At 51.6% G+C, this 144,179-nt stretch overlaps 1 protein-coding gene across 1 annotated transcript; it reads left to right on the top strand.

Annotated features, from left to right (window-relative positions):
* Nucleotides 1–23,442: 23,442 nt before the first annotated feature.
* Nucleotides 23,443–117,904, top strand: fbxo28 (F-box protein 28). Its single transcript, XM_078212138.1, has 5 exons — nt 23,443–23,681; nt 85,026–85,135; nt 110,272–110,410; nt 111,621–111,816; nt 113,859–117,904. Exons 1-5 carry the CDS (start codon nt 23,475–23,477, stop codon nt 114,302–114,304), a joined length of 1,098 nt encoding a protein of 365 aa, XP_078068264.1. The 5' UTR covers nt 23,443–23,474; the 3' UTR covers nt 114,305–117,904.
* Nucleotides 117,905–144,179: the final 26,275 nt, after the last annotated feature.

Raw genomic sequence — 144,179 nt, 5'->3', positions numbered from 1 at the left:
AGCCCCAATCTCTGTGATACAGGCACCAATCTCTGTGATACAACACCAATCTCTGTGATACAGCACCAATCTCTGTGATACAGGCACCAATCTCTGTGATACAACACCAATCTCTGTGATACAGCACCAATCTCTGTGATACAGCACCAATCTCTGTGGTACAACACCAATCTCTGTGATACAACATCAAGCTCTGTGATACAGGCACCACTCTCTGTGATACAACACCAATCTCTATGATACAACACGAATCTCTGTGATACAGGCACCAATCTCTGTGATCCAGGCACCAATCTCTGTGGGACAACACCAATCTCTGTGATACAGGCACCAAACTCTGTGGTACAACACCAATCTCTGTGATACAACACCAATCTCTGTGATACAGACACCAATCTCTGTGATACAGCACCGATCACTGTGATACAACACCAATCTCTGTGATACAACACCAATCTCTGTGATACAACACCAGTCTCTGTGATACAACACCAATCTCTGTGATACAGCACCAATCTCTGTGATACAGCACCAATCTCTGTGATACAACACCAATCTCTGTGATACAGCACCAATCTCTGTGATACAACACCAATCTCTGTGATACAGCACCAATCTCTGTGATACAACACCAATCTCTGTGATACAGCACCAATCTCTGTGATACAGCACCAATCTCTCTGGTACATCACTAATCTCTGTGATACAACACCAATCTCTGTGATACAGGCACCAAATTCTGTGATACAACACCAATCTCTGTGACACAACACCAATCTCTGTGATACAGTATCAATCTCTGTCATACAGCACCAATCTCTGTGATACAACACCAATCTCTGTGACACAACACCAATCTCTGTGGGACAACACCAATCTCTGTGATACAGCACCAATCTCTGTGATACAGTACCAATCTCTGGGACAACACCAATCTCTGTGATACTGGCACCAATCTCTGTGACACAACACCAATCTCTGTGCTACAACACCAATCTCTGTGATACAGTACCAATCTCTGTGATACAACACCAATCTCTGTGATACAGGCACCAATCTCTGTGATACAACACCAATCTCTCTGATACAACACCAATCTCTCAGGTACATCACTAATCTCTGTGATACAACACCAATCTCTGTGATACAACACCAATCTCTGTGATACAACACCAATCTCTGTGATACAGCACCAATCTCTGTGGTACAACACCAATCTCTGTGATACAGCACCAATCTCTGTGATACAACACCAATCCCTGTGATACAACACCAATCTCTGTGATACAACACCAATCTCTGTGACACAACACCAATCTCTGTGATACAACACCAAGCTCTGTGATACAACACCAATCTCTGTGATGCAGGCACCAATCTCTGTGGTGCAACACCAATCTCTGTGATACAACACCAATCACTGTGATACAACACCAATCTCTGTGATACAACGCCAATCTCTGTGATACAGGCACCAAACTCTGTGATACTGCACCAATCTCTGTAATACAACACCAATCTCTGTGGTACAACACCAACCTCTGTGGTACAACACCAATCTCTGTGATACAACACCAATCTCTGTGGTACAACACCAACCTCTCTGGTACAACACCAATCTCTGTGGAACAACACCAACCTCTGTGGTACAACACCAACCTCTGTGATACAGCACCAATCTCTGTGGTACAACACCAATCTCTGTGGTACAACACCAATCTCTGTGATACAACACCAATCTCTGTGATACAACACCAATCTCTGGTACATCACCAATCTCTGTGATACAGCACCAATCTCTGTGATACAACACCAATCTCTGTGATACAACACCAATCTCTGGTACATCACCAATCTCTGTGATACAGCACCAATCTCTGTGATACAACACCAATCTCTGTGGTACAACACCAATCTCTGTGCTACAACACCAATCTCTGTGACACAACACCAATCTCTGTGATACAACACCAAGCTCTGTGATACAACACCAATCTCTGTGATACAACACCAATCTCTGTGATACAGCACCAATCTCTGTGATACAGGCACCACTCTCTGTGATACAACACCAATCTCTGTGATACAGCACCAATCACTCTGATACAACACCAATCTCTGTGATACAACACCAATCTCTGTGATACAGCACCAATCTCTGTGATACAGGCACCACTCTCTGTGATACAACACCAATCTCTGTGATACAGGCACCAATCTCTGTGATACAACACCAATCTCTGTGATACAACACCAATCTCTGTGATACAACACCAATCACTGTGGGACAACACCAATCTCTGTGATACAACACCAATCTCTGTGATACAACACCAATCTCTGTGATACAACACCAATCTCTGGTACATCACCAATCTCTGTGATACAGCACCAATCTCTGGTACATCACCAATCTCTGTGATACAGCACCAATCTCTGTGATACAGCACCAATCTCTGTGATACAGGCACCACTCTCTGTGATACAACACCAATCTCTGTGATACAGCACCAATCACTCTGATACAACACCAATCTCTGTGGGACAACACCAATCTCTGTGATACAACACCAATCTCTGTGATACAACACCAATCTCTGTGATACAACACCAATCTCTGGTACATCACCAATCTCTGTGATACAGCACCAATCTCTGTGATACAACACCAATCCCTGTGATACAGCACCAATCTCTGAGATACAACACCAATCTCTGTGGTACAACACCAATCTCTGTGATACAACACCAATCTCTGTGACACAACACCAATCTCTGTGATACAACACCAATCTCTGTGACACAACACCAATCTCTGTGATACAGGCGCCAATCTCTGTAATACAGCACCAATCTCTGTGACACAAGACCGATCTCTGTGATACAACACCAATCTCTGTGACACAACACCAATCTCTGGTGATACAACACCAATCTCTGTGATACAACACCAATCTCTGTGACACAACACCAATCTCTGTGATACAGCACCAATCTCTGTGATACAACACCAATCTCTGTGATACAACACCAATCTCTGTGATACAGGCACCAATCTCTGTGATACAACACCAATCTCTGTGATACAACACCAATCTCTGTGATACAGGCACCAATCTCTGTGATACAACACCAATCTCTGTGATACAACACCAATCTCTGTGATACAGGCACTAATCTCTGTGATACAGCACCAATCTCTGTGATACAACACCAATCTCTGTGATACAGCACCAATCTCTGTGATACAACACCAATCTCTGTGATACAACACCAATCTCTGTGATACAGGCACCAATCTCTGTGATACAACACCAATCTCTGTGACACAACACCAATCTCTGTGGTACAGCACCAATATATGTGATACAACACCAATCTCTGTGATACAGCACCAATCTCTGTGATACAACACCAATCTCTGTGATGCAGCCCCAATCTCTGTGATACAGGCACCAATCTCTGTGATACAACACCAATCTCTGTGATACAGCACCAATCTCTGTGATACAGGCACCAATCTCTGTGATACAACACCAATCTCTGTGATACAGCACCAATCTCTGTGATACAGCACCAATCTCTGTGGTACAACACCAATCTCTGTGATACAACATCAAGCTCTGTGATACAGGCACCACTCTCTGTGATACAACACCAATCTCTATGATACAACACGAATCTCTGTGATACAGGCACCAATCTCTGTGATCCAGGCACCAATCTCTGTGGGACAACACCAATCTCTGTGATACAGGCACCAAACTCTGTGGTACAACACCAATCTCTGTGATACAACACCAATCTCTGTGATACAGACACCAATCTCTGTGATACAGCACCGATCACTGTGATACAACACCAATCTCTGTGATACAACACCAATCTCTGTGATACAACACCAGTCTCTGTGATACAACACCAATCTCTGTGATACAGCACCAATCTCTGTGATACAGCACCAATCTCTGTGATACAACACCAATCTCTGTGATACAGCACCAATCTCTGTGATACAACACCAATCTCTGTGATACAGCACCAATCTCTGTGATACAACACCAATCTCTGTGATACAGCACCAATCTCTGTGATACAGCACCAATCTCTCTGGTACATCACTAATCTCTGTGATACAACACCAATCTCTGTGATACAGGCACCAAATTCTGTGATACAACACCAATCTCTGTGACACAACACCAATCTCTGTGATACAGTATCAATCTCTGTCATACAGCACCAATCTCTGTGATACAACACCAATCTCTGTGACACAACACCAATCTCTGTGGGACAACACCAATCTCTGTGATACAGCACCAATCTCTGTGATACAGTACCAATCTCTGGGACAACACCAATCTCTGTGATACTGGCACCAATCTCTGTGACACAACACCAATCTCTGTGCTACAACACCAATCTCTGTGATACAGTACCAATCTCTGTGATACAACACCAATCTCTGTGATACAGGCACCAATCTCTGTGATACAACACCAATCTCTCTGATACAACACCAATCTCTCAGGTACATCACTAATCTCTGTGATACAACACCAATCTCTGTGATACAACACCAATCTCTGTGATACAACACCAATCTCTGTGATACAGCACCAATCTCTGTGGTACAACACCAATCTCTGTGATACAGCACCAATCTCTGTGATACAACACCAATCCCTGTGATACAACACCAATCTCTGTGATACAACACCAATCTCTGTGACACAACACCAATCTCTGTGATACAACACCAAGCTCTGTGATACAACACCAATCTCTGTGATGCAGGCACCAATCTCTGTGGTGCAACACCAATCTCTGTGATACAACACCAATCACTGTGATACAACACCAATCTCTGTGATACAACACCAATCTCTGTGATACAGGCACCAAACTCTGTGATACTGCACCAATCTCTGTAATACAACACCAATCTCTGTGGTACAACACCAACCTCTGTGGTACAACACCAATCTCTGTGATACAACACCAATCTCTGTGGTACAACACCAACCTCTCTGGTACAACACCAATCTCTGTGGAACAACACCAACCTCTGTGGTACAACACCAACCTCTGTGATACAGCACCAATCTCTGTGGTACAACACCAATCTCTGTGGTACAACACCAATCTCTGTGATACAACACCAATCTCTGTGATACAACACCAATCTCTGGTACATCACCAATCTCTGTGATACAGCACCAATCTCTGTGATACAACACCAATCTCTGTGATACAACACCAATCTCTGGTACATCACCAATCTCTGTGATACAGCACCAATCTCTGTGATACAACACCAATCTCTGTGGTACAACACCAATCTCTGTGCTACAACACCAATCTCTGTGACACAACACCAATCTCTGTGATACAACACCAAGCTCTGTGATACAACACCAATCTCTGTGATACAACACCAATCTCTGTGATACAGCACCAATCTCTGTGATACAGGCACCACTCTCTGTGATACAACACCAATCTCTGTGATACAGCACCAATCACTCTGATACAACACCAATCTCTGTGATACAACACCAATCTCTGTGATACAACACCAATCTCTGTGATACAACACCAATCTCTGTGGGACAACACCAATCTCTGTGATACAACACCAATCTCTGTGATACAACACCAATCTCTGTGATACAACACCAATCTCTGGTACATCACCAATCTCTGTGATACAGCACCAATCTCTGTGATACAACACCAATCTCTGTGGTACAACACCAATCTCTGTGATACAACACCAATCTCTGGTACATCACCAATCTCTGTGATACAGCACCAATCTCTGGTACATCACCAATCTCTGTGATACAGCACCAATCTCTGTGATACAACACCAATCTCTGTGGTACAACACCAATCTCTGTGATACAGGCACCAATCTCTGTGATCCAACACCAATCTCTGTGATACAACACCAATCTCTGTGATACAACACCAATCTCTGTGATACAGGCACCAATCTCTGTGATCCAACACCAATCTCTGTGATACAACACCAATCTCTGTGATACAACACCAATATCTGTGATACAACACCAATCTCTGTGATACAACACCAATCTCTGTGATACAGGCACCAATCTCTGTGATCCAACACCAATCTCTGTGATACAACACCAATCTCTGTGATACAACACCAATCTCTGTGATACAGCACCAATCTCTGTGGTACAACACCAATCTCTGTGATACAGCACCAATCTCTGTGATACAACACCAATCCCTGTGATACAACACCAATCTCTGTGATACAACACCAATCTCTGTGACACAACACCAATCTCTGTGATACAACACCAAGCTCTGTGATACAACACCAATCTCTGTGATGCAGGCACCAATCTCTGTGGTGCAACACCAATCTCTGTGATACAACACCAATCACTGTGATACAACACCAATCTCTGTGATACAACACCAATCTCTGTGATACAGGCACCAAACTCTGTGATACTGCACCAATCTCTGTAATACAACACCAATCTCTGTGGTACAACACCAACCTCTGTGGTACAACACCAATCTCTGTGATACAACACCAATCTCTGTGGTACAACACCAACCTCTCTGGTACAACACCAATCTCTGTGGAACAACACCAACCTCTGTGGTACAACACCAACCTCTGTGATACAGCACCAATCTCTGTGGTACAACACCAATCTCTGTGGTACAACACCAATCTCTGTGATACAACACCAATCTCTGTGATACAACACCAATCTCTGGTACATCACCAATCTCTGTGATACAGCACCAATCTCTGTGATACAACACCAATCTCTGTGATACAACACCAATCTCTGGTACATCACCAATCTCTGTGATACAGCACCAATCTCTGTGATACAACACCAATCTCTGTGGTACAACACCAATCTCTGTGCTACAACACCAATCTCTGTGACACAACACCAATCTCTGTGATACAACACCAAGCTCTGTGATACAACACCAATCTCTGTGATACAACACCAATCTCTGTGATACAGCACCAATCTCTGTGATACAGGCACCACTCTCTGTGATACAACACCAATCTCTGTGATACAGCACCAATCACTCTGATACAACACCAATCTCTGTGATACAACACCAATCTCTGTGATACAGCACCAATCTCTGTGATACAGGCACCACTCTCTGTGATACAACACCAATCTCTGTGATACAGGCACCAATCTCTGTGATACAACACCAATCTCTGTGATACAACACCAATCTCTGTGATACAACACCAATCTCTGTGGGACAACACCAATCTCTGTGATTCAACACCAATCTCTGTGATACAACACCAATCTCTGTGATACAACACCAATCTCTGGTACATCACCAATCTCTGTGATACAGCACCAATCTCTGTGATACAACACCAATCTCTGTGGTACAACACCAATCTCTGTGATACAACACCAATCTCTGGTACATCACCAATCTCTGTGATACAGCACCAATCTCTGGTACATCACCAATCTCTGTGATACAGCACCAATCTCTGTGATACAACACCAATCTCTGTGGTACAACACCAATCTCTGTGATACAGGCACCAATCTCTGTGATCCAACACCAATCTCTGTGATACAACACCAATCTCTGTGATACAACACCAATCTCTGTGATACAGGCACCAATCTCTGTGATCCAACACCAATCTCTGTGATACAACACCAATCTCTGTGATACAACACCAATATCTGTGATACAACACCAATCTCTGTGATACAACACCAATCTCTGTGATACAGGCACCAATCTCTGTGATCCAACACCAATCTCTGTGATACAACACCAATCTCTGTGATACAACACCAATATCTGTGATACAACACCAATCTCTGTGATACAACACCAATCTCTGTGATACAACACCAATCTCTGTGATACAGGCACCAATCTCTGTGATACAGGCACCAATCTCTGTGATACAACACCAATCTCTCTGATACAACACCAATCTCTCAGGTACATCACTAATCTCTGTGATACAACACCAATCTCTGTGATACAACACCAATCTCTGTGATACAGCACCAATCTCTGTGGTACAACACCAATCTCTGTGATACAGCACCAATCTCTGTGATACAACACCAATCCCTGTGATACAACACCAATCTCTGTGATACAACACCAATCTCTGTGACACAACACCAATCTCTGTGATACAACACCAAGCTCTGTGATACAACACCAATCTCTGTGATGCAGGCACCAATCTCTGTGGTGCAACACCAATCTCTGTGATACAACACCAATCACTGTGATACAACACCAATCTCTGTGATACAACACCAATCTCTGTGATACAGGCACCAAACTCTGTGATACTGCACCAATCTCTGTAATACAACACCAATCTCTGTGGTACAACACCAACCTCTGTGGTACAACACCAATCTCTGTGATACAACACCAATCTCTGTGGTACAACACCAACCTCTCTGGTACAACACCAATCTCTGTGGAACAACACCAACCTCTGTGGTACAACACCAACCTCTGTGATACAGCACCAATCTCTGTGGTACAACACCAATCTCTGTGGTACAACACCAATCTCTGTGAAACAGCACCAATCTCTGTGATACAGCACCAATCTCTGTGATACAGCACCAATCTCTGTGATACAACACCAATCTCTGTGATACAGCACCAATCTCTGTGAAACAGCACCAATCTCTGTGATACAACACCAATCTCTGTGATACAGCACCAATCTCTGTGAAACAGCACCAATCTCTGTGATACAACACCAATCTCTGTGATACAACACCAATCCCTGTGATACAACACCAATCTCTGTGATACAACACCAATCTCTGTGATACAGCACCAATCTCTGTGATACAGCACCAATCTCTGTGATACAACACCAATCTCTGTGATACAGACACCAATCTCTGTGATATAACACCAATCTCTGTGATACAGCACCAATCTCTGTGATACAGCACCAATCTCTGTGATACAACACCAATCTCTGTGACACAACACCAATCTCTGTCATACAGCACCAATCTCTGTGAAACAGCACCAATCTCTGTGACACAACACCAATCTCTGGTACATCACCAATCTCTGTGATACAACACCAATCTCTGGTACATCACCAATCTCTGTGATACAACACCAATCTCTGTGATACAGCACAAATCTCTGTGATCTGGCACCAATCTCTGTGATACAGCACCAATCTCTGTGATACAACACCAATCTCTGTGATACAGCACAAATCTCTGTGATCTGGCACCAATCTCTGTGATACAACACCAATCTCTGTGATACAACACCAATCTCTATGATACAACACCAATCTCTGTGACACAACACCAATCTCTGTGATACAGCACAAATCTCTGTGATCTGGCACCAATCTCTGTGATACAACACCAATCTCTGTGATACAACACCAATCTCTATGATACAACACCAATCTCTGTGATATGGCACCAGGCACAATCCCCCTGCCTCCTGTCATTAAGCCAATTTTGGATCCAGTTTGGCAAATTGACCTGGATCCAATAGGCTCTTCACGTTGGGCACCACAGGGGATGGGGTGCGTTTTCGATCCTCATAATCACATTATGATTTGATGTTTTTAAGTTTCCTTTGTACTTTGATTTTTGTTCGGGCTGTTCCCCCTCCTTTTGGGGAGCTGTCCCTTTTACTCTGTCCTGATTTAATTTGAGTTTGTTTATTTGGTTTGACCTATAAAGAGGGCAATAGGCTCTTACTGTTAGATTAATTACTTTCCCATGTGGGACATTTACTGAAGCCTTACTGAAATCCATGTATACTCTGTCAACTGCACTGTCCACATCTACACACTGTGTGCGCCAGTCACTGAAGGTAAGCATGCAGGTGCAGCAGGCGGTAAAGAAGGCAAATGGTATGTTGGCCTTTATTGCAAGAAGCTTTGAGTACAGGAGCAGGGATGTGTTGCTGCAATTATACAGGGCCTTGGTGAGGCCACACCTAGAGTATTGTGTGCAGTTTTGATCTTCTTTCCTGAGGAAGAATATTCTTGCTCTCGAGGGAGTGCAGCGAAGGTTTACCAGGCTGATTCTGAGGATGGCAGGTCTAATGCACGAGGAGGTTAGGATTGTTTTCGCTGGAGTTCAGAAAAATGAGGGAGGATCAGATGTTTCAGGAAGGACAGGAGGGAGGCAAGAGAGGGGGTGGAGTGGCACTGCTGATCAGGGATAGTGTCACAGCTGTAGAGAAGGTGTTTGCTGTGGAGGGATTGTCCACAGAGTCTCTGCGGGTGGAAGTTCGGAGTGGGAAGGGGTCGATCACTTTGCTGGGAGTTTTCTATAGGCCGCCCAATAGTAACAGGGAGGTGGAGGAACAGATAGGGAAACAGATCCTGGAGAGATGCAGTAATAGCAGGGTTATTGTGATGGGAGACTTTAATTTCCCAAACATAGATTGGAATATCCCGAGGGTAAGGGGATTTGATGGGGAGGAGTTCATTAGGTGTGTGCAGGAGGGTTTCCTGACACAGCATGTGGACAAGCCTACAAGAGGAGAGGCTGTACTTGATCTGATACTGACCAATGAGCCTGGACAGGTGTCAGATCTCTCAGTGGGAGAGCATCTTGGGGATAGCGATCATAACGCTATCTCCTTTATGCTTGCATTGGAAAAAGAGAGGATCAGGCAAGCTAGGAAAGCGTTTATATGGAGTAAGGGGAAATATGAAGACATAAGGCAGCAAATTAGCGGAGTAAATTGGAAGGAGGTATTCTCGGGGAAATGTACTGAAGAGAGGTGGCAGTTTTTCAAGGAATGTCTGTCTAGAGTTCTACAGGACAATGTTCCGAGCAGACAGGGAGGAGTTGGTAGGTTAAAGGAACCGTGGTGCATGAAAGCTGTGCGGGACCTAGTCGAGAAGAAAAGGAAAGCGTACAAAAGGTTCAGAGAGCTTGGCGAAGATAGGGATCTAGATGAGTATACGGCTTGTAGAAAGGGACTAAAGAAGGAAATTAGGAGAGCCAGAAGGGGTCACAAGAAGGCCTTGGCAAGTAGAATTAAGGAGAACCCTAAGGCGTTCTATAAATATGTGAAGAGTAAAAGGATAAGACGTGAAGGGATAGGGCCTATAAAAGGTGAAGGCGGGAAAATCAGTATGGAACCATTAGAAATGGCAGAGGTGCTTAATGAGTACTTTGCCTCGGTTTTCACAGAGGAGAAGGACATGGGTGGATGTACTGTGGGCTTGCGGTGGACTGAAAGGATTGAGTCTGTGGACTTTAACAAAGAGGTTGTGCTGGAATCTTTGAATGGCATCAAGATAGATAAGTCGCCGGGTCCAGATGGGATGTACCCCAGGTTACTGTGGGAGGCGAGGGAAGAGATTGCAGAGCATCTGGCGATGATCTTTGCGTCGTCGATGGAGACGGGAGAGGTGCCGGAGGATTGGAGGATTGCAGATGTGGTTCCTATTTTCAAGAAGGGGAATAGGGATAGCCCAGGAAATTACCGACCGGTGAGTCTAACCTCAGTGGTTGGTAAGCTGATGGAGAAGATCCTGAGGGACAAAATTTATGAGCATTTAGAGAGGTTTAGTATGCTCAAGAATACTCAGCATGGCTTTGTCAAAGGCAGATCGTGCCTTACGAGCCTGGTGGAGTTGTTCGAAAATGTGACTAAACACATTGACGAAGGGAAAGCGGTAGATGTGGTTTATATGGATTTTAGCAAGGTGTTCGATATGGTCCCCCATGCAAGGCTTCTAGAAAAAGTGAGAGGGCATGGGATCCAAGGGGCTACTGCCCTGTGGATCCAGAACTGACTGTCCCAAAGGAGGCAGAGAGTGGGTATAGATGGGTCTTTTTCTAATTGGAGGTCGGTCACCAGTGGAGTGCCCCAGGGATCTGTTCTGGGACCCTTGCTGTTTGTCATTTTCATAAATGACCTGGATGAGGAAGTGGAGGGATGGGTTGGTAAGTTTGCCGACGGCACGAAGGTTGGTGGGGTTGTGGATAGTCTGGAGGGATGTCAGAAGTTACAGAGGGACATAGATAGGATGCAAGACTGGGCGGAGAAGTGGCAGATGGACTTCAACCCAGATAAATGCGTCGTGGTCCATTTTGGCAGGTTGAATGGGATGAAGGGTACAATATAAAGGGAAAGACTCTTAGTACGGTAGAGGATCAGCAGGACCTTGGGGTCCGGGTCCATAGGACTCTAAAATCGGCCCCGCAGGTGGAGGAGGTGGTTAAGAAGGCGTATGGTGTGCTGGCCTTTATCAATCGAGGGATTGAGTTTAGGAGTCTGGGGATAATGATGCAGCTATATAAGACCCTCGTCAGACCCCACTTGGAGTACTGTGCTCAGTTCTGGTCGCCTCATTACAGGAAGGATGTGGAAAAGATTGAAAGGGTGCAGAGGAGATTTACAAGGATGTTGCCTGGATTGAGTGGCATGCCTTATGAGGATAGGCTGAGGGAGCTCGGTCTTTTCTCCTTGGAGAGACGTAGGATGAGAGGAGACCTAATAGAGGTATAGAAGATGTTGAGAGGCATAGATTGGGTGGATTCTCAGAGGCTTTTTCCCAGGGTGGAAATGGCTGCTACGAGAGGACACAGGTTTAAGGTGCTGGGGGGTAGGTACAGGGAAAATGTTAGGGGGTAGTTTTTCACACAGAGGGTGGTGGGCGAGTGGAATCGGCTGCCGTCAGTGGTGGTGGAGGCAAACTCAATAGGGTCTTTTAAGAGACTCCTGGATGAGTACATGGGACTTAATAGGGTGGAGGGTTATAGGTAGGCCTAAAAGGTAGGGATATGTTCGGCACAACTTGTGGGGCCGAAGGGCCTGTTTTGTGCTGTAGTTTTCTATGTTTCTATGATCTCATGGAGACTTATCAAATTCTAACAGGACTGAACACGGTAGATGCAGGGAGGGTGTTTCTGATGATGAGGGGAGTCCAGGACCAGGGGTCACAGTCTCATGGTTTGGGGTAACCATTTCGGATGGAGATGAGGAGACATTTCTTTACCCAAAAAATGATGAGCCTGTGGAATTCATTAGCACAGGAAGTAGTTGATGCCAAAACATTGAATGTATTCAAGAGGCGGCTGGATATAGCACTTGGGGCAAATGGGATCAAAGGTTATGGGGAAAAAGCAGGATTAGGCTATTAAGTTGGACAATCAGCCATGATCGTAACAAATGGCAGAGCAGGCTCGAGGGGCCGAATGGCCTCCTCCTGCTCCTATCTTCTATGTTTCTGAATCACCACCTGGAAAAATTCAATCATATTTACTGGACATGGTCTCCCCTTTAGGACTTTCAAAGCGATCTTTCACAGTGCTCAGCAGAGGTATATACCAGTGATTAGGAAGGACTGTAGAAAAAGAGATAATCAGCCATGGATATCTCAGGAAATAAAGGAGGTATCAAATTAAAAGAAACCGTATACAAAGTGGCAAAGATTAGTGAGAACCTAGAGAATTGGGAAATCTTTAAAGGTCAGCAGAAAGCCACGAAAAAAGCTATAAAGAAAACTAAAATGGATTATGAGAGTAAACTCGCTCAGAATATAAAAACAGATAGCAAAAGTTTCTACAAATATATATAATGAAAAAGAGTGGCTAAAGTAAACATTGGTCCTTTCGAGGATGAGAAAGGGGATGTAATAACTGGAAATGGGAAAATAGCTGAGGCATTGAACAGATATTTTGTGTCGGTCTTCACAGTGGAAGACACAAATAACATGCCAAAAATTGCTAACAGGAAGGCTATGGCAGGTGAGAACCTAGAAACTATCATTATCACAGAAGAGATAGTGTTGGGCAAGTTAATGGGGCTAAAGGTAGACAAGTCTCCTGGTCCTGATGGAATGCATCCCAGGGTACTAAAAGAGATGGCAGGAGAAATTGCAAATGCACTCGTGGTAATTTACCAAAATTCACTGGACTCTGGGGTGGTTCCCGCAGATTGGAAAACAGCAAATGTGACGCCACTGTTTAAAAAAGGAGGTAGACAAAAGGCGGGTAACTATAGGCCGGTTAGCTTAACTTCTGTAGTAGGGAAATGCTTGAATTTATCATCAAGGAAGAAATAGCGAGACATCTGGATAGAATTTGTCCCATTGGGCAGACGCAGCATGGGTTCATGAATGGCAGGTCATGTTTGACTAATTTGGTGGAGTTCTTTGAGGACATGAGGAGCGTGGTGGATAATGGGGAACTGGTAGATGTGGTGTATGTGGTTTCCAGAAGGCATTTGACAAGGAGCCGCACCAAAGGCTGCTACACAAGATAAAGGTGTACGGTGTTACGGGTAATGTATTAGCATGGATAGAGGATTGGTTAACTAACAGAAAGCAAAGAGTGGGGGTAAATGGGTGTTTTTCTGGTTGGTGATCAGTGACTAGTGGTGTGCCTCAGGGATCAGTGTTGGGACCGCAATTGTTTACAATTTGCATAGATGATTTGGAGTTGGGGACTGATGTACTATCAATCGAGCCGAGGCTAGTTGTGAGCAAGACAAACAGGCTTTTATTGGCAAGAACTTGGAGCCATCCCTGTTGGTGATCGGGTCTGAACTGAGAGCAAGGGGGGAGGAGCCACCGCCTTTATACCCGGACCAGGGGGAGGAGACTTGGGCGGAACCGACAGGGATGTGCCACATAGACAGGTAACAGATAATAGATAACAGTGGTTTACCATATTCACCCCCTATTTAAAAAAGAGAGTCTGTCGGGGGTGAGGCGGAGTGAACAATATTTACAATATTTACAGATTGAGTCTATCCGGAGGCTCTTCCGCTGCGATCTCCGTAGTACCGGTTCCAACGTGGTTTCAGGTCGCGGTGTCATTGTGGGCGCCGGAACGTAGCTGTCATCCGTGTTTTCATCCGCTCCTCGGGAGCGTGGTGCCGACTCCTGGGGCTCAGGCGAGCTGTGCACGGGGGCGAGAGGAGTGCATAGTGATTCTGACATGGAATGGACAAAGTTGGGGGTTGGGGGTGAGGGGTTGGGGGCTACAGGGGTCCCTGAGTCACCTGCGGGTGCTAGGTCATGGATAGATACCGTGTCCTCCCGCCCGTTGCGGTGCTGCACGTAGGCGTACTGGGGGTTGGCGTGGAGGAGTTGTACCCTCTCGACCAGGGGGTCAGACTTACGGGTCCTGGCATGCTTCCGAAGCAGGACAGGGCCCGGGTATGCCAGCCACGACGGTAGTGAAGTCCCTGAGGAAGACTTCCTGGGGAACATGAACATCCATTCGTGGGGGGGTGGCATTGGTTGCCGTGCACAGGAGGGACCTAATGGAGTGTAGTGCCTCCGGTAGGACCTCTTGCCAGCGGGTGACTGGAAGGCCTTTAGACCGTAGCGCTAGTAAAACGGTCTTCCAGACTGTGGCGTTCTCTCTCTCCACCTGCCCGTTACCCCAGGGGTTGTAACTGGTAGTCCTACTTGAGGCTATACCTTTGGAGAGCAGGTACCGTCGCAGTTCATCACTCATGAAGGAGGATCCCCGGTCGCTATGGATATAGCTAGGGAAACCGAACAGAGTGAAGAGGCTGTGCAGGGCCCTGATGACCGTGGCCGAGGACATATCTGGGCAGGGAATCGCGAAGGGGAAATGTGAGTACTCGTCAATGACATTGAGGAAATATATGTTGCGATCAGATGAGGGGAGGGGGCCTTTGAAGTCGCTGCTGAGGCGTTCAAAGGGTCGGTGGCTTTTATGAGGTGTGCCCTGTCTGGTCGGTAGAAGTGCAGCTTGCATTCCGCGCAGACCTGGCAGTTCCGAGTTATAGACCTGACATCCTCAACTGAGTAGGGCAGGTTTCGGGCTCTAATAAAGTGGAAAAACCTGGTGACCCCCGGGTGGCAGAGGTCGTTGTGGAGAGCCTGTAACCGGTCCACCGGCGCACTGGCGCATGTTCCACGGGACAGGGCGTCAGGTGGCTCATTGAGCTTCCCGGGCCGATACAAGATATCGTAATTGTAGGTGGAGAATTCGATTCTCCACCGCAATATCTTATCGTTCTTAACCTTGCCCCGCTGCGGTTTGTTGAACATGACGGCAACGGATCGTTGGTCCGTGAGTAGGGTGAACCGTTTACCAGCTAAATAGTGGTGCCAGTGCTGTACAGCTTCCACTATGGTTTGCGCTTCCCTTTCGACAGAGGAGTGTCGAGTTTCGGGGCCCTGGAGGGTTCGTGAGAAGAAAGCCACGGGTCTGCCTGCCTGGTAAGGGTGGCGGCTAGGGCGAAGTCAGACGCATCGCTCTCCACCTGGAACGGGATGGATTCGTCTACAGTGTGCATCATGGCCTTCGCGATGTCTGCTTTGATGCGGTCGAAGGCCAGACGGGCCTCTGCCGTCAGGGGAAAAGAGGTGGATTTTATAAGCGGACAGGCTTTATCCGCATAGTTGGGGACCCATTGTGCATAGTACGAGAAAAAACCCAGGCATCTTCTCAGTGCTTTGAGCCGAGTGGGGAGGGGAAGTTCCAGAAGGGGACGTATATGGTCGGGATCGGGGCCGAGGACCCCATTCTCCACTACGTACCCGAGGATGGCGAGGCGGTGCGTACGGAACACACACTTCTCCTTATTGTAGGTCAGGTTAAGGAGACTCGCCGTGTGCAGGAATCTGTGAAGGTTGGCATCGTGGTCCTGTTGGTCATGGCCGCAGATGGTGACGTTATCCAGGTACGGGAAGGTGGCCCGCAGCCCGTTCTGGTCCACCATTTGGTCCATTTCGCGCTGGAAGACTGAGACTCCGTTGGTGACGCCAAAGGGGACACTGAGGAAGTGGTAAAGGCGACCATCCGCCTGGAACGCTGTATATTGACGGTCCTCCGGGCGGATAGGGAGCTGGTGGTATGCCGACTTCAAGTCAATGGTGGAGAACACCCGATATTGTGCAATCTGATTGACCATATCAGATATGCGGGGAAGGGGGTACGCGTCCAGCTGCGTGTAGCGGTTAATGGTCTGACTGTAGTCAATGACCATTCTGTGTTTCTCCCCGGACTTAACGACTACCACTTGTGCTCTCCAGGGGCTGGTACTGGCCTCGATGATCCCTTCCCTGAGGAGCTGCTGGACTTCGGACCTGATAAAGGCCCTGTCTCCAGCACTATACCGCCTGCTCTTGGTGGCGATGGGCTTGCAGTCGGGAGTGAGATTCGCAAACAAGGAGGGAGGGGCGATTTTAAGGGTCGAGAGACTGCAGGTGGTGCGCGGTGGGCGATTTAGATGCTGCTGATTGCAGACGGAGAGCGGGGGAAAAGGGCCATTATACTGTCTCGTGACACTCTTCAGATGGGCCATGAAATCTTGCCCCAGGAGTACGGAGGTGCAGAGGTGCGGCAGCACGAGGAGCCTGAAGTTATCGTATACCGTGCCCCGCACCTTCAGGGTCACCACGCAGCAGCCGAGGACATTTACAGAGTGGGATTGTGACGCCATGGAGATCGTCTGCTGGACGGGCCGCACGGAAAAGGCGTATCGGCGCACTGTATCAGGGTGAATGAAGCTCTCCGTACTCCCACTGTCAAACAAACAATGCTCCCTGTGCCCGTTTACCTCAATGTCCATCATGGACGCGGCGAGTCGCTGAGTCTTGGTCTGATCCAGGGTCACTGATGCCACTGTTGAATCCTGCAGAAAGCTGTAGGAAATGGTGGCCCCTGCTGGTCACTCGCGGTAATTGTCGGCCAAGAGGACAGCCCCCGCGGGTTGCTGACAGCCATAGAACCATAGAAAATTACAGCTCAGAAACAGGCCTTTAGGCCCTTCTTGTCTGTGCCGAACCATTTTATACCTAGTCCCACTGACCTGCACTTGGACCATATCCCTCCACACCCCTCTCATCCATGAACCCGTCCAAGTTTTTCTTAAATGTTAAAAGTGTATTTACCACTTTATCCGGCAGCTCATTCCACACTCCCACCACTCTCTGCGTGAAGAAGCCCCCCCTAATATTCCCTTTAAACTTTTCTCCTTTCACCCTTAACCCATGCCCTCTGGTTTTTTTCTCCCCTAGCCTCAGCGGAAAAAGCCTGCATGCATTCACTCTATCTATACCCATCAAAATCTTATACACCTCTATCAAATCTCCCCTCATTCTTCTACGGTCCAGGGAATAAAGTCCCAACCTATTCAATCTCTCTCTGTATGATGTAATCCAAGATGGCGGCCCCCGCGGGTCGCACGCGGCCAGGGTCGTCCAAGATGGCGGCCCCCGCGGGTCACATGTGGCGCTCGTGGATTTGGGAGCTGACTTACGGCAGGCTTTGGCGTAGTGCCCCTTCTTCCCACACGCGGAGCAGAATGACTCCCTCGCCGGGCAGCGTTGTCGGGGGTGCTTACCCAGGCTGCAGAAGTAATATTTCGGGCCTCCAGAGGTTGCAGCAGTGGTCAGGTCACCGGTGAGGCGTGGGGCGGCGTAGGGCTGTCGTCCTCCCGGTAGTGACGGCCGCGGTGTCCAGGATGCGCCCACGTGGTCAGGTGAGTCGGATTCGGGGTATTGTGAGGTCACTTCTAGGGACACAGCCAGTTGCACTTAAGTCCAGCGCACCCTGTTCCAGCAGCCGTTGCCGGATGTAAGTAGTGCCGATGCCCGTGGCAAAGGCATCCCGGATTAAGTTGTCTGCATTCTGGGCGGCAGTCACAGACCTACAGTTACAGTCCCGGGCAAGCAGACGCAAGGCGCGCAGGAACTGGTCGACTGATTCACCTGGCTGCTGTCTGCGTGTAGCGAGGAGGTGTCTCGTGTAGACTTCATGAGGCCGTTTATTATACAGGCCCTTTAACAGTTCGATAGCGGCCGTATCATTTTCCGTGTCTCGGATCGTAGCGTATACTACGTCGCTTACCCGGCCGCGGAGCACCCGTAGTTTGTCAGCATCTGTACTGATGGCAGTGGAGGCTTCGATATAATCCTCGAACCATTGCAGCCAGTGGTCAAACGTGTTTGACGCTCCAGCAGCTTGCGGGTCCAGGTTCAGCCTTTCGGGTTTCAGTAGCTGCTCCATTCTTCAAAATAAAACTTGCCAATAAAATTGATGCACTATCAATCGAGCCGAGGCTAGTTGTGAGCAAGACAAATAGGCTTTTATTGGCAAGAACTTGGAGCCATCCCTGTCGGTGATCTGGTCTGAACTGAGAGCAAGGGGGGAGGAGCCACCGCCTTTATACCCGGACCAGGGGGAGGAGACTTGGGCGGAACCGACAGGAATGTGCCACATATACAGGTAACAGATAACAGATAACAGTGGTTTACCACAGGGACCAAGTGTAGTGTGTCAAAATTCGCAGATGACACAAAGATGGGTGGAAGAGCAAAGTGTGCAGAGGACGCTGAAAGTCTGCAAAGGGATATAGATAGTCTAAGTGAGTGGGCGAGGGTCTGGTAGATGGAGTACAATGTTGGTAAATGTGAGGTCATCCATTTTGGTAGGAATAACAGCAAAATGGACTATTATTTAAATGGTAAAAAATTGCAGCATGCTGCTGTGCAGAGGGACCTGGGAGTCCTTGTGCAAGAATCACAAGGAGTTGGTTTGCAGGTGGAGCAGGTAATTAAGAAGGCAAATGGAATTTTGTCCTTCATTGCCAGAGGGATGGAGTTTAAAAACAGCGAGGTTATGTTGCAGCTGTATAAGGTGCTGGTGAGGCCACACCTGGAGTACTGTGTACAGTTTTGGTCTCCTTACTTGAGAAAGGATATACTGGCACTGGAGGGGGTGCAGAGGAGCTTCACTAGGTTGATTCCGGAGTTGAGAGGGTTGGCTTATGAGGAGAGACTGAGTAGACTGGGACTACACTCATTGGAATTCAGAAGAATGAGAAGGGATCTTATAAAAACATATAAGATTATGAAGAGAATAGATAAAATAGAAGCAGGGTGGATGTTTCCACTAGCGGGTGAAACTAGAACTTGGGGACATCGCCTTAAATGAGGGGAAGCAGATTTAGGACTGAGTTGAGGAGGAACTTCTTCACACAAAGGGTTGTGAATCTGTGGAATTCCCTGCCCAGTGAAGCAGTTGAGGCTACCTCATTGAATGTTTTTAAGGCAAGGATAGATAAATTTTTGAACAGTAAAGGAATTAAGGGTTATGGTGAGCAGGCGGGTAAGTGGAGCCGAGTCCACAAAAAGATCAGCCATGATCTTATTGAATGGAGGAGCAGGCTCGAGGGGCCAGATGGCCTAGTCCTGCTCCTCGTTCATATGTTCTTAGGAAGGCAAATGCAATGTTAGCATTCATGTCGAGAGGGCTAGAATACAAGAGCAGGGAGGTAGTTCTGAGTCTGTATCAGGCTCTGGTCAGACCCCATTTGGAGTATTGTGAACAGTTTTGGACCCCACATCTAAGGAAGGATGTGCTGGCCTTGGAAAGGGTCCAGAGGAAGTTCATAAGAATGATCCCTGGAATGAAGAGCTTGTTGTATGAGGAACGGTTGTGGACACTGGGTCTGTACTCATTGGAGTTTAGAAGGATGAGGGGGGATCTTATTGAAACTTACAGGATACTGCAAGACCTGGATAGAGTGGACGAGGAGGGGATGTGTCCATTAGCAGGAAAAACTAGAACCAGAGGGCACAACCTCAAGCTAAAGGGACGATCCTGTAGAACAGATGAGGAGGAATTTCTTCAGCCAGAGAGTGGTGAATCTGTGGAACTCTTTGCCGCAGAAGGCTGTGGAGGCCAGGTCATTGAGTGTCTTTGAGACAGAGATAGATAGGTTCTTGATTAATAAGGGGATCAGGGGTTATGGGGAAAAGGCAGGAGAATGGGGATGAGAAAAATATCAGTCATGATTGAATGGTGGAGCAGACATGATGGACCGAGTGGCCTAATTCTGTTCCTATGTCTTATGGTCTATGTTATGTTCTGATGTTATCCTGATAATGCTTTCCTCTCCAAGTGGAGATTAATTCTGTCCCTCATTGGATTTTCCAATATTTTTCCTACCATTGACATTAATTTAACAGAACTCAGTTAGACTGCAAGGTTCAAATCATCGAAGTGTTTGGTGTAAAAGCAGGCATTTTGAATTGGGGATGAGCAAGTTAAGGTGGGATAAAAGTAAATGCAGCATGAATGGGAATTTGCATGAACAGGTGAAGGAGGTTTGTTTGTGTTGACTTGTTGAATTTCAATGGTTGATCAAATTAGATTTAACATCTGTGAAAATCATAAATGAATAAAGCTAAATTATTCCATGAAGTTTACCCAAAGGTCGTGGCAACCAAAAACCAAGGTTTTGTTTCAAGCCTCAGATTTACATTGTTGAGCAAGATGGAGAAATACCTCTCCCAATAGCATTTCTGGAATAGTATTACGGAATATTAACAACTGCCGGGACAAGGGTGTGTTTATTTGTGAGTCGAGATAATTCGAGATGTTTGCACACTAACTTCAGCTGTGTAAATGTAATCTTATGTTTCCGTTCTCTTTTCTTTGGTGAATACACATAGTTCTTCAAATTAAAATTACTATTGATCATCTCCCAAAGTGGGATTGGATTCTCTGACTGAAGACGTACTTTCTGATATTCTTCAAGGTCCCACTGTCCAGGCTGGCCCCTGTCCAGGCTGGCCCCTGTCCAGGCTGGCCCCACTGTCCAGGCTGGCCCCACTGTCCAGGCTGGCCCCACTGTCCAGGCTGGCCCCTGTCCAGGCTGGCCCCACTGTCCAGGCTGGCCCCACTGTCCAGGCTGGCCCCACTGTCCAGGCTGGCCCCACTGTCCAGGCTGGCCCCACTGTCCAGGCTGGCCCCACTGTCCAGGCTGGCCCCACTGTCCAGGCTGGCCCCTGTCCAGGCTGGCCCCTGTCCAGGCTGGCCCCACTGTCCAGGCTGGCCCCTGTCCAGGCTGGCCCCCCTGTCCAGGCTGGCCCCACTGTCCAGGCTGGCCCCTGTCCAGGCTGGCCCCTGTCCAGGCTGGCCCCACTGTCCAGGCTGGCCCCTGTCCAGGCTGGCCCCTGTGCAGGCTGGCCCCACTGTCCAGGCTGGCCCCTGTGCAGGCTGGCCCCACTGTCCAGGCTGGCCCCTGTCCAGGCTGGCCCCTGTGCAGGCTGGCCCCACTGTCCAGGCTGGCCCCACTGTCCAGGCTGGCCCCTGTCCAGGCTGGCCCCACTGTCCAGGCTGGCCCCTGTCCAGGCTGGCCCCTGTCCAGGCTGGCCCCACTGTCCAGGCTGGCCCCTGTCCAGGCTGGCCCCTGTCCAGGCTGGCCCCACTGTCCAGGCTGGCCCCTGTCCAGGCTGGCCCCACTGTGCAGGCTGGCCCCTGTGCAGGCTGGCCCCACTGTCCAGGCTGGCCCCACTGTGCAGGCTGGCCCCACTGTCCAGGCTGGCCCCTGTGCAGGCTGGCCCCACTGTCCAGGCTGGCCCCACTGTCCAGGCTGGCCCCTGTGCAGGCTGGCCTCACTGTCCAGGCTGGCCCCACTGTGCAGGCTGGCCCCTGTGCAGGCTGGCCCCACTGTGCAGGCTGGCCCCTGTGCAGGCTGGCCTCACTGTCCAGGCTGGCCCCACTGTGCAGGCTGGCCCCTGTGCAGGCTGGCCCCACTGTCCAGGCTGGCCCCTGTCCAGGCTGGCCCCTGTCCAGGCTGGCCCCACTGTCCAGGCTGGCCCCACTGTCCAGGCTGGCCCCTGTCCAGGCTGGCCCCACTGTCCAGGCTGGCCCCACTGTCCAGGCTGGCCCCACTGTCCAGGCTGGCCCCACTGTCCAGGCTGGCCCCACTGTCCAGGCTGGCCCCACTGTCCAGGCTGGCCCCACTGTCCAGGCTGGCCCCACTGTCCAGGCTGGCCCCACTGTCCAGGCTGGCCCCTGTGCAGGCTGGCCCCTGTCCAGGCTGGCCCCACTGTCCAGGCTGGCCCCACTGTCCAGGCTGGCCCCTGTCCAGGCTGGCCCCTGTCCAGGGTGGCCCCACTGTCCAGGCTGGCCCCTGTCCAGGCTGGCCCCTGTCCAGGCTGGCCCCACTGTCCAGGGTGGCCCCACTGTCCAGGCTGGCCCCTGTCCAGGCTGGCCCCTGTCCAGGGTGGCCCCACTGTCCAGGCTGGCCCCACTGTCCAGGCTGGCCCCTGTCCAGGCTGGCCCCACTGTCCAGGCTGGCCCCTGTCCAGGCTGGCCCCACTGTGCAGGCTGGCCCCTGGCCTGAGGGGTGCTGACCCTCGGGTGGAATCACACAGATGACGGTCACCAGGGTCCCTGCGCCCCAACATTCACCTTCCCATCACAACAACAATTAAACTGTTGTGATAGCTTGCCCAGGTTTCCCTGGAGACATGGTGACAACAACCTATCACATCATTGGGCAGCTCAGGGACCAATCAGGTCAATCATCCCGCCCATGCGGCGCCTTCCGCGCAGGCGCAGCTTCCTCAGCGATGACGATATGACGCGTTGTCCTCCGCAGAGCTCGCGGTGACGTGTTGACATCACGTCCGGTCCGGCAAAATGGCTGCCGAGCGGGCGGAGCAGAGCGACAGGGAGTCTGCGGCCGGGAGAGACTCCGGCCCTGAACCCGGGACCGGCACAGAGTCCAGAACAAATCCCAACACCGAGCAGCTCCATCAGGACAACCCCCTCCTCAACCTCCCCATTGTCGCCATCGACTCCATCCTCGGGTTAATGTCATATGATGAGATCAGCGGCCTCAGGATGGTGAGAAACCCAAACATATCACAGCAGGGACTGGGATCGATAACACCCAGAGAGAGAGAGACTGGGATCGATAGCACCCAGAGAGAGAGAGAGAGAGACTGGGATCGATAACACCCAGAGAGAGAGAGACTGGGATCGATAGCACCCAGAGAGAGAGACTGGGATCAATAGCACCCAGAGAGAGAGAGACTGGGATCGATAGCACCCAGAGAGAGAGAGACTGGGATCGATAGCACCCAGAGAGAGAGAGAGACTGGGATCGATAGCACCCAGAGAGAGAGAGAGACTGGGATCGATAGCACCCAGAGAGAGAGAGACTGGGATCGATAGCACCCAGAGAGAGAGAGACTGGGATCGATAGCACCCAGAGAGAGAGAGACTGGGATCGATAGCACCCAGAGAGAGAGAGAGACTGGGATCGATAGCACCCAGAGAGAGAGAGAGACTGGGATCGATAGCACCCAGAGAGAGAGAGACTGGGATCGATAGCACCCAGAGAGAGAGAGACTGGGATCGATAGCACCCAGAGAGAGAGAGACTGGGATCGATAGCACCCAGAGAGAGAGAGACTGGGATCGATAACACCCAGAGAGAGAGAGACTGGGATCGATAGCACCCAGAGAGAGAGAGACTGGGATCGATAGCACCCAGAGAGAGAGACTGGGATCGATAGCACCCAGAGAGAGAGAGGCTGGGATCGATAGCACCCAGAGAGAGAGAGACTGGGATCGATAGCCCCCAGAGAGAGAGAGAGAGAGACTGGGATCGATAGCACCCAGAGAGAGAGAGACTGGGATCGATAACACCCAGAGAGAGAGAGACTGGGATCGATAACACCCAGAGAGAGAGAGACTGGGATCGATAACACCCAGAGAGAGAGAGACTGGGATCGATAGCACCCAGAGAGAGAGAGACTGGGATCGATAGCATCCAGAGAGAGAGAGACTGGGATCGATAACACCCAGAGAGAGAGAGACTGGGATCGATAACACCCAGAGAGAGAGAGACTGGGATCGATAGCCCCCAGAGAGAGAGAGACTGGGATCGATAACACCCAGAGAGAGAGAGACTGGGATCGATAACACCCAGAGAGAGAGAGACTGGGATCGATAGCACCCAGAGAGAGAGAGACTGGGATCGATAGCATCCAGAGAGAGAGAGACTGGGATCGATAGCACCCAGAGAGAGAGAGAGACTGGGATCGATAGCACCCAGAGAGAGAGAGACTGGGATCGATAACACCCAGAGAGAGAGAGACTGGGATCGATAGCACCCAGAGAGAGAGAGAGAGACTGGGATCGATAACACCCAGAGAGAGAGAGACTGGGATCGATAACACCCAGAGAGAGAGAGAGACTGGGATCGATAGCACCCAGAGAGAGAGAGACTGGGATCGATAACACCCAGAGAGAGAGAGAGACTGGGATCGATAACACCCAGAGAGAGAGAGAGACTGGGATCGATAACACCCAGAGAGAGAGAGAGACTGGGATCGATAACACCCAGAGAGAGAGAGACTGGGATCGATAACACCCTGAGAGAGAGAGAGAGACTGGGATCGATAACACCCAGAGAGAGAGAGAGACTGGGATCGATAGCACCCAGAGAGAGAGAGACTGGGATCGATAACACCCAGAGAGAGAGAGAGACTGGGATCGATAGCACCCAGAGAGAGAGAGACTGGGATCGATAACACCCAGAGAGAGAGAGAGACTGGGATCGATAACACCCAGAGAGAGAGAGACTGGGATCGATAGCACCCAGAGAGAGAGAGAGAGAGAGACTGGGATCGATAACACCCAGAGAGAGAGAGACTGGGATCGATAACACCCAGAGAGAGAGAGAGACTGGGATCGATAACACCCAGAGAGAGAGAGACTGGGATCGATAACACCCAGAGAGAGAGAGACTGGGATCGATAACACCCAGAGAGAGAGAGAGACTGGGATCGATAACACCCAGAGAGAGAGAGACTGGGATCGATAGCACCCAGAGAGAGAGAGAGAGACTGGGATCGATAACACCCAGAGAGAGAGAGACTGGGATCGATAACACCCAGAGAGAGAGACTGGGATCAATAGCACCCAGAGAGAGAGAGACTGGGATCGATAGCACCCAGAGAGAGAGAGAGACTGGGATCGATAGCACCCAGAGAGAGAGAGAGACTGGGATCGATAGCACCCAGAGAGAGAGAGACTGGGATCGATAGCACCCAGAGAGAGAGAGACTGGGATCGATAGCACCCAGAGAGAGAGAGACTGGGATCGATAGCACCCAGAGAGAGAGAGACTGGGATCGATAGCACCCAGAGAGAGAGAGACTGGGATCGATAACACCCAGAGAGAGAGAGACTGGGATCGATAGCACCCAGAGAGAGAGAGACTGGGATCGATAGCACCCAGAGAGAGAGACTGGGATCGATAGCACCCAGAGAGAGAGAGGCTGGGATCGATAGCACCCAGAGAGAGAGAGACTGGGATCGATAGCCCCCAGAGAGAGAGAGAGAGAGACTGGGATCGATAGCACCCAGAGAGAGAGAGACTGGGATCGATAACACCCAGAGAGAGAGAGACTGGGATCGATAACACCCAGAGAGAGAGAGACTGGGATCGATAACACCCAGAGAGAGAGAGACTGGGATCGATAACACCCAGAGAGAGAGAGACTGGGATCGATAGCACCCAGAGAGAGAGAGACTGGGATCGATAGCATCCAGAGAGAGAGAGACTGGGATCGATAACACCCAGAGAGAGAGAGACTGGGATCGATAACACCCAGAGAGAGAGAGACTGGGATCGATAGCCCCCAGAGAGAGAGAGACTGGGATCGATAACACCCAGAGAGAGAGAGACTGGGATCGATAACACCCAGAGAGAGAGAGACTGGGATCGATAGCACCCAGAGAGAGAGAGACTGGGATCGATAGCATCCAGAGAGAGAGAGACTGGGATCGATAGCACCCAGAGAGAGAGAGAGACTGGGATCGATAGCACCCAGAGAGAGAGAGACTGGGATCGATAACACCCAGAGAGAGAGAGACTGGGATCGATAGCACCCAGAGAGAGAGAGAGAGAGAGAGACTGGGATCGATAACACCCAGAGAGAGAGAGACTGGGATCGATAACACCCAGAGAGAGAGAGAGACTGGGATCGATAACACCCAGAGAGAGAGAGACTGGGATCGATAACACCCAGAGAGAGAGAGACTGGGATCGATAACACCCAGAGAGAGAGAGAGACTGGGATCGATAACACCCAGAGAGAGAGAGACTGGGATCGATAGCACCCAGAGAGAGAGAGAGAGACTGGGATCGATAACACCCAGAGAGAGAGAGACTGGGATCGATAACACCCAGAGAGAGAGACTGGGATCAATAGCACCCAGAGAGAGAGAGACTGGGATCGATAGCACCCAGAGAGAGAGAGAGACTGGGATCGATAGCACCCAGAGAGAGAGAGAGACTGGGATCGATAGCACCCAGAGAGAGAGAGACTGGGATCGATAGCACCCAGAGAGAGAGAGACTGGGATCGATAGCACCCAGAGAGAGAGAGACTGGGATCGATAGCACCCAGAGAGAGAGAGACTGGGATCGATAGCACCCAGAGAGAGAGAGACTGGGATCGATAACACCCAGAGAGAGAGAGACTGGGATCGATAGCACCCAGAGAGAGAGAGACTGGGATCGATAGCACCCAGAGAGAGAGACTGGGATCGATAGCACCCAGAGAGAGAGAGGCTGGGATCGATAGCACCCAGAGAGAGAGAGACTGGGATCGATAGCCCCCAGAGAGAGAGAGAGAGAGAGACTGGGATCGATAGCACCCAGAGAGAGAGAGACTGGGATCGATAACACCCAGAGAGAGAGAGACTGGGATCGATAACACCCAGAGAGAGAGAGACTGGGATCGATAACACCCAGAGAGAGAGAGACTGGGATCGATAACACCCAGAGAGAGAGAGACTGGGATCGATAGCACCCAGAGAGAGAGAGACTGGGATCGATAGCATCCAGAGAGAGAGAGACTGGGATCGATAACACCCAGAGAGAGAGAGACTGGGATCGATAACACCCAGAGAGAGAGAGACTGGGATCGATAGCCCCCAGAGAGAGAGAGACTGGGATCGATAACACCCAGAGAGAGAGAGACTGGGATCGATAACACCCAGAGAGAGAGAGACTGGGATCGATAGCACCCAGAGAGAGAGAGACTGGGATCGATAGCATCCAGAGAGAGAGAGACTGGGATCGATAGCACCCAGAGAGAGAGACTGGGATCGATAGCACCCAGAGAGAGAGACTGGGATCGATAGCACCCAGAGAGAGAGAGACTGGGATCGATAGCACCCAGAGAGAGAGAGAGACTGGAATCGATAACACCCAGAGAGAGAGAGAGACTGGGATCGATAACACCCAGAGAGAGAGAGAGACTGGGATCGATAACACCCAGAGAGAGAGAGAGACTGGGATCGATAACACCCAGAGAGAGAGAGAGACTGGGATCGATAACACCCAGAGAGAGAGAGAGACTGGGATCGATAACACCCAGAGAGAGAGAGAGACTGGGATCGATAACACCCAGAGAGAGAGAGAGACTGGGATCGATAACACCCAGAGAGAGAGACTGGGATCGATAACACCTAGAGAGAGAGAGAGACTGGGATCGATAACACCCAGAGAGAGAGACTGGGATCGATAGCACCCTGAGAGAGAGAGACTGGGATCGATAACACCCCAGAGAGAGAGAGAGAGAGACTGGGATCGACAGCACCCAGAGAGAGAGAGACTGGGATCGATAGCACCCAGAGAGAGAGAGACTGGGATCGATAGCACCCAGAGAGAGAGACTGGGATCGATAACACCCCAGAGAGAGAGACTGGGATCGATAGCACCCAGAGAGAGAGAGACTGGGATCGATAGCACCCAGAGAGAGAGACTGGGATCGATAACACCCCAGAGAGAGAGAGAGAGAGAGAGACTGGGATCGATAACACCCAGAGAGAGAGAGACTGGGATCGATAACACCCAGAGAGAGAGAGACTGGGATCGATAGCACCCAGAGAGAGAGAGACTGGGATCGATAGCACCCAGAGAGAGAGAGACTGGGATCGATAACACCCAGAGAGAGAGAGACTGGGATCGATAACACCCAGAGAGAGAGAGAGACTGGGATCGATAACACCCAGAGAGAGAGAGAGACTGGGATCGATAACACCCAGAGAGAGAGACTGGGATCGATAGCACCCTGAGAGAGAGAGACTGGGATCGATAACACCCCAGAGAGAGAGAGAGAGAGACTGGGATCGACAGCACCCAGAGAGAGAGAGACTGGGATCGATAGCACCCAGAGAGAGAGAGACTGGGATCGATAGCACCCAGAGAGAGAGACTGGGATCGATAACACCCCAGAGAGAGAGACTGGGATCGATAGCACCCAGAGAGAGAGAGACTGGGATCGATAGCACCCAGAGAGAGAGACTGGGATCGATAACACCCCAGAGAGAGAGGGAGAGAGAGACTGGGATCGACAGCACCCAGAGAGAGACTGGGATCGATAACACCCAGAGAGAGAGAGACTGGGATCGATAGCACCCAGAGAGAGAGAGACTGGGATCGATAACACCCAGAGAGAGAGAGAGAGAGACTGGGATCGATAACACCCAGAGAGAGAGACTGGGATCGATAGCACCCAGAGAGAGACTGGGATCGATAACACCCAGAGAGAAAGAGACTGGGATCGATAACACCCAGAGAGAGAGAGACTGGGATCGATAACACCCAGAGAGAGAGACTGGGATCGATAACACCCAGAGAGAGAGAGACTGGGATCGATAACACCCTGAGAGAGAGAGACTGGGATCGATAGCACCCAGAGAGAGAGAGAGACTGGGATCGATAACACCCAGACAGAGAGAGAGACTGGGATCGATAGCACCCAGAGAGAGAGACTGGGATCGATAGCACCCAGAGAGAGAGAGACTGGGATCGATAGCACCCAGAGAGAGATACTGGGATCGATAACACCCAGCGAGAGAGAGAGAGACTGGGATCGATAGCACCCAGAGAGAGAGAGGGACTGGGATCGATAACACCCACAGAGAGAGAGAGACTGGGATCGATAGCACCCAGAGAGAGAGAGAGACTGGGATCGATAACACCCAGAGAGAGAGAGAGAGAGACTGGGATCGATAACACCCAGAGAGAGAGAGACTGGGATCGATAACACCCAGAGAGAGAGAGACTGGGATCGATAACACCCAGAGAGAGAGAGAGAGAGACTGGGATCGATAACACCCAGAGAGAGAGAGACTGGGATCGATAACACCCAGAGAGAGAGACTGGGATCAATAGCACCCAGAGAGAGAGAGACTGGGATCGATAGCACCCAGAGAGAGAGAGAGACTGGGATCGATAGCACCCAGAGAGAGAGAGAGACTGGGATCGATAGCACCCAGAGAGAGAGAGACTGGGATCGATAGCACCCAGAGAGAGAGAGACTGGGATCGATAGCACCCAGAGAGAGAGAGACTGGGATCGATAGCACCCAGAGAGAGAGAGAGACTGGGATCGATAGCACCCAGAGAGAGAGAGAGACTGGGATCGATAGCACCCAGAGAGAGAGAGACTGGGATCGATAGCACCCAGAGAGAGAGAGACTGGGATCGATAGCACCCAGAGAGAGAGAGACTGGGATCGATAGCACCCAGAGAGAGAGAGACTGGGATCGATAACACCCAGAGAGAGAGAGACTGGGATCGATAGCACCCAGAGAGAGAGAGACTGGGATCGATAGCACCCAGAGAGAGAGACTGGGATCGATAGCACCCAGAGAGAGAGAGGCTGGGATCGATAGCACCCAGAGAGAGAGAGACTGGGATCGATAGCCCCCAGAGAGAGAGAGAGAGAGACTGGGATCGATAGCACCCAGAGAGAGAGAGACTGGGATCGATAACACCCAGAGAGAGAGAGACTGGGATCGATAACACCCAGAGAGAGAGAGACTGGGATCGATAACACCCAGAGAGAGAGAGACTGGGATCGATAACACCCAGAGAGAGAGAGACTGGGATCGATAGCACCCAGAGAGAGAGAGACTGGGATCGATAGCATCCAGAGAGAGAGAGACTGGGATCGATAACACCCAGAGAGAGAGAGACTGGGATCGATAACACCCAGAGAGAGAGAGACTGGGATCGATAGCCCCCAGAGAGAGAGAGACTGGGATCGATAACACCCAGAGAGAGAGAGACTGGGATCGATAACACCCAGAGAGAGAGAGACTGGGATCGATAGCACCCAGAGAGAGAGAGACTGGGATCGATAGCATCCAGAGAGAGAGAGACTGGGATCGATAGCACCCAGAGAGAGAGAGAGACTGGGATCGATAGCACCCAGAGAGAGAGAGACTGGGATCGATAACACCCAGAGAGAGAGAGACTGGGATCGATAGCACCCAGAGAGAGAGAGAGAGAGAGAGACTGGGATCGATAACACCCAGAGAGAGAGAGACTGGGATCGATAACACCCAGAGAGAGAGAGAGACTGGGATCGATAGCACCCAGAGAGAGAGAGACTGGGATCGATAACACCCAGAGAGAGAGAGAGACTGGGATCGATAACACCCAGAGAGAGAGAGAGACTGGGATCGATAACACCCAGAGAGAGAGAGAGACTGGGATCGATAACACCCAGAGAGAGAGAGACTGGGATCGATAACACCCTGAGAGAGAGAGAGAGACTGGGATCGATAACACCCAGAGAGAGAGAGAGACTGGGATCGATAGCACCCAGAGAGAGAGAGACTGGGATCGATAACACCCAGAGAGAGAGAGAGACTGGGATCGATAGCACCCAGAGAGAGAGAGACTGGGATCGATAACACCCAGAGAGAGAGAGAGACTGGGATCGATAACACCCAGAGAGAGAGAGACTGGGATCGATAGCACCCAGAGAGAGAGAGAGAGAGAGACTGGGATCGATAACACCCAGAGAGAGAGAGACTGGGATCGATAACACCCAGAGAGAGAGAGAGACTGGGATCGATAACACCCAGAGAGAGAGAGACTGGGATCGATAACACCCAGAGAGAGAGAGACTGGGATCGATAACACCCAGAGAGAGAGAGAGACTGGGATCGATAACACCCAGAGAGAGAGAGACTGGGATCGATAGCACCCAGAGAGAGAGAGAGAGACTGGGATCGATAACACCCAGAGAGAGAGAGACTGGGATCGATAACACCCAGAGAGAGAGACTGGGATCAATAGCACCCAGAGAGAGAGAGACTGGGATCGATAGCACCCAGAGAGAGAGAGAGACTGGGATCGATAGCACCCAGAGAGAGAGAGAGACTGGGATCGATAGCACCCAGAGAGAGAGAGACTGGGATCGATAGCACCCAGAGAGAGAGAGACTGGGATCGATAGCACCCAGAGAGAGAGAGACTGGGATCGATAGCACCCAGAGAGAGAGAGACTGGGATCGATAGCACCCAGAGAGAGAGAGACTGGGATCGATAACACCCAGAGAGAGAGAGACTGGGATCGATAGCACCCAGAGAGAGAGAGACTGGGATCGATAGCACCCAGAGAGAGAGACTGGGATCGATAGCACCCAGAGAGAGAGAGGCTGGGATCGATAGCACCCAGAGAGAGAGAGACTGGGATCGATAGCCCCCAGAGAGAGAGAGAGAGAGACTGGGATCGATAGCACCCAGAGAGAGAGAGACTGGGATCGATAACACCCAGAGAGAGAGAGACTGGGATCGATAACACCCAGAGAGAGAGAGACTGGGATCGATAACACCCAGAGAGAGAGAGACTGGGATCGATAACACCCAGAGAGAGAGAGACTGGGATCGATAGCACCCAGAGAGAGAGAGACTGGGATCGATAGCATCCAGAGAGAGAGAGACTGGGATCGATAACACCCAGAGAGAGAGAGACTGGGATCGATAACACCCAGAGAGAGAGAGACTGGGATCGATAGCCCCCAGAGAGAGAGAGACTGGGATCGATAACACCCAGAGAGAGAGAGACTGGGATCGATAACACCCAGAGAGAGAGAGACTGGGATCGATAGCACCCAGAGAGAGAGAGACTGGGATCGATAGCATCCAGAGAGAGAGAGACTGGGATCGATAGCACCCAGAGAGAGAGAGAGACTGGGATCGATAGCACCCAGAGAGAGAGAGACTGGGATCGATAACACCCAGAGAGAGAGAGACTGGGATCGATAGCACCCAGAGAGAGAGAGAGAGAGAGAGACTGGGATCGATAACACCCAGAGAGAGAGAGACTGGGATCGATAACACCCAGAGAGAGAGAGAGACTGGGATCGATAACACCCAGAGAGAGAGAGACTGGGATCGATAACACCCAGAGAGAGAGAGACTGGGATCGATAACACCCAGAGAGAGAGAGAGACTGGGATCGATAACACCCAGAGAGAGAGAGACTGGGATCGATAGCACCCAGAGAGAGAGAGAGAGACTGGGATCGATAACACCCAGAGAGAGAGAGACTGGGATCGATAACACCCAGAGAGAGAGACTGGGATCAATAGCACCCAGAGAGAGAGAGACTGGGATCGATAGCACCCAGAGAGAGAGAGAGACTGGGATCGATAGCACCCAGAGAGAGAGAGAGACTGGGATCGATAGCACCCAGAGAGAGAGAGACTGGGATCGATAGCACCCAGAGAGAGAGAGACTGGGATCGATAGCACCCAGAGAGAGAGAGACTGGGATCGATAGCACCCAGAGAGAGAGAGACTGGGATCGATAGCACCCAGAGAGAGAGAGACTGGGATCGATAACACCCAGAGAGAGAGAGACTGGGATCGATAGCACCCAGAGAGAGAGAGACTGGGATCGATAGCACCCAGAGAGAGAGACTGGGATCGATAGCACCCAGAGAGAGAGAGGCTGGGATCGATAGCACCCAGAGAGAGAGAGACTGGGATCGATAGCCCCCAGAGAGAGAGAGAGAGAGAGACTGGGATCGATAGCACCCAGAGAGAGAGAGACTGGGATCGATAACACCCAGAGAGAGAGAGACTGGGATCGATAACACCCAGAGAGAGAGAGACTGGGATCGATAACACCCAGAGAGAGAGAGACTGGGATCGATAACACCCAGAGAGAGAGAGACTGGGATCGATAGCACCCAGAGAGAGAGAGACTGGGATCGATAGCATCCAGAGAGAGAGAGACTGGGATCGATAACACCCAGAGAGAGAGAGACTGGGATCGATAACACCCAGAGAGAGAGAGACTGGGATCGATAGCCCCCAGAGAGAGAGAGACTGGGATCGATAACACCCAGAGAGAGAGAGACTGGGATCGATAACACCCAGAGAGAGAGAGACTGGGATCGATAGCACCCAGAGAGAGAGAGACTGGGATCGATAGCATCCAGAGAGAGAGAGACTGGGATCGATAGCACCCAGAGAGAGAGACTGGGATCGATAGCACCCAGAGAGAGAGACTGGGATCGATAGCACCCAGAGAGAGAGAGACTGGGATCGATAGCACCCAGAGAGAGAGAGAGACTGGAATCGATAACACCCAGAGAGAGAGAGAGACTGGGATCGATAACACCCAGAGAGAGAGAGAGACTGGGATCGATAACACCCAGAGAGAGAGAGAGACTGGGATCGATAACACCCAGAGAGAGAGAGAGACTGGGATCGATAACACCCAGAGAGAGAGAGAGACTGGGATCGATAACACCCAGAGAGAGAGAGAGACTGGGATCGATAACACCCAGAGAGAGAGAGAGACTGGGATCGATAACACCCAGAGAGAGAGACTGGGATCGATAACACCTAGAGAGAGAGAGAGACTGGGATCGATAACACCCAGAGAGAGAGACTGGGATCGATAGCACCCTGAGAGAGAGAGACTGGGATCGATAACACCCCAGAGAGAGAGAGAGAGAGACTGGGATCGACAGCACCCAGAGAGAGAGAGACTGGGATCGATAGCACCCAGAGAGAGAGAGACTGGGATCGATAGCACCCAGAGAGAGAGACTGGGATCGATAACACCCCAGAGAGAGAGACTGGGATCGATAGCACCCAGAGAGAGAGAGACTGGGATCGATAGCACCCAGAGAGAGAGACTGGGATCGATAACGCCCCAGAGAGAGAGAGAGAGAGAGAGACTGGGATCGATAACACCCAGAGAGAGAGAGACTGGGATCGATAACACCCAGAGAGAGAGAGACTGGGATCGATAGCACCCAGAGAGAGAGAGACTGGGATCGATAGCACCCAGAGAGAGAGAGACTGGGATCGATAACACCCAGAGAGAGAGAGACTGGGATCGATAACACCCAGAGAGAGAGAGAGACTGGGATCGATAACACCCAGAGAGAGAGAGAGACTGGGATCGATAACACCCAGAGAGAGAGACTGGGATCGATAGCACCCTGAGAGAGAGAGACTGGGATCGATAACACCCCAGAGAGAGAGAGAGAGAGACTGGGATCGACAGCACCCAGAGAGAGAGAGACTGGGATCGATAGCACCCAGAGAGAGAGAGACTGGGATCGATAGCACCCAGAGAGAGAGACTGGGATCGATAACACCCCAGAGAGAGAGACTGGGATCGATAGCACCCAGAGAGAGAGAGACTGGGATCGATAGCACCCAGAGAGAGAGACTGGGATCGATAACACCCCAGAGAGAGAGGGAGAGAGAGACTGGGATCGACAGCACCCAGAGAGAGACTGGGATCGATAACACCCAGAGAGAGAGAGACTGGGATCGATAGCACCCAGAGAGAGAGAGACTGGGATCGATAACACCCAGAGAGAGAGAGAGAGAGACTGGGATCGATAACACCCAGAGAGAGAGACTGGGATCGATAGCACCCAGAGAGAGACTGGGATCGATAACACCCAGAGAGAAAGAGACTGGGATCGATAACACCCAGAGAGAGAGAGACTGGGATCGATAACACCCAGAGAGAGAGACTGGGATCGATAACACCCAGAGAGAGAGAGACTGGGATCGATAACACCCTGAGAGAGAGAGACTGGGATCGATAGCACCCAGAGAGAGAGAGAGACTGGGATCGATAACACCCAGACAGAGAGAGAGACTGGGATCGATAGCACCCAGAGAGAGAGACTGGGATCGATAGCACCCAGAGAGAGAGAGACTGGGATCGATAGCACCCAGAGAGAGATACTGGGATCGATAACACCCAGCGAGAGAGAGAGAGACTGGGATCGATAGCACCCAGAGAGAGAGAGGGACTGGGATCGATAACACCCACAGAGAGAGAGAGACTGGGATCGATAGCACCCAGAGAGAGAGAGAGACTGGGATCGATAACACCCAGAGAGAGAGAGAGAGAGACTGGGATCGATAACACCCAGAGAGAGAGAGACTGGGATCGATAACACCCAGAGAGAGAGAGACTGGGATCGATAACACCCAGAGAGAGAGAGAGAGAGACTGGGATCGATAACACCCAGAGAGAGAGAGACTGGGATCGATAACACCCAGAGAGAGAGACTGGGATCAATAGCACCCAGAGAGAGAGAGACTGGGATCGATAGCACCCAGAGAGAGAGAGAGACTGGGATCGATAGCACCCAGAGAGAGAAAGACTGGGATCGATAGCACCCAGAGAGAGAGAGACTGGGATCGATAGCACCCAGAGAGAGAGAGACTGGGATCGATAGCACCCAGAGAGAGAGAGACTGGGATCGATAGCACCCAGAGAGAGAGAGACTGGGATCGATAGCACCCAGAGAGAGAGAGACTGGGATCGATAACACCCAGAGAGAGAGAGACTGGGATCGATAGCACCCAGAGAGAGAGAGACTGGGATCGATAGCACCCAGAGAGAGAGACTGGGATCGATAGCACCCAGAGAGAGAGAGGCTGGGATCGATAGCACCCAGAGAGAGAGAGACTGGGATCGATAGCCCCCAGAGAGAGAGAGAGAGAGACTGGGATCGATAGCACCCAGAGAGAGAGAGACTGGGATCGATAACACCCAGAGAGAGAGAGACTGGGATCGATAACACCCAGAGAGAGAGAGACTGGGATCGATAACACCCAGAGAGAGAGAGACTGGGATCGATAACACCCAGAGAGAGAGACTGGGATCGATAACACCCAGAGAGAGAGAGACTGGGATCGATAGCACCCAGAGAGAGAGAGACTGGGATCGATAGCATCCAGAGAGAGAGAGACTGGGATCGATAACACCCAGAGAGAGAGAGACTGGGATCGATAACACCCTGAGAGAGAGAGAGAGACTGGGATCGATAACACCCAGAGAGAGAGAGAGACTGGGATCGATAGCACCCAGAGAGAGAGAGACTGGGATCGATAACACCCAGAGAGAGAGAGAGACTGGGATCGATAGCACCCAGAGAGAGAGAGACTGGGATCGATAACACCCAGAGAGAGAGAGAGACTGGGATCGATAACACCCAGAGAGAGAGAGACTGGGATCGATAGCACCCAGAGAGAGAGAGAGAGAGAGACTGGGATCGATAACACCCAGAGAGAGAGAGACTGGGATCGATAACACCCAGAGAGAGAGAGAGACTGGGATCGATAACACCCAGAGAGAGAGAGACTGGGATCGATAACACCCAGAGAGAGAGAGACTGGGATCGATAACACCCAGAGAGAGAGAGAGACTGGGATCGATAACACCCAGAGAGAGAGAGACTGGGATCGATAGCACCCAGAGAGAGAGAGAGAGACTGGGATCGATAACACCCAGAGAGAGAGAGACTGGGATCGATAACACCCAGAGAGAGAGACTGGGATCAATAGCACCCAGAGAGAGAGAGACTGGGATCGATAGCACCCAGAGAGAGAGAGAGACTGGGATCGATAGCACCCAGAGAGAGAGAGAGACTGGGATCGATAGCACCCAGAGAGAGAGAGACTGGGATCGATAGCACCCAGAGAGAGAGAGACTGGGATCGATAGCACCCAGAGAGAGAGAGACTGGGATCGATAGCACCCAGAGAGAGAGAGACTGGGATCGATAGCACCCAGAGAGAGAGAGACTGGGATCGATAACACCCAGAGAGAGAGAGACTGGGATCGATAGCACCCAGAGAGAGAGAGACTGGGATCGATAGCACCCAGAGAGAGAGACTGGGATCGATAGCACCCAGAGAGAGAGAGGCTGGGATCGATAGCACCCAGAGAGAGAGAGACTGGGATCGATAGCCCCCAGAGAGAGAGAGAGAGAGACTGGGATCGATAGCACCCAGAGAGAGAGAGACTGGGATCGATAACACCCAGAGAGAGAGAGACTGGGATCGATAACACCCAGAGAGAGAGAGACTGGGATCGATAACACCCAGAGAGAGAGAGACTGGGATCGATAACACCCAGAGAGAGAGAGACTGGGATCGATAGCACCCAGAGAGAGAGAGACTGGGATCGATAGCATCCAGAGAGAGAGAGACTGGGATCGATAACACCCAGAGAGAGAGAGACTGGGATCGATAACACCCAGAGAGAGAGAGACTGGGATCGATAGCCCCCAGAGAGAGAGAGACTGGGATCGATAACACCCAGAGAGAGAGAGACTGGGATCGATAACACCCAGAGAGAGAGAGACTGGGATCGATAGCACCCAGAGAGAGAGAGACTGGGATCGATAGCATCCAGAGAGAGAGAGACTGGGATCGATAGCACCCAGAGAGAGAGAGAGACTGGGATCGATAGCACCCAGAGAGAGAGAGACTGGGATCGATAACACCCAGAGAGAGAGAGACTGGGATCGATAGCACCCAGAGAGAGAGAGAGAGAGAGACTGGGATCGATAACACCCAGAGAGAGAGAGACTGGGATCGATAACACCCAGAGAGAGAGAGAGACTGGGATCGATAACACCCAGAGAGAGAGAGACTGGGATCGATAACACCCAGAGAGAGAGAGACTGGGATCGATAACACCCAGAGAGAGAGAGAGACTGGGATCGATAACACCCAGAGAGAGAGAGACTGGGATCGATAGCACCCAGAGAGAGAGAGAGAGACTGGGATCGATAACACCCAGAGAGAGAGAGACTGGGATCGATAACACCCAGAGAGAGAGACTGGGATCAATAGCACCCAGAGAGAGAGAGACTGGGATCGATAGCACCCAGAGAGAGAGAGAGACTGGGATCGATAGCACCCAGAGAGAGAGAGAGACTGGGATCGATAGCACCCAGAGAGAGAGAGACTGGGATCGATAGCACCCAGAGAGAGAGAGACTGGGATCGATAGCACCCAGAGAGAGAGAGACTGGGATCGATAGCACCCAGAGAGAGAGAGACTGGGATCGATAGCACCCAGAGAGAGAGAGACTGGGATCGATAACACCCAGAGAGAGAGAGACTGGGATCGATAGCACCCAGAGAGAGAGAGACTGGGATCGATAGCACCCAGAGAGAGAGACTGGGATCGATAGCACCCAGAGAGAGAGAGGCTGGGATCGATAGCACCCAGAGAGAGAGAGACTGGGATCGATAGCCCCCAGAGAGAGAGAGAGAGAGACTGGGATCGATAGCACCCAGAGAGAGAGAGACTGGGATCGATAACACCCAGAGAGAGAGAGACTGGGATCGATAACACCCAGAGAGAGAGAGACTGGGATCGATAACACCCAGAGAGAGAGAGACTGGGATCGATAACACCCAGAGAGAGAGAGACTGGGATCGATAGCACCCAGAGAGAGAGAGACTGGGATCGATAGCATCCAGAGAGAGAGAGACTGGGATCGATAACACCCAGAGAGAGAGAGACTGGGATCGATAACACCCAGAGAGAGAGAGACTGGGATCGATAGCCCCCAGAGAGAGAGAGACTGGGATCGATAACACCCAGAGAGAGAGAGACTGGGATCGATAACACCCAGAGAGAGAGAGACTGGGATCGATAGCACCCAGAGAGAGAGAGACTGGGATCGATAGCATCCAGAGAGAGAGAGACTGGGATCGATAGCACCCAGAGAGAGAGACTGGGATCGATAGCACCCAGAGAGAGAGACTGGGATCGATAGCACCCAGAGAGAGAGAGACTGGGATCGATAGCACCCAGAGAGAGAGAGAGACTGGAATCGATAACACCCAGAGAGAGAGAGAGACTGGGATCGATAACACCCAGAGAGAGAGAGAGACTGGGATCGATAACACCCAGAGAGAGAGAGAGACTGGGATCGATAACACCCAGAGAGAGAGAGAGACTGGGATCGATAACACCCAGAGAGAGAGAGAGACTGGGATCGATAACACCCAGAGAGAGAGAGAGACTGGGATCGATAACACCCAGAGAGAGAGAGAGACTGGGATCGATAACACCCAGAGAGAGAGACTGGGATCGATAACACCTAGAGAGAGAGAGAGACTGGGATCGATAACACCCAGAGAGAGAGACTGGGATCGATAGCACCCTGAGAGAGAGAGACTGGGATCGATAACACCCCAGAGAGAGAGAGAGAGAGACTGGGATCGACAGCACCCAGAGAGAGAGAGACTGGGATCGATAGCACCCAGAGAGAGAGAGACTGGGATCGATAGCACCCAGAGAGAGAGACTGGGATCGATAACACCCCAGAGAGAGAGACTGGGATCGATAGCACCCAGAGAGAGAGAGACTGGGATCGATAGCACCCAGAGAGAGAGACTGGGATCGATAACACCCCAGAGAGAGAGAGAGAGAGAGAGACTGGGATCGATAACACCCAGAGAGAGAGAGACTGGGATCGATAACACCCAGAGAGAGAGAGACTGGGATCGATAGCACCCAGAGAGAGAGAGACTGGGATCGATAGCACCCAGAGAGAGAGAGACTGGGATCGATAACACCCAGAGAGAGAGAGACTGGGATCGATAACACCCAGAGAGAGAGAGAGACTGGGATCGATAACACCCAGAGAGAGAGACTGGGATCGATAGCACCCTGAGAGAGAGAGACTGGGATCGATAACACCCCAGAGAGAGAGAGAGAGAGACTGGGATCGACAGCACCCAGAGAGAGAGAGACTGGGATCGATAGCACCCAGAGAGAGAGAGACTGGGATCGATAGCACCCAGAGAGAGAGACTGGGATCGATAACACCCCAGAGAGAGAGACTGGGATCGATAGCACCCAGAGAGAGAGAGACTGGGATCGATAGCACCCAGAGAGAGAGACTGGGATCGATAACACCCCAGAGAGAGAGGGAGAGAGAGACTGGGATCGACAGCACCCAGAGAGAGACTGGGATCGATAACACCCAGAGAGAGAGAGACTGGGATCGATAGCACCCAGAGAGAGAGAGACTGGGATCGATAACACCCAGAGAGAGAGAGAGAGAGACTGGGATCGATAACACCCAGAGAGAGAGACTGGGATCGATAGCACCCAGAGAGAGACTGGGATCGATAACACCCAGAGAGAAAGAGACTGGGATCGATAACACCCAGAGAGAGAGAGACTGGGATCGATAACACCCAGAGAGAGAGACTGGGATCGATAACACCCAGAGAGAGAGAGACTGGGATCGATAACACCCTGAGAGAGAGAGACTGGGATCGATAGCACCCAGAGAGAGAGAGAGACTGGGATCGATAACACCCAGACAGAGAGAGAGACTGGGATCGATAGCACCCAGAGAGAGAGACTGGGATCGATAGCACCCAGAGAGAGAGAGACTGGGATCGATAGCACCCAGAGAGAGATACTGGGATCGATAACACCCAGCGAGAGAGAGAGAGACTGGGATCGATAGCACCCAGAGAGAGAGAGGGACTGGGATCGATAACACCCACAGAGAGAGAGAGACTGGGATCGATAGCACCCAGAGAGAGAGAGAGACTGGGATCGATAACACCCAGAGAGAGAGAGAGAGAGACTGGGATCGATAACACCCAGAGAGAGAGAGACTGGGATCGATAACACCCAGAGAGAGAGAGACTGGGATCGATAACACCCAGAGAGAGAGAGAGACTGGGATCGATAACACCCAGAGAGAGAGAGACTGGGATCGATAACACCCAGAGAGAGAGACTGGGATCAATAGCACCCAGAGAGAGAGAGACTGGGATCGATAGCACCCAGAGAGAGAGAGAGACTGGGATCGATAGCACCCAGAGAGAGAAAGACTGGGATCGATAGCACCCAGAGAGAGAGAGACTGGGATCGATAGCACCCAGAGAGAGAGAGACTGGGATCGATAGCACCCAGAGAGAGAGAGACTGGGATCGATAGCACCCAGAGAGAGAGAGACTGGGATCGATAGCACCCAGAGAGAGAGAGACTGGGATCGATAACACCCAGAGAGAGAGAGACTGGGATCGATAGCACCCAGAGAGAGAGAGACTGGGATCGATAGCACCCAGAGAGAGAGACTGGGATCGATAGCACCCAGAGAGAGAGAGGCTGGGATCGATAGCACCCAGAGAGAGAGAGACTGGGATCGATAGCCCCCAGAGAGAGAGAGAGAGAGACTGGGATCGATAGCACCCAGAGAGAGAGAGACTGGGATCGATAACACCCAGAGAGAGAGAGACTGGGATCGATAACACCCAGAGAGAGAGAGACTGGGATCGATAACACCCAGAGAGAGAGAGACTGGGATCGATAACACCCAGAGAGAGAGACTGGGATCGATAACACCCAGAGAGAGAGAGACTGGGATCGATAGCACCCAGAGAGAGAGAGACTGGGATCGATAGCATCCAGAGAGAGAGAGACTGGGATCGATAACACCCAGAGAGAGAGAGACTGGGATCGATAACACCCAGAGAGAGAGAGACTGGGATCGATAGCCCCCAGAGAGAGAGAGACTGGGATCGATAACACCCAGAGAGAGAGAGAGACTGGGATCGATAACACCCAGAGAGAGAGAGACTGGGATCGATAGCACCCAGAGAGAGAGAGACTGGGATCGATAGCATCCAGAGAGAGAGAGACTGGGATCGATAGCACCCAGAGAGAGAGACTGGGATCGATAGCACCCAGAGAGAGAGACTGGGATCGATAGCACCCAGAGAGAGAGAGACTGGGATCGATAGCACCCAGAGAGAGAGAGAGACTGGAATCGATAACACCCAGAGAGAGAGAGAGACTGGGATCGATAACACCCAGAGAGAGAGAGAGACTGGGATCGATAACACCCAGAGAGAGAGAGAGACTGGGATCGATAACACCCAGAGAGAGAGAGAGACTGGGATCGATAACACCCAGAGAGAGAGAGAGACTGGGATCGATAACACCCAGAGAGAGAGAGAGACTGGGATCGATAACACCCAGAGAGAGAGAGAGACTGGGATCGATAACACCCAGAGAGAGAGAGAGACTGGGATCGATAACACCCAGAGAGAGAGAGAGACTGGGATCGATAACACCCAGAGAGAGAGACTGGGATCGATAACACCTAGAGAGAGAGAGAGACTGGGATCGATAACACCCAGAGAGAGAGACTGGGATCGATAGCACCCTGAGAGAGAGAGACTGGGATCGATAACACCCCAGAGAGAGAGAGAGAGAGACTGGGATCGACAGCACCCAGAGAGAGAGAGACTGGGATCGATAGCACCCAGAGAGAGAGAGACTGGGATCGATAGCACCCAGAGAGAGAGACTGGGATCGATAACACCCCAGAGAGAGAGACTGGGATCGATAGCACCCAGAGAGAGAGAGACTGGGATCGATAGCACCCAGAGAGAGAGACTGGGATCGATAACACCCCAGAGAGAGAGAGAGAGAGAGAGAGACTGGGATCGATAACACCCAGAGAGAGAGAGACTGGGATCGATAACACCCAGAGAGAGAGAGACTGGGATCGATAGCACCCAGAGAGAGAGAGACTGGGATCGATAGCACCCAGAGAGAGAGAGACTGGGATCGATAACACCCAGAGAGAGAGAGACTGGGATCGATAACACCCAGAGAGAGAGAGAGACTGGGATCGATAACACCCAGAGAGAGAGACTGGGATCGATAGCACCCTGAGAGAGAGAGACTGGGATCGATAACACCCCAGAGAGAGAGAGAGAGACTGGGATCGACAGCACCCAGAGAGAGAGAGACTGGGATCGATAGCACCCAGAGAGAGAGAGACTGGGATCGATAGCACCCAGAGAGAGAGACTGGGATCGATAACACCCCAGAGAGAGAGACTGGGATCGATAGCACCCAGAGAGAGAGAGACTGGGATCGATAGCACCCAGAGAGAGAGACTGGGATCGATAACACCCCAGAGAGAGAGGGAGAGAGAGACTGGGATCGACAGCACCCAGAGAGAGACTGGGATCGATAACACCCAGAGAGAGAGAGACTGGGATCGATAGCACCCAGAGAGAGAGAGACTGGGATCGATAACACCCAGAGAGAGAGAGAGAGAGACTGGGATCGATAACACCCAGAGAGAGAGACTGGGATCGATAGCACCCAGAGAGAGAGAGACTGGGATCGATAACACCCAGAGAGAAAGAGACTGGGATCGATAACACCCAGAGAGAGAGAGACTGGGATCGATAACACCCAGAGAGAGAGACTGGGATCGATAACACCCAGAGAGAGAGAGACTGGGATCGATAACACCCTGAGAGAGAGAGACTGGGATCGATAGCACCCAGAGAGAGAGAGAGACTGGGATCGATAACACCCAGACAGAGAGAGAGACTGGGATCGATAGCACCCAGAGAGAGAGACTGGGATCGATAGCACCCAGAGAGAGAGAGACTGGGATCGATAGCACCCAGAGAGAGATACTGGGATCGATAACACCCAGCGAGAGAGAGAGAGACTGGGATCGATAGCACCCAGAGAGAGAGAGGGACTGGGATCGATAACACCCACAGAGAGAGAGAGACTGGGATCGATCGCACCCAGAGAGAGAGAGACTGGGATCAATAACACCCTGAGAGAGAGAGACTGGGATCGATAACACCCAGAGACAGAGAGAGAGAGACTGGGATCAATAACACCCTGAAAGAGAGAGAGACTGGGATCGATAGCACCCAGAGAGAGAGAGACTGGGATCGATAGCACCCAGAGAGAGAGACTGGGATCGATAACACCCAGAGCGAGAGAGACTGGGATCAATAACACCCAGAGAGAGAGACTGGGATCGATAGCACCCAGAGAGAGAGAGAGACTGGGATCGATAACACCCAGAGAGAGAGACTGGGATCGATAACACCCAGAGGGAGAGAGAGACTGGGATCGATAGCACCCAGAGAGAGAGACTGGGATCAATAACACCCAGAGAGAGAGAGACTGGGATCGATAGCACCCAGAGAGAGAGTGACTGGGATCGATAGCACCCAGAGAGAGAGAGACTGGGATCGAGAGCACCCAGAGAGAGAGAGACTGGGATCGATAACACCCAAAGAGAGAGACTGGGATCGATTCCACCCAGAGAGAGAGACTGGGACCGAGAGCACCCAGAGAGAGAGAGAGACTGGGATCAATAACACCCCAGAGAGAGAGACTGGGATCAATTACACCCCAGAGAGAGAGACTGGGATCGAGAGCACCCAGAGAGAGAGAGACTGGGATCGATAACACCCAGAGAGAGAGAGACTGGGATCGATAGCACCCAGAGAGAGAGAGACTGGGATCAATAACACCCAGAGAGAGAGAGAGAGAGAGACTGGGATCGAAAGCACCCAGAGAGAGAGTGACTGGGATCGATAGCACCCAGAGAGAGAGAGACTGGGATCGATAGCACCCAGAGAGAGAGAGAGAGAGACTGGGATCGATAGCACCCAGAGAGAGAGAGAGAGAGTGAGACTGGGATCGATAACACCCAGAGAGTGAGACTGGGATCAATAGCACCCAGAGAGAGAGAGACTGGGATCGATAGCACCCAGAGAGAGAGAGACTGGGATCAATAACACCCAGAGAGAGAGACTGGGATCGAGAGCACCCAGAGAGAGAGAGACTGGGATCGATAACACCCTGAGAGAGAGAGACTGGGATCGATAACACCCTGAGAGAGAGAGACTGGGATCGATAGCACCCAGAGAGAGAGCGAGAGACTGGGATCGATAACACCCAGAGAGAGAGAGACTGGGATCGATAACACCCAGACAGAGAGAGAGACTGGGATCGATAACACCCAGAGAGAGAGAGACTGGGATCGATAGCACCCAGAGAGAGAGAGACTGGGATCGATAGCACCCAGAGAGAGAGACCGGGATCGATAACACCCAGAGAGAGAGAGACTGGGATCAATAACACCCAGAGAGAGAGACTGGGATCGATAACACCCAGAGAGAGAGAGAGACTGGGATCGATAACACCCAGAGAGAGAGAGAGGCTGGGATCGATAAGACCCAGAGGGAGAGAGAGACTGGGATCGATAGCACCCAGAGAGAGAGAGAGAGACTGGGATCAATAACACCCAGAGAGAGAGAGACTGGGATCGATAGCACCCAGAGAGAGAGAGACTGGGATCAATAACACACAGAGAGAGAGACTGGGATCGAGAGCACCCAGAGAGAGAGAGACTGGGATCGAGAGCACCCAGACAGAGAGAGACTGGGATCGATAGCACCCAGAGAGAGAGAGACTGGGATCAATAACACCCAGAGAGAGAGACTGGGATCGAAAGCACCCAGAGAGAGAGAGACTGGAATCGATAGCACCCGGAGAGGGAGAGACTGGGATCGATAGCAGCCAGAGAGAGAGAGTGACTGGGATCGATAGCACCCAGAGCGAGAGACTGGGATCGATAGCACCCAGAGAGAGAGAGAGAGACTGGGATCGATAGCACCCAGAGAGAGAGAGAGAGAGAGTGAGACTGGGATCGATAGCACCCAGAGAGAGAGACTGGGATCGATAACACCCAGAGAGAGAGAGAGAGACTGGGATCGATAGCACCCAGAGAGAGAGACTGGGATCGATAACACCCAGAGAGAGGGAGAGACTGGGATCGATAACACCCAGAGAGAGAGAGAGACTGGGATCGATAGCACCCAGAGAGAGAGAGAGACTGGGATCGATAGCACCCAGAGAGAGAGAGAGACTGGGATCGATAACACCCAGAGAGAGAGACTGGGATCGAAAGCACCCAGAGAGAGAGAGACTGGGATCGATAGCAGCCAGAGAGAGAGAGTGACTGGGATCGATAGCACCCAGAGCGAGAGACTGGGATCGATAGCACCCAGAGAGAGAGAGAGACTGGGATCGATAGCACCCAGAGAGAGAGAGAGAGAGTGAGACTGGGATCGATAGCACCCAGAGAGAGAGACTGGGATCGATAACACCCACAGAGAGAGAGAGAGACTGGGATCGATAGCACCCAGAGAGAGAGACTGGGATCGATAGCACCCAGAGAGAGAGACTGGGATCGATAACACCCAGAGAGAGGGAGAGACTGGGATCGATAACACCCAGAGAGAGAGAGAGACTGGGATCGATAGCACCCAGAGAGAGAGAGACTGGGATCAATAGCACCCAGAGAGAGAGAGAGACTGGGATCGATAGCACCCAGAGAGAGAGAGAGACTGGGATCGATAACACCCAGAGAGAGAGACTGGGATCGATAACACCCAGAGAGAGAGAAAGACTGGGATCGATAGCACCCAGAGAGAGAGAGAGAGACTGTGATCGATAAGACCCAGAGAGAGAGAGAGACTGGGATCGATAGCACCCAGAGAGAGAGAGAGACTGGGATCGATATAACCCAGACAGCGAGAGAGACTGGGATCGATAGCACCCAGAGCGAGAGAGAGAGACTGGGATCAATAACACCCAGAGAGAGAGACTGGGATCGATAACACCCAGAGAGAGAGAGAGACTGGGATCAATAACACCCAGAGAGAGAGACTGGGATCGATAACACCCAGAGCGAGAGAGAGAAACTGGGATCGATAGCACCCAGAGAGAGAGACTGGGATCGATAACACCCAGAGAGAGAGACTGGGATCAATAACACCCAGAGAGAGAGAGACTGGGATCAATAACACCCAGAGAGAGAGACTGGGATCGATAGCACCCAGAGAGAGAGAGACTGGGATCGATAGCACCCCGAGAGAGAGGGAGAGACTGGGATCGATAGCACCCAGAGAGAGAGAGACTAGGATCGATAACACCCAGAGAGAGAGACTGGGATCGATAGCACCGAGAGAGAGAGAGAGAGACTGGGATCGATAACACCCTGAGAGAGAGAGACTGGGATCGATAACACCCAGAGAGAGAGAGTGGGATCGATAACACCCTGAGAGAGAGAGAGAGAGTGGGATCAATAACACCCAGAGAGGGAGAGACAGGGATCGATAGCACCCAGAGAGAGAGAGAGAGAGACTGGGATCGATAGCACCCAGAGAGGGTGAGACTGGGATCGATAGCACCCAGAGAGAGACTGGGATCGAAAGCACCCAGAGAGAGAGAGAGACTGGGATCGATAGCACCCAGAGAGGGAGAGACTGGGATCGATAGCACCCAGAGAGAGAGACTGGGATCGATAGCACCCAGAGAGAGAGAGAGACTGGGATCGATAGCACCCAGAGAGGGAGAGACTGGGATCGATAACACCCAGAGAGAGAGACTGGGATCGAGAGCACCCAGAGAGAGAGAGACTGGGATCGATAGCACCCAGAGAGAGAGACTGGGATCGATAACACCCAGAGAGAGAGAGAGAGACTGGGATCGATAACACCCAGAGAGCGAGAGACTGGGATCAATAACACCCAGAGAGAGAGACTGGGATCGAAAGCACCCAGAGAGAGAGAGACTGGAATCGATAGCACCCGGAGAGAGAGAGACTGGGATCGATAGCAGCCAGAGAGAGAGAGTGACTGGGATCGATAGCACCCAGAGCGAGAGACTGGGATCGATAGCACCCAGAGAGAGAGAGAGAGAGAGTGAGACTGGGATCGATAGCACCCAGAGAGAGAGACTGGGATCGATAACACCCAGAGAGAGAGAGAGAGACTGGGATCGATAGCACCCAGAGAGAGAGACTGGGATCGATAACACCCAGAGAGAGGGAGAGACTGGGATCGATAACACCCAGAGAGAGAGAGAGACTGGGATCGATAGCACCCAGAGAGAGAGAGACTGGGATCAATAGCACCCAGAGAGAGAGAGAGACTGGGATCGATAGCACCCAGAGAGAGAGAGAGACTGGGATCGATAACACCCAAAGAGGGAGACTGGGATCGATAACACCCAGAGAGAGAGAAAGACTGGGATCGATAGCACCCAGAGAGAGAAAGAGAGACTGGGATCGATATAACCCAGACAGCGAGAGAGACTGGGATCGATAGCACCCAGAGCGAGAGAGAGAGACTGGGATCAATAACACCCAGAGAGAGAGACTGGGATCAATAACACCCAGAGAGAGAGACTGGGATCGATAACACCCAGAGCGAGAGAGAGAAACTGGGATCGATAGCACCCAGAGAGAGAGACTGGGATCGATAACACCCAGAGAGAGAGACTGGGATCAATAACACCCAGAGAGAGAGAGAGAGACTGGGATCAATAACACCCAGAGAGAGAGACTGGGATCGATAGCACCCAGAGAGAGAGAGACTGGGATCGATAGCACCCCGAGAGAGAGGGAGAGACTGGGATCGATAGCACCCAGAGAGAGAGAGACTAGGATCGATAACACCCAGAGAGAGAGACTGGGATCGATAGCACCCAGAGAGAGAGAGAGACTGGGATCGATAGCACCCAGAGAGGGAGAGACTGGGATCGATAGCACCCAGAGAGAGAGACTGGGATCGATAGCACCCAGAGAGAGAGAGAGACTGGGATCGATAGCACCCAGAGAGAGAGACTGGGATCGATAACACCCAGAGAGAGAGACTGGGATCGATAACACCCAGAGAGAGAGACTGGGATCGATAACACCCAGAGAGAGAGAGAGAGACTGGGATCGATAGCACCCAGAGAGAGAGAGACTGGGATCAATAACACCCAGAGAGAGAGACTGGGATCGAGAGCACCCAGAGAGAGAGAGACTGGGATCGATAACACCCTGCGAGAGAGAGACTGGGATCGATAACACCCTGAGAGAGAGAGACTGGGATCGATAGCACCCAGAGAGAGAGCGAGAGACTGGGATCGATAACACCCAGAGAGAGAGAGACTGGGATCGATAACACCCTGAGAGAGAGAGAGACTGGGATCGATAACACCCAGACAGAGAGAGAGACTGGGATCGATAGCACCCAGAGAGAGAGAGACTGGGATCGATAACACCCAGAGGGAGAGAGAGACTGGGATCGATAGCACCCAGAGAGAGAGACTGGGATCAATAACACCCAGAGAGAGAGAGACTGGGATCGATAGCACCCAGAGAGAGAGAGACTGGGATCAATAACACACAGAGAGAGAGACTGGGATCGAGAGCACCCAGAGAGAGAGAGACTGGGATCGATAACCCCCAAAGAGAGAGACTGGGATCGATTCCACCCAGAGAGAGAGACTGGGACCGAGAGCACCCAGAGAGAGAGAGAGACTGGGATCAATAACACCCCAGAGAGAGAGACTGGGATCAATAACACCCCAGAGAGAGAGACTGGGATCGAGAGCACCCAGAGAGAGAGAGACTGGGATCGATAACACCCAGAGAGAGAGAGACTGGGATCGATAGCACCCAGAGAGAGAGAGACTGGGATCAATAACACCCAGAGAGAGAGAGACTGGGATCGAAAGCACCCAGAGAGAGAGTGACTGGGATCGATAGCACCCAGAGAGAGAGAGACTGGGATCGATAGCACCCAGAGAGAGAGAGAGAGAGACTGGGATCGATAGCACCCAGAGAGAGAGAGAGAGAGTGAGACTGGGATCGATAGCACCCAGAGAGAGAGACTGGGATCAATCGCACCCAGAGAGAGAGACTGGGATCGATAACACCCAGAGAGTGAGACTGGGATCTATAGCACCCAGAGAGAGAGAGACTGGGATCGATAGCACCCAGAGAGAGAGCGAGAGACTGGGATCGATAACACCCAGAGAGAGAGAGACTGGGATCGATAGCACCCAGAGAGAGAGAGAGACTGGGATCGATAGCACCCAGAGAGAGAGACTGGGATCGATAGCACCCAGAGAGAGAGACTGGGATCGATAGCACCCAGAGAGAGAGACTGGGATCGATAGCACCCAGAGAGAGAGACTGGGATCGATAGCACCCAGAGAGAGAGAGACTGGGATCGATAACACCCAGAGAGAGAGACTGGGATCGATAGCACCCAGAGAGAGAGACTGGGATCGAGAGCACCCAGAGAGGGAGAGACTGGGATCGATAACACCCAGAGAGAGAGACTGGGATCGATCGCACCCAGAGAGAGAGGGAGGCTGGGATCGATAGCACCCAGAGAGAGAGACTGGGATCGATAGCACCCAGAGAGAGAGAGAGACTGGGATCGATAGCACCCAGAGAGAGAGAGAGACTGGGATCGATAGCACCCAGAGAGAGAGAGACTGGGATCGATAGCACCCAGAGAGAGAGAGAGACTGGGATCGAGAGCACCCCGAGAGAGAGAGAGAGACTGGGATCGAGAACACCCAGAGCGAGAGACTGGGATCGAACGCACCCAGAGATACAGACTGGGATCGCTTACACCCCGAGAAAGAGAGAGAGACTGGGATCGATCGCACCCAGAGAGAGAGGGAGGCTGGGATCGATAGCACCCAGAGAGAGAGACTGGGATCGATAGCACCCAGAGAGAGAGAGAGACTGGGATCGATAGCACCCAGAGAGAGAGAGAGACTGGGATCGATAGCACCCAGAGAGAGAGAGACTGGGATCGATAGCACCCAGAGAGAGAGAGAGACTGGGATCGAGAGCACCCCGAGAGAGAGAGAGACTGGGATCGATAACACCCAGAGAGAGAGACTGGGATCGAACGCACCCAGAGATACAGACTGGGATCGTTACACCCCGAGAAAGAGAGAGAGACTGGGATCGAGAGCACCCAGAGAGAGAGAGACTGGGATCGATAACACCCAGAGAGAGAGAGACTGGGATCGATAACACCCAGAGAGAGAGAGAGACTGGGATCGATAACACCCAGAGAGAGAGATACTGGGATCAATAACACCCAGAGAGAAAGAGAGAGACTTGAATCGAGAGCACCCAGAGAGAGAGACTGGGATCGATAGCACCCAGAGAGGGAGAGACTAGGATCGATAGCACCCAGAGAGAGAGAGACTGGGATCGATAGCACCCGGAGAGGGAGAGACTGGGATCGACAGCACCCAGATAGGAGAGACTGGGATCGATAGCACCCAGAGAGAGAGAGGGGGATCGATAGCACCCAGAGAGAGAGAGAGAGAGACTGGGATCGATAGCACCCAGAGAGAGAGAGAGACTGGGATCGATAACATCCAGAGAGAGAGAGACTGGGATCGATAGCACCCAGAGAGAGAGGGAGACTGGGATCGATAGCACCCAGAGAGAGAGACTGGGATCGATAGCATCCAGAGAGAGAGAGACTGGGATCGATAGCACCCAGAGCGAGAGACTGGGACCGATAGCACCCAGAGAGAGAGAGACTGGGATCGATAGCACCCAGAGAGAGAGTGAGAGAGTGAGACTGGGATCGATACCACCCAGAGAGAGAGACTGGGATCGATAACACCCAGAGAGAGAGAGACTGGGATCGATAGCACCCAGAGAGAGAGAGACTTGGATCGATAGCACCCAGCGAGAGAGACTGGGATCGATTGCCCCCAGAGAGAGAGAGAGACTGGGATCGATTGCCCCCAGAGTGAGAGAGACTGGGATCGATAGCACCCAGAGAGGGAGAGACTGGGATCGATTGCACCCAGAGAGAGACTTCGATCGAAAACACCCAGAGAGAGAGAGAGACTGGGATCGATAGCACCCAGAGAGGGAGAGACTGGGATCGATAGCACCCAGAGAGAGAGAGAGACTGGGATCGATAGCACCCAGAGAGAGAGACTGGGATCGATCGCACCCAGAGAGAGAGGGAGACTGGGATCGATAGCACCCAGAGAGAGAGAGATAGAGACTGGGATCGATAGCACCCAGAGAGAGAGAGAGACTGGGATCGAGAGCACCCCGAGAGAGAGAGAGACTGGGATCGATAACACCCAGAGAGAGAGAGAGACTAGGATCGATAACGCCCAGAGAGAGAGAGAGACTGGGATCGAAAACAACCAGAGGGAGAGAGAGACTGGGATCGATAGCACCCAGAGAGAGAGACTGGGATCAATAACACCCAGAGAGAGAGAGACTGGGATCGATAGCACCCAGAGAGAGAGAGACTGGAATCGATAGCACCCAGAGAGAGAGAGACTGGGATCAATAACACCCAGAGAGAGAGAGAGAGAGACTGGGATCGATTCCACCCAGAGAGAGAGACTGGGATCGAGAGCACCCAGAGAGAGAGAGAGACTGGGATCAATAACACCCCAGAGAGAGAGAGACTGGGATCGAGAGGACCCAGACAGAGAGAGACTGGGATCGATAACACCCAGAGAGAGAGAGACTGGGATCGATAACACCCAGAGAGAGAGAGACTGGGATCGATAGCACCCTGAGAGAGAGAGACTGGGATCAATAACACCCAGAGAGAGAGAGAGACTGGGATCAAAAGCACCCAGAGAGAGAGAGACTGGAATCGATAGCACCCGGAGAGAGAGAGACTGGGATCGATAGCACCCAGAGCGAGAGACTGGGATCGATAGCAGCCAGAGAGAGAGACTGGGATCGATAGCACCCAGAGAGAGAGAGAGACAGACTGGGATCGATAGCACCCAGAGAGAGAGAGACTTGGATCGATAGCACCCAGAGAGAGAGAGACTTTGATCGATAGTACCCAGAGAGAGAGACTGGGATCGATAGCACCCAGAGAGAGAGACTGGGATCGATAGCACCCACAGAGAGAGAGACTGGGATCGATAGCACCCAGAGAGGGAGAGACTGGGATCGATAGCACCCAGAGAGAGAGAGACTGGAATCGATAGCACCCAGAGAGAGAGAGAGACTGGGATCGATAGCACCCGGAGAGGGAGAGACTGGGATCGACAGCACCCAGAGAGGGAGAGTGGGATCGATAGCACCCAGAGAGAGAGAGACTGGGATCGATAGCACCCAGAGAGAGAGAGAGACTGGGATCGATAACATCCAGAGAGAGAGAGACTGGGATCGATAGCACCCAGAGAGAGAGAGAGAGACTGGGATCGATAGCACCCAGAGAGAGAGAGAGAGACTGGGATCGATAGCACCCAGAGAGAGAGACTGGGATCTGTCGCACCAAGAGAGAGAGACTGGGATCGATTGCCCCAAGAGAGGGAGCGACTGGGATCGAAAGCACCCAGAGAGAGACTTCGATCGAAAACACCCAGAGAGAGAGAGAGAGACTGGGATCGATAGCACCCAGAGAGAGAGTCTGGGATCGATAGCACCCAGAGAGAGAGACTGGGATCGATCGCACCCAGAGAGAGAGGGAGACTGGGATCGATAGCACCCAGAGAGGGAGAGACTGGGATCAATAACACCCAGAGAGAGAGAGAGAGAGACTGGGATCGATAGCACCCAGAGAGGGAGAGACTGGGATCAATAACACCCAGAGAGAGAGACTGGGATCGAGAGCACCCAGAGAGAGAGAGACTGGCATCGATAACACCCTGAGAGAGAGAGACTGGGATCGATAACACCCTGAGAGAGAGAGACTGGGATCGATAGCACCCAGAGAGAGCGAGAGACTGGGATCGATAACACCCAGAGAGAGAGAGAGAGACTGGGATCGATAACACCCAGAGAGAGAGAGACAGGGATCGATAACACCCAGAGAGAGAGAGAGAGACTGGGATCGATAACACCCAGAGAGAGAGAGACAGGGATCGATAACACCCTGAGAGAGAGAGAGAGACTGGGATCGATAACACCCAGACAGAGAGAGAGACTGGGATCGATAAGACCCAGAGAGGAAGAGAGACTGGGATCGATCGCACCCAGAGAGAGAGAGAGAGAGACTGGGATCGATAGTACCCAGAGAGAGACTGGGATCGACAGCACCCAGAGAGAGAGACTGGGATCGATAGTACCCAGAGAGAGACTGGGATCGACAGCACCCAGAGAGAGAGAGAGAGAGACTGGGATCGATCGCACCCAGAGGGAGAGAGACTGGGATCGATAGCACCCAGAGAGAGAGACTGGGATCGATAACACCCAGAGAGAGAGAGACTGGGATCGATAGCACCCAGAGAGAGAGACTGGGATCGATAGCACCCAGAGAGAGAGAGACTGGGATCGATAACACCCAGAGAGAGAGAGAGACTGGGATCGATAGCACCCAGAGAGAGAGAGAGACTGGGATCAATGACACCCAGCGAGAGAGAGACTGGGATCGATAGCACCCAGAGAGAGAGACTGGGATCGATAACACCCACAGAGAGAGAGAGACTGGGATCGATAGCACCCAGAGAGAGAGAGAGACTGGGATCAATAACACCCTGAAAGAGAGGGAGAGAGACTGGGATCGATAGCACCCAGAGAGAGAGAGAGAGAGACTGGGATCGATAGCACCCAGGGAGAGAGAGACTGGGATCGATAGCACCCAGAGAGAGAGAGACTGGGATCGATAACACCCAGAGAGAGAGACTGGGATCGATAGCACCCAGAGAGAGAGACTGGGATCGAGAGCACCCAGAGAGGGAGAGACTGGGATCGATAACACCCAGAGAGAGAGACTGGGATCGATCGCACCCAGAGAGAGAGGGAGGCTGGGATCGATAGCACCCAGAGAGAGAGACTGGGATCGATAGCACCCAGAGAGAGAGAGAGACTGGGATCGATAGCACCCAGAGAGAGAGAGAGACTGGGATCGATAGCACCCAGAGAGAGAGAGACTGGGATCGATAGCACCCAGAGAGAGAGAGAGACTGGGATCGAGAGCACCCCGAGAGAGAGAGAGAGACTGGGATCGAGAACACCCAGAGCGAGAGACTGGGATCGAACGCACCCAGAGATACAGACTGGGATCGCTTACACCCCGAGAAAGAGAGAGAGACTGGGATCGATCGCACCCAGAGAGAGAGGGAGGCTGGGATCGATAGCACCCAGAGAGAGAGACTGGGATCGATAGCACCCAGAGAGAGAGAGAGACTGGGATCGATAGCACCCAGAGAGAGAGAGAGACTGGGATCGATAGCACCCAGAGAGAGAGAGACTGGGATCGATAGCACCCAGAGAGAGAGAGAGACTGGGATCGAGAGCACCCCGAGAGAGAGAGAGACTGGGATCGATAACACCCAGAGAGAGAGACTGGGATCGAACGCACCCAGAGATACAGACTGGGATCGTTACACCCCGAGAAAGAGAGAGAGACTGGGATCGAGAGCACCCAGAGAGAGAGAGACTGGGATCGATAACACCCAGAGAGAGAGAGACTGGGATCGATAACACCCAGAGAGAGAGAGAGACTGGGATCGATAACACCCAGAGAGAGAGATACTGGGATCAATAACACCCAGAGAGAAAGAGAGAGACTTGAATCGAGAGCACCCAGAGAGAGAGACTGGGATCGATAGCACCCAGAGAGGGAGAGACTAGGATCGATAGCACCCAGAGAGAGAGAGACTGGGATCGATAGCACCCGGAGAGGGAGAGACTGGGATCGACAGCACCCAGATAGGAGAGACTGGGATCGATAGCACCCAGAGAGAGAGAGGGGGATCGATAGCACCCAGAGAGAGAGAGAGAGAGACTGGGATCGATAGCACCCAGAGAGAGAGAGAGACTGGGATCGATAACATCCAGAGAGAGAGAGACTGGGATCGATAGCACCCAGAGAGAGAGGGAGACTGGGATCGATAGCACCCAGAGAGAGAGACTGGGATCGATAGCATCCAGAGAGAGAGAGACTGGGATCGATAGCACCCAGAGCGAGAGACTGGGACCGATAGCACCCAGAGAGAGAGAGACTGGGATCGATAGCACCCAGAGAGAGAGTGAGAGAGTGAGACTGGGATCGATACCACCCAGAGAGAGAGACTGGGATCGATAACACCCAGAGAGAGAGAGACTGGGATCGATAGCACCCAGAGAGAGAGAGACTTGGATCGATAGCACCCAGCGAGAGAGACTGGGATCGATTGCCCCCAGAGAGAGAGAGAGACTGGGATCGATTGCCCCCAGAGTGAGAGAGACTGGGATCGATAGCACCCAGAGAGGGAGAGACTGGGATCGATTGCACCCAGAGAGAGACTTCGATCGAAAACACCCAGAGAGAGAGAGAGACTGGGATCGATAGCACCCAGAGAGGGAGAGACTGGGATCGATAGCACCCAGAGAGAGAGAGAGACTGGGATCGATAGCACCCAGAGAGAGAGACTGGGATCGATCGCACCCAGAGAGAGGGGGAGACTGGGATCGATAGCACCCAGAGAGAGAGAGATAGAGACTGGGATCGATAGCACCCAGAGAGAGAGAGAGACTGGGATCGAGAGCACCCCGAGAGAGAGAGAGACTGGGATCGATAACACCCAGAGAGAGAGAGAGACTAGGATCGATAACGCCCAGAGAGAGAGAGAGACTGGGATCGAAAACAACCAGAGGGAGAGAGAGACTGGGATCGATAGCACCCAGAGAGAGAGACTGGGATCAATAACACCCAGAGAGAGAGAGACTGGGATCGATAGCACCCAGAGAGAGAGAGACTGGAATCGATAGCACCCAGAGAGAGAGAGACTGGGATCAATAACACCCAGAGAGAGAGAGAGAGAGACTGGGATCGATTCCACCCAGAGAGAGAGACTGGGATCGAGAGCACCCAGAGAGAGAGAGAGACTGGGATCAATAACACCCCAGAGAGAGAGAGACTGGGATCGAGAGGACCCAGACAGAGAGAGACTGGGATCGATAACACCCAGAGAGAGAGAGACTGGGATCGATAACACCCAGAGAGAGAGAGACTGGGATCGATAGCACCCTGAGAGAGAGAGACTGGGATCAATAACACCCAGAGAGAGAGAGAGACTGGGATCAAAAGCACCCAGAGAGAGAGAGACTGGAATCGATAGCACCCGGAGAGAGAGAGACTGGGATCGATAGCACCCAGAGCGAGAGACTGGGATCGATAGCAGCCAGAGAGAGAGACTGGGATCGATAGCACCCAGAGAGAGAGAGAGACAGACTGGGATCGATAGCACCCAGAGAGAGAGAGACTTGGATCGATAGCACCCAGAGAGAGAGAGACTTTGATCGATAGTACCCAGAGAGAGAGACTGGGATCGATAGCACCCAGAGAGAGAGACTGGGATCGATAGCACCCACAGAGAGAGAGACTGGGATCGATAGCACCCAGAGAGGGAGAGACTGGGATCGATAGCACCCAGAGAGAGAGAGACTGGAATCGATAGCACCCAGAGAGAGAGAGAGACTGGGATCGATAGCACCCGGAGAGGGAGAGACTGGGATCGACAGCACCCAGAGAGGGAGAGTGGGATCGATAGCACCCAGAGAGAGAGAGACTGGGATCGATAGCACCCAGAGAGAGAGAGAGACTGGGATCGATAACATCCAGAGAGAGAGAGACTGGGATCGATAGCACCCAGAGAGAGAGAGAGAGACTGGGATCGATAGCACCCAGAGAGAGAGAGAGAGACTGGGATCGATAGCACCCAGAGAGAGAGACTGGGATCTGTCGCACCAAGAGAGAGAGACTGGGATCGATTGCCCCAAGAGAGGGAGCGACTGGGATCGAAAGCACCCAGAGAGAGACTTCGATCGAAAACACCCAGAGAGAGAGAGAGAGACTGGGATCGATAGCACCCAGAGAGAGAGTCTGGGATCGATAGCACCCAGAGAGAGAGACTGGGATCGATCGCACCCAGAGAGAGAGGGAGACTGGGATCGATAGCACCCAGAGAGGGAGAGACTGGGATCAATAACACCCAGAGAGAGAGAGAGAGAGACTGGGATCGATAGCACCCAGAGAGGGAGAGACTGGGATCAATAACACCCAGAGAGAGAGACTGGGATCGAGAGCACCCAGAGAGAGAGAGACTGGCATCGATAACACCCTGAGAGAGAGAGACTGGGATCGATAACACCCTGAGAGAGAGAGACTGGGATCGATAGCACCCAGAGAGAGCGAGAGACTGGGATCGATAACACCCAGAGAGAGAGAGAGAGACTGGGATCGATAACACCCAGAGAGAGAGAGACAGGGATCGATAACACCCAGAGAGAGAGAGAGAGACTGGGATCGATAACACCCAGAGAGAGAGAGACAGGGATCGATAACACCCTGAGAGAGAGAGAGAGACTGGGATCGATAACACCCAGACAGAGAGAGAGACTGGGATCGATAAGACCCAGAGAGGAAGAGAGACTGGGATCGATCGCACCCAGAGAGAGAGAGAGAGAGACTGGGATCGATAGTACCCAGAGAGAGACTGGGATCGACAGCACCCAGAGAGAGAGAGAGAGACTGGGATCGATAGTACCCAGAGAGAGACTGGGATCGACAGCACCCAGAGAGAGAGAGAGAGAGACTGGGATCGATCGCACCCAGAGGGAGAGAGACTGGGATCGATAGCACCCAGAGAGAGAGACTGGGATCGATAACACCCAGAGAGAGAGAGACTGGGATCGATAGCACCCAGAGAGAGAGACTGGGATCGATAGCACCCAGAGAGAGAGAGACTGGGATCGATAACACCCAGAGAGAGAGAGAGACTGGGATCGATAGCACCCAGAGAGAGAGAGAGACTGGGATCAATGACACCCAGCGAGAGAGAGACTGGGATCGATAGCACCCAGAGAGAGAGACTGGGATCGATAACACCCACAGAGAGAGAGAGACTGGGATCGATAGCACCCAGAGAGAGAGAGAGACTGGGATCAATAACACCCTGAAAGAGAGGGAGAGAGACTGGGATCGATAGCACCCAGAGAGAGAGAGAGAGAGACTGGGATCGATAGCACCCAGGGAGAGAGAGACTCGGATCGATAGCACCCAGAGAGAGAGAGACTGGGATCGATAGCACCCAGAGAGAGAGACAGACTGGGATCGATAGCACCAAGAGAGAGAGACTGGGATCGATAACACCCAGAGAGAGAGAGAGACTGGGATCGATAGCACCCAGAGAGAGAGAGACTGTGATCGATAAGACCCAGAGAGAGAGAGAGACTGGGATCGACAGCACCCAGAGAGAGAGAGAGACTGGGATCGATATAACCCAGACAGCGAGAGAGACTGGGATCGATAGCACCCAGAGCGAGAGAGAGAGACTGGGATCAATAACACCCAGAGAGAGAGACTGGGATCGATAACACCCAGAGAGAGAGAGAGACTGGGATCAATAACACCCAGAGAGAGAGACTGGGATCGATAACACCCAGAGCGAGAGAGAGAAACTGGGATCGATAGCACCCAGAGAGAGAGACTGGGATCGATAACACCCAGAGAGAGAGACTGGGATCAATAACACCCCGAGAGAGAGAGAGAGACTGGGATCAATAACACCCCGAGAGAGAGAGAGAGACTGGGATCGATAGCACCCAGAGAGAGAGAGAGAGACTGGGATCGATAGCACCCAGAGAGAGAGAGAGAGACTGGGATCGATAGCACCCCGAGAGAGAGAGAGAGACTGGGATCGATAGCACCCAGAGAGAGAGAGACTAGGATCGATAACACCCAGAGAGAGAGACTGGGATCGATAGCACCGAGAGAGGGAGAGAGACTGGGATCGATAACACCCTGAGCGAGAGAGACTGGGATCGATAACACCCAGAGAGAGAGAGTGGGATCGATAACACCCTGAGAGAGAGAGAGAGAGAGAGAGTGGGATCAATAACACCCAGAGAGGGAGAGACTGGGATCGATAGCACCCAGAGAGAGAGAGAGAGAGACTGGGATCGATAGCACCCAGAGAGGGTGAGACTGGGATCGATAGCACCCAGAGAGAGACTGGGATCGAAAGCACCCAGAGAGAGAGAGAGACTGGGATCGATAGCACCCAGAGAGGGAGAGACTGGGATCGATAGCAGCCAGAGAGAGAGACTGGGATCGAGAGCACCCCGAGAGAGAGAGACTGGGATCGATAACACCCAGAGAGAGAGAGAGACTGGGATCGATAACATCGAGAGCACCCAGAGAGAGAGAGACTGGGATCGATAACACCCAGAGAGAGAGAGAGAGACTGGGATCGATAACACCCAGAGGGAGAGACTGGGATCAATAACACCCAGAGAGAGAGAGAGAGACTGGGATCAATAACACCCAGAGAGAGAGAGAGAGACTGGGATCGATAGCACCCAGAGAGAGAGAGACTGGGATCAATAACACCCAGAGAGAGAGACTGGGATCGAGAGCACCCAGAGAGAGAGAGACTGGGATCGATAACACCCTGAGAGAGAGAGACTGGGATCGATAACACCCTGAGAGAGAGAGACTGGGATCGATAGCACCCAGAGAGAGCGAGAGACTGGGATCGATAACACCCAGAGAGAGAGAGAGAGAGACTGGGATCGATAACACCCAGAGAGAGAGAGACTGGGATCGATAACACCGAGAGGGAGAGAGACTGGGATCGATAACACCCAGACAGAGAGAGAGACTGGGATCGATAGCACCCAGAGAGAGAGAGACTGGGATCGATAGCACCCAGAGAGAGAGAGAGACTGGGATCGATAGCACCCAGAGAGAGAGAGACTGGGATCGATAGCACCCAGAGAGAGAGAGAGAGAGACTGGGATCGATAGCACCCAGAGAGAGACTGGGATCGATCGCACCCAGAGAGAGAGACTGGGATCGATAAGACCCAGAGAGGAAGAGAGACTGGGATCGATCGCACCCAGAGAGAGAGAGAGAGAGAGACTGGGATCGATAGTACCCAGAGAGAGACTGGGATCGATAGTACCCAGAGAGAGACTGGGATCGACAGCACCCAGAGAGAGAGAGAGAGACTGGGATCGATAGTACCCAGAGAGAGACTGGGATCGACAGCACCCAGAGAGAGAGAGAGAGACTGGGATCGATCGCACCCAGAGAGAGAGAGACTGGGATCGATTGCACCCAGAGAGAGAGAGACTGGGATCGATAGCACCCGGAGAGGGAGAGACTGGGATCGACAGCACCCAGATAAGGAGAGACTGGGATCGATAGCACCCAGAGAGAGAGAGTGGGATCGATAGCACCCAGAGAGAGAGAGAGAGAGAGACTGGGATCGATAGCACCCAGAGAGAGAGAGAGACTGGGATCGATAACATCCAGAGAGAGAGAGACTGGGATCGATAGCACCCAGAGAGAGAGGGAGACTGGGATCGATAGCACCCAGAGAGAGAGACTGGGATCGATAGCATCCAGAGAGAGAGAGACTGGGATCGATAGCACCCAGAGCGAGAGACTGGGACCGATAGCACCCAGAGAGAGAGAGACTGGGATCGATAGCACCCAGAGAGAGAGAGAGAGTGAGAGAGTGAGACTGGGATCGATAGCACCCAGAGAGAGAGACTGGGATCGATAACACCCAGAGAGAGAGAGACTGGGATCGATAGCACCCAGAGAGAGAGAGACTTGGATCGATAGCACCCAGCGAGAGAGACTGGGATCGATTGCCCCCAGAGAGAGAGAGAGACTGGGATCGATTGCCCCCAGAGTGAGAGAGACTGGGATCGATAGCACCCAGAGAGGGAGAGACTGGGATCGATAGCACCCAGAGAGAGACTTCGATCGAAAACACCCAGAGAGAGAGAGAGACTGGGATCGATAGCACCCAGAGAGGGAGAGACTGGGATCGATAGCACCCAGAGAGAGAGAGAGACTGGGATCGATAGCACCCAGAGAGAGAGACTGGGATCGATCGCACCCAGAGAGAGAGGGAGACTGGGATCGATAGCACCCAGAGAGAGAGAGAGAGATAGAGACTGGGATCGATAGCACCCAGAGAGAGAGAGAGAGAGACTGGGATCGAGAGCACCCCGAGAGAGAGAGAGACTGGGATCGATAACACCCAGAGAGAGAGAGAGACTAGGATCGATAACGCCCAGAGAGAGAGAGGGACTGGGATCGAAAACAACCAGAGGGAGAGAGAGACTGGGATCGATAGCACCCAGAGAGAGAGACTGGGATCAATAACACCCAGAGAGAGAGAGACTGGGATCGATAGCACCCAGAGAGAGAGAGACTGGGATCGATAGCACCCAGAGAGAGAGACTGGGATCAATAACACCCAGAGAGAGAGAGAGAGAGACTGGGATCGATTCCACCCAGAGAGAGAGACTGGGATCGAGAGCACCCAGAGAGAGAGAGAGACTGGGATCAATAACACCCCAGAGAGAGAGAGACTGGGATCGAGAGGACCCAGACAGAGAGAGACTGGGATCGATAACACCCAGAGAGAGAGAGACTGGGATCGATAGCACCCTGAGAGAGAGAGACTGGGATCAATAACACCCAGAGAGAGAGACTGGGATCGATAAGACCCAGAGAGGAAGAGAGACTGGGATCGATCGCACCCAGAGAGAGAGAGAGAGAGAGACTGGGATCGATAGTACCCAGAGAGAGACTGGGATCGATAGTACCCAGAGAGAGACTGGGATCGACAGCACCCAGAGAGAGAGAGAGAGACTGGGATCGATAGTACCCAGAGAGAGACTGGGATCGACAGCACCCAGAGAGAGAGAGAGAGACTGGGATCGATCGCACCCAGAGAGAGAGAGACTGGGATCGATTGCACCCAGAGAGAGAGAGACTGGGATCGATAGCACCCGGAGAGGGAGAGACTGGGATCGACAGCACCCAGATAAGGAGAGACTGGGATCGATAGCACCCAGAGAGAGAGAGTGGGATCGATAGCACCCAGAGAGAGAGAGAGAGAGAGAGAGACTGGGATCGATAGCACCCAGAGAGAGAGAGAGACTGGGATCGATAACATCCAGAGAGAGAGAGACTGGGATCGATAGCACCCAGAGAGAGAGGGAGACTGGGATCGATAGCACCCAGAGAGAGAGACTGGGATCGATAGCATCCAGAGAGAGAGAGACTGGGATCGATAGCACCCAGAGCGAGAGACTGGGACCGATAGCACCCAGAGAGAGAGAGACTGGGATCGATAGCACCCAGAGAGAGAGAGAGAGTGAGAGAGTGAGACTGGGATCGATAGCACCCAGAGAGAGAGACTGGGATCGATAACACCCAGAGAGAGAGAGACTGGGATCGATAGCACCCAGAGAGAGAGAGACTTGGATCGATAGCACCCAGCGAGAGAGACTGGGATCGATTGCCCCCAGAGAGAGAGAGAGAGTGGGATCGATTGCCCCCAGAGTGAGAGAGACTGGGATCGATAGCACCCAGAGAGGGAGAGACTGGGATCGATAGCACCCAGAGAGAGACTTCGATCGAAAACACCCAGAGAGAGAGAGACTGGGATCGATAGCACCCAGAGAGGGAGAGACTGGGATCGATAGCACCCAGAGAGAGAGAGAGACTGGGATCGATAGCACCCAGAGAGAGAGACTGGGATCGATCGCACCCAGAGAGAGAGGGAGACTGGGATCGATAGCACCCAGAGAGAGAGAGAGAGATAGAGACTGGGATCGATAGCACCCAGAGAGAGAGACTGGGATCGAGAGCACCCCGAGAGAGAGAGAGACTGGGATCGATAACACCCAGAGAGAGAGAGAGACTAGGATCGATAACGCCCAGAGAGAGAGAGAGACTGGGATCGAAAACAACCAGAGGGAGAGAGAGACTGGGATCGATAGCACCCAGAGAGAGAGACTGGGATCAATAACACCCAGAGAGAGAGAGACTGGGATCGATAGCACCCAGAGAGAGAGAGACTGTGATCGATAGCACCCAGAGAGAGAGACTGGGATCAATAACACCCAGAGAGAGAGAGAGAGAGACTGGGATCGATTCCACCCAGAGAGAGAGACTGGGATCGAGAGCACCCAGAGAGAGAGAGAGACTGGGATCAATAACACCCCAGAGAGAGAGAGACTGGGATCGAGAGGACCCAGACAGAGAGAGACTGGGATCGATAACACCCAGAGAGAGAGAGACTGGGATCGATAACACCCAGAGAGAGAGAGACTGGGATCGATAGCACCCTGAGAGAGAGAGACTGGGATCAATAACACCCAGAGAGAGAGAGAGAGAGAGACTGGGATCAAAAGCACCCAGAGAGAGAGAGACTGGAATCGATAGCACCCGGAGAGAGAGAGACTGGGATCGATAGCACCCAGAGCGAGAGACTGGGATCGATAGCAGCCAGAGAGAGAGACTGGGATCGATAGCACCCAGAGAGAGAGAGAGACAGACTGGGATCGATAGCACCCAGAGAGAGAGAGACTTGGATCGATAGCACCCAGAGAGAGAGAGACTTGGATCGATAGTACCCAGAGAGAGAGACTGGGATCGATAGCACCCAGAGAGAGAGACTGGGATCGATAGCACCCACAGAGAGAGAGACTGGGATCGATAGCACCCAGAGAGGGAGAGACTGGGATTGATAGCACCCAGAGAGGGAGAGACTGGGATTGATAGCACCCAGAGAGAGAGAGACTGGAATCGATAGCACCCAGAGAGAGAGAGAGAGAGACTGGGATCGATAGCACCCGGAGAGGGAGAGACTGGGATCGACAGCACCCAGAGAGGGAGAGTTGGATCGATAGCACCCAGAGAGAGAGAGACTGGGATCGATAGCACCCAGAGAGAGAGAGAGACTGGGATCGATAACATCCAGAGAGAGAGAGACTGGGATCGATAGCACCCAGAGAGAGAGAGAGAGACTGGGATCGATAGCACCCAGAGAGAGAGAGAGAGACTGGGATCGATAGCACCCAGAGAGAGAGACTGGGATCTATAGCACCAAGAGAGAGAGACTGGGATCGATTGCCCCAAGAGAGGGAGCGACTGGGATCGAAAGCACCCAGAGAGAGACTTCGATCGAAAACACCCAGAGAGAGAGAGAGAGACTGGGATCGATAGCACCCAGAGAGAGAGTCTGGGATCGATAGCACCCAGAGAGAGAGACTGGGATCGATAGCACCCAGAGAGAGAGACTGGGATCGATCGCACCCAGAGAGAGAGGGAGACTGGGATCGATAGCACCCAGAGAGGGAGAGACTGGGATCAATAACACCCAGAGAGAGAGAGACTGGGATCGATAGCACCCAGAGAGGGAGAGACTGGGATCAATAACACCCAGAGAGAGAGTCTGGGATCGAGAGCACCCAGAGAGAGAGAGACTGGGATCGATAACACCCTGAGAGAGAGAGACTGGGATCGATAACACCCTGAGAGAGAGAGACTGGGATCGATAGCACCCAGAGAGAGCGAGAGACTGGGATCGATAACACCCAGAGAGAGAGAGAGAGACTGGGATCGATAGCACCCAGAGAGGGAGAGACTGGGATCAATAACACCCAGAGAGAGAGTCTGGGATCGAGAGCACCCAGAGAGAGAGAGACTGGGATCGATAACACCCTGAGAGAGAGAGACTGGGATCGATAACACCCTGAGAGAGAGAGACTGGGATCGATAGCACCCAGAGAGAGCGAGAGACTGGGATCGATAACACCCAGAGAGAGAGAGAGAGACTGGGATCGATAACACCCTGAGAGAGAGAGAGACTGGGATCGATAACACCCAGACAGAGAGAGAGACTGGGATCGATAAGACCCAGAGAGGAAGAGAGACTGGGATCGATCGCACCCAGAGAGAGAGAGAGAGAGACTGGGATCGATAGTACCCAGAGAGAGACTGGGATCGACAGCACCCAGAGAGAGAGAGAGAGACTGGGATCGATAGTACCCAGAGAGAGACTGGGATCGACAGCACCCAGAGAGAGAGAGAGAGACTGGGATCGATCGCACCCAGAGGGAGAGAGACTGGGATCGATAGCACCCAGAGAGAGAGACTGGGATCGATAACACCCAGAGAGAGAGAGACTGGGATCGATAGCACCCAGAGAGAGAGACTGGGATCGATAGCACCCAGAGAGAGAGAGACTGGGATCGATAACACCCAGAGAGAGAGAGAGACTGGGATCGATAGCACCCAGAGAGAGAGAGAGACTGGGATCAATAACACCCAGCGAGAGAGAGACTGGGATCGATAGCACCCAGAGAGAGAGACTGGGATCGATAACACCCACAGAGAGAGAGAGACTGGGATCGATAGCACCCAGAGAGAGAGAGAGACTGGGATCAATAACACCCTGAAAGAGAGGGAGAGAGACTGGGATCGATAGCACCCAGGGAGAGAGAGACTCGGATCGATAGCACCCAGAGAGAGAGAGACTGGGATCGATAGCACCCAGAGAGAGAGACAGACTGGGATCGATAGCACCAAGAGAGAGAGACTGGGATCGATAACACCCTGAGAGAGAGAGACTGGGATCGATAGCACCCAGAGAGAGCGAGAGACTGGGATCGATAACACCCAGAGAGAGAGAGAGAGACTGGGATCGATAGCACCCAGAGAGGGAGAGACTGGGATCAATAACACCCAGAGAGAGAGTCTGGGATCGAGAGCACCCAGAGAGAGAGAGACTGGGATCGATAACACCCTGAGAGAGAGAGACTGGGATCGATAACACCCTGAGAGAGAGAGACTGGGATCAATAGCACCCAGAGAGAGCGAGAGACTGGGATCGATAACACCCAGAGAGAGAGAGAGAGACTGGGATCGATAACACCCTGAGAGAGAGAGAGACTGGGATCGATAACACCCAGACAGAGAGAGAGACTGGGATCGATAAGACCCAGAGAGGAAGAGAGACTGGGATCGATCGCACCCAGAGAGAGAGAGAGAGAGACTGGGATCGATAGTACCCAGAGAGAGACTGGGATCGACAGCACCCAGAGAGAGAGAGAGAGACTGGGATCGATAGTACCCAGAGAGAGACTGGGATCGACAGCACCCAGAGAGAGAGAGAGAGACTGGGATCGATCGCACCCAGAGGGAGAGAGACTGGGATCGATAGCACCCAGAGAGAGAGACTGGGATCGATAACACCCAGAGAGAGAGAGACTGGGATCGATAGCACCCAGAGAGAGAGACTGGGATCGATAGCACCCAGAGAGAGAGAGACTGGGATCGATAACACCCAGAGAGAGAGAGAGACTGGGATCGATAGCACCCAGAGAGAGAGAGAGACTGGGATCAATAACACCCAGCGAGAGAGAGACTGGGATCGATAGCACCCAGAGAGAGAGACTGGGATCGATAACACCCACAGAGAGAGAGAGACTGGGATCGATAGCACCCAGAGAGAGAGAGAGACTGGGATCAATAACACCCTGAAAGAGAGGGAGAGAGACTGGGATCGATAGCACCCAGGGAGAGAGAGACTCGGATCGATAGCACCCAGAGAGAGAGAGACTGTGATCGATAGCACCCAGAGAGAGAGACAGACTGGGATCGATAGCACCAAGAGAGAGAGACTGGGATCGATAACACCCAGAGAGAGAGAGAGACTGGGATCGATAGCACCCAGAGAGAGAGAGAGAGAGAGACTGTGATCGATAAGACCCAGAGAGAGAGAGAGACTGGGATCGACGGCACCCAGAGAGAGAGAGAGACTGGGATCGATATAACCCAGACAGCGAGAGAGACTGGGATCGATAGCACCCAGAGCGAGAGAGAGAGACTGGGATCAATAACACCCAGAGAGAGAGACTGGGATCGATAACACCCAGAGAGAGAGAGAGACTGGGATCAATAACACCCAGAGAGAGAGACTGGGATCGATAACACCCAGAGCGAGAGAGAGAAACTGGGATCGATAGCACCCAGAGAGAGAGACTGGGATCGATAACACCCAGAGAGAGAGACTGGGATCAATAACACCGAGAGAGAGACTGGGATCAATAACACCCAGAGAGAGAGAGACTGGGATCGATAGCACCCAGAGAGAGAGAGACTGGGATCGATAGCACCCAGAGAGAGAGAGAGAGACTGGGATCGATAGCACCCCGAGAGAGAGAGAGAGACTGGGATCGATAGCACCCAGAGAGAGAGAGACTAGGATCGATAACACCCAGAGAGAGAGACTGGGATCGATAGCACCGAGAGAGGGAGAGAGACTGGGATCGATAACACCCTGAGCGAGAGAGACTGGGATCGATAACACCCAGAGAGAGAGAGTGGGATCGATAACACCCTGAGAGAGAGAGAGAGAGAGAGTGGGATCAATAACACCCAGAGAGGGAGAGACTGGGATCGATAGCACCCAGAGAGAGAGAGACTGGGATCGATAGCACCCAGAGAGGGTGAGACTGGGATCGATAGCACCCAGAGAGAGACTGGGATCGAAAGCACCCAGAGAGAGAGAGAGACTGGGATCGATAGCACCCAGAGAGGGAGAGACTGGGATCGATAGCAGCCAGAGAGAGAGACTGGGATCGAGAGCACCCCGAGAGAGAGAGACTGGGATCGATAACACCCAGAGAAAGAGAGAGACTGGGATCGATAACATCGAGAGCACCCAGAGAGAGAGAGACTGGGATCGATAACACCCAGAGAGAGAGAGAGAGACTGGGATCGATAACACCCAGAGAGAGAGACTGGGATCAATAACACCCAGAGAGAGAGAGAGAGACTGGGATCAATAACACCCAGAGAGAGAGAGAGAGACTGGGATCGATAGCACCCAGAGAGAGAGAGACTGGGATCAATAACACCCAGAGAGAGAGACTGGGATCGAGAGCACCCAGAGAGAGAGAGACTGGGATCGATAACACCCTGAGAGAGAGAGACTGGGATCGATAACACCCTGAGAGAGAGAGACTGGGATCGATAGCACCCAGAGAGAGCGAGAGACTGGGATCGATAACACCCAGAGAGTGAGAGAGAGAGAGACTGGGATCGATAACACCCAGAGAGAGAGAGACTGGGATCGATAACACCCTGAGAGAGAGAGAGACTGGGATCGATAGCACCCAGACAGAGAGAGAGACTGGGATCGATAGCACCCAGAGAGAGAGAGACTGGGATCGATAGCACCCAGAGAGAGAGAGACTGGGATCGATAGCACCCAGAGAGAGAGAGACTGGGATCGATAGCACCCAGAGAGAGAGAGACTGGGATCGATAGCACCCAGAGAGAGAGAGACTGGGATCGATAGCACCCAGAGAGAGAGAGACTGGGATCGATAGCACCCAGAGAGAGAGAGACTGGGATCGATAGCACCCAGAGAGAGAGAGAGAGAGACTGGGATCGATAGCACCCAGAGAGAGACTGGGATCGATCGCACCCAGAGAGAGAGAGAGAGAGAGACTGGGATCGATAGTACCCAGAGAGAGACTGGGATCGATAGTACCCAGAGAGAGACTGGGATCGACAGCACCCAGAGAGAGAGAGAGAGACTGGGATCGATAGTACCCAGAGAGAGACTGGGATCGACAGCACCCAGAGAGAGAGAGAGAGACTGGGATCGATCGCACCCAGAGAGAGAGAGACTGGGATCGATTGCACCCAGAGAGAGAGACTGGAATCGATAACACCCAGAGAGAGAGAGAGACTGGGATCGATAGCACCCAGAGAGAGATACTGGGATCGATAACACCCAGCGAGAGAGAGAGAGACTGGGATCGATAGCACCCAGAGAGAAAGACTGGGATCGATCACACCCACATAGAGAGAGAGACTGGGATCGATAGCACCCAGAGAGAGAGAGACTGGGATCAATAACACCCTGAAAGAGAGAGAGAGAGACTGGGATCGATAGCACCCAGAGAGAGAGAGACTGGGATCGATAGCACCCAGAGAGAGAGACTGGGATCGATAACACCCAGAGAGAGAGAGACTGGGATCAATAACACCCAGAGAGAGAGACTGGGATCGATAGCACCCAGAGAGAGAGAGAGACTGGGATCGATAACACCCAGAGAGAGAGACTGGGATCGATAACACCCAGAGGGAGTGAGAGACTGGGATCGATAACACCCAGAGAGAGAGAGACTGGGATCGATAGCACCCAGAGAGAGAGAGACTGGGATCAATAACACCCAGAGAGAGAGAGACTGGGATCGATAGCACCCAGAGAGAGAGAGACTGGGATCAATAACACCCAGAGAGAGAGACTGGGATCGATAACACCCAGAGAGAGAGAGAGACTGGGATCGATAACACCCAGTGAGAGAGAGACTGGGATCAATAACACCCAGAGAGAGAGAGACTGGGATCGATAGCACCCAGAGAGAGAGAGACTGGGATCAATAACACACAGAGAGAGAGACTGGGATTGAGAGCACCCAGTGAGAGAGAGACTGGGATCGATAACACCCAGAGAGAGAGAGACTGGGATCGATAGCACCCAGAGAGAGAGAGACTGGGATCAATAACACCCAGAGAGAGAGAGAGACTGGGATCGATAGCACCCAGAGAGAGAGAGACTGGGATCGATAGCACCCAGGGAGAGAGAGACTGGGATCGATAGCACCCAGAGCGAGAGACTGGGATCGATAGCACCCAGAGAGAGAGAGAGAGACTGGGATCGATAGCACCCAGAGAGAGAGAGAGTGAGACTGGGATCGATAGCACCCAGAGAGAGAGACTGGGATCAATCGCACCCAGAGAGAGAGACTGGGATCGATAACACCCAGAGAGAGAGACTGGGATCTATAGCACCCAGAGAGAGAGAGACTGGGATCGATAGCACCCAGAGAGAGAGACTGGGATCGATAACACCCAGAGAGAGAGAGAGAGAGACTGGGATCGATAGCACCCAGAGAGAGAGAGACTTGGATTGATAGCACCCAGAGAGAGAGACTGGGATCGATAGCACCCAGAGAGAGAGAGACTGGGATCGATTGCCCCCAGAGAGAGAGAGACTGGGATCGATAGCACCCAGAGAGAGAGAGACTGGGATCGATTGCCCCCAGAGAGGGAGAGACTGGGATCGAAAGCACCCAGAGAGAGAGAGAGAGACTGGGATCGATAGCACCCAGAGAGAGAGAGAGAGAGTGAGACTGGGATCGATAGCACCCAGAGAGAGAGACTGGGATCGATAGCACCCAGAGAGAGAGACTGGGATCGATAGCACCCAGAGAGAGAGACTGGGATCGATAGCACCCAGAGAGAGAGACTGGGATCGATAGCACCCAGAGAGAGAGACTGGGATCGATAGCACCCAGAGAGAGAGACTGGGATCGATAGCACCCAGAGAGAGAGACTGGGATCGATAGCACCCAGAGAGAGAGACTGGGATCGATAGCACCCAGAGAGAGAGACTGGGATCGATCGCACCCAGAGAGAGAGACTGGGATCGATCGCACCCAGAGAGAGAGACTGGGATCGAGAGCACCCAGAGAGAGAGAGACTGGGATCGATAACACCCTGAGAGAGAGAGACTGGGATCGATAACACCCTGAGAGAGGGAGACTGGGATCGATAGCACCCAGAGAGGGAGAGACTGGGATCGATAACACCCAGAGAGAGAGACTGGGATCGATCGCACCCAGAGAGAGAGGGAGACTGGGATCGATAGCACCCAGAGAGGGAGACTGGGATCGATAGCACCCAGAGAGAGAGAGACTGGGATCGATAGCACCCAGAGAGAGAGAGACTGGGATCGATAGCACCCAGAGAGAGAGAGAGAGACTGGGATCGATAGCACCCAGAGAGAGAGAGACTGGGATCGATAGCACCCAGAGAGAGAGACTGGGATCGAGAGCACCCCGAGAGAGAGAGAGAGACTGGGATCGATAACACCCAGAGAGAGAGAGAGACTGGGATCGATAACACCCAGAGAGAGAGAGACTGGGATCGAAAGCACCCAGAGAGGGTGAGACTGGGATCGATAGCACCCAGAGAGAGACTGGGATCGATAGCACCCAGAGAGGGAGAGACTGGGATCGATAGCAGCCAGAGAGAGAGACTGGGATCGAGAGCACCCCGAGAGAGGGAGACTGGGATCCATAACACCCAGAGAGAGAGAGAGACTGGGATCGATAGCACCCAGAGTGAGAGAGACTGGGATCGAGAGCACCCAGAGAGAGAGAGACTGGGATCGATAGCACCCAGAGAGAGAGACTGGGATCGATAACACCCGGAGAGAGAGAGACTGGGATCGATAACACCCAGAGAGAGAGACTGGGATCAATAACACCCAGAGAGAGAGAGAGGGAGACTGGGATCAATAACACCCAGAGAGAGAGAGAGAGACTGGGATCGATAGCACCCTGGGAGAGAGAGACTGGGATCAATAACACCCAGAGAGAGAGACTGGGATCGAGAGCACCCAGAGAGAGAGAGACTGGGATCGATAACACCCTGAGAGAGAGAGAGACTGGGATCGATAACACCCTGAGAGAGAGACTGGGATCGATAGCACCCAGAGAGAGCGAGAGACTGGGATCGATAACACCCAGAGAGAGCGAGAGAGACTGGGATCGATAACACCCAGAGAGAGAGAGACTGGGATCGATACCACCCTGAGAGAGAGAGAGACTGGCATCGATAACACCCAGACAGAGAGAGAGACTGGGATCGATAGCACCCAGAGAGAGAGAGACTGGGATCGATAGCACCCAGAGAGAGAGAGACTGGGATCGATAGCACCCAGAGAGAGAGACTGGGATCAATAACACCCAGAGAGAGAGAGAGGGAGACTGGGATCAATAACACCCAGAGAGAGAGAGAGAGACTGGGATCGATAGCACCCAGGGAGAGAGAGACTGGGATCAATAACACCCAGAGAGAGAGACTGGGATCGAGAGCACCCAGAGAGAGAGAGACTGGGATCGATAACACCCTGAGAGAGAGAGAGACTGGGATCGATAACACCCTGAGAGAGAGACTGGGATCGATAGCACCCAGAGAGAGCGAGAGACTGGGATCGATAACACCCAGAGAGAGCGAGAGAGACTGGGATCGATAACACCCAGAGAGAGAGAGACTGGGATCGATACCACCCTGAGAGAGAGAGAGACTGGGATCGATAACACCCAGACAGAGAGAGAGACTGGGATCGATAGCACCCAGAGAGAGAGAGACTGGGATCGATAGCACCCAGAGAGAGAGAGACTGGGATCGATAGCACCCAGAGAGAGAGAGACTGGGATCGATAGCACCCAGAGAGAGAGAGACTGGGATCGATAGCACCCAGAGAGAGAGAGACTGGGATCGATAGCACCCAGAGAGAGACTGGGATCGATAGCACCCAGAGAGAGAGAGACTGGGATCGATCGCACCCAGAGAGAGAGAGAGAGAGACTGGGATCGATAAGACCCAGAGAGGAAGAGAGACTGGGATCGATCGCACCCAGAGAGAGAGAGAGAGAGACTGGGATCGATAGTACCCAGAGAGAGACTGGGATCGACAGCACCCAGAGAGAGAGAGAGAGACTGGGATCGATAGTACCCAGAGAGAGACTGGGATCGACAGCACCCAGAGAGAGAGAGAGAGACTGGGATCGATCGCACCCAGAGAGAGAGAGAGACTGGGATCGATAGCACCCAGAGAGAGAGACTGGGATCGATAGCACCCAGAGAGGGAGAGACTGGGATCGATAGCAGCCAGAGAGAGAGACTGGGATCGAGAGCACCCCGAGAGAGAGAGACTGGGATCGATAACACCCAGAGAGAGAGAGAGACTGGGATCGATTGCACCCAGAGACAGATACTGGGATCGATAACACCCAGCGAGAGAGAGAGAGACTGGGATCGATAGCACCCAGAGAGAGAGACTGGGATCGATAACACCCACAGAGAGAGAGAGACTGGGATCGATAGCACCCAGAGAGAGAGAGACTGGGATCAATAACACCCTGAGAGAGAGAGACTGGGATCGATAACACCCAGAGACAGAGAGAGAGAGAGACTGGGATCAATAACACCCAGAGAGAGAGACTGGGATCGATAGCACCCAGAGAGAGAGAGAGACTGGGATCGATAACACCCAGAGAGAGAGACTGGGATCGATAACACCCAGAGGGAGAGAGAGACTGGGATCGATAGCACCCAGAGAGAGATACTGGGATCGATAACACCCAGCGAGAGAGAGAGAGACTGGGATCGATAGCACCCAGAGAGAGAGACTGGGATCGATAACACCCACAGAGAGAGAGAGACTGGGATCGATAGCACCCAGAGAGAGAGAGACTGGGATCAATATCACCCTGAGAGAGAGAGACTGGGATCGATAACACCCAGAGACAGAGAGAGAGAGAGACTGGGATCAATAACACCCTGAAAGAGAGAGAGAGAGACTGGGATCGATAGCACCCAGAGAGAGAGAGACTGGGATCGATAGCACCCAGAGAGAGAGACTGGGATTGATAACACCCAGAGAGAGAGAGACTGGGATCAATAACAGCCAGAGAGAGAGACTGGGATCGATAGCACCCAGAGAGAGAGAGAGAGACTGGGATCGATAGCACCCAGAGAGAGAGACTGGGATCAATAACACCCAGAGAGAGAGAGACTGGGATCGATCGCACCCAGAGAGAGAGAGACTGGGATCGATTCCACCCAGAGAGAGAGACTGGGATCGATTCCACCCAGAGAGAGAGACTGGGATCGAGAGCACCCAGAGAGAGAGAGGCTGGGATCAATAACACCCAGAGAGAGAGAGAGACTGGGATCGAGAGCACCCAGAGAGAGACTGGGATCGATAACACCCAGAGAGAGAGAGACTGGGATCGATAGCACCCAGAGAGAGAGAGACTGGGATCAATAACACCCAGAGAGAGAGACTGGGATCGAAAGCACCCAGAGAGAGAGTGACTGGGATCGATAGCACCCAGAGAGAGAGAGACTGGGATCGATAGCACCCAGAGCGAGAGACTGGGATCGATAGCACCCAGAGAGAGAGAGAGACTGGGATCGATAGCACCCAGAGCGAGAGAGAGAGAGTGAGACTGGGATCGATAGCACCCAGAGAGAGAGACTGGGATCAATCGCACCCAGAGAGAGAGACTGGGATCGATAACACCCAGAGAGTGAGACTGGGATCTATAGCACCCAGAGAGAGAGAGACTGGAATCGATAGCACCCAGAGAGAGAGACTGGGATCGATAACACCCAGAGAGAGAGAGAGCGACTGGGATCGATAGCACCCAGAGAGAGAGAGACTTGGATTGATAGCACCCAGAGAGAGAGAGACTGGGATCGATAGCACCCAGAGAGAGAGAGACTGGGATCGATTGCCCCCAGAGAGGGAGAGACTGGGATCGAAAGCACCCAGAGAGAAAGAGAGACTGGGATCGATAGCACCCAGAGAGAGAGAGAGAGAGAGAGTGAGACTGGGATCGATAGCACCCAGAGAGAGAGACTCGGATCGATAGCACCCAGAGAGAGAGACTGGGATCGATAGCACCCAGAGAGAGAGACTGGGATCGATAGCACCCAGAGAGAGAGACTGGGATCGATAGCACCCAGAGAGAGAGACTGGGATCGATAGCACCCAGAGAGAGAGACTGGGATCGAGAGCACCCAGAGAGAGAGAGACTGGGATCGATAACACCCTGAGAGAGAGAGACTGGGATCGATAACACCCTGAGAGAGGGAGACTGGGATCGATAGCACCCAGAGAGGGAGAGACTGGGATCGATAACACCCAGAGAGAGACACTGGGACGATCGCACCCAGAGAGAGAGGGAGACTGGGATCGATAGCACCCAGAGAGAGACTGGGATCGATAGCACCCAGAGAGAGAGACTGGGATCGATAGCACCCAGAGAGAGAGAGAGACTGGGATCGATAGCACCCAGAGAGAGAGAGACTGGGATCGATAGCACCCAGAGAGAGAGAGAGAGACTGGGATCGAGAGCACCCCGAGAGAGAGAGAGAGACTGGGATCGATAACACCCAGAGAGAGAGAGAGACTGGGATCGATAACACCCAGAGAGAGAGACTGGGATCGAAAGCACCCAGAGAGACAGACTGGGATCGCTTACACCCCGCGAAAGAGAGAGAGACTGGGATCGAGAGCACCCCGAGAGAGAGAGACTGGGATCGATAACACCCAGAGAGAGAGATACTGGGATCAATAACACCCAGAGAGAAAGAGAGAGACTTGAATCGAGAGCACCCAGAGAGAGAGACTGGGATCGATAGCACCCAGAGAGTGAGAGACTGGGATCGATAGCACCCGGAGAGGGAGAGACTGGGATCGATAGCACCCGGAGAGGGAGAGACTGGGATCGACAGCACCCAGAGAGGGAGAGACTGGGATCGATAGCACCCAGAGAGAGAGAGTGGGATCGATAGCACCCAGAGAGAGAGAGAGAGAGAGACTGGGATCGATAGCACCCAGAGAGAGAGAGAGACTGGGATCGATAACATCCAGAGAGAGAGAGACTGGGATCGATAGCATCCAGAGAGAGAGAGAGAGACTGGGATCGATAGCACCCAGAGAGAGAGAGAGAGACTGGGATCTATAGCACCAAGAGAGAGAGACTGGGATCGATAGCACCCAGAGAGAGAGAGACTTGGATCGATAGCACCCAGAGAGAGAGACTGGGATCGATAGCACCCAGAGAGAGAGAGACTGGGATCGATTGCCCCCAGAGAGAGAGAGACTGGGATCGATAGCACCCAGAGAGAGAGAGAGACTGGGATCTATAGCACCATGAGAGAGAGACTGGGATCGATAGCACCCAGAGAGAGAGAGACTTGGATCGATAGCACCCAGAGAGAGAGACTGGGATCGATAGCACCCAGAGAGAGAGAGACTGGGATCGATAGCACCCAGAGAGGGAGTGACTGGGATCGATAGCACCCAGAGAGAGAGAGACTGGGATCGAAAACACCCAGAGAGAGAGAGAGAGACTGGGATCGATAGCACCCAGAGAGGGATCGAGTGGGATCGATAGCACCCAGAGAGAGAGACTGGGATCGATAACACCCAGAGAGAGAGAGAGAGACTGGGATCGATAACACCCAGAGAGAGAGACTGGGATCAATAACACCCAGAGAGAGAGAGAGAGACTGGGATCAATAACACCCAGAGAGAAAGAGAGAGACTGGGATCGAGAGCACCCAGAGAGAGAGAGAGAGACTGGGATCGATAGCACCCAGAGAGAGTGAGACTGGGATCAATAACACCCAGAGAGAGAGACTGGGATCGAGAGCACCCTGAGAGAGAGAGACTGGGATCGATAACACCCTGAGAGAGAGAGACTGGGATCGATAACACCCTGAGAGAGAGAGACTGGGATCGTTAGCACCCAGAGAGAGAGAGACTGGGATCGATAGCACCCAGAGAGAGAGAGACTGGGATCGATAACACCCTGAGAGAGAGAGACTGGGATCAATAACACCCAGAGAGAGAGAGAGAGACTGGGATCGATAACACCCTGAGATAGAGAGACTGGGATCGATAACACCCTGAGGGAGAGAGAGACTGGGATCGATAGCACCCAGAGAGAGAGAGACTGGGATCGAAAGCCCCCAGAGAGAGAGAGACTGGGATCGATAGCACCCAGAGAGAGAGAGACTGGGATCGATAGCACCCAGAGAGAGAGAGACTGGGATCGATAGCACCCTGAGAGAGAGAGAGACTGGGATCGATAACACCCAGAGAGAGAGAGAGAGACTGGGATCGATAGCACCCAGAGAGCGAGACTGGGATCGATCGCACCCAGAGAGAGAGAGAGACTGGGATCGATAGTACCCAGAGAGAGACTGGGATCGACAGCACCCAGAGAGAGAGAGAGAGAGACTGGGATCGATCGCACCCAGAGAGAGAGAGAGACTGGGATAGATAGCACCCAGAGAGAGAGACTGGGATCGATAACACCCAGAGAGAGAGAGAGACTGGGATCGATAGCACCCAGAGAGAGAGACTGGGATCGATAACACCCAGAGAGAGAGAGAGAGAGACTGGGATCGATAGCACCCAGAGAGAGAGAGAGACTAGGATCGATAACACCCCGAGGGTGAGAGAGACTGGGATCGAAAACACCCAGAGGGAGAGACTGGGATCGATAGCACCCAGAGAGAGAGAGAGACTGGGATCAATAACACCCAGAGAGAGAGAGACTGGGATCGATAGCACCCAGAGAGAGAGAGACTGGGATCGATAGCACCCAGAGAGAGAGAGACTGGGATCGATAGCACCCAGAGAGAGAGAGACTGGGATCAATAACACACAGAGAGAGAGACTGGGATCGAGAGCACCCAGAGAGAGAGAGACTGGGATCGATAACACCCAGAGAGAGAGAGAGACTGGGATCGATTCCACCCAGAGAGAGAGACTGGGATCGATAGCACCCAGAGAGAGAGAGAGACTGGGATCGATAGCACCCAGAGAGAGAGAGAGACTGGGATCAATAACACCCTGAGAGAGAGAGACTGGGATCGATAACACCCAGAGACAGAGAGAGAGAGACTGGGATCGATAACACCCAGAGAGAGAGAGAGAGACTGGGATCGATAGCACCCAGAGAGAGAGAGACTGGGATCAATAACACCCAGAGAGAGAGACTGGGTTCGATAACACCCAGACAGAGAGAGACTGGGATCGATAACACCCAGAGAGAGAGAGACTGGGATCGATAGCACCCAGAGAGAGAGAGACTGGGATCAATAACACCCAGAGAGAGAGAGAGAGACTGGGATCGAAAGCACCCAGAGAGAGAGAGACTGGAATCGATAGCACCCGGAGAGATAGAGACTGGGATCGATAGCAGCCAGAGAGAGAGAGAGTGACTGGGATCGATAGCACCCAGAGAGAGAGAGACTGGGATCGATAGCACCCAGAGCGAGAGACTGGGATCGATAGCACCCAGAGAGAGAGAGACTGGGATCGATAGCACCCAGAGCGAGAGACTGGGATCGATAGCACCCAGAGAGAGAGACTGGGATCGATAACACCCAGAGAGAGAGAGACTGGGATCGATAGCACCCAGAGAGAGAGAGACTTGGATCGATAGCCCCCAGAGAGAGAGAGACTGGGATCGATTGCCCCCAGAGAGAGAGAGACTGGGATCGATAGCACCCAAAGAGGGAGAGACTGGGATCGATAGCACCCAGAGAGAGACTTCGATCGAAAACACCCAGAGAGAGAGACTGGGATCGATAGCACCCAGAGAGGGAGAGACTGGGATCGATAGCACCCAGAGAGAGAGAGAGACTGGGATCGATAGCACCCAGAGAGAGAGACTGGGATCGATCGCACCCAGAGAGAGAGGGAGACTGGGATCGATTGCACCCAGAGAGAGAGAGATAGAGACTGGGATCGATAGCACCCAGAGAGAGAGAGAGAGAGACTGGGATCGAGAGCACCCCGAGAGAGAGACTGGGATCGATAACACCCAGAGAGAGAGAGAGACTAGGATCGATAACACCCAGAGGGAGAGAGAGACTGGGATCGAAAACACCCAGAGAGAGAGAGAGACTGGGATCAATAACACCCAGAGAGAGAGAGACTGGGATCGATAGCACCCAGAGAGAGAGAGACTGGGATCGATAGCACCCAGAGAGAGAGAGACTGGGATCAATAACACACAGAGAGAGAGACTGGGATCGAGAGCACCCAGAGAGAGAGAGACTGGGATCGAGAGCACCCAGAGAGAGAGAGAGACTGGGATCAATAACACCCCAAAGAGAGAGAGACTGGGATCGAGAGCACCCAGAGAGAGAGAGACTGGAATCGATAGCACCCGGAGAGAGAGAGACTGGGATCGATAGCACCCAGAGCGAGAGACTGGGATCGATAGCAGCCAGAGAGAGAGACTGGGATCGATAGCACCCAGAGAGAGAGAGAGACAGACTGGGATCGATAGCACCCAGAGAGAGAGAGACTTGGATCGATAGCACCCAGAGAGAGAGAGACTTGGATCGATAGTACCCAGAGAGAGAGACTGGGATCGATAGCACCCAGAGAGAGAGACTGGGATCGATAGCACCCACAGAGAGAGAGACTGGGATCGATAGCACCCAGAGAGGGAGAGACTGGGATCGATAGCACCCAGAGAGAGAGAGACTGGAATCGATAGCACCCAGAGAGAGAGAGAGAGAGAGACTGGGATCGATAGCACCCGGAGAGGGAGAGACTGGGATCGACAGCACCCAGAGAGGGAGAGTGGGATCGATAGCACCCAGAGAGAGAGAGACTGGGATCGATAGCACCCAGAGAGAGAGAGAGACTGGGATCGATAACATCCAGAGAGAGAGAGACTGGGATCGATAGCACCCAGAGAGAGAGACTGGGATCGATAGCACCCAGAGAGAGAGAGAGAGACTGGGATCGATAGCACCCAGAGAGAGAGACTGGGATCGATAGCACCCAGAGAGAGAGAGACAGGGATCGATAGCACCCAGAGAGAGAGACTGGGATCGATAGCACCCAGAGAGGGAGTGACTGGGATCGATAGCACCCAGAGAGAGAGAGAGAGACTGGGATCGAAAACACCCAGAGAGAGAGACTGGGATCGATAGCACCCAGAGAGGGAGAGAGACTGGGATCGATAGCACCCAGAGAGAGATCCTGGGATCGATAACACCCAGAGAGAGAGAGACTGGGATCGATAGCACCCAGAGAGAGAGAGAGAGAGACTGGGATCGATAGCACCCAGAGAGAGAGAGAGACTGGGATCGATAGCACCCAGGGAGAGAGAGACTGGGATAGATAACACCCAGAGAGAGAGAGACTGGGATCGATAGCACCCAGAGAGAGAGAGACTGGGATCGATAGCACCCAGAGAGAGAGAGACTGGGATCGATAGCACCCAGAGAGAGAGAGACTGGGATCGATAGCACCCAGAGAGAGAGAGAGAGATTGGGATCGATAGCACCCAGAGAGAGAGAGAGAGAGAGAGACTGGGATCGATAGCACCCAGAGAGAGAGAGAGACTGGGATCGATAACACCCAGAGAGAGAGACTGGGATCGATAGCACCCAGAGAGAGAGAGACTGGGATCGATCGCACCCAGAGAGAGAGAGAGACTCGGATCGATTACACCCAGAGAGAGAGAGACTGGGATCGCTAACACCCAGCAGGATGAAAGGCTGTAATACATAATGCATGGTTGTCGCACGCTGGAATTGGATAATTATAGAACATAGAATGTTACAGCGCAGTACAGGCCCTTCAGCCCTCGATGTTGCACCGACCTGTGAAACCAATCTAAAGCCCATCTAATCTACACTATTCCAATATCATCCATATGTTTATCCAATAACCATTTAAATGCCCTTAATGTTGGCGAGTCCACTCCTGTTGTAGGCAGCGCATTCCACACCCTTACTACTCTCTGAGTAAAGAACCTACCTCTGACATCTGTCCTATATCTCTCACCCCTCAATTTAAAGCTATGTCCCCTCGTGCTAGCTATCACCATCCGAGGAAAAAGGCTCTCACTATCCACCCTATCTAATCCCCTGATCATCTTGTATTAAGTCACCTCTTAACCTTCTCTCTAACGAAAACAACCTCAAGCCCCTCAGCCTTTCCTCATACGATTTTCCCACCATACCAGGCAACATCCTGGTAAATCTCCTCTGCACCCTTTCCAACACTTCCACATCTTTCCTATAATACGGCGACCAGAACTGTACGCAATACTCCAAGTGCGGCTGCACCAGAGTTTTGTACAGTTGTAACATGACCTCCTGGCTCCGAAACTCAATCCCTCTGCCAATAAAAGCTAACACACCGTACACCTTCTTAACAACCCTATCAACCTGGGTGCCAAATTTCAGGGATCTATGAACATGGACACCCAGATCCCTCTGTTCATCCACACTACCAAATAACTTACCATTAGCCCAGTACTCTGTATTCCTGTTACTCCTTCCAAAGTGAATCACTTCGCACTTTTCCGCATTAAACTCCATTTGCCACCTCTCAGCCCAGCTCTGCAGCTTATCTATGTCCCTCTGTAACCTGCCACTTCCCTCCGCACTGTCTACAACTCCACCGATTTTAGTGTCATCCGCAAATTTACTAACCCATCCTTCTACGCCCTCATCCAGGTCATTAATAAAAATGACAAACAGCAGTGGCCCCAAAACAGATCCTTCCGGTACACCACTAGTAACTGAACTCCAGGATGAATATTTCCCATCAACCACCACCCTCTGTTTTCTTACAGCTAGCCAATTCCTGATCCAAACCACTAAATCACCCTCAATCCCATGTGTCCGTATTTTCTGCAAAAGCTTACCATGGGGAACCTTATCAAACGCTTTGCTGAAATCCATATACACCACATCAACCGCTTTACCCTCATCCACCTCTTTGGTCACCTTCTCAAAGAACTCAATAAGGTTCGTGAGGCACGACCTACCCTTCACAAAACCGTGCTGACTATCCCTAATCAAATTATTCCTTTCTAGGTGATTATAAATCCTATCTCTTATAATCCTTTCCAATACTTTGCCCACAACAGAAGTAAGGCTCACCGGTCTATAATTACCAGGGTTGCCCCTACTCCCCTTCTTGAACAAGGGGACAACATTTGCTATCCTCCAGTCTTCTGGCACTGTTCCTGTAGACAATGACGACATAAAGATCAAAGCCAAAGGCTCTGCAATCTCTCCAGCCTCCCAGAGAATCCTAGGATAAATCGCATCCGGCCCAGGGGACTTATCTATTTTTACCCTTTCCAGAATTGCTAACACCTCCTCCTTATGAACATCAATCCCATCCAGTCCAACAGCCTGCATCTCAGTACTCCCCTCGACAACACTGTCCCTCTCCAGTGTGAATACCGACGAAAAATATTCATTTAGTGCCTCTCCTATCTCTTCAGACTCCACGCACAACTTCCCACTCCTGTCCTTGACTGGCCCTAATCTTACCCTAGTCATTCTTTTACTCCTGACATACCTATAGAAAGCTTTAGGGTTTTCCTTGATCCTACCTGCCAAAGACTTCTCATGTCCCCTCCTGGCTCTTCTTAACGCTTTCTTTAGGTCTTTCCTGGCTAACTTGTAACTCTCAAGCTCCCGAACTGAGCCTTCACGTCTCATCTTTACATAAGTCTCCTTCTTCCTCTTCACAAGAGATTCAACCTCCTTAGTAAACCACGGTTCCCTCACACGTCTGCTTCCTCTCTGCCTGACAGGTACATATTTATCAAGGACGCGTAGTAGCTGTTCCTTGAACAAGTTCCACATTACAATTGTGCCCATTCCCTGCAGTTTCCTTCCCCAACCTATGCCAGCTAAATCTGGCCTAATCGCATCATAATTTCCTTTCCCCCAGCTATAACTCTTGCCCTTCGGTATATACCTATCCTTTTCCATTGCTAAGGTAAACGTAATCGAATTGTGGTCACTGTCACCAAAGTGCTCACCTACCTCCAAATCTAACACCTGGCCTGGTTCATTACCCAGTACCAAATCCAATGTGGCCTCGCCTCTTGTTGGTCTATCTACATACTGCGTCAGGAAGCCTTCCTGCACACATTGGACAAAAACCGACCCCTCTAAAGTACTCGAACTATAGTTTTTCCAGTCAATATTTGTAAAGTTAAAGTCCCCCAGTACAACTACCCTGTTACTTTCGCTCCTATCCAGAATCATCTTTGCAATCTTTTCCTCTACATCTCTGGAACTTTTCGGAGGTCTATAAAACTCCCAACAGGGTGACCTCTCCTTTCCTGCTTCTAACCTCAGCCCAAACTACCTCAGTAGACGAGTCCTCATCAAAAGTCCTTTCTGCCACCGTAATACTGTCCTTGACTAACAACGCCAAACCTCCCCCTCTTTTACCACCTTCCCTGCACTTACTGAAACATCTAAACCCCGGAACCTGCAACAACCATTCCTGTCCCTGCTCTATCCATGTCTCCGAGGTGGCCACAACATCGAAATCCCAGGTACCAACCCATGCTGCAAGCTCACCCACCTTATTCTGGATACTCCTGGCGTTGAAGGTACACACTTCATACCACCTTCCTGCCTGCCAGTACACTCCTGCGACCCTGAAACCTCACCCATGACCTCACTACCCTCAACCTCCTGTACACCGGAGCTACAATTCAGGTACCTACCCCCCTGCTGAATTAGTTTAAACCCTCCCGAAGAGCATTAGCAAATTTCCCCCCCAAGATATTGGTACCCCTCTGGTTCAGGTGCAGACCATCCTGTTTGTAGAGGTCCCACCTAGCCCAGAAAGAGCCCCAATTGTCCAGGTATCTGAATCCCTCCCTCCTGCACCATCCCTGTAACCACGTAACCATCCCTATTCCTCTCCTCACTATCACGTGGCGCGGGTAACAAACCAGAGATAACAACTTTGTTTATTCTAGCCCTAAGCTTCCACCCTAACTCCCTGAATTTCTGCCTTACATCCCCACCCCTTTTCCTACCTATGTCTTGAGTGCCTATGTGAACCACAACTTGGGGCTGGTCCCCCTCCCCCTTAAGGATTTCGAAAACACGATCCGAGACATCGCGGACTCTGGCTCCTGGGAGGCAACTCACCAACCGCGAGTCTCTCGAGTGGACCAACATTTTGTCTTGTCCTGTCCTCTCCTCAGGTTTGTAAGCGGATGGATGCAGTTTGTCAGCGGATGCTGAACCAAGGCTTCCTGAAGGTCGAACGGTACCATAACTTGTGTCAGAAGCAAGTCAAAGCACAGCTGCCACGGTAAGTAACTTGGAGCAGTGGTGGTGAGGCTGAACCGATGGTCTTCACAGTTTCCAACTGCACTGAGCTTCAAATTGTTAACCGGCTTCAAGCATGAAAAGAAAAATGACCCTCACCGATCCTTGGTCTCATTTATGAGGAAACATATAGCTGTCTTGGAGGTGGGGCATCTAACTTTAACAATTTGTTTCCTGGGAACAATGATCTCATGAAATGCCGAATTAGTTAGGCCTGCACTTGTTGCCAAGGCAGGCACTGTTTGGGAAGGTAGAACAGAGGTACAGTCTCACGGTAAGGAACAAAACATTTAGAACTGAGAGCAGGAGTAACTTATTTACCAAGCAGTTTTATTCCTCCAGAATGTTGTGCTTAGACTTAATTGGAGAGACTGTTTGGGTTCTCTTCTTTTACATCATCATTATCATCTATCCATCATTGAAGTGCTTCGAGCAGTTAATCATGACACACATCAACTTTTGTCTCCCAGACTGCCTGAATCCACTACAGTTATCCTATCAATGCCCAAAGTCCACAGCAGATGCCATTTCCCTGGCCCTATACTCAACCCTGTAACATCTGTGTCAGACTCCTATTTATTAACTGAACTCAGCCTTCATCACCATAACCCAACAAGACCCAGCTCCAAACTCCATCACCTCGGGCTCGGCTCCTCCCTCTGCAACTGGATCCTAGACTTCCTAATTCACAGACCGCAGTCAGTAAGGATAACTAACGGCACTTCCTCCATGATTATTCTCAACACTGCTGCCCCTGCAAGGCTGTGTCCTCAGCCCCTAACTATACTCCTTATACACTTAGGACTGCGTGGCCAAATTCCACTCCAACTCCATTTTGAAATTTTTGGTGACGGAGTACAGGAAAGAGAGAATCTGGTGAACTGGTGCAGCAACAATAATCTCTCCCTCAATGTCAGCAAAACGAAGGAGATAGTCATCGACTTCAGGAACATAATGGAGCCCCATCTCCATGAACAATGATGAAGTGGAAAGGGTCGAGTGCTTCAAGTTTCTAGGTGTCCAGATCACCAACAATCTATCCTGGTCCCCCTCATGCCAACACTATAGTTAAGAAACCCCACCTACACCCCTACTTTCTCAGAGGGCTAAGGAAATTCGGCATATCCACTACAACACTCACCAACTTCGACAGATGCACCATAGAAAGCATTCTTTCTGGTTGTATCACAGCTTGGTATGGCTCCTGCTCTGCCCAAGACCGCAAGGAACTACAAAGGATTGTGAGCATAGCCCAGTCCATCACGCAAACCAGCTTCCCATCCATTGACTCCACCTACACTTCCCGCTGCCTCAAGAAAGCAGCCAGCACCTCAGACATACTCTCTTCCGCTTTATTCCACCAAGAAAAAGATACAGAAGTCTGAAAATATGTACCAACTGACTCAAGTGGTTAGCACTGCTGCCTCACTGTGCCAGGCACCCGGGTTTGATTCCTGGTTTGGGTGACTGTGTCTGTGCAGAGTCTGCACGTTCTCCATGTCTGAGTGGGTTTCCTCTAGGTGCATTGACCATGCTAAATTCTCCCTCGGTGTACCCGAACACCCAGTGTATGGTGACATGGGGATTTTCACAGTAACTTCATTGCAGTATTAGTGTAAGCCTGCTTGTGACACTAATAAATAAGAATAGCTTCTTCCCTGCTGCCGTGAGTCTTTTGAATGGACCTACCTTATATTAATCTGATCTTTCTCTACAACTGATCTATGACTGTAACACTATATTCTGCACCCTGTTCTTTCCTTCTCCCAATGTGCTGTATGAATGGTATGTTTTGTCTGTAACATCTTGCAAGAAACAATGCTTTTTACTATATCCCAATACAACAGATCAATTCAACCTGGGAATGAGCAGGGAAGTGGATGGAGAATGGTGGATCAAGGATTTTATTCCTCAAGTTAATATAGTTGTGATTTCATTGGGAATCCAGTTGTCTGGAATTTGAACAACCAAATGTGGTGAAATGGGCTTTGGGAATGAAGCTTTGTGAAGCTGGCAATCTTGATGATTTAGTGTCATTGTTGGTTCAGTGATCAGGTGGAAAGCAGAATGTGAGAGCTCTTTCATGGTTAAATGATTTGTTTCCTTGGTTGCTGAATGCTGGTTTTTAAAATTCATTTTTTAAATTCATCTGTGGGACGTGGGCCTTGTTGGCTCGGCCAGCATTTGTTGCCCATCCCTCATTGCCCTTGAGAAGGTGATGGTGAGTTTCCACCAAAAGTGCTCCAGTCGATGTGGTGTCCGTACACCCATGGTGAAACATGCTGTTTCAGGATTTTGACCCAGCGACAGTGAAGGAACGGTGATATATTGCCAAGTCAGGATGGTGAGTGGACCTTCCAGGTGGTGTTCCCATGCATCTGCAGATCTTTTCTTTCCAGATGGTAACAGTGTTGAGTTTGCAAGGTGCTGCCCTGAGGAGCCTTGGTGAGTTGCCGCAGTGCATCTTGTCGATGGTTCACAGCTGCCACTGTTTGTCAGTGGTGGAGGGATTGAATGTTTATGGTTGGAGCACCAATCAAATGAGTTGCTTTGTCCTGGATGGTGGTGAGCTTCTTGATGTCTTTTGTTAGTGCGAGTGGGCGAATACGACCACTACGGACCCAGAGTCAGGTTCAACAATGGCACAGCTTTATTCCTTTACATTGATGGAGGTACAATCAGGACATACATACAATAACAGTCCCGAAAGCACTCTGAAAGCCTGCCACAATGGGCTACAGTTATACTCAAACTTTGACACTTTGTATGATTCAAATGTTAATGTTTTGTTTCCAGTATTTGACTCTGACCATTCTGTTTGATGTTTTAAGTACAGTATCAATGTTCAGGTATGGTAATCGTTTCTGTCCGATTGGTTTATCAATGGACTAGAATCTCCCCAGGGTTTCTTATACAATAGGTGTTTAATTGGATATCAGGAAGTCTTCCAAGTCTCGGAGACCTTCTGAAGTGTTTGATAAGGGCTTCCTGATATCCTTGGAGCCAATGTAATTAAATGGAAGGGTATGCTAATGTGAGTTCCTGAGTCCTTTTGTCAGCCTTGTTTCTGCATTTTAAAAGACCTGCTTGTCTGTTCACACTTTGTGCCTGGGTGCTGCTTTGTCCTGTTTCATTTATTTGATTTTATTCGAAGAAATATTTAATCTAAGGAATCACAGAAATTTGTGTCCGCTTACAGTTCCCCCCTTCGGTCGGGAGCGATTTTCCCCTTTAACATATTTTGTGTCCGGTGCTCCCTGCATTTGCACGCTGCAGTCATGCAGTTTAGGGGAGCCCCGAGGTTTGTCAGATTAGGTGTACGCGGGAGAAATCCTCCCGATTTATCAGACGCCCCACCTCGCCGATCGTTCTGATTAGTTTTCTTCGTGCTTTGGTTTTCTTGTGTTGGCGGTATGTATAGCACGTCACTATTCCCCAAGATATTGCGAGTATAAGTTGGATAGTGACCAGTACATGTGAGATTATCCGGATCCAGGGGTGAATGTCCACGTTTAGGCCCCAGTCCCATACCCTCTGTGCCCATGTTTGGCTCTGTGGGGCTGACTCTGTGTCGTGCTCTAGGGTTTTGATGTGTGACTGTAATTGGTGGTACAGCGGGACGGAGTGTCCCACTTTGAGGCAGACCTCCCTCAGCACTTCAGTCAGGTGTGGGATGGGGGCTTACTCGGGTTCCTGATAGTCTTTTAAGTTATACTTTCGAGGGTCTGTGGCATTAAAAGTTACTGTCTGTCTATTTCGGATATTGGTGATGTGAGCCTGACCTATAGTGACTGGTCTGCGCGGGGTGAAACAGAAGTTTGGGTTGGGGATTGGGCATGTTAGTCCATTGTATATAAATGATGTACGTGTGGTGGCCACACAGTATCTACCCCGTCCTCCATATCCTGCCCGGGCAAAGTGTGGATCTGTCGGTATGATTTCTGGAGTACAGCCCTGTGTTTGATTAAACCCACATTCAGCTGCCTCTCCTTGTCCCAGTGGGTGAGGGCAAATGGTTATCTCTCCCCTTTGTTTGCATCCCGAGAGGGAGGCGCTGGACATCACGCCATGCCTTGAGATGGCCGTGACTTTGGTTAGGTGGTAGCGGAGGGAGGTATTGCCCCTGACAACGCCAATGTTCTCGATCTGGAAGATAGGGAATGGTCCCGAGTCTGGTGTAACTATCGGAATCAATAGGACCATCCCTACTCCTGTGCCCTCGCTAACCTCGCAGTCGGGGATTACTGGATACACCCGCGTCATTCCTTTCAGGGTCCAGTTATCCAGCACCCCCTTCTGATCTGCGAGTTGTGCTAGCTGGGCGCTGTCGATCCAGTCGGGCACCTCCCCCCTGTGTACCTGGTCCAAATTATGTCGTAATTGGGCTATCATCCACAGACCATACGCATGGCACAGCTGTCCCTGTTGTACCCGGGCCGTGCCCTCCCTCTCCCTGTCTATGAGGCAGTTAATGGTCCGGGCGTGCGCTTCTAGTACTGCAATCTCATCCAATTGGATGTGGGCGCCTGCTTCCCCGAGAAAGGTTTGCTCAGCCTGTTGGTCTAGTGATCGCCGTAAGATGTTCTTCATCACCCCCTTTAGTTGTTCAATTTTGTTGTTAAGGCCCTGGATGTCAATGGAGTTAACCCCTGTGGATCCCGTGTTTAACCCCTGTGGATCCCGTGTTTAACCCCTGTGGATCCCGTGTTTAACCCCTGTGGATCCCGTGTTTAACCCCTGTGGATCCCGTGTTTAACCCCTGTGGATCCCGTGTTTAACCCCTGTGGATCCCGTGTTTAACCCCTGTGGATCCCGTGTTTAACCCCTGTGGATCCCGTGTTTAACCCCTGTGGATCCCGTGTTTAACCCCTGTGGATCCCGTGTTTAACCCCTGTGGATCCCGTGTTTAACCCCTGTGGATCCCGTGTTTAACCACTGTGGATCCCGTGTTTAACCACTGTGGATCCCGTGTTTAACCACTGTGGATCCCGTGTTTAACCACTGTGGATCCCGTGTTTAACCACTGTGGATCCCGTGTTTAACCACTGTGGATCCCGTGTTTAACCACTGTGGATCCCGTGTTTAACCACTGTGGATCCCGTGTTTAACCACTGTGGATCCCGTGTTTAACCACTGTGGATCCCGTGTTTAACCACTGTGGATCCCGTGTTTAACCACTGTGGATCCCGTGTTTAACCACTGTGGATCCCGTGTTTAACCCCGTGAATGTGTCATTGACAATGTCCCTTTCATTCCTGTGTGTGTTTGTGTCTCCCCTGCAATGTGTAGCCATGGCCCGTTTTATGGTCTCCCTTCCCAACATCCGGTACAAGTTTTGTGTCTGCTCCGAGCAATACTCTGGCACCTGAATTCCTGAAATATCAATCAGGACAGGTATGACCTCATGTTTCACATTATCATATACAATCTCCCCCTCGTCCCACAACACCAGTCCTCCCTCCGGTCCCTTGCTTTGCGAGGGACAGGGTAAGATTTCGGGTGTTGTAGTCGTGGGGGCCGGCGTTGGAAGCGGCACGAAGCATACATACAGTGAGACTGCGGGAGCCTCAACAAGTCCGTAATAGCCGCAAATGTCCATGTCCGGTTTTAAAATGTCCTGTGGTAGTGGAACCAGTGGGTTGTCGGGGAGGGCGCAGATGGTCCCGAAAGTGCAGTCGTTTCTGTTCCGAAGGTCCCGTTATTGAATGCGTGTTCGGAGTCCTTCTAAGGTGCAAGTGAAGCAGATCTCGTTGATGCCCGGGTAAACTTGTAGCCATGCATTAAAATAAGCTCTACTGTCCATAGGGCTTGGTTCAGCTGGCACACACACTGCCTCGGGTGTGTTGAACATTACCCCGTGGAATCGCAGGTAGATGGGGTGTTCTTTGGGTGCAATTGTTTATTTATTTAATTAGTCAGCTAGTGTGTGTTTTTTTTTTTGGCCTTTACTTTTGCAGTAGTATTTTAAGTTTAAAGTGAAAACTGGAAGTGGGCTGCTAAGGAGTCTGGGAAGGGTTTTTAAAGTGCGTGAAGTATAAAAGGTAGGCTGCAGTATACAGCGGGCAGCGTCGGGAGCGGACAGTGGAGTGAGTGGGAAGCAGAGTGTGAGCTATAAGGCTTTGGCTCACAGGGCTTCGGGGGACAGGGCGAGCAGGGGTGAGTTTAATTCATTTTTGTTGTTTCTATCTGGTACTGGCAAGGTATCTAGAGGGGATGGGTGTGCAGGCAGTGCTATGTTCCTCTTGCACTATGTTTGAGGTGAGGGACGACGACAGTGTCCCTGCTGATTACACCTGTGGGAAGTGCACCCATCTGCAGCTCCTCCAAAACCGTGTTAGGGAACTGGAGCTGGAGTTGGATGAACTTAGGATCATCAGGGACGCAGAGGTGGCCATAGACAGAAGCTTTAGGAATACAGTTACTCCGAGGAATGAAAACAGATGGGTGACGGTGAGAGGGGCTGGGAGGAAGCAGTCCATGCAGGGATCCCCGGTGGTCGTTCCCCTTAGCAACAAGTATTCCGCTTTGGATACGGTTGAGGGGGATGACATACCAGTGGTGAGCCGCAGTGAGAGGATCTCCAGCACTGTGTCCGTCTCTGTGGCTCGGGAGGGTAAGGGGGAGAGCAGGAGGGCAATAGTTATTGGGGACTCGTTAGTTAGAGGGATAGATAAGAGGTTCTGTGGCAGCAAAAGAGACTCACGGATGGTATGTTGCCTACCGGATGCCAAGGTCCGTGACGTCTCAGACCGTGTTTTCCGGATTCTGAAGGGGAGGGGAAACAGTCACAAGTCGTGGTACACATTGGTACCAATGACATAGGTAAGAGAAGGGACGGGGATTTAAAGCAGGAATTTCTGGAGCTGGGCTGGAAGCTGAGAGCCAAGACAAAACATGTGGTCATCTCTGGTACGTTGCCGGTGCCACTTGATAGCGAGTTGAGGAACAGGGAGAGAGTGCAGTTAAACATGTGGTTGCAGGGATGGTGTAGGAGGGAGGGTTTCAGATACGTGGATAATTGGAACACATTCTGGGGAAGGTGGGACCTGTACAAACAGGACGGGGTGCACCTGAACCAGAGGGGCACCAATATCCTAGGAGGGAAATTTGTTACGGCTCTTCAGGGGGGTTTAAACTAATTTGTCAGGGGAGTGGGAAAAGGAGTTGTAGTCCAGAAGTCAGTGAGGGTGGTGAGGTATTGGGGAAGGTATCAGGGTCAAGGGTGGGTACCGGTAGACAGGAAGGTGGGTTGAAGTGTGTCTACTTCAATGCAAGGAGCATCCGGAACAAGGTAGATGAACTTGGGGCGTGGATTGGTACTTGGGACTACGATGTTGTGGCCATTACGGAGACGTGGGTAGAACAAGGACAGGAATGGTTGTTGGACGTTCCGGGGTATAGATGTTTCAGTAAGTGTAGGGAAGCTGGTAAAAGAGGTGGAGGAGTGGCATTGTTAATCAAGGATAGTTTAACGGCTGCGGAAAGGCACTTCGAGGGGGATCTGCACACTGAGGTAATATGGGCTGAGGTTAGAAATAGGAAAGGAGCGGTCACGTTGTTAGGAGTTTACTATAGGCCCCCAAATAGTAATAGAGATGTGGAGGAAGAAATTGCTAAGCAGATTATGGATATGTGTGGGGGTCACAGGGTAGTTGTCATGGGGGACTTTAACTTTCCAAATATTGATTGGAACCTTTGTAGGTCAAATAGTTCGGATGGGGCAGTTTTTGTGCAGTGTGTGCAGGAGGGTTTCCTGACACAATATGTGGATAGGCCGACAAGAGGTGAGGCCACATTGGATTTGGTACTGGGAAATGAACCGGGCCAAGTGTTAGATTTGGTTGTGGGAGAGCACTTTGGAGATAGTGACCACAATTCGGTGTCTTTTGTTATTGCAATGGAGAGGGATAGGGCCGTACGGCAGGGCAAGGGGAGATTTGATAGAGGTGTATAAGATTTTGATGGGTATAGATAGAGTGAATGCAAGCAGGCTTTTTCCGCTGAGGCTAGGGGAGAAAAAAACCAGAGGGCATGGGTTAAGGGTGAAAGGAGAAAAGTTTAAAGGGAATATTAGGGGGGGCTTCTTCACGCAGAGAGTGGTGGGAGTGTGGAATGAGCTGCCGGATAAAGTGGTAAATGCGGGGTCACTTTTAACATTTAAGAAAAACTTGGACGAGTTCATGGATGAGAGGGGTATGGAGGGATATGGTCCAAGTGCAGGTCAGTGGGACTAGGCATAAAATGGTTCGGCACAGACAAGAAGGGCCAAAAGGCCTGTTTCTGAGCTGTAATTTTCTATGGTTCTACGGCAAGGTTTACAATTGGGGGAGAGGTAATTATGATGTGATTAGGCAAGAATTAGGGGGCATAAGTTGGGAACAGAAACTGTCAGAGAAAGGAACGAATGAAAAGTGGAACTTTTTCAAGGAACAAATACTGGATGTCCTTGGTAGGTATGTCCCTGTCAGGCAGGGAGGAAATGGCCGAGTGAGGGAACCATGGTTCACGAAAGAGGTGGAATGTCTTGTGAAAAGGAAGAGGGAAGCTTATGTAGGGATGAGGAAACAAGGTTCAGATGGCTCGATTGAGGTTTACAAGTTAACAAGGAATGAGCTGAAAAAGGGGCTTAGGAGAGCTAGGAGGGGACACGAGAAGTCCTTGGCGGGTCGGATCAAGGAAAACCCCAAGGCTTTTTACTCTTATGTGAGGAATAAAAGAATGACCAGGGTGAGGTTAGGGCCGGTCAAGGGCAGTAGTGGGAACTTGTGTATGGAGTCAGTAGAAATAGGCGAGGTGATGAATGAATACTTTTCTTCAGTGTTCACCAAGGAGAGGGGCCATGTTTTTGAGGAAGAGAAGGTGTTACAGGCTAATAGGCTGGAGGAAATAGATGTTCGGAGGGAGGATGTCCTGGCAGTTTTGAATAAACTGAAGGTCGATAAGTCCCCTGGGCCTGATGAAATGTATCCTAGGATTCTTTGGGAGGCAAGGGATGAGATTGCAGAGCCTTTGGCTTTGATCTTTGGGTCCTCGCTGTCCACGGGGATGGTGCCAGAGGACTGGAGAATGGCGAATGTTGTTCCTCTGTTTAAGAAAGGGAATAGAAATGACCCTGGTAATTATAGACCGGTTAGTCTTACTTCGGTGGTTGGTAAATTGATGGAAAAGGGCCTTGGAGATGGGATTTACGACCATTTAGAAAGATGCGGATTAATCCGGGATAGTCAGCACGGATTCGTGAAGGGCAAGTCGTGCCTCACAAATTTGATAGAATTTTTTGAGGAGGTAACTAAGTGTGTTGATGAAGGTAGGGCAGTTGATGCCATATACATGGATTTTAGTAAGGCGTTTGATAAGGTCCCCCATGGTCGGCTTATGATGAAAGTGAGGAGGTGTGGGATAGAGGGAAAGTTGGCCGATTGGATAGGTAACTGGAAGTCTGATCGAAGACAGAGGGTGGTGGTCGATGGAAAATTTTTGGATAGGAGGCAGGTTGCTAGCGGAGTGCCGCAGGGATCAGTGCTGGGTCCTCTGCTCTTTGTGATTTTTATTAATGACTTAGAGGAGGGAGCTGAAGGGTGGATCAGTAAATTTGCTGATGACACCAAGATTGGTGGAGTAGTGGATGAGGTGGAGGGCTGTTGTAGGCTGCAAAGAGACATAGATAGGATGCAAAGCTGGGCTGAAAAATGGCAAATGGAGTTTAACCCTGATAAATGTGAGGTGATTCATTTTGGTAGGACTAATTTAAATGTGGATTACAGGGTCAAAGGTAGGGTTCTGAAGACTATGGAGGAACAGAGAGATCTTGGGGTCCATATCCACAGATCTCTGAAGGTTGCCACTCAAGTGGATAGAGCTGTGAAGAAGGCCTATAGTGTGTTAGCTTTTATTAACAGGGGGTTGGAGTTTAAGAGCCGTGGGGTTATGCTGCAACTGTACAGGACCTTGGTGAGACCACATTTGGAATATTGCGTGCAGTTCTGGTCACCTCACTATAAGAAGGATGTGGAAGCGCTGGAAAGAGTGCAGAGGAGATTTACCAGGATGCTGCCTGGTTTGGAGGGTAGGTCTTATGAGGAAAGGTTGAGGGAGCTAGGGCTGTTCTCTCTGGAGCGGAGGAGGCTGAGGGGAGACTTAACAGAGGTTTATAAAATGATGAAGGAGATAGATAGAGTGAACGTTCAAAGACTATTTCCTCGGGTGGATGGAGCTATTACAAGGGGGCATAACTATAGGGTTCATGGTGGGAGATATAGGAAGGATATCAGAGGTAGGTTCTTTACGCAGAGAGTGGTTGGGGTGTGGAATGGACTGCCTGCAGTGATAGTGGAGTCAGACACTTTAGAAACATTTAAGCGGTTATTGGATAGGCACATGGAGCACACCAGGATGATAGGGAGTGGGATAGCTTGATCTTGGTTTCAGATAAAGCTCGGCACAACATCGTGGGCCGAAGGGCCTGTTCTGTGCTGTGCTGTCGATGTTCTAATACCCGTCAGGAAGGTCGCCGTGAGGATCATCCTCCAAGTGGTCCACATGGTCCTGGAGAGGGGGTTGGGGGAGGGTATATAAAACCTGGTGGCCACCAGACATTAGATTGATATCAAATGACTAACTTAATCTATTTATCTATTCATGTTTATATTCCTATATGCATATATACATCCGTGCCACGGTTGGCGCACGACTCCTTTGTGCCAAAAATAAAAGTTGTTATTCCGACCTCCGCTGAATGGACAAAGATGGTTAGGGGCCAATACGTGGAGTGGTCGGAGCATCCCTGTCTTTACAGTCAGTCTGTCCTGTCTCTTTCCCGTGGTGGTAGGATTTTAATTGTGACCAATGTTTCCAGCCGCCCTTTCCCTTAACATCGACACAGGCACATGTGTTGCTGGTAAGGATAATCTCGTGGGGTCCTATCCATTTTGGTGCAAACCCGGGTCGGTCTGGGGCAACCCGAATTAAAACTTTATCCCCTACTTGGGGGAGGGTGGTGGTGTGACTGACATTTTGATCTCCAGCCTGGTCTCTAATGGCTTGCTGGTCTCTGTCTGCGTGGTGCAGATCTCGGAGCTGTGAGTCTCGTTGCTGTACATACCTCTTGATTTTGTCCCGAAGGGGTGCCATTTCTTTCCCCCCCCCCCCCCACGGCAATGTTTTCTGGGAGTCGCATTGCCCTCCTGGTCATTAGCTCAAACGGGGTGAGCCCTACGGTACAACCTGGGGTGGCCCGTAGGTGCATCAAAATACAAGGAAGGACATCTACCCACCCCTGACCTGTCTCTGCGATGGATTTGGCTGTCGCATTTTTGAGAGTGCGGTTCATCCGCTCTACCATTCCAGCACTTTGAGGGTGGTATGGGATGTGGAATCGCTGTCGGATTCCTCGGGCTTTACAAGCGTGCTTCATCACCTTGCCTGTAAAGTGTGTCCCCTGGTGGGAGTCCAGTTGCAGCGGGACTCCCCACCTTGGTATTATTTCGTTTGCCAGGATATGGGCTACAGTGGGCTACGCAATCCCGGGTTGGAAAGGCTTCTACCCATCGGGTGAACTGGTCTATGAGGACTAGGCAGTACTCCTTCCCGCGGCTGGTGGGTAGGGGGCCGATGAAATCAATTTGGAGGTTTTCCCAAGGTCCCTTTGGTCTGGGTTGGTGCTATTTTAACTTTCAGGGGCCGACCGGGGTTATGCTGAGCGTATATAATACATCTTTGGCAGTGCTGAGCTACATCTCGCCCCATCCCTGGCCACCACCAATCAGCTGATAAGCGGACCGGGGTCCCATCCCGGCCGGAGTGGTCCGGTTCGTGGTGGAGTCGGAGTAGTTCAGCCTGTATGAATGAAGGGGCAACTACCTGGTGCCCTCTGCGCCATACCCCATTCTTATCCAGGGACGCCCCTGCCTGCTCCCACCGTGCCACCTCGTCTGGGTCAGCGCTACCCTGGAGTTTACAAATGTCCCCCTCTTCCATGGGTGGGGTGGTGATGGCGGCTCCCTGCGGGAGGGCTTCCCCAGCTGCAGCTTTGGCAGCAGCATCTGTGAGTTGGTTTCCCTTTTGCTCCGCAGTCCTCGCCTTCTGGTGGGCTTTTATTTTAATTACGGCTGCTTCCGAGGGTAACCTGGATGCCGTTGCCAAGTCTCGGATTATGTTTTTGTGTTTTACATGCCCCCCGCTGCGGTGATGAATCCGCGCCTTTTCCATGCCATCGAAATGACTGGAGGAACGCGGGGTTCTGCCTATCTGCATCGGGCATTCCCTCATGGGACATAAAGGCATCAAATTTCCATCGCCCATATTCCTGGGCCCCTTCCTCCTTCCCCTGCACTACCCCTACTATTGCGCCCCAGCCCACGGGGACCTGCCCCATGGTCTGGACGATAACATTTTTAAAGTCCGCCAGAGCCTGATCCTGCTCTCGGCGACTCTCATCCAGGTTTGCACACCAGGACCCACTCTGGTGCTCTGCCTGAAGCCGGGTCCAATAATTCTCGGGCATCTTAGCTCTTACCAGCCCTGCTATGTCCCGGTTATGTAGGTTATGACACAGTTGCATTTCCTTAACCTTCTGCCAGAAGATCGCATTACTGTGTCTGGGCTGGAGGGTCGGGAGTTTCTCTAATAATTTCATTGTGTCTCCCGGTGTGAGTGACACATAGATCATTTTAATCTGGGTTTGCCGCCCTCGCCCATCTCTCCCTTGTCCCCCAGGAACGCATTTGATCTTTAAGGGAGCTGCCATAGCGTCCTGGGGCGGGGGGTCGGTGGCCAACGGGAGGTTCCCCCCTGTTGGGCACAGTGAGCCCGTTTCATCCATTAAGCATTCCCAATCGGGACGCTCCTCACTTGGAAATTCCTGTGAGAAGTCGGACAGTGCTGGCAGCACGGGGTTAGCAGCCATCACAGCGGCGCGCTTTCGCTGTGTGGACTGTTCTTGCTTGTCCTGAACATATTTATGAACTCGCCCTGCTAGAGTGATGTGGGCTTTTAATATCAGGATCCAAGCCTTATCATCTTTATTCCTCTTTTCTTTCGCCCACCATTCCCGTTGGTTTTCGAGTGGATCTTGGGGTTTCCACCCTGCTTTGATCATGACCAGTGGTGTGCTAGTCCTGGCTCTGGTGCTTCTCTCGGATACTTGTGTGGGTATCTCTGAGGTTACTGGTTTGGTGTTCCCACTGTCAGTGTGTTTAAACTTTCAGCAGCAACATGCAGAGCCCGTCCTGCGTGTAGCGGGGAGATTACCGCGCACAGAGGCAGGTGAGCTCTGACCACGACTACAGGGGCCGGGACCACCCTTTCCTTGCCAACTCCTATCGCTAAGTCAATCCTCAGAGGCTCGCCGTTTCCCTATCTCCTCGGGATCACCCTGACCTGGGTGCGGACAGGCGTGGAATTGACCGCAGATAGGAGTTCCCCCAGCTTATAGCCGTTCTTTTGCGCTACCAGAGGTCTCCTGCTTGTAGTGGTCGAGGCACTCACAGAGGCTCCAGACTTAGTAGCGCCCGGACATGTAGCAGACTCCTCGCGGATTCTGCCCCCAGTGGCCCGAACCTTTCGCGCCTGCAGAGGTCCGACCCGACTTGCAGCGCCCGGACTTGTACCGAACTCCGAGAGCCCGATCACAGTGGCCCAAACCTGGACGTCCTCCCGGCTTCTACTATTCTCAAACTCTGTCCTGTCAGGTACCTATAGATCAGTTAGTTTATGGTCGGGTTCATCGTCAGGGGTACACGGAATGTAATGGCAACACAATCAATCACAGTTCGCGACCCCACTCGCCCACACAAAAAGAACCTACCCTACTGTGCAGTTTATTGAACGGACTCTGTTCACAGGTTCAGATCGCGGCAGCCCTGAAACACCGCTCTGACACTGGGAACGCCCGCGGATTTAAATGAGGAAAGATACTCACCCAGTGCCCAGAGACGATGTTCCAGCGATGGTCACGATCCCGGACGAGCCCCCAATTGTTAGTGCGAGTGGGCGAACACGACCACTACGGACCCAGAGTCAGGTTCAACAATGGCACAGCTTTATTCCTTTACATTGACGGAGGTACAATCAGGACATACATACAATAACAGTCCCGAAAGCACTCTGAAAGCCTGCCACAATGGGCTACAGTTATACTCAAACTTTGACACTTTGTATGATTCAAATGTTAATGTTTTGTTTACAGTATTTGACCTGACCATTCTGTTTGATGTTTTAAGTACAGTATCAATGTTCAGGTATGGTAATCGTTTCTGTCCAATGGGTTTATCAATGGACTAGAATCTCCCCGGGGTTTCTTATACAATAGGTGTTTAATTGAATATCAGGAAGTCTTCCAAGTCTCGGAGGCCTTCTGAAGTGTTTGATAAGGGCTTCCTGGTATCCTTGGAGCCAATTTAATTAAATGGAAGGGTATGCTAATGTGAGTTCCTGAGTCCTTTTGTCAGCCTTGTTTCTGCGTTTTAAAAGACCTGCTTGTCTGTTCACACTTTGTGCCTGGGTGCTGCTTTGTCCTGTTTCATTTATTTGATTTTATTCGAAGAAATATTTAATCTAAGGAATCACAGAAATTTGTGTCCGCTTACACTTTGAAGCTGCACCCATCCAGGCAAGTGGAGAGAATCCATCAAATTCCCAAAAATGCTCACTCAGTCTCTGTCTTACTCAAGCCAAAGTGTCCTCTCACTGACTGTGTACCTTCACTGAGAGGAAGCTCGCTAGAAATGTAAAAACAGGTAACAAGGGGTTTTTCAGGCCTATAAAAAGGTGTTGTGAAGTTGCGTAGAGTAATTGTAGATTGAAAAGTACAATGTTAGAATTTGGTGTTGAAAATTGTAAAATCTTAAGAGGATAAAGCATTGTGTGGTTCTGTTAAAAGGTGGTGTTTTTGTGCTTGGAGGTTAAAAGTGCAAGCCCACAGAGTACCCAAACTGAAACATTTTTATCGAAAGGCCGAGCAGCAGTGTTACCAAGGCAACAGGTTTACAGGCTTTTGAATTTAGCCAATCAGTTTAAATCAGGCATTTAGATACCAGCAACCTATTAAATTTAAATCAGATGATTTGGGCAACCTAGGACCTATTGTGGGAGATATTGATAAGTCATCACGGGTATAAAAGGAAGGGGACAGTGGGGAAAGGGGAGAGAGCAACTGCCACCTGCCACAGCTCAGAGCTCAAAGCCTCATCCTAGATAGCAACGGTATGAAAGAGGAATGAATAGAGAAGGTCCAGAATATTCTGGAAGACACAGAACTGGTTGTAATTTAGAGAGTGACTAAAGTTCTATTTGTTGTTAATGAGTGGGCGGAACAGCATTCCATTAGAATCATGTTTTGGGTTTGTTAATAGTTTAGTTAACTTGTTCACTGCAAGTTAGATAAATAAATGGTTACTTGCTGATTTTAGAGAGAATGTCAGGGAGTTATTTTGATTTAACCACTAAATGTTGCTGAAGAGCAGATTGTACCAGTTCACACTCACTCTTACAGACTGAGGCGAGGAACTCCTCTTTGAGTGGTTAGCTGTTAGTTCTCAGAGGGGGGAATCCACCTCTGCATTATAACAAAGGAAAATAGTAATTAAAGTCAGTGATCCTCCGGGGAGTGAAAACAGGTAGTTAATGTTAAGTAATAAGGAAATGGTGGATGAAATGAACAAATATTTTGTTTCTTTCTTCAGGACAAAGAATACAGAAACCATTCCATAATAGCTGTAAATCAGGAGGTGGAAGGGAGAGAGGGACTTGCTGAAATTACAATCACTGGGGAAGTGGTACTCAGCAAATTGAAGGAAGGCTGACCCTCGAGTCTTAAAGAGATGGTAGATGCAAGTGTTAATTTTCCCAAATCCCTTCGATTCTCGAAAGGTTCCATCAAATTGTAAAGTAGCAAATCTAACCCCTCCCTTCAAGAAGAGAGGGAGACAGGAAACAGGAAACTCGAGGCCTGTCGTGGGGAAAATATAAGAATTGATCATTAGATTATAGCTGGACGCTGAGAAAAAGAAACTCCTGTTGGGGAGCACTTCAGCGGTCACGGGCATTCGGCCTCTGATATTCGGGTAAGCGTTCTCCAAGGCGGCCTTCGCGACACACGACAGCGCAGAGTCGCGGAGCAGAAACTGATAGCCAGGTTCCGCACACACAAGGACGGCCTCAACCGGGATATTGGGTTTATGTCACACTATTTCACATAAATATTTCTGCTTTTTTCCTCCTGAGTCTTTATCATGCGATCCTAGAATCAGAATTTATGTCACACTATTTGTAACTCCCACAGTTGCGTGGACCTGCAGAGTTTCACTGGCTGTCTTGTCTGGAGACAATACACATCTTTTTAGCCTGTCTTGATGCTCTCTCCACTCCCATTGTTTTGTTTCTTAAAGACTGGATTAGTTGTAAGTATTCGCATTCCAACCATTATTCATGTAAATTGAGTCTGTGTCTTATAAGTTCTGTTTGTGAACAGAATTCCCACTCACCTGAAGAAGGGGCTCAGAGCCTCGAAAGCTTGTGTGGCTTTTGCTACCAAATAAACCTGTTGGACTTTAACCTGGTGTTGTTAAACTTCTTAAAAAGAAAAACTCCAGGGAATCAGAAAAAGTCAGCATGGTTTAGTGAAAGAGGAATCCTGTTTAACCAAGCGATTGGAATTCTTTAAAGGAGTAAAGTGCCCTGTGGATGAAACTTGCAAACATAGTGTACTTTGGATTTCCAGAAGGCATTTGAGAAGATTCCACATCAAAGGTTATTGCAGAAAATAAAAACTTATGGTATACAGGGTAACATATTAGCATGGATAGAAGATTAGTGAACTGGCAGAAACCAGATAGTCTGCAGATCATTCTCAGCCCTGTCCTGCACCACGGTCATTACAGTTCCTAATGGAGATCATTCTCAGCCCTGTCCTGCACCATGGACATTACAGTTCCTAATGGAGATCATTCTCAGCCCTGTCCTGCACCATGGACATTACAGTTCCTAATGGAGATCACTCTCAGCCCTGTCCTGCACCATGGACATTACAGTTCCTAATGGAGATCATTCTCAGCCCTGTCCTGCACCATGGACATTACAGTTCCTAATGGAGATCACTCTCAGCCCTGTCCTGCACCATGGACATTACAGTTCCTAATGGAGATCATTCTCAGCCCTGTCCTGCACCATGGACATTACAGTTCCTAATGGAGATCATTCTCAGCCCTGTCCTGCACCATGGACATTACAGTTCCTAATGGAGATCATTCTCAGCCCTGTCCTGCACCATGGACATTACAGTTCCTAATGGAGATCATTCTCAGCCCTGTCCTGCACCATGGTCATTACAGTTCCTAATGGAGATCATTCTCAGCCCTGTCCTGCACCATGGACATTACAGTTCCTAATGGAGATCATTCTCAGCCCTGTCCTGCACCATGGACATTACAGTTCCTAATGGAGATCATTCTCAGCCCTGTCCTGCACCATGGACATTACAGTTCCTAATGGAGATCATTCTCAGCCCTGTCCTGCACCATGGTCATTACAGTTCCTAATGGAGATCATTCTCAGCCCTGTCCTGCACCATGGACATTACAGTTCCTAATGGAGATCATTCTCAGCCCTGTCCTGCACCATGGACATTACAGTTTCTGATGGAGATCATTCTCAGCCCTGTCCTGCACCATGGACATTACAGTTCCTAATGGAGATCATTCTCAGTCCTGTCCTGCACCATGGACATTACAGTTCCTAATGGAGATCATTCTCAGCCCTGTCCTGCACCATGGACATTACAGTTTCTGATGGAGATCATTCTCAGCCCTGTCCTGCACCATGGACATTACAGTTCCTAATGGAGATCATTCTCAGCCCTGTCCTGCACCATGGACATTACAGTTCCTAATGGAGATCGCTCTCAGCCCTGTCCTGCACCATGGACATTACAGTTCCTAATGGAGATCACTCTCAGCCCTGTCCTGCACCATGGTCATTACAGTTCCTAATGGAGATCATTCTCAGCCCTGTCCTGCACCATGGACATTACAGTTCCTAATGGAGATCATTCTCAGCCCTGTCCTGCACCATGGACATTACAGTTCCTAATGGAGATCATTCTCAGCCCTGTCCTGCACCATGGTCATTACAGTTCCTAATGGAGATCATTCTCAGCACTGTCCTGCACCATGGACATTACAGTTCCTAATGGAGATCGCTCTCAGCCCTGTCCTGCACCATGGACATTACAGTTCCTAATGGAGATCATTCTCAGCCCTGTCCTGCACCATGGACATTACAGTTCCTAATGGAGATCATTCTCAGCCCTGTCCTGCACCATGGACATTACAGTTCCTAATGGAGATCATTCTCAGCCCTGTCCTGCACCATGGACATTACAGTTCCTAATGGAGATCACTCTCAGCCCTGTCCTGCACCATGGACATTACAGTTCCTAATGGAGATCATTCTCAACCCTGTCCTGCACCATGGTCATTACAGTTCCTAATGGAGATCATTCTCAGCCCTGTCCTGCACCATGGACATTACAGTTCCTAATGGAGATCATTCTCAGCCCTGTCCTGCACCATGGACATTACAGTTCCTAATGGAGATCATTCTCAGCCCTGTCCTGCACCATGGACATTACAGTTCCTAATGGAGATCGCTCTCAGCCCTGTCCTGCACCATGGTCATTACAGTTCCTAATGGAGGTCATTCTCAGCCCTGTCCTGCACCATGGACATTACAGTTCCTAATGGAGATCGCTCTCAGCCCTGTCCTGCACCATGGACATTACAGTTCCTAATGGAGATCATTCTCAGCCCTGTCCTGCACCATGGACATTACAGTTCCTAATGGAGATCATTCTCAGCCCTGTCCTGCACCATGGACATTACAGTTCCTAATGGAGATCATTCTCAGCCCTGTCCTGCACCATGGACATTACAGTTCCTAATGGAGATCATTCTCAGCCCTGTCCTGCACCATGGACATTACAGTTCCTAATGGAGATCATTCTCAGCCCTGTCCTGCACCATGGTCATTACAGTTCCTAATGGAGGTCATTCTCAGCCCTGTCCTGCACCATGGACATTACAGTTCCTAATGGAGATCATTCTCAGCCCTGTCCTGCACCATGGACATTACAGTTCCTAATGGAGATCATTCTCAGCCCTGTCCTGCACCATGGACATTACAGTTCCTAATGGAGATCATTCTCAGCCCTGTCCTGCACCATGGTCATTACAGTTCCTAATGGAGGTCATTCTCAGCCCTGTCCTGCACCATGGTCATTTCAGTTCCTAATGGAGATCATTCTCAGCCCTGTCCTGCACCATGGACATTACAGTTCCTAATGGAGATCATTCTCAGCCCTGTCCTGCACCATGGTCATTACAGTTCCTAATGGAGATCATTCTCAGCCCTGTCCTGCACCATGGTCATTACAGTTCCTAATGGAGGTCATTCTCAGCCCTGTCCTGCACCATGGTCATTTCAGTTCCTAATGGAGATCATTCTCAGCCCTGTCCTGCACCATGGACATTACAGTTCCTAATGGAGATCATTCTCAGCCCTGTCCTGCACCATGGACATTACAGTTCCTAATGGAGATCATTCTCAGCCCTGTCCTGCACCATGGACATTACAGTTCCTAATGGAGATCATTCTCAGCCGTGTCCTGCACCATGGTCATTACAGTTCCTAATGGAGATCATTCTCAGCCCTGTCCTGCACCATGGACATTACAGTTCCTAATGGAGATCATTCTCAGCCCTGTCCTGCACCATGGACATTACAGTTCCTAATGGAGATCGCTCTCAGCCCTGTCCTGCACCACGGTCATTACAGTTCCTAATGGAGGTCATTCTCAGCCCTGTCCTGCACCATGGACATTACAGTTCCTAATGGAGATCATTCTCAGCCCTGTCCTGCACCATGGACATTACAGTTCCTAATGGAGATCGCTCTCAGCCCTGTCCTGCACCATGGACATTACAGTTCCTAATGGAGATCACTCTCAGCCCTGTCCTGCACCATGGACATTACAGTTCCTAATGGAGATCATTCTCAGCCCTGTCCTGCACCATGGACATTACAGTTCCTAATGGAGATCATTCTCAGCCCTGTCCTTTGCCTTTATTATATATTTGCAAAGGCTGTAGATGATATGACATCTCTTAAATTTTCACACCAGTTGTTTTTCTATCAATGTTCTGCTGTTGCAACTCAGAACAAAGAAAATTACAGCACAGGAACAGGCCCTTCTGCCCTCCAAGCCTGCACCGACCATGCTGCCCAACTTAACTAATATTCCCTACATTCTGGGACCATGTCCGTATATTCCCATCCTATTGATGCATCTGTCAAGACGCCCCTTAAAAGTCACCATAGTATCTGCTTCCACTACCTCTCCCGGCAGTGAGTTCCAGTCACCCATCAACCTCTATGTAAGAAAACCTGCCTCGTACATCTCCTTTAAACCTTTCCCCTCGCACCTTAAACCTATGCGCCCTAGTAATTGACTCTTCCACCCTGGGAAAAAGCTTCTGTCTATCTGTCCATGCCCCTTACAATCTTGTAGACTGCTATCATATCACCCCTCAACCTCCGTCGTTCCAGTGAGAACGAACCAAGTTTCTCCAAATTCCCCTCATAGCCAATGCCCTCCATACCAGGCAACATCCTGGTAAATCTTTTCTGTACCCTCTCCAAAGCCTCCTCATCCTTCTGGTAATGTGGCGACCAGAATTGAACACTATATTCCAAGTGCGGCCTAACTAAGGTTCTATAAAGCTGCAACATGACTTGCCAATTTTTAAACTCAATGCCCCGGCTGATGAAGGCAAGCATGCCGTATGCCTTCTTGACTACCTTCTCCACCTGCGTTGCCACTTTCAGTGACCTGTGTACCTGTACACCCAGATCCCTCTGCCTATCAATACTTTTAAGAGTTCTGCCATTTACTGTATATTTCCTATCTGTATTAGACCTTCCAAAATGCATTAAAGTTTATTTATTCGTCACAAGTAAGTCTTGCATTAATACTGCAATGAAGTTACTGTGAAATTCCCCTAATCGCCAGACTCTGGCGCCTGTTCGAGTCAATGCACCTAACCAGCACATCTTTCAGAATGTGGGAGGAAACCAGAGCACCCGGAGGAAACCCACGCTGACACGGGGAGAATGTGCAAACTCCACACAGACAGTGACCCGAGCCGGGAATCGAACGCGCGTCCCTGGCGCTGTGAGGCAGCAGTACTAACCACTATCCTATCGTGCTACCTCACTTTTGTCCAGATTAAACACCATCTGCCATCTCTCTGCCCAAGTCTCCAACTGAGCTTATCCTGCTGTATCCTCTGATGGTCCTTATCACTATCCGCAATTCCACCAACCTTTGTGTCGTCCGCAAACTTACTAACCAAACCTCCAAATCATTTATATATATTTCGAACAGCAAAGGTCCCAGCACTGATCCCTGAGGAACGCCACTTGTCACAGCCCTCCATTCAGAAACGCACCCTTCCACCGCAACCTCTGTCTTCTTTGACCGAGCCATTTCTGTATCCATCTTGCCAGCTCACCTCTGATCCCATGCAACTTCACCTTCTGTACCAGTCTGCCATGAGGGACAGTGTCAAAGGCCTAAATGAAATCCATGTAGACAACATCCACTGCCCTATCCTCATCAATCATCTTCGTCACCTCCTCGAAAAACTCAATCAAGTTAGTGAGACACGACCTCCCCTTCACAAAACCATGTTGCCCCTCGCTAATACATCCACTTATTTCCAAATGGGAGTAAATCCCGTCTCGAAGAATCCTCTCCAATAATTTCCCTACCACTGACGTAATGCTCACCAGCCTGTAATTACCTGGATTATTCTTGCTACCCTTCTTCAACAAAGGAACAACATTGGCTATTCTCCAATCCTCTGGGACCTCCCCTGTACAGTAAGAAGTCTCACAACACCTTGTTAAAGCTTTAACCTGGTGTTGTGAGACTTCTTACTGTGTTTACCCCAGTCCAACACCGGCATCTCCACATCATGACCTCCCCTGTAGCCAGTGAGGATACAAAGCTCAAGGCCCCAGCAATTTCCTCCCTTGCCTCTCTCAGTATTCTGGGGTATATCCCATCAGACCCTGGGGACTTGTCTACCTTAATGATTCTCAAGGCCCCCAATACCACCTCCTTTTTGATCTTGACATGACCCAAACTATCTACACACCCTTCCCCAGACTCATCATCCACCAAGTCCTCCTCTTTGGTGAATACTGACGCAAAGTACTCAATCTCGCCCATTTCCTCTGGCTCCACGCATAGATTCTCTCCCTTGTCCTTGAGTGGGCCAACCCTCTCCCTGGCTATCCTCTTGCTCTTTATATATGTATAAAAAGCCTTGGGATTTTCCTTAATCCTGCTGGCCAATGACTTTTCGTGACCCCTTTTAGCCCTCCTTACTCCTTGCTTAAGTTTTTTTCTACTTTCCTTGTATTCCACACTTGCTTCGTGTGTTCCCAGCCTCCTAGCTTTGACAAATGCTTCCTTTTTCTCTTTGACTAGGCTCACAATATCTCTCGTTATCCAGGGTTCCTGAAACTTGCCATACTTATCCTTCATCCTTACAGGAATGTACCAGTCCTGAATCTCTATCAACTTACACTTGAAAGCCTCCCACATGCCAGATGTTGATTTGCCCTCAAACATCTGTCCCCAATCTACGTTCTTCAATTCCTTCAATTGGGGGAAGGCTAATTGTAATTAGCCTTCCCCCAGTTTAGCACCTTCACTTGAGGATTACACTTATCTTTATCCATCAGTACCTTAAAGCTTACTGAATTGTGGTCACTATTCCCAAACTGCTCTCCTACTGAAACATCGACCACCTGGCCGGGCTCATTCCCCAATACCAGGTCCAGTACAGCCCCATCCCTAGTTGGACTGTCCACTTACTGTTTCAAGAAGCCCTCCTGGATGCTCCTTACAAACTCTGCTCCATCCACGCCCCTAGCACTAAGTGAGTCCCAGTCAATATAGGGGAAGTTAAAATCTCCCACCACAACAACCCTGTTACTTTTACACCTTGCCAAAATCTGCCTACATATCTGTTTCTCTATCTCCTGCTGGCCGTTGGGAGGCCTAAGGTAAACCCCCAACATTGTGACTACACCCTTCCTATTCCTGAGCTCTGCTCATATTGCCTCGCTGTATGAGCCCTCCGATGTGTCCTCCCGGAGTACAGCTGTGATATTCTCCTTCCCCAGTAGTGCAACTCCCCCACCCCTTTTACATCCCCCTCTATCCCGCCTGAAACATCTGTATCCTGGAATGTTAAGCTGCCAATCCTGTCCTTCCCTTAACCAAGTCTCTGTAATGGCAACAACATCGTAGTTCCTGGTACTAATCCAAGCTCTAAGTTCATCTGCCTTAGTTCCACTTCTCGCATTGAAACAAATACACTTCAGTCCACCACGAGACCCTCTATGATGAGCAACCCCACCCTGCCTGCTCTTCCTCTGAGTCTTACAGGCTCTCCTCTCTATTTCCCCTTCAGTTAATTCACCTTTGCCTTGGTTCCCAGCCCCCCTACCAAACTAGTTTAAATCCTCCCGTGTGACACTCGCGAAGCTCCCGGCTCCTTCTGAGAGCTCTGACAGTTCAACCTGGCAGGAATTGCACCTGAATTTTCCAAAGCTGATTCTGTAATGAATTAAGTAAATCTGGAATACAATCTTTATTCATCAACGATGGTCATTAAATGCCAGGATTATTGTAGGAACATATCTTGCTCTGTAATGTCCTTTCGGAAAGGAAATGCTTTCCTGGTCTAGCCTAACTGTGACTCCAGAAGAAGATTGTTGTGTTTAACTTTCCACTGCTCTCTGAAGTGGCCGAGCAAGCCACTGAGTATTTAGTAAGATGCTGCACCTCTGCTTCCGAGGTCAGTGAGATGCGTAAAGATGTGGAGATTCATGGCCATGGCGCAGTTTGGAAACATGGTGCTAACTCTGACTGGTGGGAAGGGTAGAGCGGGGCGTGTCGAGAGGGCTAGAAGTACATCCCTGAGATTTACTTCTGAGGCTGTGGAAGGCTCTGGTCAGACCCCATATGGAGTATTGGGAACAGTTTTGGGCTCCATATCTAAGGAAGGATGTGCTGGCCTTGGAAAGGATCCAGGGGAGGTTCACAAGAACGATCCCTGGAATGAAGATCTTGTCGTATGAGGAACAGTTGAGGACTCTGGGTCTGTACTCGTTGGAGTTTAGAAGGATGAGGGGGGATCTTATTTAAACTTACAGGATACTGTGAGGCCTGGAGAGGATGTTTCCATTAGTCGGAAAAACTAGAACCGGAGGGCACAACCTCAGGCTAAAGGGACGATTCTTTAGAACAGAGATGAGGAGGAATTTCTTCAGCCAGAGAGTGGTGAATCTGTGGAACTCTTTGCCGCAGAAGGCTGTGGAGACCAGGTCATTGAGTGTCTTTAAGACAGAGATAGATAGGTTCTTGATTAATAAGGGGATGAGAAAAATATCCATGATTGAATGGCGGAGCAGACTCGATGGGCCGAGTGGCCTAATTTTGCTCCTATACCTTATGATCTTACAACCGATTGTGCAGAGGTGGGAACATCCGCACCCTGTTGTGATGTGGATAAATAGACCCTCAAGTCCAAGTCACAGGGAAGAACAAGGATAACAGTCTGTGTCGATCTCCATTACTGCAGGGGGATGATAGGAGAAATGCTTAACCATCGCTGGGCGAGGGCTGGACGCGGGGCGAGGGCTCAGGGCGGGGGCTGGGCGCGGGGCGGGCTGGGTGCGCGGGGGCTGGGCGCGCAGGGGGGGCCGGGGGCTTGGCGCGCGGGGCTGGGCACGGGGCGGGCCGGGGGCTGGGCGCGCGGGGTGGGCTGGGGGCTGGGGGGAGCGGGGGCTGGGCGCGGGGCGGGCTGGGCGCGGGGCGGGGGCTGGGCGCGCAGCGGGGAGGGGGCTGGACGCGGGGCGGGGGCTGGGTGGGGCACAATGGTGAGAGGGAGAGATGAGAATGATGGAGCAACACAAGGATATGGGCTCCGCACTCACTGTTAGAAGTTCGGAGAACTCTACACGGAAAGGGTTAATTGTGTCTTCTTGCAGGCGGGAGTCGGAGCGTAGGAATCACTCACTGGCACGTCACGCTGATATCCTGGCAGCAGTGGAAACCAGACTGTCCCTGCTCAACATGACCTTTATGAAATATGTCGACACAAATCTCTGCTGCTTCATCCCTGGCAAGGTGGGTGTGGAATGGGGTGACGGTGGCAAGTGGCTGACTCAGACGGGGCTGCCGGATTGGGGATGGTTTAGAAGCTGGCAGGGCACAATCTTTTTATTGATTAAAAATTTGGGGGATATTAAAAGAGAGAAAAATACTTTTGTTAACTTTCCCACCCTCAGGATGTTGGAGCTCTGTATCTAACCGCGTGCTGTACCTGTCCTGGGAGTGTTTGATGGGGCAGTGTAGAGGGAGCTTTACTCTGTATCTAACCTCATGCTATCCCTGTCCTGGGAGTGTTTGATGGGGACAGTGTAGAGGGAGCTTTACTCTGTATCTAACCTTATGCTATCCCTGTCCTGGGAGTGTTTGATGGGGACAGTGTAGAGGGAGCTTTACTCTGTATCTCACCCCGTGCTGTACCTGTCCTGGGAGTGTTTGATGGGGACAGTGTAGAGGGAGCTTTACTCTGTATCTAACCTCATGCTATCCCTGTCCTGGGAGTGTTTGATGGGGACAGTGTAGAGGGAGCTTTACTCTGTATCTAACCCCGTGCTGTACCTGTCCTGGGAGTGTTTGATGGGGCAGTGTAGAGGGAGCTTTACTCTGTATCTAACCCCGTGCTGTACCTGTCCTGGGACTGTTTGATGGGGACAGTGTAGAGGGAGCTTTACTCTGTATCAAACCCCGTGCTGTACCTGTCCTGGGAGTACTTGATGGGGGACAGTGTAGAGGGAGCTTTACTCTGTATCAAACCCCGTGCTGTACCTGTCCTGGGAGTGTTTGATGGGGGACAGTGTAGAGGGAGCTTTACTCTGTATCTAACCCCGTGCTGTACCTGTCCTGGGAGTGTTTGATGGGGGCAGTGTAGAGGGAGCTTTACTCTGTATCTAACCCCGTGTTGTACCTGTCCTGGGAGTGTTTGATGGGAGACAGTGTAGAGGGAGCTTTACTCTGTATCTAGCCCCGTGCTGTACCTGTCCTGGGAGTGTTTGATGGGGGACAGTGTAGAGGGAGCTTTACTCTGTATCTAGCCCCGTGCTGTACCTGTCCTGGGAGTGTTTGATGGGGGACAGTGTAGAGGGAGCTTTACTCTGTATCTAACCCCGTGCTGTACCTGTCCTGGGAGTGTTTGATGATATATCTAGTGGTCTTGCTGAGGTTCTTTATGTTGCCTGCTCCTTTGCTGTGTGTTACCCACTTGTCTGGTGTGTTCTTACATTTGATGCAGGTAATCGATGAGATTTACCGGGTTCTTAGGTACGTAAACTCCACCAGGTCTCCGCAGAGAGCCCACGAGGTCCTGCAGGAGCTCAGGGACATTTCCTCAATGGCCATGGAATACTTTGATGAGAAGATTGTGCCCATCCTGAAAAAGAAGTTGAGTGGTTCGGACATGTCAGGCCGTCTGCTTGGAGTCCCCCCAGGTACTTCACCCAGATACTTCACCCAGATATTGACAGTGACTGCATTGTGTTGTCTTGTGGACCCTGTGAGCGTGCTGGGAGAAAGTAGCTTCCAGGTGTGTGTGTTGTGTGTGGTCAACATGGAGGATTAGACAGCCCACACACACACACACACACACGCACACGCACACGCACACACACACATACATGCATCTACACACCCAGTCAGTCCTCACTTAAAGTTCTGGTTCTTATCCTGAAAAACACAGCTTTGATTCTTATGGGACACTGTGTTTCACAATGTTAAAGTTGCAGTTAGGTTCTTTTGGCTATTTCTTATTTGGAAAAATATGATACAATTTGAAATACTGTACCAGGATAACAGGTGCCATGATGGTTAACACTGCTGCTTCACAGCGCCACAGACCCAGGTTCAATTCTGACCTCAGGCCACTGTCTGTGTGGAGTTTGCACGTTCTCCCTGTTTCTGTGTGGGTTTCCTCTGGGTGCTCCGGTTTCCTCCCACACTCCAAAAATGTGCAGATTAGGTTAATTGGCCATGTTAAATTGCCCTTAGTGTCAGGGGGATTAGCAGGGTGAATACATGGGGTTAGGGGATAGGGCCTGGGTGGGATTGTTGTCAGTGCAGGCTCGATGGGCCAAATGGCCTCGTTCTGCACTGTAGGGATTCAATGATTCTGCTTGTCTATCACTCTGCATTCCGAGCTCAAAGTCCCAAAAGAAATCGATGATTATAACAGAAATACTGTATAAATTCAAATTAGACGACACTAAATCACCCAAACAGCCCTTAATAGCATTGTGTCTGTGTCTCAACCACAGCACTTCTAAAACTTGTATCTCTTTTTCCCCTTCTCTCCACCTCTCCTTTCCTAAATTGTCTCTCTCTGCTTTCCCACTCTCCCCCTCTAATAGATAGGCTGGAAATTTGGGCAAGAAATGGCAGATGGAGTTCAATCCTGATAAATGCGAAGTGATGCATTTTGGTAGAACTAACGTAGGGGGGAGCTATACGATAAATGGCAGAACCATAAAGGGTGTAGATACGCAGAGGGACCTGGGTGTGCAAGTCCACAGATCCTTGAAGGTGACGTCACAGGTGGAGAAGGTGGTGAAGAAGGCATATGGCATGCTTGCCTTTATAGGACAGGGCATAGAGTATAAAAGTTGGGGTCTGATGTTGCAGATGTATAGAACGTTGGTTCGGCTGCATTTGGAATACTGCGCCCAGTTCTGGTCGCCACACTACCAGAAGGACATGGAGGCTTTGGAGAGAGTGCAGAGGAGGTTTACCAGGATGTTGCCTGGTATGGAGGGGCTTGGTTATGAGGAGAGATTGGGTAAACTGGGGTTGTTCTCCCTGGAAAGACGGAGGATGAGGGGAGACTTAATAGAGGTGTATAAAATTATGAAAGACATAGATAGGGTGAACGGTGGGAAGCTTTTCCCCAGGTCGGTGGTGACGTTCACGAGGGGTCATAGGTGAAGGGGGGGGGAGGTTTAACACGGATATCAGAAGGACGTATTTTTCACAGAGGGTGGTGGGGGCCTGGAATGCGCTGCCAGGCAAGGTGGTGGAGGCGGACACACTGGGAACGTTTAAGACTTATCTAGATAGCCACATGAACAGAGTGGGAATGGAGGGATACAAAAGAATGGTCTAGTTTGGACCAGGGAGCGGCACGGGCTTGGAGGGCCGAAGGGCCTGTTCCTGTGCTGTATTGTTCTTTGTAAGTCTCTCTCTCCACCTCTCAGTCTCTCTCTCTCTCTCCTTTTTCACCCTCCCCCTCTAAGTCTCTCTCTCCTTTCTCACTCTCCACCTCTCAGTCTCAGTTTCTCTCTCTCGCTTCTTTCCCACTCTCCCCCTCTAAGTCAGTCTCTCTCTCTCTCCTTTTCCAACCTGCCCCTGTTTGACCATATCCCCTCCCACTTGACTCCCAAGCTCCTCTCTCCCATTAGAGGTGGCGAGTGAGTGAGGAACTAAGCAGCATGGGGTAAAGTTTGGGTTTTGAATGATGTTTTGTGCCTTGTTTTGTGTGCAGTTCCTGGACCATCCACCACACTGACGGCTGTGCAGCTCTTCTCCAAGCAGAATCCAGCCCGCCAAGAGCTCTGCAAACTCCAGCAGCAGATGAAGGCACAGGGATTGAATGTGACAGCCACCAGGCGTGAGGTCTCGGAGTTCCGCGTCAAGTTCCAGGAGCAGCTCAAGCAACTGCAGGACCAGGACCAGAAGATCCTGGAGCAGAACCAGATCATTGGTGAGCAGAACGCCCGGCTTGCTGAACTGGACCGAAAGCTGGCCGAGCACGCCCTCAAACACCAGCAGAACGAGCAGAAGATCAAGGACCTGCAGGAGCTGCTGGAGCGAATCATTGAGACAGGTGGACAAGCTACCAGCGGGTCAAACAAACGCAAGAAAGAGCCACCTGAGGGCGCTGCCTCAGACTTACCCACCCGTGCCAAGCGCCTTCGGAGCAGGAAGTGAGCTGGGAATGGCAGAGGGAGATTTTGTTGTTCTTGTGTCACTCTGTGTGCGTGTGCTTCAGCACCAGGTTACACTGTATATAAGATGTGCAGCAACACATCGGGAGAACAGATGGTATTGGAATGGCAACAGGCTCTCGCCACAGGTTTGGGCAGAGGGGAAAGGAAAGTCCCACAATGGGAGCTGAAGAGCAGTTGATGTTCGAGTGAGTTAAACTCTGTCCCATTCCCCCGTATTGGGTTACAGAGTGAGTTAAACTCTGTGCCTTTCCCCAGTATTGGATGTCTGAGTGAGTTAAACTCTCCTTTTCCCCGGTATTGGGTGTCAGAGTGAGTTAAACTCTATCCCTTTCCCCAGTATTGGGTCACGGAGTGAGTTAGACTCTGTCCCTTTCCCCAGTATTGGGTGTCGGAGTGGGTTAAACTCTGTCCCTTTCCCCAGTATTGGGTTACAGAGTGAGTTAAACTCTGTCCCTTTCCCCAGTATTGGGTTACAGAGTGAGTTAAACTCTGTCCCTTTCCCCAGTTTTGGTTTACGGAGTGAGTTAAACTCTGTCCCTTTCCTCAATATTGGATGTCTTAGTGAGTTAAACTTTGCCCCCTTCCCCAGTGTTGGGTTACAGAGTGAGTTGAACTTTGCCCCCTTCCCCAGTATTGGGCTACAGAGTGAGTTAGACTCTGTCCCTTTCCCCAGTATTGGGTGTCGGTGTGAGTTAAACTCTGTCCCTTTCCCCAGTATTGGGCTACAGAGTGAGTTAGACTCTGTCCCTTTCCCCAGTATTGGGTGTCGGTGTGAGTTAAACTCTGTCCCTTTCCCCAGTATTGGGCTACAGAGTGAGTTAAACTCTGTCCCTTTCCTCAATATTGGATGTCTTAGTGAGTTAAACTTTGCCCCCTTCCCCAGTGTTGGGTTACAGAGTGAGTTGAACTCTGCCCCTTTCCCCAGTATTGGGTGTCGGAGTGAGTTAGAATCTGTCCCTTTCCCCAGTATTGGGTGTCGGAGTGAGTTAGAATCTGTCCCTTTCCCCAGTATTGGGTGTCGGAGTGGGTTAGAATCTGTCCCTTTCCCCAGTATTGGGTGTCGGAGTGAGTTAAACTTTGCCCCCTTCCCCAGTATTGGGCTACAGAGTGAGTTAGACTCTGTCCCTTTACCCAGTATTGGGTTACGGAGTGTGTTCAACTCTGCCTCTTTCCCCAGTATTGGGTGTCGGACTAAGCTAAACTCTGTCCCTTTCCCCAGTATTGGGTTATGGAGAGAGTTAGACTCTGTCCCTTTCCCCAGTATTGGGTGTCGGAGTGAGTTAAACTCTGTCCCTTTCCCCAGTATTGGGTGTCGGAGTGAGTTCGACTCTGCCTCTTTCCCCAGTATTGGGTGTCGGACTAAGCTAAACTCTGCCCCTTTCCCCAGTATTGGGTGTCGGAGTGAATTAAACTCTGTCCCTTTACCCAGTATTGGGTGTCGGAGTGGGTTAAACTCTGTCCCTTTCCCCAGTATTGGGTGTCGGAGTGGGTTTGGGCAGCAATATTTGGGCCTCAGTACCAGCGCCTCCCCTCTCTGCAAAGTGTAGAGTGGTTCCTTATCTCTAGTCTGATGAGCTCCTTTAGAAATTCTTGTAATGCATGAAGTGGGGACTAGGTCAGACTTGGTTGGAATCTGCCCCCCGCCCCTCCATGGAGAATATTGGGATATTAAAGGTTAGGAGCCCAGAGTTCCTCTGGCTTTACCCTTTCAGTACTGGAGGAAGATTGGAATATTTTATTCCAGAAACAAACTGAATGAGACTGCTTGCAGGAGCAGAACAAGCTGATCTGAGACTGTAAATCCCTGGATCGGACAGTGCTCCCACTGCTGCTGTGTGAATGGGCTGTGCCACCTCTCAGCACATTGACTGTGCCCCGACCTCTCCATTGGCAGTACGGTTTTCTCCAAGCTCCTGTAGTGGTATAAATGCAAGATCTTAAATCTGAGAGACAAGCCCCCATTCTGACCACTCTGTATTGGTTCTCAGGAATGGGACGTTCCGCTGCCTATCTGTGGTCCAGGTTATTCACTAATTGGTTCTTTCAGGATTTAGAGTAACAAGCCGGGGAGCTCTCCTCAGTGCTGGGCACAGCCTACCCTTCATATCTTAGTGTCATGTGCAGGAATAGTCCAATATGTCAAAAAGCTAACTTTGCTTCATTCTTCAGAATATTGCATCCAGGGGCAGTGATGTCCACTTGACAGCCTGAGGTGGTGATGTGGGTCTACATCGCTATTACTCGTCACTCTGTCTGTCCACCTCCATCCTTTCCCTCAATGCCTCTGTCCTTGGGCTGAAGCAATCATTCCATTTTCAGCATCAGTTTGCCCACATGTGGTATCACTGCTGAGCCCAATGCTGCCCCTCATCCTGTCTTCACCCAGTCTCCAGAGATAGAGGAGGGCACCTGCAAACCCGCTGGCATTTCCCTGCCAGATTGAAGCTGGTCACCAATTGGCCCTGCCCTGCCCTGCCTCACTTGGCAATATAACAACAATGAGATTCTCTTCAGAAATCCAACCCTCAATAAAATACAACCCTTGGGGCAGATGCTGTTGCTGTTTTCAGAATTGACGCATTTGGCTTCTTCAGTGACTTGTCAGTGTTAAACCAGTCTGAAACTCCTCCTTTTGATCATTGTATTACTGTCACAGGCAGCTGCTGCTATCTCCCTGTGCCACTTGTACACTAATGAAGCTTTCAGCCTAAATGATTGCTCCTGCCACTCCAATCCTGAGTTCCGATCCCCAGTCCCGTCTACCCTGTCTGAGATATTTTTCCTTAATGTTTGTCAGAAGGGGTTAGGATTAATGCTCAATTTGAACTCGAGTCTATTCTCACTGCCATCTCTGCTTTGTGTGTGCCTTTGACCTGTTATTCACTGATTATCCCATCAGTAGCATGGGTTTTCAGGTGTCCTGAGTTTGCCTCTCGCATGGTGGCCGTCAGACTTTGCAGGATCTTGCAGTGATGTTGTGGAACCCTCAAACACCACATGTGTACCAATGAGGAGCTGCTGACTGGGAGGGGAATACACCACTGACCTGAACTAAGAACTGTTGGATGTAAGAAAAGCCTTAATGAGGCAGTCAGTGCGGTGCTGGACTCTGGTTCAGAGAGAGAGTCTCGAAAGACTCTTCATGCCATGTTGAGAATCCCAAGGTGTGATCCTATTCCTGTCTATTGTATTGTGGCAGGACCGGGTCTACAGACCACCCTAAACCATGTACAAACCTACAGACTGAGATTACAGCCCAGCATCCTGTTCAAGGAGGCTCACTGGTGAGGGTCCCTCAAGTCGAATAGGTGTCAGGTGGGGTGGTGGTCGGTGCTGCTACAGTTGGCATCAAGTGCCCTTGGCTGGGAGGGGAATATTGGCCAGTAGATTGTGTCTCAGTGATCTCCGATTGGGGGGGCATATCTGTTGGAACGTGATGTTGGCCTTGGCAGTGATGCCCTCCAGTTCATCATCCTGTCAGAAAAGGAATGAGCAGTTTACCACCAGGATGTTGTCAGTGGCTTGGGCAATGTACCCTCGCATGGAGGAGGGGCAAGAATAAAATAAATGTTCAGTGTGAGTTTTTTTTTTAAGTTCAACAAGAATGAGTGGCCAAATGTTCAGTTATGGCATGATGTCAGCACCTTTGTGTCCTTAAAGTTGTGTGGAAGGGCACCGGAATACTCCACAGGGTTAAACACACCCTCGCTTTCCAAAAGAAGACCAAGCACATTTCTATTTCAAATGTTTCTTTCACTAATTAAAAGTACTGGATCTCTGGGAAGGGCTGTTTCTGAGTTGTATTGACTGTAACAAGCAGTGAAGTTTAATCATTTGTGGGATTTAAAACACAAAGTTTGTTTAAAAAGAAACCCCATTGCGCGCATGTGTCGGCAGCCTTCATCTTTTTATTTTCCATTCTAGCCAGACTGTTCACCAACTCATTCACTTACAGGATGTCTGGTCAGATCGGGACTGTTCATCTAGTGTGGTGTTGGCTATTTAGGTTCCTTTCGAAAGATGCTGAGCAGGGAGGCACTAGATTCATGGACAGAAGGTTCTATAAGAAATGGGCTTGGACCACCCAGCTCATGGAGCCTGCTTTGTTATTCAGTAAGAGCAGGGCTGGACATCGGCATCAACTCCACTTATCCAATCCACGTATCCATCTTTTCTCAGTGCCTGCTCTAAAAAAACACTGAGTGGCCCTTTGGTACCGAGAATTCAACAGTTTCCCAGCCCTCCTGATCACAGTCCAAAATGGCCAACCCCTTTGTCTGAGAGGATGGCTCCCAGTTTGTGACCCCAGCCAGGGAAATAACCTTACAGCAAGTGCCAAGACAAGGCCTCAGGAAGATGACTTCCCATTCTTCTAACTTCTAGAGAATTTTAACTGTCTCCTGATAGAAACTCAAGTGTGTAAGTCTTGTAGTCGGTGTCATTATCCAAAAACTTCTATTTGTGTCACACCTTTAAGACAGTAACATCTCATTCAGTACTTTATGGGAGCCACATGAGATATCCGGGCAAATATCACAAACTTAACCAAAGTAGGCGGCTATATGGAGCATCTTAAAAGAAGGAATTGCTTGGGGCATTGGCAGCTGAAGGCATGGTGGAGTGAGTTATCAAGAGACCAGAATTGGTGAGTGCAGATACCTCTGTTGTGAGACTGGAAGGAATTGCAGAGATGAGATCGAGGCTGGAGAGAGATTTGAAAAGGATGAGAAGTTTTAAAATTGAAGTAAGAGCAGAGAATGCTGAAATACTCAGCAGATTTGGCACATCTATCGAGAGAGAGTCAACATTTCAGGTCATGATCTTTCATCAGAGCTGGAAACGTTAGAAATGTAATAGGTGAAAAAAGAGCAAAAATCGACTGGTTGGGGTGGGGAGGTTATCTTGTGAGGCTGGGCCTGTAACCATTGGAGTTTAAAGATTGAGAGATGATAGGAAACACTTCTACACACAGGGTGGTTGAGGTTTGGAACTCTTCCACAAGTGACAGTTGATGCGAGATCAGTTACTAATTTTAAATCTGAGATTGATACATTTTGCTAAGCAAAGGGATCTGGGCCAAGGCAGACACATGGAGTTAGGCCACAGATCAGCCATGATCTAATTGAATGGTGTAACAGGCCTGAGGGACTGCATGGCTGTCTCTTGTTTCTATGTTCCTATTGTTAAGATGCAGAGGTATTTCCCCATTAAAATGTAACGCCAGATCCCCCAAAGAGGAATATCTCACCTTGTAATCTGTTAAAATTGTGTGGAAAGGTGAACTGTCCTTCAGTAAAGTTTAGTGATTAACTGACAGAAATACCTGACACTCTAAAATGAACAGTGAACAATTTATTTATTTAACTAACAGGGAACTTAACTAAACAAGTAACATACTGAATAAAATATGGTTCTACTGGAATGCTGTTCAAATAAAATACAACACTCATTCATTAACCAAAAATATAATAGAATTCAATCACTCAAAAAAAAATACAACCAGGTTTTGTGGCTTTCAGAAACTTTTGGAGTTTTTCTGTGGATTCCCTCTGAGTTCTTTTAAACGTTGTACTTTTTGCTGTTTAGAAGGCACGGTGGAGAGCTGCTCTCAACTTGAGAGGTGGCAGTGGTTAACCGACTGCTTTCATCTTTGCACTCGTTTGTATACCCATAATGATCTATCAATTTTCCTACAACAGGATTAGTCTGATTTTTTCAACAACATGGTAGCTGAGTGCTTGCTTTAAATTGATTGGGCAAAATTCAAATGCCTGAAGCTTGTTGCTGCCTTGCTTTGGAAACAAGTGTTTCAGTCTGGAACTCTGGATGTATTTTGCATTTTAAACCTTCAAGTATTGAAACAAAACCAGCTTTGAAAGAGACCACTCAATGTTTTGTCCTTTTAGCCTTCTCTTTACATTTTGTACATCTTTATAAACTCAACTTTGCAGCATTATGAATTATTGAAATATAAAATCTCGAGGGGATTTAACAGGGTGGATGCTAAAAGGATGTTTCTTTCCCCTTATGAGAGAGTAGGGAACCGGGCAACAGTCTAAAATTAAGAGGTCTCCCATTTAAAATGGCGGAAGAGAGTTCTGAGAGTTATCAATCTTTGGAACTCTCACCCCCACGGAGCAGTGAAGGCAGCTCATTGAATTTCTTTAAGCAAAGGCAGACGGATTCTTGATTAACAAAGGAGTGAAAGGTTCTTGGAGGTAGGTAGAATTGAGGCCTTAATTGAATTTTATTGAATGGCGGAGCAGGCTCAAGGGGCAGAATGCTACATGTCCAAATTTGTAAATGACACTAAGCTAGGTGGCAGTGCGTGCTGTGAGGAGGATGCTAAAAGGCTGCAGGGTGACTTGGACAAGCTGGCTGAGTGGGCAAATACTTGGCAAATGCAATATAATGTGGATAAATGTGAGGTTATCCACTTCGCCATTCAGATAATCTTCTTTCATGTTTTTGCCAGTTTAGGAAAAGGGAAAGTGCAACGTGATCTGGGTTTCATGGTGGAACAGTCGCTGAAGTTGGCATGCAGGTACAGCAGGCAGTGAGGAAAGCTAGTGGCATACTGACCTTCATAGCAAGAGGATTTGAGTAGAGGAGTAAAGATGTTTTGCTGCAGTTAGTAAGAAGTCTCACAACACCAGGTTAAAGTCCAACAGGTTTATTTGGTGGCAAATACCATAAGCTTTCGGAACGCTGCTCCTTCGTCAGATGGAGTGGAAATGTGCTCTCAAACAGTGCACAGAGAAATCAAGTTACAGAATACTAATTAGAATGCGAATCGCAAAGGTTCACCAGATTGATTCCTGCAATAGCAGGACTGACATATGAAGAGAGACTGGTTCGACTGGGCTTGAACTAAAGTGATGGAGAGGGAGGGGGATACTGAAAGTACGTGCTCAGCCATGATCATATCAAATGGTGATGCAAACTCAAAGGGCCCAATGGCCTACTCCTGCACCTATTTTCTACGTTTCTATGAATCGCTTAATGCTGCTCCTAATGTATAGCCAAATATTTATTCAATGCTCATCTTTAATTGTGAATTTATTGCTGTGACATTGCTTTATTTTTGCTCAGCAAGCTGTTCCCTTTCTTCACACCTCAACTTTATTTTGAATTTCATGTTAAATTTGTGCCATTTGTTCATTGGCACCTTGAGTGAAATAAAAATAAACAAACATTTGCCTCCCCGACCTAAGAAAGTTGGACAAGCTTGCAATCTGCCCCCCCGTGACCCTGTCCCCCCCCCGTGACCCTGTCCCAAATCTGCCCCCCCGTGACCCTGTCCCCCCCGTGACCCTGTCCCCCCCGTGACCCTGTCCCCCCCGTGACCCTGTCCCCCCCCCGTGACCCTGTCCCCCCCGTGACCCTGTCCCCCCCGTGACCCTGTCCCCCCCGTGACCCTGTCCCCCCCCCGTGACCCTGTCCCCACCCCCCCGTGACCCTGTCCCCCCCCGTGACCCTGTCCCCCCCCCGTGACCCTGTCCCCCCCGTGACCCGGTCCCCCCCGTGACCCTGTCCCCCCCCCCGTGACCCTGTCCCCCCCCCGTGACCCTGTCCCCCCCGTGACCCTGTCCACCCCCCGTGACCCTGTCTCCCCCCCCCCGTGACCCTGTCCCCCCCCGTGACCCTGTCCCCACCCCCCCGTGACCCTGTCCCCCCCGTGACCCTGTCCCCCCCGTGACCCTGTCCCCCCCGTGACCCTGTCCCCCCCCTGTGACCCTGTCCCCCCCCTGTGACCCTGTCCCCCCCTGTGACCCTGTCCCCCCCCGTGACCCTGTCCCCCCCCCGTGACCCTGTCCCCACCCCCCCGTGACCCTGTCCCCCCCCGTCACCCTGTCCCCCCCGTGACCCTGCCCCGCCCCCCCGTGACCCTGTCCCCGCCCCGTGACCTTGTCCCCCCCCTGTGACCTTGTCCCCCCCCTGTGACCCTGTCCCCCCCCGTGACCCTGTCCCCCCCCGTGACCCTGTCCCCCCCCCCATGACCCTGTCCCCCCCGTGACCCTGTCCCCCCCTGTACCCAGCACTGCCCCCCCGTGACCCTGCCCCCCGTGACCCTGTCCCCCCGTGACCCTGCCCCGCTCCCCCGTGACCCTGTCCCCCCCATGACCCTGTTCCCCCCCGTGACCCTGCCCGCCACCCCGTGACCCTGCCCCCCCCGTGACCCTGTCCGCCCCAGTGACCCTGCCCCGCCCCCCCGTGACCCTGTCCCCCCTGTGACGCTGTCCCCCCCCGTGACCCTGTCCCCCCCGTGACCCTGTCCCCCCCGTGACCCTGTCCCCCCCGTGACCCTGTCCCCCCCGTGACCCTGTCCCCCCCCCGTGACCCTGTCCCCCCCCGTGACCCTGTCCCCCCCCGTGACCATGTCCTCCCCCCGTGACCCTGTGTCCCCCCCCCGTGACCCTGTGTTCGCCCCCCCCGTGACCCTGTCCCCCCCCCCCGTGACCCTGTCCCCCCCACCCTGTAACCCTGTCCCCCCCCTGTAACCCAGCCCCAGCACTGCCCCCCCCCTGTAACCCAGCACTGCCCCCCCCGTAACCCAGCACTGCCCCCCCCCTGTAACCCAGCACTGCCCCCCCCCGTAACCCAGCACTGCCCCCCCCCGTAACCCAGCACTGCCCCCCCTGTAACCCAGCACTGCCCCCCCTGTAACCCAGCACTGCCCCCCCCCCGTAACCCAGCACTGCCCCCCCCCTGTAACCCAGCACTGCCCCCCCCCTGTAACCCAGCACTGCCCCCCCCTGTAACCCAGCACTGCCCCCCCCTGTAACCCAGCACTGCCCCCCCGCCGTAACCCAGCACTGCCCCCCCTGTAACCCAGCACTGCCCCCCCCCCGTAACCCAGCACTGCCCCCCCTGTAACCCAGCACTGCCCCCCCCTGTAACCCAGCACTGCCCCCTCCCTGTAACCCAGCACTGCCCCCCCCCCTGTAACCCAGCACTGCCCCCCCCCGTAACCCAGCACTGCCCCCCCCCTGTAACCCAGCACTGCCCCCCCTGTAACCCAGCACTGCCCCCCCCCGTAACCCAGCCCCAGCACTGCCCCCCCCTGTAACCCAGCACTGCCCCCCCCCGTGACCCAGCACTGCCCCCCCTGTAACCCAGCACTGCCCCCCCCCCGTAACCCAGCACTGCCCCCCCCCTGTAACCCAGCACTGCCCCCCCCCTGTAACCCAGCACTGCCCCCCCCTGTAACCCAGCACTGCCCCCCCCTGTAACCCAGCACTGCCCCCCCTGTAACCCAGCACTGCCCCCCCCCGTGACCCAGCACTGCCCCCCCTGTAACCCAGCACTGCCCCCCCCCCGTAACCCAGCACTGCCCCCCCTGTAACCCAGCACTGCCCCCCCCTGTAACCCAGCACTGCCCCCCCCCCCTGTAACCCAGCACTGCCCCCCCGTAACCCAGCACTGCCCCCCCCCTGTAACCCAGCACTGCCCCCCCCTGTAACCCAGCACTGCCCCCCCCCCCTGTAACCCAGCACTGCCCCCCCGTAACCCAGCACTGCCCCCCCCGTAACCCAGCACTGCCCCCCCCCTGTAACCCAGCACTGCCCCCCCCTGTAACCCAGCACTGCCCCCCCCCCCTGTAACCCAGCACTGCCCCCCCCTGTAACCCAGCACTGCCCCCCCCTGTAACCCAGCACTGCCCCCCCTGTAACCCAGCACTGCCCCCCCGTAACCCAGCACTGCCCCCCCCGTAACCCAGCACCTGCCCCCCCCGTAACCCAGCACTGCCCCCCCCGTAACCCAGCACTGCCCCCCCCCCGTAACCCAGCACTGCCCCCCCCTGTAACCCAGCACTGCCCCCCCCTGTAACCCAGCACTGCCCCCCCCTGTAACCCAGCACTGCCCCCCCCCGTAACCCAGCACTGCCCCCCCCTGTAACCCAGCACTGCCCCCCCCTGTAACCCAGCACTGCCCCCCCCCCGTAACCCAGCACTGCCCCCCCCCCTGTAACCCAGCACTGCCCCCCTCCTGTAACCCAGCACTGCCCCCCCCTGTAACCCAGCACTGCCCCCCCCCCGTAACCCAGCACTGCCCCCCCCCGTAACCCAGCACTGCCCCCCCCTGTAACCCAGCACTGCCCCCCCCTGTAACCCAGCACTGCCCCCCCCCCGTAACCCAGCACTGCCCCCCCCGTAACCCAGCACTGCCCCCCCCGTAACCCAGCACTGCCCCCCCCCCTGTAACCCAGCACTGCCCCCCCCCCGTAACCCAGCACTGCCCCCCCCTGTAACCCAGCACTGCCCCCCCCCCTGTAACCCAGCACTGCCCCCCCCTGTAACCCAGCACTGCCCCCCCCCCGTAACCCAGCACTGCCCCCCCCTGTAACCCAGCACTGCCCCCCCCCCTGTAACCCAGCACTGCCCCCCCCCCTGTAACCCAGCACTGCCCCCCCCCTGTAACCCAGCACTGCCCCCCCCTGTAACCCAGCACTGCCCCCCCCCCGTAACCCAGCACTGCCCCCCCCCCTGTAACCCAGCACTGCCCCCCCCTGTGACCCAGCACTGCCCCCCCCGTAACCCAGCACTGCCCCCCCCTGTAACCCAGCACTGCCCCCCCCCCCTGTAACCCAGCACTGCCCCCCCCTGTAACCCAGCACTGCCCCCCCCCCGTAACCCAGCACTGCCCCCCCCCCCGTAACCCAGCACTGCCCCCCCCTGTAACCCAGCACTGCCCCCCCCCTGTAACCCAGCACTGCCCCCCCCTGTAACCCAGCACTGCCCCCCCCCGTGACCCAGCACTGCCCCCCCTGTAACCCAGCACTGCCCCCCCCTGTAACCCAGCACTGCCCCCCCCCTGTAACCCAGCACTGCCCCCTCCCTGTAACCCAGCACTGCCCCCCCCCCCCCGTAACCCAGCCCCAGCACTGCCCCCCCCTGTGACCCAGCACTGCCCCCCCCTGTAACCCAGCACTGCCCCCCCCTGTAACCCAGCACTGCCCCCCCCCTGTAACCCAGCACTGCCCCCTCCCTGTGACCCAGCACTGCCCCCCCCTGTAACCCAGCACTGCCCCCTCCCTGTGACCCAGCACTGCCCCCCCCCGTAACCCAGCACTGCCCCCCCCTGTAACCCAGCACTGCCCCCCCCTGTAACCCAGCACTGCCCCCTCCCTGTAACCCAGCACTGCCCCCCCCTGTAACCCAGCACTGCCCCCCCCTGTAACCCAGCACTGCCCCCCCCCCCGTAACCCAGCCCCAGCAGTGTTCCCCTCCCCGTAACCCAGCCCCAGCAGTGTTCCCCCCCCTCCGTAGCCCAGCCCCAGCAGTGTTCCCCCCTCCCCGTAACCCAGCCCCAGCAGTGTTCCCCTCCCCGTAACCCAGCCCCAGCAGTGTTCCCCTCCCCGTATCCCAGCCCCAGCAGTGTTCCCCTCCCCGTATCCCAGCCCCAGCAGTGTTCCCCTCCCCGTATCCCAGCCCCAGCAGTGTTCCCCTCCCGATAACCCAGCCCCAGCAGTGTTCCCCTCCCCGTATCCCAGCCCCAGCAGTGTTCCCCTCCCCGTATCCCAGCCCCAGCAGTGTTCCCCTCCCCATTTCCCAGTCCCAGCAGTGTTCCCCTCCCCGTATTCCAGCCCCAGCAGTGTTCCCCTCCCGATAACCCAGCCTCAGCAGTGTTCCCCTCCCCGTTTCCCAGCCCCAGCAGTGTTCCCCTCCCGATAACCCAGCCTCAGCAGTGTCCCCCCTCCCCGTAACCCAGCCCCAGCAGTGTTCCCCTCCCCGTATCCCAGCCCCAGCAGTGTTCCCCTCCCCGTATCCCAGCCCCAGCAGTGTTCCCCTCCCCGTATCCCAGCCCCAGCAGTGTTCCCCTCCCCGTATCCCAGCCCCAGCAGTGTTCCCCTCCCCGTTTCCCAGCCCCAGCAGTGTTCCCCTCCCGATAACCCAGCCCCAGCAGTGTTCCCCTCCCTGTATCCCAGCCCCAGCAGTGTTCCCCTCCCCGTATCCCAGCCCCAGCAGTGTTCCCCTCCCGATAACCCAGCCTCAGCAGTGTTCCCCTCCCCGTTTCCCAGCCCCAGCAGTGTTCCCCTCCCCGTTTCCCAGTCCCAGCAGTGTTCCCCTCCCCGTATCCCAGCCCCAGCAGTGTTCCCCTCCCCGTATCCCAGCCCCAGCAGTGTTCCCCTCCCCGTATTCCAGCCCCAGCAGTGTTCCCCTCCCCGTATCGCAGCCCCAGCAGTGTTCCCCTCCCGATAACCCAGCCCCAGCAGTGTTCCCCTCCCCGTATTCCAGCCCCAGCAGTGTTCCCCTCCCGATAACCCAGCCCCAGCAGTGTTCCCCTCCCCGTATCCCAGCCCCAGCAGTGTTCCCCTCCCGATAACCCAGCCCCAGCAGTGTTCCCCTCCCCGTATCCCAGCCCCAGCAGTGTTCCCCTCCCGATAACCCAGCCCCAGCAGTGTTCCCCTCCCCGTATTCCAGCCCCAGCAGTGTTCCCCTCCCTGTATCCCAGCCCCAGCAGTGTTCCCCTCCATAACCCAGCCCCAGCAGTGTTCCCCTCCCCGTAACCCAGCCCCAGCAGTGTTCCCCTCCCCGTATCCCAGCCCCAGCAGTGTTCCCCTCCCCGTAACCCAGCCCCAGCAGTGTTCCCCACCCCGTATCCCAGCCCCAGCAGTGTTCCCCTCCCGATAACCCAGCCCCAGCAGTGTTCCCCTCCCCGTATCCCAGCCCCAGCAGTGTTCCCCTCCCCGTATCCCAGCCGCAGCAGTGTTCCCCTCCCCGTAACCCAGCCCCAGCAGTGTTCCCCTCCCCGTAACCCAGCCCCAGCAGTGTTCCCCTCCCCGTATCCCAGCCCCAGCAGTGTTCCCCTCCCCGTTTCCCAGCCCCAGCAGTGTTCCCCTCCCCGTTTCCCAGTCCCAGCAGTGTTCCCCTCCCCGTATCCCAGTCCCAGCAGTGTCCCCCTCCCCGTAACCCAGCCCCAGCTGTGTTCCCCTCCCCGTAACCCAGCCCCAGCAGTGTTCCCCTCCGTATCCCAGTCCCAGCAGTGTCCCCCTCCCCGTAACTCAGCCCCAGCAGTGTTCCCCTCCCCGTAACCCAGCCCCAGCAGTGTTCCCCTCCCCGTAACCCAGCCCCAGCAGTGTTCCCCTCCCCGTATCCCAGCCCCAGCACTGTTCCCCTCCCCGTATCCCAGTCCCAGCAGTGTCCCCCTCCCCGTAACCCAGTCCCAGCAGTGTCCCCCTCCCCGTAACCCAGCCCCAGCAGTGTTTCCCTCCCCGTCACCCAGCCCCAGTCCCAGCAGTGTTCCCCTCCCCGTATCCCAGTCCCAGCAGTGTCCCCCTCCCCGTAACCCAGCCCCAGCAGTGTTCCCCTCTCCGTAACCCAGCCCCAGCAGTGTTCCCCTCCCCGTAACCCAGCCCCAGCAGTGTTCCCCTCCCCGTATCCCAGCCCCAGCAGTGTTCCCCTCCCCGTAACCCAGCCCCAGCAGTGTTCCCCTCCCCGTATCCCAGCCCCAGCAGTGTTCCCCTCCCCGTATCCCAGCCCCAGCAGTGTTCCCCTCCCCGTAACCCAGCCCCAGCAGTGTTCCCCTCCCCGTATCCCAGCCCCAGCAGTGTTCCCCTCCCCGTATCCCAGCCCCAGCAGTGTTCCCCTCCCCGTAACCCAGCCCCAGCAGTGTTCCCGTCCCCGTATCCCAGCCCCAGCAGTGTTCCCCTCCCCGTAACCCAGCCCCAGCAGTGTTCCCCTCCCAGTATCCCAGCCCCAGCAGTGTTCCCCTCCCCGTAACCCAGCCCCAGCAGTGTTCCCCTCCCCGTATCCCAGCCCCAGCAGTGTTCCCCTCCCCGTATCCCAGCCCCAGCAGTGTTCCCCCCCCCCGTATCCCAGCCCCAGCAGTGTTCCCCTCCCCGTATCCCAGCCCCAGCAGTGTTCCCCTCCCCGTATCCCAGCCCCAGCAGTGTTCTCCTCCATAACCCAGCCCCAGCAGTGTTCCCCTCCCGGTATCCCAGCCCCAGCAGTGTTCCCCTCCCCGTATCCCAGCCCCAGCAGTGTCCCCCTCCCCGTATCCCAGCCCCAGCAGTGTCCCCCTCCCCGTTACCCAGCCCCAGCAGTGTTCCCCTCCCCGTAACCCAGCCCCAGCAGTGTTCCCCTCCCCGTAACCCAGCCCCAGCAGTGTTCCCCTCTCCGTATCCCAGCCCCAGCAGTGTTCCCCTCCCCGTATCCCAGCCCCAGCAGTGTTCCCCTCCCCGTAACCCAGCCCCAGCAGTGTTCCCCTCCCCGTAACCCAGCCCCAGCAGTGTTCCCCTCCCCGTATCCCAGCCCCAGCAGTGTTCCCCTCCCCGTAACCCAGCCCCAGCAGTGTTCCCCTCTCCGTTTCACAGCCCCAGCAGTGTTCCCCTCCCCGTAACCCCGTCCCAGCAGTGTTCCCCTCCTCGTAACCCAGCCCCAGCAGTGTTCCCCTCCCCGTAACCCAGCCCCAGCAGTGTTCCCCTCCCCGTAACCCAGCCCCAGCAGTGTTCCCCTCCCCGTAACCCAGCCCCAGCAGTGTTCCCCTCCCCGTAACCCAGCCCCAGCAGTGTTCCCCTCCCCGTAACCCAGCCCCAGCAGTGTTCCCCTCCCCGTAACCCAGCCCCAGCAGTGTTCCCCTCCCCGTAACCCAGCCCCAGCAGTGTTCCCCTCCCCGTAACCCAGCCCCAGCAGTGTTCCCCTCCCCGTATCCCAGTCCCAGCAGTGTTCCCCTCCCCGTATCCCAGCCCCAGCAGTGTTCCCCTCCCGATAACCCAGCCCCAGCAGTGTTCCCCTCCCTGTATCCCAGCCCCAGCAGTGTTCCCCTCCCCGTAACCCAGCCCCAGCAGTGTTCCCCTCCGTAACCCAGCCCCAGCAGTGTTCCCCTCCCCGTAACCCAGCCCCAGCAGTGTTCCCCTCCCGATAACCCAGCCCCAGCAGTGTTCCCCTCCCCGTAACCCAGCCCCAGCAGTGTTCCCCTCCGTAACCCAGCCCCAGCAGTGTTCCCCTCCCCGTAACCCAGCCCCAGCAGTGTTCCCCTCCCCGTAACCCAGCCCCAGCAGTGTTCCCCTCCCCGTAACCCAGCCCCAGCAGTGTTCCCCTCCCCGTAACCCAGCCCCAGCAGTGTTCCCCTCCCCGTAACCCAGCCCCAGCAGTGTTCCCCTCCCCGTATCCCAGCCCCAGCAGTGTTCCCCTCCCCGTATCCCAGCCCCAGCAGTGTTCCCCTCCCGGTAACCCAGCCCCAGCAGTGTTCCCCTCCCCGTATCCCAGCCCCAGCAGTGTTCCCCTCCCCGTAACCCAGCCCCAGCAGTGTTCCCCTCCCCGTAACCCAGCCCCAGCAGTGTTCCCCTCCCCGTAACCCAGCCCCAGCAGTGTTCCCCCCCCCCCCCGTATCCCAGCCCCAGCAGTGTTCCCCTCCCCGTATCCCAGCCCCAGCAGTGTTCCCCTCCCCGTAACCCAGCCCCAGCAGTGTTCCCCTCCCCGTAACCCAGCCCCAGCAGTGTTCCCCCCCCCCGTATCCCAGCCCCAGCAGTGTTCCCCTCCCCGTATCCCAGCCCCAGCAGTGTTCCCCTCCCCGTAACCCAGCCCCAGCAGTGTTCCCCTCCCCGTAACCCAGCCCCAGCAGTGTTCCCCTCCCCGTAACCCAGCCCCAGCAGTGTTCCCCTCCCCGTAACCCAGCCCCAGCAGTGTTCCCCTCCCTGTATCCCAGCCCCAGCAGTTTTCCCCTCCCCGTATCCCAGCCCCAGCAGTGTTCCCCTCCCCGTATCCCAGCCCCAGCAGTGTTCCCCTCCCCGTATCCCAGCCCCAGCAGTGTTCCCCTCCCGTATTCCAGCCCCAGCAGTGTTCCCCTCCCCGTATCCCAGCCCCAGCAGTGTTCCCCTCCCCGTAACCCAGCCCCAGCAATGTTTTCTCCCCCACCCTGTAACCCAGTCGCAGTCGTGTGTTCCCTCCCCACTCCGTATCCCAGCCCCAGCTGTGTTTCCCCCTCCCACCCCACCCCACCCCCACCCCCACCCCGGTAACCCACACCACCAGTCCAGCAGCAGCCTTCCCCACCTGGTAGCATGTCAGCCTGTGCCGGTCATGTCTCCTGCTGCATGACCTGTTGTGTGGGCTGGGCAAGCCTGGTATTGATCTATAATATAGTAAATTATCCCGCTGTGCAGGACAACATTTCATCGGGAATAACAGAGGAGATTTGTATGTATAAAGTACAGGCTTCTACAAAAACACAGAGCATGAAAATAGATCAGCAACTACAATAAAAGAGAATGAAAAAGCCTTTAATCAACATATAAACCACAAAATAGTCAAAGGGTGAGGTTAATTATGGAGCAAAGATGCATCTCGTGGAGGCCAAGACGTGTCTGGGATACTAAATCAGGGCTTTGCACCAATTGGTGTGAGTAAAGCAGTAAAACACGGTTAAGGGAAGGAGTGACTGGGGAAACAATGTTCTCCCTTTGAAGTTTGTTCTCGGGTGCCATGTTGGTAGCAAAGTCGACATTTCGTGCCCAGGCTGCGTCACTCAGACAAACACCATAAATAGGAACAGGAGTAACTTACATAGAAGAAACATAGAAACCCTACAGTGCAGAAGGAGGCCATTCGGCCCATCGAGTCTGCACCAACCACAATCCCACCCAGGCCCTCCCCCCACATATTTTACCCGCTAATCCCTCTAACCTACGCATCCCAGGACTCTAAGGGACAATTTTTAACCTGGCCAATCAACCTAACCCGCACATCTTTGGACTGTGGGAGGAAACCGGAGCACCCGGAGGAAACCCACGCAGACACGAGGAGAATGTGCAAACTCCACACAGACAGTGACCCGAGCCGGGAATCGAACCCGGGATCCTGGAGCTGTGAAGCAGCAGTGCTAACCACTGTGCTACCGTGCTCTGTCCAACCTGCTCCTGTGAAGCAGCAGTGCTAACCACTGTGCTACCGTGCACTGTCCAACCTGCTCCACCATTCAATACAACCGGGGCCCATCTGTCTCAACTCAACTCTCTCACCCACTCCCATATTCCTCTGAGCAACTACAATATGTCTATCTCAACATAATAAAGCCCTGGAATCCTCTACTCTGAGTGAAGAAACTTTGATAGCCACCTTATCCTGAGATAGTGCTCCCTCCCCCATTCTAAATTCACCAGCCAGCAAAAACAACTCTACCCTGACAAGCCCCTTAAAGACCTTGTACATTTCAAATTAGATCACATTTCATTCTTCTAAATTCCAGGGAGTATGGTCCCAATTTATTCAGCCTCTCATCCCAAACCATCCGTCCAAACCCAGGAATCAATCTAGTGAATGTTCAGGTATATCCTGCCTTAGACTTCTTTTATTCATTTGTGGGACACGGGTGTCACTGGCTATCCAGCATTTATTCCTCATCCCTGGTTGCCTGAGGGCAGTTGAGAGTCAACCACACTGCTGTGGTTTTGGAGTTACATGTAGGCCAGACCAGGAAAGCACGGCAGATTTCCTTCCCTAAAGGACATGAGTGAACCAGATGGGTTTTTCTGACAATCGACAATGGTTTCATGGTCATCAGTAGATTTCTGATTCCAGGTTTTTTATTGAATTCAAATTCTGGTAGGATTCGAACCTGGGTCCCCAGAACATAGGAGATAGAGTGTGATTTCAATCCTGGGTCCCCAGAACATAGGAGATAGAGTGTGATTTCAATCGGAAATGGATTGCTGCTTGAGGGAAATAAATTTGCAGGACAGTGGAAATGGATCTGAGGACCAGGACTCATTGGATTGCCAGTTTGAACTTGATGGGCCAAATGTCTTTTCTCTGTGCTATAAAGGCTTTGGTTGGAAATTTCCCAAGCAACGCCCAGTGGGGTTGACAGTAGTGGGAAGGCATGGTGAATCTGGCAGAATCTTGCCAGCGCAAAACCATGCTTCCATTCTCCCAATTGCAAGTTACTCTTTCCTTGGCATCTGACAAATGTTTGGCTCACTGGAGAATTTGGGTGAGTGTAAGAGTGATCTGCCATAGTGCTGCACTCTATCGAATCCCTGCAGTGCAGGAGGAGGCCCATCAAGTCTGCACCAGCTCTCCGAAACAACATCTTAACTAGGACCCCCACCCCCCACTCTCCCCATAGCTCTGTGCATTTACCATGGCCAATACACCTAACCTGCACATCTCTTGGACTCTGAAAGGAAGTAAGAAGTCTCACAACACCAGGTTAATGTCCAATAGATTTATTTGGTAGCACACGCCACCAGCTTTCAGAGCGCTGCCCCTTCGTCAGGTGAGTGGGAGTTCTGTTCACAAACAGGGCATATAAAGACACAAACTCAATTTACAAAATAATGGTTGGAATGCGAGTCTTTACAGGTAATCAAGTCTTAAAGGTACAGACAATGTGAGTGGAGAGAGGGTTAAGCACAGGTTAAAGAGATGTGTATTGTCTCCAGCCAGGACAGTTAGTGAGATTTTGCAAGCCCAGGCAAGTCATGGAAGTTACAGATAGTGTGACATGAACCCAAGATCCCGGTTGAGGCCGTCCTCGTGTGTGGAACTTGGCTATCAGTTTCTGCTCAGCGACTCTGCGCTGTCATGTGTCGTGAAGGCCGCCTTGGAGAACGCTTACACAAAGACCAGAGGCCGAATGCCCGTGACCGCTGAAGTGTTCCCCAACAGGAAGAGAACACTCTTGCCTGGTGATTGTCGAGCGGTGTTCATTCATCCATTGTCGTAGCATCTGCATGGTTTCCCCAATGTACCATGCCTCGGGACATCCTTTCCTGCAGCGTATCAGGTAGACAACGTTGGCCGAGTTGCAAGAGTATGTACCGTGTACCTGGTGGATGGTGTTCTCACGTGAGATGATGGCATCCGTGTCGATGATCCGGCACGTCTTGCAGCGGTTGCTGTGGCAGGGTTGTGTGGTGTCGTGGTCACTGTTCTCCTGAAGGCTGGGTAGTTTGCTGCGGACAGTGGTCTGTTTGAGGTTGTGCGGTTGTTTGAAGGCAAGAAGTGGGGGTGTGGGGATGGTCTTGGCGAGATGTTCATCTTCATCAATGACATGTTGAAGGCTCTGGAGAAGATGTCGTAGCTTCTCCGCTCCGGGGAAGTACTGGACGACGAAGGGTACTCTGTCCACCGTGTCCCGTGTTTGTCTTCTGAGGAGGTCGGGGCGGTTTTTCGCTGTGGCGCGTCGGAACTGTCGATCGATGAGTCGAGCGCCATATCCTGTTCTTATGAGGGCATCTTCTAGCGTTTGGAGGTGTCTGTTGCGATCCTCCTCATCCGAGCAGATCCTGTGTATACGGAGGGCGTGTCCGTAGGGGATGGCTTCTTTAACGTGTTTAGGGTGGAAGCTGGAGAAGTGGAGCATTGTGAGGTTATCCGTGGGCTTGCGGTACAGTGAGGTGCTGAGGTGACCGTCCTTGACGGAGGTGCGTGTGTCCAAGAATGCAACCGATTCCGGAGAACCGATTCTCTGAAAGGAAACAGAGCACCCGGAGGAAACCCATGCAGGATAGAGACAATGTGCAAACTCTACATGATCACCCAAGGCTGGTATCGAACCCTGGTCCCTGGTGCTGTGAGGCAACAGTGCTAAGCACTGTGCCACCCCTGCAGCAATGTACACCACTCTGCCAGGGCAGACCGGTTCCTGCCTCCATTTCCGTGCTAAGCTGGGTGGCACAGTGGTTAGCACTGCTGCCTCACAGTGCCAGGGACCTGGGTTCGATTCCCAGCTTGGGTCAGTGTCTATGCGGAGTCTTCACATTCTCCCCGTGTCTGCATGGGTTTCCTCCGGGTCCTCCGGTTTCCTCCCACAGTCCAAAGATGTGCAGGTTAGGTTGATTGGCAATGGTAAATTGCACCTTAGTGTCAGTAGGACTAGCAGGCTAACTACATGGGGTTACGGGAGTGGGGCCTGGGTGAGATTGTGGACGGTGCAGACTCAATGGGCTGAATGGCCTCCTTCTGTCGGGATTCAATGGTCTTCATTGATAGCGCTGTTGGACTCATGGGCCATCCTGTGTCACTGAGTCAAATCAGTAGTGTGCCTGGGTTGGGGAGTACAGGGGCCTCCTTCCCCTGGTGTCACACACTAGTATTTATCGACACAGGACTGGGCAAGGGACTCATGCTGACATGAAGTTCGACCAGGGTGGAATGCGAGGTGAGGTCACGGGGTGAGACCTAATGAAGACAAGGGGGGGGCTATGTGGAAAGAGGGTTATGCTGGGAGCAGGATGAAAGCTTATGATGGCACACAGAGGGGCACGGAGGTGAATCATGGAAGGCAAAGGAAAGACTGAGGAGAGGGAAGCTGGACCCATACATGGCTGCATTAAAAGCTCATTAAAAATTGGGTCAAAGGGACACTGTTTACTGGAAGGGGAAAGATAAAGGCTCCTGATGCAGTGTGTGGAGGTCCAAGTGGGGCAGAGGCATCTCAGATAATGGGCTCAGGGGGAATTGGTATTGAATCAAAGGACAGACTTTTTCTTGAAGCTACCAGCCTTTGTGCTCTGGGTTGCTGACATTCTGCACGGCCTGGTGACGATAGCGGGCTGGAGTGAGTGATATGAGTTTAAATACGGCATCATCAGCTGAGGGCAGACAGAGAGACAGCTGCCAGTGTGCCAGGACAGTCAGAGGGGAACACGCGTGTGCATAATTAATCAACTTCCGAGTGTGAATTTGACACGGCATCCTACTCTGCTGGTTGTCAGGGCATGTGCCACTGGAAACCCCACCACTGCACTCGGTGTGAAAATGGGAGAATTCTGCCCTACTTTTCACAATAGCTCTTTAATACAGGGGAGAATTGGGCTGAATAAAAACAGAAGACAAGGGAGAAGGAACAGGGTTAAGAGATGGCAGAAAGATGGATTGGTGACTTGTATTTGGTAGCAAATACCATAAGCTTTCGGAGCGCTGCCCCTTCGTCAGATGGAGTGGATATCTATTCTCCAACAGTGCACAGAGACACAGAAATCAAGTTACAGAATACTAATTAGAATGCAAATCTCTACAGCCAGCCAGGTCTTAAAATTCATTCTAATAAAAAAACTAATAAAATTCATTCAGGGGATGTGGGCGTCACTGGCTGGGCCAGCATTTATTGCCCATCCCTCAATGCCCTTGAATTGAGTAGTTTGTTCAGCTATTTCAGAGTAACCTCATTGCTGTAGGCCAGGCCAGATAAGGATAATTTCCTTCTTTAAAGGACATGAGTGAATCAGATGGGTTTTTACAATAATCGACAATGGTTTCATGGTCATCTTTAAGACTTATAATTCCAGATTTTTATTGAATTCAAATTTCACCATCTGGGGTTCAAACCCAGATCCCCAGTGCATATGGCTTTATAAATTAAAGAATAGAGTACACAATTCTTGAAGTAATGCTGAATCCGTTTAAAACACCAATTTAATCCCAGTTGGAGTATTCTAATTCTGAGCATCATATTTTGGGAAAGACTTGATGTCTTTGGAAATGACCCAGAAAAGACTCGAATGATCCCAGGGATGAGGGATTATAATTACATGGATAGGTTGGAGAAGCTGGAGTTGTCCTCCTTGGAGAATAGAGGGCAGAGAGGAGACTAAGATAGAGCGGTTTAAAATCAGGGGTCAGTCAATCAAGAGGTACTGTTTATCATAGAATCATAGAAATCATAGAAACCCTACAGTGCAGAAGGAGGCCATTTGGCCCATCGAGTCTGCACCGACCACAATCCCATCCAGGCCCTACCCCCACAAGGCTGAAGGACGAAGGAGCAGAGGACACAGGTTTAAGCTGGGGTAAACATTATTTATACAAGGAGTGGTTGAGATTTGGAATGCATTGCCTGATAATTAGATTCAATAATCATTTTTAAAATGGAGCTGTGTAAATATTTGTAGGAAAAAAAATAGCAGGGATATGAGGAAAGGTGAATGATTGTGACTGTATAAAATACTGGGTGAAAGAGGTTAATGTTCTTGTTCTGTGTGGTACAATTCTCTGATTCTTGCGATGGAAAGGACTGTTACGACCTGCATACGAACCAATCACTTTTTGAATTAAATAGACAAAGTTTACAATCACAGTTATCCAATAGGGAATAAAGCCATAGGTTTACAATCAGAGTTATCCAATAGGGAATAAAGCCATAATATAACAGCACAATGTGCAGATGCTGGAATCTGAAACACAAACAGAAAGTGCTGGAAAATCTCAGCAGGTCTGACAGCCTCTGTGGGAGAGAAAACTACCCAGCCTTCAGGAGAACAGTGACCACGACACCACACAACCCTGCCACAGCAACCTCTGCAAGACGTGCCGGATCATCGACACAGATGCCATCATCTCACGTGAGAACACCATCCACCAGGTACACGGTACATACTCTTGCAACTCGGCCAACGTTGTCTACCTGATATGCTGCAGGAAAGGATGTCCCGAGGCATGGTACATTGGGGAAACTATGCAGACGCTGCGAAAACGGATGAATGAACACCGCTCGACAATCACCAGGCAAGACTGTTCTCTTCCTGTTGGGGAGCACTTCAGCGGTCACGGGCATTCGGCCTCTGATATTCGGGTAAGCGTTCTCCAAGGCGGCCTTCACGACACACGACAGCGCAGAGTCGCTGAGCAGAAACTGATAGCCAAGTTCCGCACACATGAGGACGGCCTAAACCGGGATGTTGGGTTCATGTCACACTATTTGTAACTCCCACAGTTGCGTGGACCTGCAGAGTTTCACTGGCTGTCTTGTCCGGAGACAATACACATCTTTTTAGCCTGTCTTGATGCTCTCTCCACTCACGTTGTTTGTACCTTAAAGACTTGATTAGTTGTAAGTATTCGCATTCCAACCATTATTCATGTAAATTGAGTCTGTGTCTTTATATGCCCTGTTTGTGAACAGAATTCCCACTCACCTGAAGAAGGGGCTTGGAGCTCTGAAAGCTTGTGTGGCTTTTGCTACCAAATAAACCTGTTGGACTTTAACCTGGTGTTGTTAAACTTCTTACGGAGAGAATCGAGCCAACATTTGAAGTCTGGAATGTTGGGGGTGATTCTTGCAGCCTGTTGTGGAGACTCAAGCGGAGACGGTTTTGCAGGCTTCCCGCTGGGCACCAATGCCCTCAGCGAGTCTCCGGGGACCTCTGCTGTTTGTGATTTATATAAACGATCTGGAAGAAGGTGTAACTGGGGTGATCAGTAAGTTTGCGGACGACACAAAATTGGCAGGACCTGCAGATAGTAAGAAGCATTGTCAGAGGCTACAGAAGGATATAGATAGGCTGGAAATTTGGGCAAAGAAATGGCAGATGGAGTTCAATCCTGATAAATGCGAAGTGATGCATTTTGGTAGAACTAATGTAGGGAGGAGCTATACGATAAATGGCAGAACCATAAAGGGTGTAGATACGCAGAGGGACCTGGGTGTGCAAGTCCACAGATCCTTGAAGGTGACGTCACAGGTGGAGAAGGTGGTGAAGAAGGCATATGGCATGCTTGCCTTTATAGGACGGGGCATAGAGTATAAAAGTTGGGGTCTGATGTTGCAGATGTATAGAACGTTGGTTCGGCCGCATTTGGAATACTGCGTCCAGTTCTGGCCGCCACACTACCAGAAGGACGTGGAGGCTTTGGAGAGAGTGCAGAGGAGGTTTACCAGGATGTTGCCTGGTATGGAGGGGCTTAGTTATGAGGAGAGATTGGGTAAACTGGGGTTGTTCTCCCTGGAAAGACAGAGGATGAGGGGAGACTTAATAGAGGTGTATAAAATTATGAAAGGCATAGATAGGGTGAACGGTGGGAAGCTTTTCCCCAGGTCGGTGGTGACGTTCACGAGGGGTCATAGGTTCAAGGTGAGGGGGGGGAGGTTTAACACGGATATCAGAAGGACATATTTTACACAGAGGGTGGTGGGGACCTGGAATGCGCTGCCGGGCAAGGTGGTGGAGACGGACACACTGGGAACGTTTAAGACTTATCTAGATAGCCATATGAACGGAGTGGGAATGGAGGGATACAAAAGAATGGTCTAGTTTGGACCAGGGAGTGGCACGGGCTTGGAGGGCTGAAGGGCCTGTTCCTGTGCTGTTTTGTTATAGAACATAGAACATAGATCAGTACAGCACAGAACAGGCCCTTCGGCCCACGATGTTGTGCCGAGCTTTATCTGAAACCAAGATCAAGCTATCCCACTCCCTATCATCCTGGTGCGCTCCATGTTCTTTGTTCTTTGTTCTTTATACCGGATTTCCAGCGCTGTCAACTCTGCGCGGTGCTGCATTATTTACTTAAAGATTATTTGAATCTATTTGTAAAATCATTAGCGGGCTCGGGACTGAAGTCTCTGCACCCGCTCGCCTCCTTCCCCCTGCCATGAGCATTTCACTCCCGTGGGGTTTACTGTAGTTCCCCATTTGCAGGGGCTAGCGGCCAGGCCATGCTGGAGTGAAGGGGGACAATCGAGGCCCCCCAGAGGGCAGGGGGGTGGGGTGTACCGCCTAGGCATTGCCACCTTGGCAGTGCCAGCCTGGGCCCCTGGCACTATCCAAGGGCCAAAGTGCCAATGCCCAGGGGACACGTTAGCACTGCCTCCCTTGCGCATTGCTCCTCCGGTGGGGGGGTTTGGGGCTGCTGGTGCGGGGGGAGGAATCGGATGATTGGGGCTGCAGAGGGGTGAGGGGGAGATCAAAGTGGGCTGTTTCTGGCTCGGACGTATTCGGGCTGGCCAGCGATCGGGCTGTGACGGTGTCATATGGCCAGCAATGCAGGGGTCGCAGGGCTGGCCAGCGATCGGGCTGTGACGGTGTCATATGGCCAGCAATGCAGGGGTCGCAGGGCTGGCCAGCGATCGGGCTGTGACGGTGTCATATGGCCAGCAATGCAGGGGTCGCAGGGCTGGCCAGCGATCAGGAGACCAGCAGTGTGGGGCTACTGTGCATGCGCCAATCTCAGCTTTGACTGACGCATGCGCAATGGCCCACTCAGCACTATGCTGCCGGCTCTCCGGTGGGAATAGGCCCCCCCGACTGGTTTTTGGAGTGATTCACGCTAGGGCACTCCTAGTACACAGTATGTGGGAGATTCACTTTGAAACTCTCGCTGAAAAAACCAGCAGGATTTACTCCAGTTTTTACGCAAATTCGACACTTTGAAAGTTTTGGGAGAATTGCTCCTGTTGTCTCTATTCTCTCTCCACAAATGCTGTCCGACCTGTTGAAGGGAATAAAGCAACAAGATACCTCAATTTTAAACAAACAAAATAATTTTACTATGCAAATCCAGAAAGGTAAAACAATTTCCAATTTCTAATTCCAACATTCTGAATTAGAAAGATAAATATGAATTAACAGGCAAACTGATCGAACGCATCGGACTGCACATTAAAGATGCAACCAAGACAGATCCATGGATTTCCCAGATGTCAGTGACCATTGTGAGTCACGTTACCTTGTTAAAACTCTATGGGCGGGATTTTCCACCATGCTCACCCCAAGATCGGAAATTGTCGCCCGAGGTTTGCATGATCCTGCCCTGCCCGCTACAATTCCCGATGCAGGCGGGACGGGAACATTCCGCCCTGTGTCTCCCTCATGAGGGATTCAACTCTTTATTTCAAGATTTAGTCTCCCTTAAAAAACGCCTTGCCTGAATGACAGCTCACATCCCATTGGTTCAATCTCTTTTCCTAAGGTTGTATTCCAGGGGGTTCACAAAGCTGCATTTGATTACGAGCAACACTTCCAACTCTTTCACTGACCACAACTTGACTAAGCTAGCACAGCCGCTGGCTTTCTCTAAATTACACTCTCTTGGCTGCACTGAGCTATAAATAGCTGCCACAGTTTCTCTGAGCCCCATTGCCTGGTTCACTGGCTGGAGCTTTCTAAAAGCCATGTTAGGGTTTCTCTGTGATCTGCTCACCACACCAAGTTCAATGCACCCCTCACCCCCACCCCTCATCCCACTCAGCAAACATACAGATAAATCATTTGAAACCAAATAACTTTCTTAAGCTCCACCTACCTCCATGTCCAAGTCACCTTTCAGGATTCACTGAAGCTATTTTAATTAAACTAATTTAACCCTAACTCCCAAAACAAAACAGCCCTCTGAACTACACTTCTTTGCAAACAGTGTAGTCATAAGCCCACCTGCGGTTTTCTGGCTCAATTTCTTCGACTCTGTCTCTATTCAACAACATGGGTAATCTTCTGAACTGCCATTTTCTTTTAGGTGATCTGGTAGTCGCTAAAGTCCAGCATTTTCGTTAGCTTCACAACAGTAATCTTCCCAGTATTAAGCATTACCTCTGAGATATTATGAACCCGATAAACAACACAGGATATCGAGCTGGATCAAAGAGGCTACAGGAACTGCAGTGGGTTAAGAAGGCAGCTCAGCAGCACCTTCTCCAAGGCAATTAGGGATGGGTCATAAATGCTGGTTGGTCACATCCTGTAATTAAAAGAACGATTGACCTGGGATGGATTGCTGGAGTCAATGGGATAAGAATTTAGTGGCTCCAGGCTTCCCAATGGGTAATTGGGGGAAATTGAGACTCTTTCAGGCTGGATGTTGTTGCTCTACAGTGCCATCAAGTTCATGCAGAGTATTACAATCACAGATTATATTAATAGTGGACAAGTCAGATCACAGGGTGACACGGTGGCACAGTGGTTAGCACTGCTGCCTCGCAGCGCCAGGGAACTGGGTTCAACTCTCAGCTTGGATCACTGTCTGTGTGGAGTTTGCACATTCTCCCCATCTCTGTTTGGGTTTCCTCTGGGTGCTCCGGTTTCCTCCTTGCATTAAGTTGATCTTTCTCTACACCCTAGCTGTGACGTTCTGCACCCTCTCCTTTCCTTCTCTATGAATGGTATGTTTTGTCTGTACAGCGCGCAAGAAACAATACTTTTCACTATATACGTGTGGCAATAATAAATCAAATCAAAATCAAATTAAATGAAGATATGCAGGTTAGGTACATTGGCCATGCTAAATTCTCCCTGTGTACCTGAACAGGCGCCAGAGTGTGGCGACTAGGGGATTTTCACAGTAACTTCATTACAGTGTGAATGTAAGTCTACCTGTGACTAATAAATAAACTTTACTTTTACTTTAGAGTGAAACTTGGATTGGTGGATCTTAACTTTTTTTAAGAAACCATGGAGAACAAATTCACAGGAACCTGCTGACAAACTTTTAATGTAAAGAATAAAATATTTATTGAACCATATTACACCAGAAAAAAGGTTGGGAAGATTTCAATATAAATTTGAGAAGCTGATTCAAATTCCCATTATTCCTCTACCCCAGCAATATCTTTACACACACATAAACCAGTGTAGATTTATTGCTGGCTTCACACAAAGATTTCTCACTTGGGACTGGCAAAATTGCTGTGGCCAAACAGGCCATCCAAAATGGTGATTTGCAAAGCACTCTGGGACAATTGGGCAAGAACTAAAACGACAGACTGCAGTTTAAAGACAGAGATAAACAGGCTGTAACCCTGAGGAGTGAATACACAGGATATGGGTCATCTCCAGGATGAAAGGGACTTTATGGTCACACTGGGTTGTTTCATCTCCAGGATGAGAGAGACTTTCTGGTCAAACTGGGTTGTTTACCAGACGTAAGGGCACCGTGACCCCTTATTTGGGAGGGAGGTATGTGACCTACATGCCTCCAGCACCTACAGGCATGGCTGTTGGGTACACACCCAGAGATCGGTGTGGCAGCACCTGATTGGACTCTTATCGATCAGGGTGATCAAGTCCTGAGCGATTGATTGGCAGGAATCAGGAGACCGACCAGAAAGGACATGAAACCAGGGAGGGATAAAAGCTGCTGCACAACAGAAGAAGCTCTCTCTCTTTCTTTCACTCTCCCTCTCTCTTTCTTTCACACACTCTCTCTCTCTGACCCCACGTACGAGCTACAACACCGGTGACCATCGCCAGCGACGACCAGCACGAGGAGAGCCACCACACCCGAGAAGAAAGGAAGACCAGAGCCAGAGTGCCAGACCAGACCAAAGGACCAGACTACGCAGAGGACGACCGAGACCAGCACACAGATAAAGGCCAATATCTGCTTGGGTACTTGCCAGTCACGCAAAGTTAAGTTAAGGTCTTGTATTGGACTTGAATTCTAGTATTTTCCTGTAAGATAACTTATTGTTGGTTGGGTGGCTGATTATTGATTGTGTGGGTTTAAATAAATATTGGTTGTACTAACAAGACGTCTACTCGTGGTTATTTGTCCACTGTATAAGGGTTAAAACAGACTGCGGCAGATAAGAGTCAACATTGCAAATGGATTTCTTCTGGCGAATTCATAGATATAATCATAGAATCCTACAATGCAGGAGGCCATTTGGCCCATCGAGTCTGCACTGACCACAATCCCACCCAGGCCCTATTCCCACAACCCCATGCATTTACCCTAGCTAGTCCCCCCTGACACTAAGGGGCAGTTGACCATAGTCAATCCACCTAACCCGCACATCTTTGGACTATGGGAGGAAACCGGAATACCCGGAGGAAATCCATGCAGACACAGGGAGAATGTGCAAACTCCACACAGACAGTGACCCAAGCCGGGAATTGAATCTGGGGCCCTGGCGCTGTGAGGCAGCAGCGCTAACCACTGCGCCACCCTGCCCCACTGTGCCACCGTGCCACCCTGAGCATTCACTTGATGCTTCTCAACCAACATGTGTTTCTCCCCAAGGCATCCACGAATCGCACTCCACTAAACTGATCACCTTACTGAGTCTGAGTAAATCAAAGCCTATCCCATCCCATTGGGGTGGCACAGTGATTAACACTGCTGCCTCAATGTGATGATGGGATCTCATCTCCACAAGGACTGTGCAGTAGTCACTCCGACCAATATTATCATGGACAGATGCATCTGCAGCAAGCAGGTCGGCGAGGGTGAGGTCAAGTCTGCTTTTTCTCTCTTGTTGCTTCCTTCACCAGACCCAATCTAGCAGCTATTGTCGTGGTTCCCCAGGACGACAATTTATTCACATCAATTAAAACAGAGAGTCTGAGCAGCGATCTTCCAAGCAATAGACTTTATTTCTCAGCACAAGAGATAAAGTCGGGAACGTCCGGAACACTCCAAAGAGCCCTTGGGCTTACACTCTTTTATGTACATTTCAGCCTCCTATCTCAAGATCCTCCTCTCCCTTTTACAGCCTGTCCTTGGTTGTTATCTTACCCTACAGCCCTATCTTTCTTTGGCCACCATTAATTTTAGTTGACCCTTTATCTGTTTTCTTTGCAATCGGTCGCTCCCTGTTATATCTCGTTGTCTCTTAAACCATGGTGGTTATAACTCTTGCTCTTATCTGAACTTTTCTGTTTGTACAATAATCGTGGTTTTGTAAGCTAAGGCGAATGTGTTTAGAAGAAAAGACATCCCCCTGCTGATTTATGGTCCACTAATGTGTTTAGCAGAAAAGACATTCTCTCTGCTGGTTTATAGTCCACTATTAAGTTGAACCACCGAGCAGTCTTCCTTGTTTTCTTAAGTGACTATTGTCTGCTTTCCTTAATTAGTGATTGCTATATTACTTCTCTAGTTTCTCCACTTTGATCATATCGACTACACTTGATTATATTAGGTCACACGAAGTTACTTTAGGTTACATATCCATTTTCACTACTTATCTAAATCTGCTTTATTATTTCACTAAAACCTATGAATCTGAATTCCATACTAAACTCATACAATATCTAATACAATTTCCCTTACAATCCCCCCTTTGAGGCTTCCCTAGCCTCATCCCAATTACCATGCTCAAATAATCCCCTCGCTCAATCCCATTTGTATTTTATTTTAATCACTTTTTGCAGGCGATGTGGAGGAGCCGACTATTTTGGTCAGGGATCAGTGTCC

Source organism: Mustelus asterias, chromosome 5, assembly GCF_964213995.1.
Source record: "Mustelus asterias chromosome 5, sMusAst1.hap1.1, whole genome shotgun sequence".
NCBI lineage: Eukaryota > Metazoa > Chordata > Chondrichthyes > Carcharhiniformes > Triakidae > Mustelus > Mustelus asterias.
The sequence above is the reverse complement of the archived record's forward strand: the minus strand, read 5'-3'. Positions and strand labels throughout refer to the sequence as shown.

Excerpts from the sequence above, each read along its gene's own strand:
- fbxo28 (XM_078212138.1), top strand. The coding sequence starts at position 23,475 with ATGGCTGCCGAGCGGGCGGAGCAGAGCGACAGGGAGTCTGCGGCCGGG. Across the intron at positions 85,136-110,271 it reads GTCAAAGCACAGCTGCCACG|GCGGGAGTCGGAGCGTAGGA; the intron begins GTAAGTAACTTG and ends GTCTTCTTGCAG. Across the intron at positions 110,411-111,620 it reads GCTGCTTCATCCCTGGCAAG|GTAATCGATGAGATTTACCG; the intron begins GTGGGTGTGGAA and ends CATTTGATGCAG.